General features: G+C 33.9%; 2 protein-coding genes, 1 long non-coding RNA gene and 1 pseudogene across 3 annotated transcripts; 3 read left to right on the top strand and 1 right to left on the bottom strand.

Annotated features, from left to right (window-relative positions):
- Positions 1-2,017: 2,017 nt before the first annotated feature.
- LOC148620426 (kinesin-like protein KIF2A) lies at positions 2,018-57,040 on the bottom strand (annotated as a pseudogene).
- A 1,390-nt stretch (positions 57,041-58,430) lies between these two features.
- LOC148620427 (uncharacterized) lies at positions 58,431-74,343 on the top strand. Its single transcript, XM_088577102.1, has 12 exons — positions 58,431-58,505; positions 58,928-59,041; positions 62,528-62,661; positions 62,826-62,893; positions 63,491-63,541; positions 65,526-65,633; positions 66,861-67,144; positions 67,488-67,573; positions 67,841-67,941; positions 68,684-68,787; positions 71,569-71,948; positions 73,838-74,343. The coding sequence occupies exons 1-5, from the start codon at positions 58,431-58,433 to the stop codon at positions 63,502-63,504; spliced, it is 405 nt and encodes a 134-aa protein (XP_088433228.1). The 3' UTR covers positions 63,505-63,541; positions 65,526-65,633; positions 66,861-67,144; positions 67,488-67,573; positions 67,841-67,941; positions 68,684-68,787; positions 71,569-71,948; positions 73,838-74,343.
- Positions 74,344-78,739: 4,396 nt separating this feature from the next.
- Positions 78,740-79,325, top strand: LOC148620428 (uncharacterized). The gene is made up of 2 exons (XR_015921810.1): positions 78,740-78,879; positions 79,238-79,325. It is a non-coding gene; the product is annotated as an uncharacterized LOC148620428 (long non-coding RNA).
- A 32,963-nt stretch (positions 79,326-112,288) lies between these two features.
- LOC148620429 (protein irg-1-like) lies at positions 112,289-128,036 on the top strand. Its single transcript, XM_088581314.1, has 4 exons — positions 112,289-112,346; positions 115,623-116,243; positions 118,796-118,947; positions 119,427-128,036. The coding sequence occupies exons 2-4, from the start codon at positions 115,625-115,627 to the stop codon at positions 119,646-119,648; spliced, it is 993 nt and encodes a 330-aa protein (XP_088437440.1). The 5' UTR covers positions 112,289-112,346; positions 115,623-115,624; the 3' UTR covers positions 119,649-128,036.
- The last annotated feature ends 16,143 nt before the right edge of the window (positions 128,037-144,179 follow it).

Genomic DNA, 144,179 nt, shown 5'->3' on the forward strand with positions numbered 1-144,179 from the left:
CTACAGTCTTTTTTTCTGAAAAGAGCTGAATTGAAATTAACTCAGATATTGCATTGTTCTCAAGTGTCAACACAAAATGGCAGTTGTCAATCATTCCAAAATGCATTTCTTTTTTGTTTGTTGAAACTGTCAGATGGATATTAGGATAGATGAGAATAATGTCAACAGTAATTTCAGAATTAACGGCTAAGTGGACGAAACTCCAGAAGTGAGATTCACATTGCACTAGTTCAAATATGAAGTTTTGGTCAATATTAGAACTATTTCAATATCAATCAAGGTGTAGAAGCACCAGGTCAGGAATATGGCCCAAAAATATCAACTTTGTTGTAATAACATTAAAATTGTTTAAGACATAGTCAAATATATGAATATTAGGAAAATGAATGTTTTGTGGTTTAGTTGTTGTAATGATGTCACATTTGTGCCATAATAACATATCTTTTAACAAAAATAGGGCATTAATGAAACATTACATGGTACCTCAGCATGTAATGGTGAAAAAGGGGGATGGCAAAATGTTCAAAATGGCCTTAATCGAAAACTATTTTGGATATTGCTGAAAATTAAACTTGACCTGTGTTTTATGGTACTGAACAACTGAGCAATGTTTAAAAAAAAATCAATGCTTTGTTCACAAGAGTAATGAAGGGAACCAAGGTTATAGCGGTAATCAAAAGAACGTAATCCAGGGACAAAGACCAGACATGGAAAACAGACACACACAACAAGGAACACAAAGAAACTAAAATCATACATACAAAGTAACAAAAGTAAATGAGCAACTCGGACTCCACTAAAAACTGGGAGCATGGACCAGGTGCACCGGTAGGGTAAGCGTCCTCCGCTTTTCTAGAAACACCCGCCGAGTTGCTCATAAAAAGTCAAGTCCGGGGTAGACAAACGAGGAAAGGAAAACCCGTTGAATAAATCAGTTTTCATGGTGCTGATGGATACACCATAACGATCAACGAGTTCATGATGACGACCATAAAACTTCTGTAGTGATGACTTCAATCTTGTAGCAACTTAACCCTGTTCCAGAAGCCTATTTGTTAGAGTTCTAGCGCGATACAAAAAGTCTGCGTAGTTTCGGCAAGCTCTGGCATAACGTATGAGTTGTGATATGAACACTCCATACGCAGAAGCCGAAGGGATGTTGCCACAGATGAAAGGAAAGTTGACAATTCTGAATTCACAAGTTATCATCTGGAAACCATCAGGGGACAGACACAATTTTTCAGAGGATATCACTTAATACATCGCCACTTCCTGTAGCAGGGTATAAAAACTGCAGAGAATTATAAATTTTGTCACAGAAGATTCTGTATCAGTACTAAGTTCAATCAATACATTTTGTTGTTTATTTCAGACATATTTACAACCAAAACTATAGTAACAACTTAGAAACAACTTCATAATGTGACATATGATAAAATAAGCATAATGTATTCACTAAATATGAAAGTTGTTTCTTGGGTGTGATAACCATTTTTTTGTCAGAAATATGACCAAATAATGACTAAAAAGTACAAAACAAACAGAACATTGGAATTTTGGTAAAATTCAAGCAATTCTTTTGTCATTGTCATGCAAGGAAGTCCAAATATTTTCTCAGCTGTTATAAATTCACAATTAATACAATATTACACAACATATTTTATTTCCAAATATTTATTAAAAGGGTTGTTGCATGCATATTGGTGAATATTATCCCTCACAAGCTTGTGCTTTCTTAATTTCTTAACTTCTTTGATCAAAACAGCTGATTACAAAATAAGTATTGAGTCATTATTTTAGACATGAAATTTTCATTTCTTTGGGACACAAAACATTTGCATTATTCTGAATTACTTGAGTAGAATTAGGATTGGAGATTCACAAAAAAACTGTAACCAGATCTTTCTCAGATGTTTTGCTATATGTGTGTATATCTCAATTTTCCAACCCAAAAGGTACCAGATGTGGTCTGTGGTCAAGTTAGAATTTATGATCTGAGTGACATTCCATACACTACTCAATGCAAAAACTCTCTCATAATTAGAATACAATGTGAAATGCCTACTTCTATAAGAGTTTTATGGCCATCTATAATCTCTTTTTCAAGCTCTTGCATGTGATTAACAACCTCATGAAATGTCAACATGTCGTCTGTCACTTCTTCTTGCTAGAATAACAACAATCTAAGACATATTTCTGATGAAAAAACAACAATGCTAAAAAAGTGACTCAATTGGTTGTCATGAGTTACTCCACCCCTAAAAATAATCAGTTATGCTAAGAGCATTTGTGCATGGAATTCATTTCAGCTATCAAATCTCTTTTGTATTTATAATCATATCTAGATAATCTAAGTATCGTTTTGAACTTTTGAGCAAGTTATGGGAATTAATCAACTTCGGGGCAGTTTATGCTTCATGAACTAACGTAAACTGTCCCAAAGTCGGCCATGTAAGCATAACTTGGTCAAAAATTAAAAACAATCCTTATTATTTAATTTCTAATTGATTCTATTCAAAATTTAGATTTATTCCTGCATTAAAGCCTTATTTAGTTCTTTGAATTGGGGACAGCAGACCAATCAATAATAAGGACGTCAAAGTTAGACTATAGAAAATATGCCATTTTGCCAAATCAAATTAAACTAGAAATCATTGAGATGGAATCGATCTCTGTGGGTACCATCATGGCAATTAAGCCATATATCTGAAATGGATTTGGCAGAGATGATTTTGACCATTTTCAAATGGGTCTCCCATCATGACCATTCGGAATTTTCAATGAATTGAGAATTGTCAAGACTGTAGGAATCAATACTTACTAATTCAACTTTGATGAGTTAAATCATTGCAATGAACACTCCCATTAGACATACAAAATTACACACCAACAGAAAACATATTCCTTAAATCTGCCTCAATGAACTTTTCACATAAGTTCATGGGGAAAACACCTTGAGTTCCCACACAAAAAAAGGCTGGACTCCCTTACTGCCTCAGTCAAAATTGTGATGAAAAGTTCAATCCTAAACTTGGGCTAGGCATATTTGACATAACTTAGAATAAAAAATATAACATGAAGAAGTCATATTTATTTGCAAATAATTGTCTCTATCTGATTATCTATCTCTCTGTCTCATTGATTTTAATTCAAAATTCAAAATGTGCTTAATACAAGTTTGCAGGGCTCACACTATTGGGCGATTTGGGTGAAATAGTCGCCCTGAAGTCGCTCACTTCGCCTTCAGACGACACCAAAAGCGAAGTGAAGTCGCCCTCTCATTTAATTGATCGGGACTGTAGAATACATGACTTATCGGCACTAAGACCATTCGGCCCATAGACAAGTCGGCCCTCATAAATAGACAACTCGGCCCCCTTTTGTAGGTATCAGTTTTAATATATTTTAATTAATGGACAAATCGGCCATTGTGTTCGTTATAAAGCCAGCACTCCACAGTTTAGTTTAGTTTCGCACTTTTGGCTAGGGATGAAAAATGACATAAATGGAAACCGGTAGTTGCTATAGTGATTAAAAATGAAGAATCTATTGTTGATAAAACATTTTCTGAAAAAAGGGGACTTTTAAAAGTATTTTGCAATGTTTTATATATATTCAATGTTGAAGGGGCTTTTTTTCAATGACAATTTGACTTCATTGTGAAAGTGAAAGTAAGTCAATTTTTTTACCATGCTAAATTTAATAAGTGGATTACAAAGTGAAATAGCTCAAAATCTAACCGGCGATGCCCATATGATGAAGGGGTTTTTGAAGGGAAAAGTTTGAACAGTTTCAGGGATTGAAATAAAAATTTCAGATATTTTGCGGGAAATTTGATATTTTTAAACCTGATTTTATGAACTTTTTTGCAAATTTTCACATATTTTTGCATGGTTTCTATGGTAACCCTATATGCTGTGAGTAATTTGTTTCCAGAAAATTTTTACTGCATCCTGAAGGCCTTGGCTTGAGCTATTTCTAAATATATAGATTTACAGATGCTTGACAATTTTTTAAAGTGATAAATGTTACAAAGCATCAGATTACAAGACCAAAATTAGGCAGTTCTACAATACTGTGGAGTGCTGGCTTAAAGGGAGCTGCCTATACCCCTACACATTTAAAAAATTGCTTTACACCTTAGAAACTAGTGTTTTTATGCTATGCTTTGATACAAGGGTTAAAACAATGTAACTTATGGTATGGACCTATGTTGTTGTTAGCTAATAAGTCCCTAGCAACCAAGTATGCAGATTTTTTGCAAAGTTAACAGAACAATCATTGAACTAATTCATGTGTGAATATGGCTCTTGCCATCACAAAGAATGAAATATATTTTTAAAAGCTAAATATTTGCGCAGGTTACATGTAAAATAGTTAACCGGGCAACTTTTAAGTGCACAATAAGCAAAGGTTTAATAACCTTAGACCTGGAGTGGACTTTTTAGTATTTGGTTTTCAGTTCATTCAGATTTCTGTGATTTTTCATGTGATGAGCATCAAATGCACTATTTTGGCATAAAACCTGTGTTAAAAGCTTACAAAACCCCAAATTTAGGGTTTATAAGTACATATGGGTTGTGATTTTGTATGTTTTAAGTGGAAATTTTCATCTAAAAGATGATTATAGCAAAACAGTGAAATGCATATCTGTACTTAGGTATGAGGAAAGTTCTCCACTAATGAAGAGGAGATAGCCTAGTATGAGAATGCCTCTAAAATTGTTATCAATTGTCCAATTATGATAAATTTGGTATCATTTTACTTGTAAGAAGGTAAGCTTTCAAGAAATAACTAGAAAATTACAATATTTAATATTGCATTTTGCTTAAGCCAGCACTCCACAGTTTAGTTTAGTTTCGCACTTTTGGCTAGGGATGAAAAATGACATAAATGGAAACCGGTAGTTGCTATAGTGATTAAAAATGAAGAATCTATTGTTGATAAAACATTTTCTGAAAAAAGAGGACTTTTAAAAGTATTTTGCAATGTTTTATATATATTCAATGTTGAAGGGGCTTTTTTTCAATGACAATTTGACTTCATTGTGAAAGTGAAAGTAAGTCAATTTTTTACCATGCTAAATTTAATAAGTGGATTACAAAGTGAAATAGCTCAAAATCTAACCGGCGATGCCCATATGATGAAGGGGTTTTTGAAGGGAAAAGTTTGAACAGTTTCAGGGATTGAAATAAAAATTTCAGATATTTTGCGGGAAATTTGATATTTTTAAACCTGATTTTATGAACTTTTTTGCAAATTTTCGCATATTTTTGCATGGTTTCTATGGTAACCCTATATGCTGTGAGTAATTTGTTTCCAGAAAATTTTTACTGCATCCTGAAGGCCTTGGCTTGAGCTATTTCTAGATATATAGATTTACAGATGCTTGACAATTTTTTAAAGTGATAAATGTTACAAAGCATCAGATTACAAGACCAAAATTAGGCAGTTCTACAATACTGTGAAGTGCTGGCAATGATATATATTTGGCAAAGTTGTGTATTGTTTTTTCAGATGTAATACATTGGTTCTTATGAATAAAGATATGGCTGTTAAAAAAACTAGTTCAAATTTTATTCTTTATTACATTATCAACAATATTTAACAAGTAATGTCACATCTGAGCACTTAACGCATGAAACGTTAATGGTTGTATCGTTAGAAAGGACCCCATTTAATACAATACACAATACAATATCTGTTTACCAAACAGTCATCACAATTCAAAAAGTTCAACACAAGTCAACATAACATGAATAAGTCTCTAGGCACTATCTACAACGGAGATCGTTGGCGGTGAGTAAATGTTCTGACACTTCCTCAGGAGCTGGCTGGTGGTGATTTTGGCAGCAACGTACTGGTCCCACAGCTGTATACTATATACTTATAATTAAAATATTTGAATTAATTTTTAAAATTATCAATAAAAGATACATGTACATTAGCAGGTATCTTATTTACATATTCTTTTAAATAAATCTATTTCTCCCTTTTCCCTTTTTATATATCTACAATATTTTCAATTAAAAGAAAATTCCGTGTCAAATTTTATACCAAATTATTTATATTTCTCAGTCTGACTTTTAAAATACCTTAGACTTAAAGGTCTAAGTGTAACCTAAGCTGTCAACCAGTTTTCTTTTCAGATCTTGTGATCCCTGAGTAACGATCTCGAAGTTGATGTCTTTGGCATGCTGTGGGTCAATAGTGGAGTTGATGGAATCATCAGTGATGTCATCTTCTACAGGACGGTCTGGAATGTTGACTGAGTTTCTGGATATCTCAAAGGACAAGTCGTTGTGGACTTCTGTAGAAAGCCAGGTGCTTTCATGGTCTAGTTCATCAACACTGACATCTCTGGTGTTGCACTGGCTGCAGGTCCAGTCAAAGGGCTCTGTGCTCTTTACTGTTTGGCGGTACTGCTCTACTGGAATGAATGAATGAATGATACATTACTGACATAAATCTAAAAGTTAATAGGACACCAAATTATCGATTTTGTGCCTCTTACTGATTTTGAACGATATAGGTGACAAAGAAAGTAAAGACTTACCTGAGCCACATGTGCGATGCTGCCATCTGTCACACTGGTCATACTGCAAAGCTTCTTGTCTTGGTCGAACATAGACGTTACAAACCACACACTGATAAAACGTAGACATTGTGAATACATGTTCAAGGTTTCGCCGGGTTTACTAATATTTGTACCAAGCTAGAAAAATTACTCAAGCCACATCGGTGTATATCCCTGTTTATACACGTTTCCATCAATGCAATTAATCACTTTAACCTTTCCTTTTATCGTCGTAATTAGTTTATTAATTGTCGCTAATTAACTTAACACCTTACAATATGTAATACGCTTTCGGGTGATCAAACAAAAATAATTAATAATAATTGAAACTAGTTATTTATTTTAATAAAAATTATTTTATTTTATTATACTTAAGAACTATGGGGCCGACTTGTCTAGAAAGTGAGGCCGGACTTGTCTTGGGGCCGGGATGGAATAAGACCGAGTTGTCTGGGACTGACCTTGTTTGGTGCCAATTTGTCCTGTTTCCGGACTGTTCTCCGCATTTTAGCGGTATTTTGACCAAGGGTGCACTATACAGTTACATTAAGGCGCACTGTTTCGCACGCCAAATTACCCCGGTCAAATTTTGAAAAACTTAAAATTAAAAGTTGAAATTTGGTGGATATATTGATTAAATGTAGATAAGCATTTATACATAGACAGATGTAATATATGTTATGGTAAACAGGTGTAATTTAAATAAAAAAATGGTATCCGGAACGTTTCAGTCCCCTGCCGTATTAGGTTCTCTCCTCAGTATCAGATGGCTGATTTCAAAATACCTTATTTCGCACGAACTTTTGGGACTAAAATTGTGAGAGAATGAATCGAAAAGGGTCAATTTATTTTTACCTTTTTTTCCACCTACGCCATACATACTTTTATCCTGTGGTAGTGTCTGATATTTTATAAAACATAGTATTTGACTGTTAGGTTTGGAAAAGCACCTCTGATTTGTACTTAAACTCAGTAATATTTTTTTTTCAGTATGTTACCATGGCTACTGGATTTTATATGAATAATCACTAAATTACTCATAAATGACTTGAACCTCCACACCCCAAGGACTTAGAAAATATGCACTTTTTTATGACAAAACACTAGAAATTTCTGTGGGGACTGCCTCAAAACAGTTTTATTTCAACAAAATGAGACCAAATTTTCAGAAATGACCTAAACTGTATTGTACTACCTTACGACAAGTTTTCAGGAACCGTACATTTGAAAAAATAGGATTTTCGCCATAGAAACCACAATTTCTTGTGTAGGTTAAAGTGTACTGAGTAAAAAAAAGTAGTTTGTGTTAAGAAATTTAATTGTTTAGTGCAAATAAGTCCTTAGCAACCAAAGTTTCTGAATTTTCATCATTTCAAATGCGATATCATAGAAGATATTCTTGTATCCTCTTGTGATATGTCCCCGTGCAGGTCCGGGTGTTAAAAGAATAGGCCTGCAGCAGCGCTAAGCTTGTCGTAAAAGGCGACTAAACAGTGCTCAGAACCCTAGCCTGGGGCTAGGGCGCTCTTCCCACAGAGCAACTGGGATGTGTGCCCCAGGTGGTGGAATGAGGTACCCCTGGCGTGTTACATGCTGGGGTTGTCAGGCTATAACACGGAAAACCTGACCACCAACCATAGTGGTGCACCATGTTGGGAAAGATGCCACGTTCCTCGCACGTTCAAGAACCCTACTGTGGTATTCTCCCGGAGTAGGAACCATAGGGTTCCGCCACAAGGGGGCTAAATTACCCGACCCTATCCACCTCTCCCTATTTCCAGTGGCAATAAAAAATTATTGACCCCATTGTCCTTGTGTCCCATCCCTTTTTCATTTCATCATCATTTCATGTTCATTTATCATCAATTTCATGTTCATTGTCTGAATATAGCTGAAATATTGCTGCTCGGACGTTAAACCCCAACAAACAAACAAACATCTTGTGATACGTGCTATTCTAACCACTTTTAAGTGAAAAATGTTACTTCTTTAGCTTATAATAAAAAAATGGATAAGTGAAAAAACTTTTTCTGTGTAAATAAGTATTGTAATGCAGAAAAGAAAGTTAAAACAAGCCTTTCAGTGCCCAGTCTTATGTTTTGGGAAAACTCCATGATTTTCTATACTTTCATCCTCATATGCTATTTTTTGGGGTATGAAAACCAACGATGAGATAAAAACATCAAATAAATACTTTTTCAGTGCCCATAGTGTGAAAAAAATCTGTGTCTAAATGTGTTTTCTCATTTTTGCCATGTTTACGGCCTTTTTCATTATATGAATGCATGTAGCAGAACACAAGGCAGAATTATCCCCAATCTGGGGGAGCAGACCAAGTATTAGATTTGCTCTAGAATCAATATCCTATGTTCAATTGTTATAAATCTGGCATTTTTTAATTCCATACTAATAGAGCTTTCGAAAAATCACAAGACATACACAACTTAAAAAGTTCTCTTCTCCTTAAGTGTGCACTATACAGTTACATTGAGGCGCACTGTTTCGCACACCAAGTTACCCCGGTCAAATTTTGTAAAACTTAAAATTAAAAGTTGAAATTTGGTGGATATATTAATTAAATGTAGATAAGCATTTATACATATACAGATGTAATATATGTTATGGTAAACAGGTGTAATTTAAATAAAAAATGGTATCCGGAACATTTCAGTCCCCTGCCGTATTAGGTTCTCTCCTCAGTATCAGATGGCTGATTTTCAAAATACCCTATTTCGCACGAAATTTTGGGACTAAAATTGTGAGCGAATGAATCGAAAAGGGTCAATTTATTTTTACCTTTTTTCCACCTACTCCATGCATGCTTTCATCTTGTGGTAGTGTATAATATTTTATAAAACATAGTATTTGGCTGTTAGTTTGGAATGGCACCTCTGATTTGTACTAAAACTCAGTAATATTTTTTTCAGTATGTTACCATGGCTACTGGATATTATATGAATGATCACTAAATTACTTATAAATGACTTGAACCTCCACACACCAAGGATTTAGAAAATATGCACTTTTTTATGATAAAGCACTAGAAATTTCTGTGTGGTCTGTCTCAAAACAGCTTTATTTCAACAAAATGAGACAAAATTTTCAGAAATGACCTAACTGTATGGTACTATCCAAAGTAATCTTTCTTCCAATAACGATTCAAACAAAAATGGCACCCGTTCGAGAAAATAAATTTTTCGAAATCTATCGAATTATCGATAATCAGCTTTTTGTTTCAAACGTTTAAGACAGGATGCGGAATGAACATTCTTCACTTCAGCTTACAATAATTCATGTTTTACCGTTCACATTTCGTAACGAAACATGCAAATTTGTTGTGCAGGTTCTTTGGACTAAAGCTAAATTTATTTCAATTGATAATTCAGTAGAAAACTCGGAGTGTTTCATTTGATCTTCATGTTTCATAACAGAACATTTAATTCTCCATTTTGACGGAATATTTCTTAAGCTTGAGACGAGTTCGTACCGACCGCTACAATACACGTGTATTCAGTCTTGATTTGTCAGTAAAAAACAATCAACATGATTATTGATACTCTTGGTCAACTTATATTTATATCAAGAGACTGGATATTTGGAACAAGAAATCATTACACATTAAGTGGGATCAGGAAAAAAACCAGAACAAAATGAAAATTTCAACAGAATGTCACTGCCTGAAATTTTCTATACCAGTGCTGCTAAAAAGGACAAAATCATTAAGACATGCAATGCAAGAAGCTTTGCTTTGCTCAATCATATATTAATTTTGCTGTAATAAATTTGGTAAGGAGTAGAGGTATAGATTAGAAATTCAATTTCATGAATATATGATACAGTCAATCATTCAGTCAGCAGGCTGATTTCATTTTGTGCAAAATATTTAGTTACTTACATATGTAGCTTAAAGAAAAGTAACATTTATCTCAATAAAAGAAAAAGAATACACGAAAATGCGTGCTTATATTGTGTGCATGTAAGCAACAAATAACAAATGATTTTAAAAAGCATTAGTAAATGATACGCGTACGCATTCACTTCTCACTGTTCATCCCCACTTCTCTCTAGTGTCTCTCTGAAAGAGAAGTCACTTCTCCCTATATTTCTCAAGTAGCTTGAAGTGTTTGCACAATCTATATTAAGAAACATATAAGATTTAAACTCAATCCATCCATTTGAGTTGATGTTATAACAATGAAATTCAGACATAGACAAGGTGATTCCAATAAATCCCAAATATTGGAGTGGGGGTATAAAATCTGTATTAGTCTTACATTAGCAGTTTTCAGTAATGCCAGATCACTGTTCTGTGGAGACATAGCTCCAAGATTATAGTTATTATTAGGTATAGCTATTTCAGCTGGTTTTCCTTCCACTGGTCCTTCTGGGCCTAATTCTTTAACCCTGAAATAAAAAAAAAGTGTTCACTTAATCTGACATTTTATATAAGTAATAGGTATATCTAGAATTCATGACAGACACTTTTTTGGGAATAAGATACTATTGACTTGGCTTAGCATATTGTCTTTACAATAAAAAATTAAAAAACAATTACTATAAGAGATGTTTCCGCAAGACATTGATGGCAAGGCAATTCCTAAAATTTAAGGGTTCATATTTAATGTAGTACTGAGTTCACTCACAATCCAATAAATTATCTTGAAACTTCAGAACAAGTTTTATGAATTTTCAATTTACCCTTCAAATAATTCCCATAAACGATGCAAAGATATTTAGTAAAAGCATTAAAATCTTGAAGTAGATTTGGTATTCTCTTTGACTGAAGGTCATTACCAGATGAAATGTCTTGGGTACTGGACTCAAAAACCTGTTCTTGAAAATTAATGAGTTAAGAGTGACCACAACGATACTACAGACAGGTCAGAAACTTAAATTGTACCGTTAAAACATTGTTATCAAGGGAAAAAGTCAAATGTGAAAACCTGGACTACGAAATTCTTTTTGAATTAGAAATTAATTGATAAAATCGACATGTGCTAATAAAAATGAAAGGTTTTGCAGAGAGCAGCATGATACAACCACAATGGTTTAACCCTGAATAGTTGCGGGCAAGTGTGGACACACTATTAGTTTTTTTTACACACTTAAGCATAAGAACTTATCATAATTTCCGGACTATAAGTCAATGTGTAGTATAAGTCGAATTGCTAATTTCGACCAAAATCGACGAAAAAACATAGATAAGTCGAGAATCACACATGCATTTATATCTTAGGTGTCAGCGTAGATCCGAGTAGAGCGGTTTGTTTTTAACAGCATATTATTCCAGCAATGTTACTTTGTATAGTATTTTGGAATTAAATTTATAATAGTTGTATTTTTGTTTAAGTGTATTTAAGAGTATCGGAACACTTGATAATGTCTTTCCAGTTAACACAGAGTTTTGTTAACACATCCTCTAGAGTTTGTTCATACATTTCAATGGTTTCAAAGTTTATTAAAATTGCCGTTGTCATTCATAAAGGATAGCAGCACTGATCAATAATCTTTTTTGATTTTTTGAGTTTGATCACCGGTTTGACTGTTTGAGTGACGGCTTTTGTTGATTGCAGTTAATTTTGAATGAAAGTAATCAAAAGTGAACTAAACAAATCTAATGAAATGCACTGTAGATGAAAACTTTTTCTTGAAAAATAATCTTATAAAATATTAAAGTTGAAGTCGAGGCTGACACTTTGCTGAAAAAATGTTTTGACTTAGAGTCTGGAAAATAAGATGCAATTTATTATGGACACAACACATGGTTTGAACACTACATTGCAAAGTATTTTAAATTCAATCAAACATTTACAAAATCAGAACAAAAATAAATAAGTAGTAACAGTTCTCTGAAATCTGATTAAAAAATGCAGGCAGGAATTCTTATGAGAAATCCAATAAAAATTTTTGTTGGGGTGAAATTGGACCAAAAATAAAAAAGTCTATTTTTTGGACCCCTTATAACTGGAAACTGTAACAGATATCTGACATCTACTTGAAAAACGTAGGCATGATTTTTTTTACCAAAATTAAATCAGGAACACAATAAAAAAAGAATAATCAAAATCGAAAAAAAACACAGAATACATGGGTTTTAATATAACATCTATTTTTACCCTTTTTCTAAACTGGTAGGGGCCATAAAGTCCAAACTGAATAGGAACCTTTCTGTAAAGTAAAATCATATCAAAATTTCAGATCAGCTGGTCGACCACAACTTAAGTTATCACACAGAAACGAAGTGTTCTCAGGCAATGACACACCACTGCTGACGACAGCGCCATAACATTTGCGGTTGTATAAAATGAATTCTAATGCATGTGGAACACTACCTGTCGGCATAACGTAATGTGATCAAAGTATGTTCACAACAACTCATACCCGGTGAAACCATTGCAATCTGAAAAGAGGAAACCAGTTTTAGTCTTGACTAAAAAAAATAAAATTCATCAAAATCTGCTGTCTGACCCGTATGTTCTATTTTTAGTAATGGCGGCCATGTTTTTCAACGAATCAAATATCCCTACATCAGTTTTATGCATGATACCCCAGGAACATTCATACCAAGTTTAGTTTCAATTGGTCAAGTAGTGTCATAGAAGATTTTTGAAAGAAATAACATTAAAAATAGCATACAAGAGGCTCCCAGGAGCCCGAATCGCCCACCTGGTTGAATTTAATCTTTCAAGTAGTGTTAGTGGAGAAATTGTTAACGAAATTGTTGGACACCAACAACTGCCAGGTGAGCTAAAAAAAGGGCAATAACTCCAACATAACCGAACAGATTTGCAAGCAAATTTCACCACAAGGATTGATCTCATCATGATGAAAATTATCACCCGGTCAGAATTTGGCTATACCTAGTTACATGGATTTGGAAAATCTTCTGTCAGACCTCTTTATTCTATTTTATATAACAGTGGCCATGTTTTTCAATGGATAAAAAATCCCCACATCAGTTCTATGCATACACCATAAGGAACATTTATACGAAGTTTGGTTCTTATTGGTTAAGTAGTGTCAGAGGAGAATTTTGAAACAATTGTTAAACATGACAGATGCCAAGTGATGACAATAGCTCACATGGCCCTTTGGGCAGGGAGAGTTAACTAGAAATACTGTAAGCAAGCTCATAAAGAGAATACTCCCCACTTAAAATGGACATAAATGTAAAGCATTTGTAGGACTATCTCCTTTTGGCAGTATCCAACAGTAATTATATTCCTTTACGCACATCTATATGATACCAAAACTTCCTATAAAATTTCATCACAATCCCATTGAGAGGTTTAAGAGGAGTTGCACTTACAAGGTTTTAAAATACTTAATTTGGATAATCTTCCTTTTAAATCCTCTGAAAGTAATCATATTCCTGTATGCACATCTACATATGATACCCAAACTTTCTATAAAATTTTATCAAAATCCATTGAGCGGTTTAGGAGGAGTTACACTTATGAGGTTTAAAAATGTAAAACCCTTACTGTATTCTTCCATGTATACTACATACTTTTTTCCTTTTTCCTTGTTCAAGGAGGGGGGTGTGCGGTATACACCAAAACAATGAGTATCTAGATTTTTTTCCTGGAGACATAATTTTCGAAGTCTGTAATTTCGGGAATCAGGAGCGAAGTCTTCAAGAAAAGACAACATTGAGCGATTTTGTACTTTTGAGAACAGATTTATGTGAAATAAATTAAGTTTTACTGTTATACAATAGTTGTTTTACCTGTCAATGCTGTCTTCTTGCATTTAATAGTTTGTACGAAAAACCACGACTATTTTCTTATTTTTCTCTCAAAACACGCTATCCTAAACGTCTTCAACTGTGTGCTGTGGACCGTTAAATACGCAATAGCGGGAGTGCCAACCTGTCCTCGGGGCCCATTGTAAATTAATTATCAAATAACAAAAGATCAATTTAAAAGGTGAAACCAACTGTCACTAATCCTTTTATCCACTTTATGGACTGTTTCCAGATGTCAAATATCAATACACAAGCTTGGCAAATTCAAAACATCTTTTGTTGTAACTAGTCAGATTTGACGCCATTATTTTAGTGAAATACCTGATTTGCATAAGAACAGGAATGTAAACATTTTAGCTGACTTGCATCCACTACATTGCTGTATTTTAATCAATAAATGGCTTGCAAACGCAGGGAAACACAGAAAAGTACTTTTATTTAAAAGATTAATGATGAAAGGATACATATCTCGGGGAATTTACCGCAATCCTTTCATCTCAACGTGGTCTTCTGCTTCTCCCTTGCCAAGAAAGGGGTGCACGGAATACACAAAAGAATATGGTAATTTGGATAATCTCCTTTTAGAGTCCTCCAACAGTAATTATATTCCTTCATGCACATCTAGATATGACACCTAACTTACCTATAAAATTTCTTCAGAATCTCTTACACTTACAGGAAGTGTGGACAGATGGACGGAAGGGTGGACTGACAGACGGACAGATGGGGCTTCCTACCGGTACAGTGTTCCCGCCTGCCCTTTTTTTAGAAGGGCATCCGCCCATCGTGCCCTTCCCGTCGCCCTTGATGCCTTTTTTGTAAAGTATAAAATTCCCCTATGTGCCTCGGTCTCATGTGCCTCCAATATTATAAAGATGATCAGTTTTATGAATAGGACGTCTGCAATATTGACACCACAACAGGTGCATATATCCGGTCAGTCATTGATTGATTTATGGCTTGGGTCGTTAATCAATTATCATATAGTGAGGTCAAATTACAATTTAACTAATTTAATCCTTTGATGTCGCTGTTTGTACAATCACTGTTAATGGGCTTGGGATTAATTTCTTGATCACATTTTAATGTTTTTTTCGAGCGTGCTTCTCACTCAAAATGTCAATCAAGCCGAAGGTACTAATAAAATGCGAGTCTTTTTGATAAAGTTTCATAATCGTAATTCGATAGCAATGCCTTCGTACAAGAAACGTCTCGCTCAACTTCAGAGTGAAAACCAGAAAGTAGCAAAGCAGAATTGTTCTATAACCTCGTTCTTCAACAGAGATTCCACTCGGTACTTGCTATTTCTACTTAATAAAATTTACTTAAAATATGTCCCAAATCGTGAACTTGCGAGTAGATTATTAATAATGAATAGAAAGTTGACTGCCGATATGCATACGATTCAATTTCAAATTTTTATTCTGCAGCCCTTACACACCTCTAACTCAGGACTCCAGCAGATGTACCCACTGGTTTACAGACTCTACTCAGTTGCTGCAACTTTACCACTGAGCACAGCAGAGGTTGAACGGGTGTTTTTACAGGAAAAGCTCATAAAGACCAGTCACCACAGCAATATGAAGACATCAACATTGAAGCGCCTACTTAACATCAAGATGAACTGTACTGTACTGGTGAAATGTTCAAAGATCTAATAGACACTGTGACACTTCAGTTCTTCAAGGTTAAAAATCGGAGACTCCAACAGATAGTCCAGTGAATTATATGAACTTGTGATATTGACTTTTGTAAAATGTTTTGTCTTATCTGTTGTAACAGTGCTTATATTGACTTTATTGTTAGATGTTTTGTACAATGTCAACTATAATAGTGTTTTGTTGCTTATCATGCCTAAGTTTTGTGTTCTTGTGCTTATTTATAGTGCTTTACTTTTGTACTTCATGTTGTATTGTATTGACATTGTATAGTTTACTTCAGTAGGGTTTTGAATTGATATGCTTTGTGCTTGTGCTTTTCATTGCTTGTCTTTTTGTATGTTTAACTTTGTATTGTATTGTTTTATGCTTATATACTTTCACTTTGAATGGATAACTTATTGACATTGTTTTTTTGCTTTGTTTTATGTTCTAGTGCTTATCAGTTTTTCAACATGAAGGTTTACTTACTCTATTGGTTATCTATATCTATTGTGACATCTTAATATTGTCTACATTACTATGATGTAATTTGTCTTACCAATAAAATAAAAGTATAAGAAAATGAACATTAAGTTTTTATTTCCAGTTATTACTTGTAGATAGCAACTACCTACCAGCATTTACAAACACAAAAATGAAAAGACAAATAAATATTGGAAAACATTTATTTCTATCAAATAAACAGCATATTCATGTAAATATATAAATAAGAAAAGAAATGGAGACAACAACTCAAGCAATGTATTTTTGACTGAATGGTTAGTTGATTTATTGATGGCTGCCTAGATACCCTAAGTAGCATTAAATGGGCATTGAAAGTACAGCTGGTAAACGCTCTTCCAAGCATACACATGTTTGATAAAGTGCCCTCCTGATGAACCAGCACCCTTCTGCCCTCAGACACAAGCTGAAACACTGCGGTATATACCCCCATACTTTGTTTGCATGGGGTATAATAATATGTCTTTCAAAAGATGGGTATTGGTGCGCAGGAACAACAAATGTATTTTTTAATAATCTGGTTAATATTGAGGTATATTTAGCAACAGCATACATGACAAATGGCTATTGTCTGCCAATAGGTTTTTCTAGAACAGGCTCAGCAACTTACACAAAAACTACTGAGATAAAAATATCTACCCATAGATTACAGTCTGCATTTCAAAAAGGTGTACAGTTGTCAGGTTTACCTGATTGACTGACATGAAGTGTCAGTCACCTGTTCAGTCACCTCCAGGTGGACTTGACCTTCAAAAATAGCATGAGGGATGTCTACTCCAGTAATGCTAGAGGTTGTCTGGCAAGATATTTTCTGACTTGGTGCCATCCTGATATCTAGCATCTGACATGTTGAAAGCAACCACAAATGTGAATCAGCCAAGCATGTGTTTTAAAATATTTTTAGTCCTTTCTAGACATGAAGGAAGTTTTACCCACAAGAAATCAAGCGATAAAATTTCTAAATTTTCGTTAAATACCAAGAAAACATTTGTAATGAAGACAATTATCAAAATGACCAGCCAGTTTGAATTAGGTCACTAATTTTATAATATATTTTTGACAAAACGAACTTTAAGTTAGTAAAGGCAATTTGTTGGTTAATTTAATATTTTTGTTTTGTAAATTTGAAAATCTGTAATTTTATTAACTGTATATACACTTTCAAAAGGCTGAAAACCAAATAAACTGCTTTTAAAAGGGTTGCTGGATTTTCTCATCGGGTAGGTAACTAGTTTTTCTTTAGTCTAGTCACTTTCTCCTGAGTTATAGCAAAGAAACTGTACAAAATGTTTGCTGCCGATTTCAAAGAACATCGGAACGAGCGGTATGCAATATGGCACTCGGAAGTAAGAGGTTCGGGTATAATGGAACAGAATTCCAACCACTTACATTGTAAGAGCAGAAGGATGTCTTGAACTGGGCCTGATTTCATCATTTTTTCCCCTCCTCAAATCTTAAATTTCAAATGTTATGATAGGTTGAAATTTAAGTTGAGGACGACTTTGAAATGAGATTTTTTTTATGAAACTGAGCCCAGATCATCAGAGTTCACCCGTTTTTTTGTGGAATTTATGCTTTTATGGATTTAAAAAAAACAGTGACTCACCATACAAGTCCTAGAATTTTCTCCAATAAAAGAATCTCTGAGGACTTGTGTCAATTTACGTGATCTAAATGGCCGATGAGCACCTTTCTGACTAAGGAATGCATTCCTACAAAGAAAGAGTTCTGCTTAACATCTGTAGAACATGGTGTTGTATGAACAGATTTGATGAAACACTTTATAACTTACCATTAAGAAACGAAAATGTGATAATAGAAAAGAAGTAGGGATCATTATACATCTTTGTCTTCTGTCACAATGGAGAAAAGCAGCAATGTGTACCAAACATTCTGTGAAATTATCTTTAAGATTCTTTTATTGGAGAAAATTCTCGGACTTGTATGGTGAGTCAGTGTTTTTTTTTGAGGTCTTGATACACAGTAAACTTGCCTGAACCAAACCATACGTCAAGGTATAAATTTAGATAAATGTAACAAAATAAACAGAAAAAACATTTTTTTTTATTCCAAGCATAAATTATAAAAAGTTACGTTATAAAATAAGGAGATCTCAGTTACATTAGCTAACAAGTTAAAGAAGATATATTACCAGAATATATATATATATATATACAAGTATCTTTTAATATGAAATAAACCTTTAATGTCAGCAAACTCTTATTTATTTCAGCTCCCTCCATCCTTGTTTGCCTGTCTGCACTTGATGTATCAGCACCTCTTTCATTCCCTGGAAATGTAAAAATGTAAACATCATTTAAAAGTTTATAAAAAAAACAGTGAGAATTTGGTGAAAGTGAAAGTGAAAGGCCTGAAAGTATCCACCACGTATCTTACATCTACAGCCCAAAGGTCTGAAGTCTGGGTCATATATACAATAGTGTTATAGGCCTGACAATATGTTTAAGTAAAGAGTGAGGAAGAAAATAAACAGTTAAACAAATGCCTCTTTAGCATAGTCATATATATAGTGTACAACAACTGGTATGGGTAACTTGTGGCTGTCTAAATATGATAGATTGTTTAATAATGTATTTCGTACTTCAAAGTGGTTGGTACTAGGTGGTCAATACACAGTTTCGCTTGTATTTCTCTTTGGGCCTATCTTCAACACCAACTTACCCCACTGATTGATGTCTGAAAATTGGCAGCAATTTTCTATACATGATTGACTTTATTTCTCAGAATTATTAAAGGAATTCAATTGGTGTAATATTGACCTTGCAATGGACTCTGGAAGGAGGCTACATACAAATATTTCATATCTGCAACTCCCTCTCCAACACTTGATGGACCATAACAAAATAATAATTTTATGTCAATGTGGACAGATGATTCTGAGTTAAGATCAAGCCTACATCAACATTACATCACTGATAATAAGTAACTCACAATACAATAAATCATCTAAAGCTGCATAACAAATATAAAACCGTAGGAAATATTTCTTAGTTATAACAGATAAAACATTACACAACTTAAGTACAATACAATAAAGACAGACATTTGATAAACAGGAAGAGGATATATGACCGAGTTGAAATATGATAAATCTCATTGAACTAAAGCTTAAACCTAATTTGAAATAAGTACTCTGGACAGTTGAGCTGACATAAAAATTCTTGGACAGAAGTAAGCATACCCAAGAAGTAAGCATGCATGGAATAAAGTGAAACGAACCCATCCCCATTCATTTCTTTAAGGGGGCATAACAAAAACAATTGAAAACATGATTACAGCAGATCAAAGCCCTCTATAGTAATGTTGGAATGAAATGGCAAGTTGGATGAGGTTAGAAGTAATATAACAAAGTACATCATCAGTCTTACCTGCTATATCTATCAATGAAAAATTTCCATGTAGTCGACCATTACTCCCGAAAAGTTAAATTTGATAGTTAAAAGCAATGAATTGATTATCTATCTGTAGATTCAATTATACTTGGGTACATTTCAAGCTTTGCAAACTTAATAAAACTACTGACTTTGTTTTTATTTCTTGCATTTTGGCATATTTCCTACAAGAATTCACATTTCTAAAAACACAATCAAAAAGCCTTATAAAGAGGTATTTTTCTAAGATATAAACACAGAAAAATAACTTTGAACATTGTCTGTAGTCAACTTTAATTTTGCAGAAAACTTCACTGAAAAGTGGCAAAAAATGGAAAAAAAAATCACTAATTTCCTTACAGAGCCCATGATCATGTTATTACAATTCTATGATCACACACATTTCAATTCAAATAAATTTCAAATAGAATGATAACAATTTTTAGGCTACTGCTTTTCAAAGTAAACATTATTCATAAAAGAAATTCTCTAATGTAGATGGATTTGCAGGTCCATTATTAGGATCTAGTGAATCTACCCCTTTCTGTATTAATACTGTTTGTTTGTATTACATCTGTAATAGTAAATTTATAATGCATATTAAGCGAAAGGTTAAAGATAGGTCCTCTAAATGCTTAACACGAAACATCATTTTCTAATTTAAAAATAGTAGAATGATAAAATACATATGCTACCATATCATTATCACTATATATCAGAAATTTTCCTAGCTAAAGGTATATATATGATATAATCATAATGATACTGTAATAATAACACTATTCTTTTACCTTTTCCGAACAATTATTTGGAAAACAGCATGTGATCTAGAAGAATGTTGATTTGCCGATGTTTGTCCTGATGTCCGTAGATTGTTGCCATGTTGAATAAGCCGTAACACATCATCAACTGAGTCTATCGATTCTTCTTTTAATCCAACTACTTGAACTTGAGCTTTGTGATCTTCCAATACTCTTAATGTTATTTTGTTATTTAAGAAATCAAAAACCTGAAATTTATATCCAAAAACATACATATATATTTGATATTTAAAATATTCTTAGGGCAATTAGGGCACATAAAATAATTCAAATATTCTTTGGACCCACTTTCACTTGAAATACAGACTGAAAATGTTCTACAGAAAACAGATAAATATGACCATAAACATCAACCTTATATAAGTAATAACAAATCTCATAATTGATTATGATCAAAAGTGACATGGATAGTCTAAAGTGTGGTTAAAATTTAGCCAAATAAAACTTTGTTTGACTTTGATCAACAAGTATTGAATAACCTCATGTTAAGATTCAAGATCACAGACAAAACGAACTGTCTATGGAAACAGGTGATGACAGCACCATAGCTATATACATTAAATTAGACATGACCCCTAACTGGACTAATATCTTCTGCAGCCTGTTAAATCCTGTACATTTAGTGACTGATGTGGACACAAACTCATATTGGACACAATTTTAATGAGGGATAGACTTAAAACTTTTGACAAACAATTTGTGGCCATTTCTAAAACTCCCAACTTGAAACAATTATATACTTTTGTTGACAACACAATAACAAAATTCATGACAATATGAACATTCCAATATTGTAATTTAGCACCACATTAAGTTTCATAACAATCCTGCAAGTTGTTGCTGACAACATATGAGACAAAGACAAAGTCCAACAGCCATCATTTCTACAATTTGTACCCAAACAAGATTGGTCTTTAATCCATTATTCAAAAAATATCTGTGGTTTCAGTGCAGTTGATTTTTGAAAAATGGCCAATAGACTCTGGTGCTATCTTGTTTAATAAAGCAGAACCAGAATGTTATCCCATGTTAAAGTTGTCTCTCTCATTATTTTTGTGAAGTCTGGGCACCATTGGCTAAGTAGAAGCAGAGATACAGGCAAAAATAAGCTTCCACATAGGGACTCAATGGTAAATTTTGAGTGGCTGCAGCCATCTGAGCCACACAAAAAGTGGATCATAAGTAGAGGGCATTGAGGTCATCAAACAAATCAAGTTTCAAAACATTGGCACATGTGGTTTAAGAAAGTTTATCTGAGATAATTGGCCAATCAGAGGCTGAGATAGTATCTTGTGGCCATCTTGTTTTATCAAAGGGAACCTAAAGTGGATCTTTTGAAGAAACTCATGCATACATCATTTCTGCCAAGTATGATTAAAATTGGTCAAAATTTTGTATCTATTTAACTCCAAAACAAGTTAAGATACCCTACCCTATAAAAAAACTTTAAAAACAAAATCATAAAAATCGGATCAACAAAAAACTTTTCCCATCAATTCTAATTATAACACCCATTTCACCTGTTTTAGCCCCTTATTGTTAAAAGGTTGGGGCAAAAAACCTGTAAAAACTATTTGGCCCTCTGTCATGTCATTAGGAACAATATGTTGAAATTTCAAAAAGATTGAATAAGTTTTACTTTAGTTCTAGTAAAAAAAACCAAAAGTTAACAGATGCCGACAACAATGACATTATATTTTCCTGCAGACAGTTAGTTTTTGTGATTACTTGAATATCAGGTGGCTGATCTTGACAAAGACCAGACATGGAAAACAGACATACACAACAAAGAACATAAAGTAACTAAAATCATACATACAAAGTAACAAAAGCAAATAAGCAATTCGGACTCAACTAAAAACTGGGAGCATGGACCAGGTGCACCGGCAGGGTAAGGACCCTCTGTTTTTCTAGAAACACCTGAGTTGCTCATAAAAACTCAGGTCAATAGTAGACAAACGAGGAAAATCTGTTTTCACAGTGCAGATGGATACACCATAACGATCCACGAGTTCATGATGACGACCATAAAACTTCTGTAGTGATGACTTCAATCTTGTAGCAACATAATGCTGTTCCAGAAGCCTATTTGTTAGAGTTCTAGAGCGATACAAAAAGCTTGCGTTGTTTCGGCAAGCTCTTGCATAACATATGAGTTGTGATATGAACACTCCATACGCAGGTGTTGAAGGGATGTTGCCACAGATGAAAGGAAAGTTGACAATTTTGAATGAAAAGTCAACACGTTTGTCGTAAAGTTTGGTCGATAGTTTTCCTTTACCATCGATTTCTAAGTGTAGGTCAAGATATGAGGCCGACTTCACAGTGTCTGTAGTATCCTTTATCTCAAGTTTTTTGGGATAAGATGCGATGTATCAAATCCCCGAAATTAGGATTGTTTAAAGATAATACATCATCTATATAGCGGACAAGAAGATCAAAGGATCTAGCCAAATGATATTCTTTCTTTCGGATCAGATCAGCTATAAAGTCAGCCTCATAAGAGTGAAGGAATAGGTCAGCTAGTAAAGGAGCACAATTTGTTCCAACTGGAATGCCGACCATTTGTTGAAAAACATGTCCACCACATTGGACAAATATGTTGTCAATTAAAAATTCCAGCATTTTGTAAACAGCTTCCCCTGTATGTTTGGAAGATGATTTGGAATTAGTTCTTACAAAGTATGAGGAATCCCTACAAAGACCTATATATTTGTATCTAGGTGTACCATTTTTTTTTGGAAAAACAACGATGTATAATGTTTCTAAATCGGGATTTTAACTGTATGGGGAATAGAATTGTACAGTGTTAAAAATCATAGGTTTTAGTGCTATTATATTCAGATAATAGTCTTGAACTGATTGTCTCCAAAAGATCTTTCAAATTTTTCAGTCTGCACATTGAATTAACACCACTACTTGAGTACCAAGTGTTGTGGTAGGACTGTGACAGTTGTGAGTATAGAAGTTAAAAAGTTTTGAAAGAGGTTTGGTGGTACATTTTGCAGATCCAGCTATGAAACGTTGATTTTATGGATTCTTGTGGAGTTTAGGAATCCAGTACATAGACGGTAAATCACAATCATCGTCCTTGGTAGAGAGACCGAAAGAGGATAGCACAGATTTATTGTTTTCCACAATCTCTTATTTGGAGAGTGTGGTAGCAGTATAGGTCTTATCACTGCTATTATTTTCTACGTCTACCTCTGACAATTAACATTGGATGTAAGACGTTTTGCAGACAAAAACAATGTTGTTTTGGGCTTTGTCTGCTGGTACGACAACATATTTGTCATGTATAGTAGACAATGTTTTTTTGCTACATCTGGGTCTTTGAAAACGGATGTAGCCTTGGCACTCATTGACCTACTTAAAACTTTGAAAGAATATGCTGAAATGCCACAATGTCAAAATTGCCCCTAAGGCTTTGATATTATCTAATAACCTGATTATAAAATTATAATTAACAAAGAGCTTTGCAGAACACAGCATGATTGGACCAAAGCATGTTGAACTCTGATCACTTGGGACAGACACAATATTAATTTTTGACTCACTTAAGCATAAGGACTTACACAATAACTGGTTTGGAAACAATATTGCACAGAATTTCTGCTTTGAGGGTGCTCATAAAAAAACCTTAGTCTATGATCCTAATAACTCTAAAAATGTAAAGATATCTGGAATTTGAATTAAAAAAGGCAGACAGGGATTTTCAGTTCAATAAACAAATGCCAACATTTTGAAAATATGGTAATATATTACATATGGTGTAACAGTCTTCATTGTTCATTGGTTATTATGATCACATGATGCCAAGGATATTCCACTTACATGAAGCCTTGTTTCTATTTTTAAAATTGATGCTATGTTTCTATTTATATGTATATTGATGCTATACTTCTAAATTTAGATCCGGTCATAAACGTTCCATACTTACTCTCAACCAATCATGGCGGAAGCACCACAGACTAAGTAGACAAAAAGAAAAGTTGCAAGTTTAGCAGATGGAGATATAAACAAATCCAAGGGCCATAACTTTCGCAAAAATCATTCAACCACAACCAAAGTCGAACTTAATCTGTAACTGTTCATAACAAGGCCACATACCAAAAACAAATTTATTTGGTAAAAGCATTACAACAGAAGAGGGTCCCAGGAGCCTGAATCGCTCACCTTGTTGAATTTTGCCTTGGAAAGGCAATAAATTAAACAAAAAGTTGTCCAACAATTTTGACTCAAGAAGTTTTTGGTAGGACTTATCACAAGATCTTTTCAACAATTGAAAGTTTCTTTTAATCTATCATAGTTTTCAAGATATTGACTGAAAACTATTTTAAAAAAGTCATTTTTCCCCTTTCAAGGGCAATAACTCTTACAAGGAGTCTGAAGACTTTTGTAGTCCTAATTATATGGATCATTTCAGCTATTGAAAGAATTTGGATAAACCTAACGGTTTTGGAGATATATGTGAAAAACTACTATCTGACCCCTATTTTCTATTTTAGTAACGGCGGCCATGTTTTCCGACGAATCAAAAATCCCACTTCAGTTCTATGCAGTATACCCCAAAGAACATTCATACGGAGTTTGGTTTCAATTGGTCAAGTAGTGTCAGAGGAGAAGATTTTTGAAAGTAATAACATTAAAAATAGCAAAAATCGTTGGAAAAGGGCAATAACTCCAACATGGCTTAACAGATTAAAACCAAAATTTGACCAGAGACAGATCTCAGAATTCAGCTAAACCTAACGGATTAAAACCAAAATTTGACCAGAGATAGATCTCATCATGCTGAAAACTTTAAACCCATCAAATTTCAGCTACACCTAACGATTTAGGAGATATATGTGAAAAACTACTGTCTGACACATATGTTCTATATTTAGTAATGGCAGCCATGTTTTTCGACGAATCAAAAATCCCCACATCAGTTCTATGTAGGATACCCCAAGGAACATTCATACATAGTTTGGTTCTAATTAGTCAAGTAGTTTCAGAGGAGAAGAGTTTTGTATAATTGTTAAAGATGACGGCGGAGACTACGGACACCAGGTGATGGCAATAGCTCACGTGGCCTTTGGCCAGGTGAGCTAAAAAAAGTGCGGAAAACACAGGCGGACGCCCATCATTCCATGTCCCCTTGTGACACATCACGGGGGACAACAAGTCTTCAGGGGTACTGTGAAACAAACGGAAAGAAGGAAAAGGTGCCGTCGATCATTACCAGTTATATCAGATTCACTTTTATAAAACAAACAACATAATAAAATAAATTTTGCGTAGTTTTCTTAAGTTTTGTTTTGGAAAATTTAAACTTAGTCCTTTGTAAGGAGATTACATGATCATGCAAAAATAAAAGCTTTCAAACTCATCTGCCTTTACTCATTTCGATTGCTTCTATAAAAACCTATATCCACACAATTGTTTTTTTCTGTGGCATGTTTATTTGATTCACAGGAAAATGTATTACTGAATTTTATCAACCTTTTATTAATTATAGAATTGTTTAAATTTACATAACTATAACAATGCACAAGACGAGTCTTGATGTTTTGGAAATTTGTTATATTAAATAATGAATGAAATCATACCATGAATTTAACAAGAGATTCGCTCACCTGGTTTAAATTTTGCCTTTCAAGGGCAATAAATTAAACAAGAAGTTGTACAACAATTCTGACTCCAGAAGACTTTGATAGGACTTATCATAAGGATCATTTCAGCAATTAAAAGTTTCTATCTATCACAGTTTTTTAGATGTTGACTGAAAACTGTAAAAAAGGTCATTTTTTCCAAGGGCAATAACTTTTACAAGGTATCGTCTGACAACTTTTATCCCTGAAGACTTTTGTAGTCTAAATAATAAGGATCCTTCCAGCTATTGAAAGAATTTGGCTAAACCTAACGGTTTTAGAGATATAAGCAAAAAACTAATCTGACCCCTATGTTCTATTTTTAAAAATCCCCACATCAGTTCTATGCAGGATACCCCTAGCAACATTCTTACCAAATTGGGTTTCAATTGGTCAGGTAATGCCAGAGTAGAACATTATTGAAAGAAATAAAATTAAAAATATCAAAAAATGTTTAAAAAAAGGCAATAACTCCAACATGGTTAAACAAATTAAAAGGAAAATTTATCCGCAATTAGATCTCATCTGATGAACACTTTTACCCCATGCCAGAATTTAGCTAAACCTAACCGTTTTAGAGATATATGCGAAAAACTATTGTCTGACCCCTATGTTCTATTTTTAGTAACAGCAGCCATGTTTTTCGATGAATTAAAAATTCCCGCAACAGTTCTATGCAGGATACCCCAAGGAACATTCATATCAAGTTTGGTGCCAATTGGTCAAGTAGTGTCAGAGGAGAAAATTGGAACCATACTCAGAAACAAAAACATGAATTAAAGTCTTTTACAAGGAAACTGGTTTCTGAAATGTGTTGTCTTACAAACACTGTAAGAGTGATTCAATATGCAACCAGTCTAATCAAAACGATGTCAATGTTTAAGGACAAACACAAATTTTACTGAAGCAAGTGCACTTAACTGAAGTTTGATGGGGCATTTCAGAAAATCAAGCATCTATGAAACACATGGTAACTTTGACAGCCCACCATTTTAAAATAAATGAGTTAACTCCGTGTCCAAGAATTATCGCTGCTTACCTCTAGATTTGCAGTTTACAAGTCCGAATGGCTCAAAAATAAAAACATATAACTTAACTGAATACAAACCTTGCCACTGTATATCTCGAAGAAAATTGAATGCTCTGATAAATCTGCTTTCTTGTACTTCGAATGGAACAATTTGAACACATCCCTGGCTGTACAAGGTACACAATAATTAAATATAATGTACAAACTTTCATGCCAGTTTTTGAATAGAATCATTCCATCATTAATACTACATTATTATTCATGGATATTGTCATACTGATCCTGTATTACAGGATTTATAGAATGAATATTGGGAAATATGGTCATATAGCACGAGCTTGACAGAGCCATATGTATACTACCATATACTCATGCAATTTTTTTCATGTATAGTAAATTTTTTAAATGCTTTTTGTCACCCATGAAATCATGAATTTGATGTTACATATGCACATTTTAATGTACACTTTCTGTGATAATTGTTATGGTGCCATACAACAAATTCAATATATTTTTGGATTGGATTGAGGTTAGGAGTATTGGCTAGATGCGGAGACAAGTATGGCTGATGAGATCAAATTACAAGATTGATATGAAAGCACCTCTTTCATGACCCCTTCAATAGCTTCATATCAGTCAGAACAAAATACCAAAATTGCAACTAATGTAAGTTGTAACATACAGTTTATCTGTGTTCCTATCTGATTTTATTTATGCCTTGAACTTACCTGCTAAACAGTATACACCCTTGGAACAGTTCTGCTGTCCTTTGGAAGAAAAGTCGCCACCCATGGTCTGAAAATATTGTCAATTTCAATCAATTTTTTGTCTTTTTTGTTTTTTCTGTGGTTTTTTTTTTGTTTCTAAATAAAATTACAGGAATCTACTAAACTGAAAGGCACATGAGTGACTTTAAGGTAACACAATCTATAATCCAAAGCAAATCATATAGCCTAGACAATTTTTTCTCATGATGTAAGTACATGTTCATTCTGTAAATTAGTTGAACTGCTAAAACTTAACTTTGATCTTACTTAAAAACCAAATATCAACTCATTATCCAAAACCACTAATAATATACTTCTAAGGGCAAGCTTGATATGACTGCAAAAGTTGAAACCCTGAACAGCTGGGACAGCTGGAAAGTAGACACACCATTGAAGCTTAATACATCTTCAAGTTTTGATTGCGAATTGACTTTTAAGAAGAATCAAAGTGTCCCCTTTCTGTTCCTTATTTCATAAATGGTTTCAGTCATAACCTGAAAAATCAATGCCAACAACCCTTGGGAATATGGAACCTCGCAGCAGAATTTAAAAGAGATTTATTACTCTATTTCTGTGTAAAGAACAAAAACATTGCCATACCATATTTCACCCAAATCTCATATTTACATGTACATATATAAATATGAACACACAAAGCACCTAAAGTTTCAAATACTGTATTTCGTCATTGAAAGCAAACTTATGTTTTTCAACAATGCTCTTTGTTTTGTAGTGAATAAATGACCGAACACAGTGTACCTTCAACATTATACCTGAAACTAAACTAAACTTTTTCTCATGTACATGTATGAACCTTTATATTCAAAAAAATGCATGACACTATACTTATAGAATAACAAACCTAAACTATTCATTTACAAAATTTACATTTTGGCAAATGGGGACTTAAACAACTGCAGCTGAAAATAGAATGTATATAATGTCTCTCTGGAAAGGGGGACAACTCAACTATGAAACTTGGAAATGAGTAATTGTATTTATTATTATTAGTAAAAATATTTTTAATAATTACCAAAATTTGAATTGACATAGCCAAACTAATATATTCAAGCATGTTAAAAATAACAAGGCAAGAATGGTAATAAGATAGTAAGATATTAAAACACATGTAAGCATGGTATCAAAACAGGAAAAAACATTTAACCATACGTAAGCATGATATCAAAACGGGGAAACATTTAACCATACGTAAGCATGGTATCAAAATGGGAATACATTTCACCAAACGTAAGCATGGTATCAAGAAGGAAAACATTTAACCATACGTAATCATGGTATCAAAAGGGGAAAAACATTTAACCATACGTAAGCATGGTATCAAAAAGGAAAACATTCAACCATACGTAAGCATGGTATCAAAAAGAAAAGCATTAAACCATACATAAGCATGGTATCAAAATGGGAAGGTAATTAGCCGTACATAAGCATGGTACAAAACGAGAAAATAAACCATACGTAAGCATGATATCGAAATAGAAAGGCATAAATCCATACGTGAGCATGGCATCAAAAAGGGAAGCATTTAAGCATATGTAAGCATGGTATCAAAATGGGAATACATTTCACCATACGTAAGCATGGTATCAAAAAGGAAAACATTTAACCATAAGTAAGCATGGTATCAAAAGGGGAAAACATTTAACCATACGTAAGCATGGTATCAAAAAGGAAAACATCCAACCATACGTAAGCTTGGTATCAAAAAGAAAAGCATTAAATAATACGTAAACATGGTATCAAAATGGGAAGGTAATTAGCCGCACGTAAGCATGATATCGAAATAGAAAGGCATACATCCATACGTGAGCATAACATCAAAAAGGGAAGCATTTTTAAAAATTATTAGCAAGGTTTCAAAAAGAGAAATATACAACATGAGTACACATGAAAAACAAAAACATTAAAGTATAGATAAACATCAAAATAAAGATCATTGGTCAGTAACTACACATGGAAATAATAAACAATATAAGTACCCTAAAGCACTGACAACATGGTGAGTGGTGGGTAGGATGGCGAAAATTTAAAAGAAAACACTAATTAGGATGACCTCAATAAATAGCCTGTTAACTGAACAAGAAACTGCAAAACTGATGACGTATCCCTGAATTGACCCACTTGACCTATTATCTAATTACGAAACAGCCTCTGGGGTTATTGAATAAAGAGCTGGTTGTAGATAATTATTATTCCATTTGCTAGTAGTAAAGTTAATATCCTGATATCAAGACAGTTATTGTTTTGACAACTTATTCTAAATAATATATTGATAAACACTTTAAACCCAGGCAAAAGCAAAGGAAGCCTAGTATCCCCTGTCAAGAACTGCATTATTAATGGACGATTAAGATATTAAGGTTATCATGTGTACTGACAACTTTTTTACTTCTCCTTGTCTTTAAACCGAGTTGTGGGAAAACTATGGTACTACTGCTTGTGGCACTGGTTTGCCAAATGATATAATGTGTCCAACATTGGAAAATTGTCATTGCTCATTAGCAAAATTTGTTGTTCAATGACCAGCATTTTTGACCATTTCCAGAGCCCTGGTTCTAGGGATAGATTCACGAGCCAAACAGAGCGAGGAATGATAGGCAGACTGGATGGAAGACACAACCTTAACCAAATCTTCTTTGGCTACACCAATAAGAAACTTATCTAGTTTTTAACCAATATTTGTTAAATATCTTACATGTGTTTTCCCACTTCCTGTCTGACCATTGGCAAAACATGTTGACATTCCTCCATCAAATATACTTTCTACTAAAGGCTTGGCAGTGAATCTGAAAGGAAGTATAACAGGCTCATTGGCTATGTACATGTTCAGTGAAAGCTGTGTAAACACTTTCAGACTAGAGAATTTGTACAATTTAGATAGGTGTTTAGACAGGATCAAAATATATTGTTTATGGCATGGTGGTTGTTCAGAACATATCTGCATTAGACTAGTGCTGATTTCAAGACAAGTTTCACTTAATACACAACAACATTCAAATGATATAAGTATTCTTACTAGATATCATTGAGATGGAATCCATTTCTGTGGAAACCCACTGTGGTAAAAATCCTGTACATCAGCCACATTCAATTTATCAGGAAAAACTCATTACAGCTGAGACACAAAACATTCATGCAAAAAATCATTGATCTGACCTTCAGGTCTAAGTTCAAGGTCAAAGATCATCAACCATGGTACATGACAAATTGTCTTGAGCTGACCTACCCTAATGCCAAATATTAAAGACAAATAAGAGGCTCACAAGAGCCTGAATCACTTACCTGGTAAACCATGCCATTTTATATAATTATTTATTTATAAGCATAATATTAATGAAATATATACAAATTCAACAACTTTGATTTCCTTGGAACACTGGAAAAATCACTAAAAGTGGATTTTCAGGGGTTTTTAATTCTTCCACAGATTTCTCCCTCTTCTCCCTTTCATTACATAATTAGTGTGACGTGGCTTGTTACATTTATGGCAGGAATATTTTGATTTGCATTCTGATGCATTGTGATTTACGAAGCAATTAAAACATATCATTTTCTGTTTGATTCTAGCTTAACGTTTCTCGCCAGTGTCATATTCAGTCCATTCAGATGGGTGATGGGTTCCAACAAAACGTACACTTGACCTATAACTTATCATGGTGAATTTATATACCATAAAATCATGTCATAATCTGCAAGCGTTTAGAAAAAAAGTCAGCAAAACAGTGATTTCAGTGAACTTAGTTTAGTTCAAGGGCCGGTAAATCATCAGAGCAAAATGAAAATTAAACTGAACCTGTAACTTATCATGGTGAACTTATAGACCAAAAATCATGTCATTATCGTTTAGATAAAAAAAGGAAAAAGTCCGGAAAACTGAAGATGGATTGACGGATGCAGTGTGGGAAACCAACGCTCGCCAGCTCGCCAAATACGAGATGTGTATTTTGACGAGTTCTCATTAGCTTACGCTCGTCAGTTTGGCGACCATCATTTTTTAGGCAAGTTCCAAGGAAATTAACCAGCCAACATGGTTATTTAGTAAACATTCCTTAACATCATACATTAAAAATATGTTACCTACATTTTAAGAAGTGTAGCTTGAATATGTCAAGTGAATTTGGGCAAGTCCCGACAGTTTAAAAAATAGAGCTTCAAATCGAAAATGTGCTGTATGTGACTTTGAGTATAGATGAATTTGGCTGGCAAGATCAATATTCCACTAGCCAGAATGGCAAATTGGGGAAAAAAATGATTTCCCATATTGTGGACGGGTCAAAAACATTATACCCTTCGAAACTTCGTTGCGAGGGGTATAAAAATCATGTCCATATCTGCAAGTGTTTCAAAAGTGTCTGCAAAACTGAAAATGGACTGAAGATGATGGACGATTCAAAAACATTATACCCTCCACAACTTTGTTGCGTGCGGTATAATAAATTCGGTAATTTCACTCTTGGATTTTCTCAAAATGTTACAACTTTGATATCAATACGCCAATATCAGAATCTAAAATTCATGTTGAAAATATCGATAAATTATGAGAAAAATCTAGATAATAAATAGGATAATCAATTGGTGAATAAGCAAAATATTGAATGCTTGAAAATTTAATTTGTGTGTGGAAAAAGTTGCTCACACTCATTAAATCTAGGCACTAATGTTAATACTTTGGTTGTTCACTTTTTCCAATTAATTCTACTATTTGGAATTTTTACTGGTCCAACCTCTTTTTACTGAAAAAGTGTTTCACCTCAAAGTTAAATGAAATGTAAAAGGAATGTAATTAATTGTGATTTATTTTAATTTAAGTTTCTGGGCAATAGTATTATTCTTCAAATAATATGCAATGATCTCCATTTATGAACTCATTTGGAAATGATTTTTGCATGTACATAGCTTTAAATGATAAAATGTAAATAAAAATCCTTGGGTGAATCAGATGGTTGCACTGAAAGTACTGGGTTGAGATGTGTTACATGTTGATAGTTAAGGTAATATCTAGCAATCATTAGAGTAACATTGGAAGTTATTCAGGACTTATTTGCACTGAAGACATGATGACAATGTAGTGTTTGTGCTGCAGTTTTTTTTTATTCCTATAAACAAACCTAGAAGGTATACGTGAAAAATGAAGTTAAAAAACACAATTTTTGTTACCCTTCACTCATTTTCAAGAAATAAACAAGAGGCTCCTAGGACCCTGAATCGCTCACCTGGTTAAATGTTTGCCTTTCAAGGGCAATGACTCTAACAGTTGTCCGACAATTTTGACTCCATGAAGACTTTGGTAGGACTTATCATTAGGATCATTTCATCAACTGAAAGTTTCATTCTATCTATTATAGTTTTCAAGATATTGGCGTTATGATAAGAATCATTTCAACAAATTAGAAAGATATTGGCTAAACCTAACCATTTTGGGGATATATGCAAATAATTACTATCTGACCCCTATGTTCAATTTTTAGTAACAGCTGCAATGTTTTTTTTAACAGATCAAAAATCCAAACACTCAATTTGTTTAGGATACCCTTAAAAAACAAAAATACCAACTTTCATTGAATTCTGTATTGCATTTTCTGAGGAGATGATTTTTGAAAGTAATAACATCAAAAACAGCAAAAAAACCTCCAAAAAGGGCAATAACTCCAACATGGGTCAACAGATCATCACCAAAATTTGACCACAGATAAAACTCATCATTCTGAACACTTTTAACATGTCAGAATTTGGTTAAACCTAACAGTTTTGGATATATACGCAAAAACTGCTGTCTGACCTCTATGTTCCAATTTTAATAATGGTGGCCATGTTTTTGACATATCAAAAATCGAAACGATCATTTTGTGCAGGATACACTTAAAAACAATCATATTAAGTTTCATCCAAATCCATTCGGTAGTTTCAGAGGAGAGGATGTTTGAAGAATTGTTAACGAGACGGATGCCAAGTGATAGAAATAGCTCACTTGGCCTATGGTCAGGTGAGCTAGAAAAGACATTTAGAACACTATTACAATCAAAGGTACAATAAAGAAAAACAATAGGATGTGAAGAGGTCAAAGGTCGAAAGTCTAATCCTGCTCTGTATTCCCTGAAATCAAATAATAAAGAATTACTGACAAGAGGTCATGTGTGATGGAATTATGGTGACAACTTTCAGAAATCTTTTTTTGCCCATTTTTTTTTTGCCAAATGCATAAATGTCACATACAAGTAGAATTTACAGTTATTATAAATGCAGCATGCAATAGATCTTGTTACAATAGAATACACAGGAAATAATCTATTGCTAAAGGCTTAGTGGAAGTTGATATTTTCTTCCTTGTGTGGTACTCCAGTAAACACCAGTCCTAAAGGCAAGTACTGGCAATGTCTGCGTCCCATGCTTATACACATATTTCAAAATAAAACGCCTTACCAAAATAAATAAATATCTAAATGCACACTACATGTAAATGAACCAAATTATATTTTTGAGTTTAAGCAAAAATACTAAATCAATAATAAACAATGAATTGGGACATTCAAAACAGGAAGATGAAATATTATGGAGGATGGAGTTAGGTAAGGTATTACACAACTCAAACACTAGTTCTTGCGTGAAGTATAGTCTTCTTAAATGAGATGTCTTACAAATGCTCTGAATACATGTCATGGACATTAAGTAGTACCTTAATGTGTACTTATTCTATATTCACGCTAAACATCAGGACGTGAAAATAAAAACACACAAATTTTTACCCCTCGAAAATTTATTGCTATTCCTAAATATGGTATACTCTGTGATTGGGAAATTTAAATTATATGCATAAAACATTAACTATTTTACACCAAGACATGAAATTTATTCAACCTCCACAAAACCCACTTATGATGTGTCATGATAAACATTATAGACGAGGAACAACTTGATTAGAACTTCACAGACGGCATTATACTTTTTTTCAACACCATTACAACAGTTTAGCTTTGTAACAACAGGCAAAAGAAAAGTTGTAGTCTCATAAAAATTGCATTAATCATAGAGACTGTAGTTTATAAGAGACCGGCCAGTTTAGTCATTATGAGACAAAAAATGGCCAGCCTTGGTGCTCCGTGATACAACAGTTAATGAAATTTTAAACTCATGTACCATAAGAGCACGCCCAGTGAATCCAGAGACTTACAAAAGAAAGCAGGTGCTCTGACCTGTCCACAGGGCCAAAAACTTGAAAAATTAGTTAAGTTTGAGAAAATTCTTTTAAAATTGTTTTTGTCGTCATCAATTTCAAAGACACTGATTGGAGTTACCATGGAAGTTAAAAATATTCTCAGACTTAAATATTTTTACCTTTGTGGCGCTGGGGCCTGGGACCACAAAATTTTACTCCAGAAAAATGCATCAACTTACTTTTAGATATACTAAAATGCTAAATAACGTTCTTGCTCGGATGTTGTTTTTTTTTTAACTACATTGATTACTGAGTATTTTCCAATGTTAAAAATAATAATTTCCCACCTTCTCCCCCTTGACTGGCCAATGGCTAATACAACAACGCTTACTTTATCATAGCTAAAAACTCCAAATTAGGATCTGACATATCATAGTCTCGTGCATTCTTCAAACGTAGTGCCTCTTGTTGTGATCTTCTCTCGTCTCTTTTCTTTTGAATACTTTCAACAGCCTTTACACAGTTAGACTTTCTTCGAGCTGAAAAAAAACCCCATGCAAATGTATACTACAAACAGAACTCTGAAGACTGAAGAAAAGAGATATTTAATCAACTTTAAAAATCCTATTTACGTCAAGTAACATTTGATGTGCTTTTAATATATTTGATCACCATTGCAGGACACTTATAATTGTTTATATTTATTACTAGTTTATTTATATTTATTGTGACAGCTTTTGTGTTCATCATAACCTTACCTGCAGCGCCAAGAGGTTTCGGAGGATCAGGTTCATGTTTGATAGCAGGATGTCCATTACACAAATCCAGACAATGTGCACATCCCAATATGGTAATCTAATATCCTATTAAGTTTCATAACAATCCTGCAGGTCACTGAGGAGGAGTTGGGGACAACCCATGACACCAAGTTTTGCTGAAAAAAGGCTTAAGGTCAACATCTGTCATTTCTACAAGTTTTGTCCAGACATATTTTACTGACAGTATGCACATCTTGACACAACATGGTTATATTACATCCTACAAAGTTTCATAACAATGCTGCAAGCTACTAACAAAAAAATTAGGACAGACAGGCAGGGTGAAACCTAATTACCCCCCACCCCACACTTTGCAGTTAGCAGGGGGTATCATTAAAGGCAGTGATTATTTTTTTGAAAGATGCCTGTGCCTTTCAATTTAGGAAAAAAAATTATTAAAATTTACAACAAACTGTGAATTTTTAAGTCAATTGTATTTCATCATACAGCTGGTTGCATTAATAGTCCTTAATTTACATCTTTATCGACAGAAGATGAGAAGTGAGGGAAAAATTAATTTTGGAGTTTTAAAAAGTTTTCACCTGATCAGGTGAGCAGAGCCTGAAGGTGTCAAATTTAAAAAATCAATGAATAGCAGGATTCTGGTAATTTTTGGAGACATTAAGGAAAATGATCATGCTCAAGGCATTGGAAAACAGTCTTGTATTGGCTCTAAATCATATATAGAAAAATCGCTGAAAGGTTTGCAGTCTTTTTGAATTATGTTTTCAGTAATACAAAATGAAACAAGCTGCTGTCTTCTGAACTTATTAACCTCAAATTTCATAAGAGTACTTCTTGTCTTTTGCAGTCATTGTAAGTTTAATTAAAATAAATCATGTCGACTTAAGTTATATAAAGCCTAAACCATTTTTTGTTCATATAATACATTTGTAATTTATTTTCGGCTTGACATTTATACTCATATCATAAAGATGCTTCCTTCTAAGTAAAGCTTTTAATTGCTCACAAAATTAATGTCCTGCTCCCCCATTTGATAAAAAGTGCCTTTTGACCTTGCAATTGATTTGAGTCAAAATGTAACATACAAAGTAGGAGGTATACAATTGTAATAAGTGTAATTAAAGTTAAAAAAAACGTATGTCTCACCCATTCCTAAGCTCATAACATTTAGAGGATCATAAATTCCTGGTAATATACACAACTACAAATCATGTCCTAACATAACCACCTAAAAAGCTTCAAGATATTTTGAGCTGCAGTTTCTGGAGAGTTACAATTACAAAAGGGTGACAGACAGATGAACAGGGGAGACATAATACATGGTGCAGAAAAGTAGCCGACATTTTGGAATTTTATTTTAAATTCATGGACTGATTGTGATCAAATAGCAAATTAAATGGGACGAAAACTTAAAATGGGAATGTACAGACGAAAACTTAAATGGGAATGTACAGACGAAAACTTAAAATCTTTGCTGTAAAGGTTTTGAATAGAGTTAGCATGGAAATGCATTCATAAATACCTTTGAGGCAATTCAGCAGTTTTGTTATTAATAACTAAATTTATTATCATCAAAGGCCATAAATTCTATTGGGAAATAAGTTTTAATGTAAACTCTTAATGAGGCACCTTTTGCACATAATTTTACTCTTATAAAGAAGGCAGCAAATGTCTTTTATAAATTCAATTTTCACTCAAGATCAGCCTTTTAGATGTTGATAAATTATACTGAGATGCCTAAGTAAAGCGTAAAGTGATGTCTACCTTTCGGAAGATGCATGCATTTTTTATTCCATAGAATATGTAATAAGTTTTTGGGTAACATGTATAATTCACATTATATTGTAACAGATATGGCGAATGGTTCGTTTGGTAAGATAGTTCTCAGTTTTAAATCTTATTGACCCCTGGTGATAGCAGTTTCTGTGTCTTTAATAAAATGTACGCCTTGTGTGCCTTGTTATGTTGCCTCATCCTAGTCCAACTGTAATTCACTAATAGCTCTTGAACAGCACTCACACTAGTATTCACCAACGAAAGTTAATAGTTCCTAGTTCCTTTTCCACATCAAACGATCCTTAAAAATATTAACCATGCATCCTAAAGTCCCTTCATATTTCTTATCCACCATAAATAATGCTTGCATTACACTCACTTCAAAGTCAGGTTCCCATTAAATTCCTCCAGTGGCGCTCCTATATTGGCGGAAAACATAGTATGATATTGTAAAATGCAATAAACATCAAACGACAATATCGGTGTGGTGGGTGATTCCATTAATGATGGTTTCCAGCAGCAAGTCCTTCCCATGGCTGTTTTCTTATATTTCAAATGATGTTGATAGCACTGCAGCCAAATGCAATCTACCATGTTATTGCGAACTTGCTCCGTATTTATACCTTCGAAATTATTCATACGCAGGCTCATGATAATGATTACATGTAAGCAAACAAAAGAACCTTGGCTCATAATATGTCCCTAATGTTATTTCATAATTGTGTAAAGATCCCTGTGGTTCTCTTCCATAAACTTGTTCTTTTTCTATAAAACTCAAATTAATTGTCTAGTGTTTCCATTCATGCTGTTGCTATGTGAAGTGGTGAAATATGTCACTACAAATAGTCCATGGTCCCAAACATCTATAGGTTTGAAATGTTGAAATAAATATCGAAACTGCTATCATTCTAGGAGTCAACATTTACATTAAACAATATCAAATTGATAAAAATATTACTTAAACCTAGGTTGAAAACTTATGAAATGCCATCCCCAAAACCCGGGAGTGAAAGTAAACGAAAATAATGTCATTCATAAACACTGAAGACGGTGTCATGCTACTTCATTAAAAATATACTATAATCAATATTTGACGTTTGAATAATAAATCAAACTTGTCAATACCTTCAAAGGTAATGTTTTTCACATGCAATATGACTCTTCTGAACATGGAACCCAACAAATATAGTGTTTTTTGGACATGTGCTTGAAGCATGTTGAGTGAACTTGAATCATTCCAGTATTTAAGATTATATTGTCACGTTTACAGTAACAAGGAGACCTCATGCACATTACAATACCATAAAACAAAACACCCTCCTCTGTCATAGAATAAATCTCAAAAAGTCTTTAAATAAGCAGGGTTGGTCTGTGAACGTTTAAATAACCACTTTTAGTCTGTTACCATTTCTCACCCCGTAATAAAGATTCTGCAAAAAGTTTCATTAAATTCCTACCGATGGTGTAAGAGGTGTAGCAAGTAAGAGATGGGTACCCCGTCCCCATATTCATAAAATCAGTACCGGTAATTGTTTCTGCGATATACGCCATTTGGTATTAAAAACAATACCATATCATAATTCGACAATTTTGAAGTCACATAAAAAATGTGGAAATCATCAATTTGACAGAAAAAGTGCTATTACTTTTATAAGGTTGGTTGTGACAAATAAAACAATCCTTTATACGTGGATTTAAAAGGATGATGACAGGCAAAAAGTGATAGCATAAACTCCCATTGACCTTTGGTTAAGGTGAGATAATCTTGTAATCCATTCATGCAAGAATCTAGAAAACAACATTAAGTTGTCTAGCTGAAGGACCATCACCATCTGGCTTATTCCCCTGCAAAATAAAACTTTCTTATGTTCATTCAAGTATCTCATTACTACATTCTCTCAATAAAGAGCTTTGCCACGAGTGCATGATACACCCATTGGCTAATATACCAAACATAAAGCAATAGGGCATGAAAACGGAAAGTCCCACATTTTTTCATGAAAAAGTGCCAAAATCGCAAAACGTGAAATTTTATAGAAAACAAAATTGACCAGCTTATAAAAAATAATACTACAACACATCTATCATAATTAAACAAGCATTCTGAGTGCATTGCATGGCAATACAAAGTCCTCTACTAAAAGAAATCACTGTTGAAGAGAACTGAATGCAAATTTCATGCAAAATTTGTTATAAAAAAAGTGTGGAAAACTTCAATTCTGCATTAATTTTCTTAGTCCAAGGGCCATAACTCAGCATAAAATTGCGGACCAAAACTAAATTTGAACTTGATCTGTAACTTGCCATGGTAAAGCATTGTTCCAAAGAAAAAAGAGAGTTATTCACAATTAATCAAGTTATTGTCTGGACATAATGAAACTGCTTGTTTTTGACCTCTTTTCCTCTAATTCCTAAATGGTTTGAATCACTAAACCCAAAAAGCCTTTCTTTTGTGGATTGACACTTTGTAGTACTGTTTCATAGGAGATCCATTCTTTTATAGTCAGGTTATTGTCCAGACATCATGAAAATGCTTGTCTCAGGCCCTTAATTCCTGAAAAGATCAAGTCACAACCTCCAAAATTGATCCAGGGCTTCGTTCGACAGTGTTCATTCCAGGCCATATCCTTGGGCCATTGGCATGGATATTTCAATATGACAAACAAAAAGTGTGGCATGTGGACCCTGCGGGCGCACAGTATTACGTAGGTTGATCTCTGAATTTCCAGATTTTTTTCAGTTTCATGTCAAGATGCATGTTCGTTATTTAAAGCACCAGTAGCCTTGACCACAACAAGAGAAGCAAAAGTAAAACTTTTTCTGGACACAATGACTTAATGACAAACTCTGCAGCAACATAGAACCAACACCAACCTCATGCTGATGTATGCAACTTGGTGAACATCCCTGAAGCACAAAACCTACACCCAACAAGCCTGAACACCAGAGGAAACACAATCCGATTTATTGTATTATTCTACAGGACAGAAATATACAAATGTTCATTCTTCTCATCTGGCGTCAGACTATTGATTCACCTGTCTGAATTTCTTGCCACCGTACAAGCCCTTGAATCCTTCAAATCAGGGCTTGTTCAGATGAAGTAGATGTTGCACTTGTTTATATCGATTTTAACTAGCACGACACATACAGATTGCAGTCACCACCACATGTAAATAGAGCACAACCTTCATCACTGTACATACACCCTGCACCAAAGTGCCATGATGCTGCACTGTCCTGAGAGCAGAAAAGAACCTGAGGATAACTTATCTACTGGTTGAAACTCTCCTATTATCCAAAAATGACCACCTATCAAACTGGCATATTGGCTTCCTTCTATTTGAAAATGACCCCGTTTTACTGTCAAGGGGGCTATTGTGCAATTTTCTTGTTTGAACACTGCTTTGGTGGTATAGCACCATGTGGTACAATTTCATAAAGATCTATACACTTGTACTTCAGTTATTGTCCTGTCATGAAATAACAGACAACAACAGGATGATACCATTATACCACTGCAATTTTTTGCAGCCGTATAAAAACTTACCTTTGATGATTTCGTCTCTCTTCCTGAAGGAGCGGTGGGTGCTGATTGCAGGTCAGGGTTCAACATAAAAATTGCTTCTACTTCAATCTATAAAAAAGATAAATATTTTTAATGGCTTATTTCAAAAGAAATGAAGACGTACTTCAAAATGTTGACCTAAAGTTTACATCGATTTATGTGATTGAAAAGGCTATACATGTATATGTAATTTTTAGGCAGGCACATGGGTAAGAGGTAAGCCAGATGCAAAATGGAACTTGCAATTGAAGTTGCATACCAAATATAAAGTGGCATTAAAAAATATGTCAACAGTGTTATCCCCATTATTTTTTTAAGTAGCACAGTGCATCCTGGCATAGCACAGCTCTTATGGCCTTCCTCCAAAAGTATAGCACAGTGCTCAAAGTGCATTCTAACTAAAATGAATTACTGATAGCATAGTATTAAGAAATCATAGCGGTCCAAAGTACAGCGCTATATTGGCCTGGGAAGAACACTGGTGTGGTGAGAAACAGTCATCACCAAATTTTAGATACATGCATATATGTATAAATGTATATAATTGCTAATTTGAATTTACCATTGTGTGAGTATACTATGAAATAATAATGTTATAACACCATACTTGTCTTGAAATGCAAAGATATCTATTAAGACTACTTTTGTATAATTTGAATGAGTTCGTCAGTATACTTTATCACAATATTTGGTCACGCTATGATTAAGTAAATCCCAGGAAATTAGTTAGCCCCCTTTGACCTTGACACAAAATTCAAATGCTATACTGATGCAACAAATATGGTTAAGATTCTTACACAACTTAGTCATCACAATCAGATTCTGATGTTTAAGACTAAAGTTCTGATTATGATTTACTGTCCTGAGCACTAGTGGAACTGTCGTAATGTTAAACTCAGACTGTAAAATTTATTATCTCTTTGCCTTTTGTTTCTCCTTTTTCGAACCATTCAACGGTAACACTCTTTGATTCAGCATTTACACCACTGATTACAGCTGAATGAATCCTGCATAAAGTTTGAAGCAAAACATTAATGCAAGATGTAATCTAAATATGCATGTACATGTTAAATGTATAATGAAGAATGTGTAAACAATTAACGGAGTACATATGTACATTGTATGTGTGCCAAAATAGATAGTGTACTTATATGGGGAAAGCTTCCCATTCTATGGTATATGGGAGATGGGGTATGGGGATAGGAATGTTGTATGGGGGGAATGAGGTAATCAGGTTCAAATCCATTATTGATCTAAAGAAATATATAACATGTATATTTAATTAAAAATAACAGCTTTTTTAAACTGTTTAAGAATTTAAAAATATAAAATTTAATTCGATAATGAAAATGTTTGATAAGAAATACCCAATGGAGATTGTATGGGGGGATGGGGATATTTGCATGGGGAATTATCAAATAACAAAGACAATAAAGACAAATCTTATTTGAATATCCGACAAGACCAGAATCTTTCAAATTTCTATTGCACAATTAATATGGTCATTATTTGTCGATTTAAGAGAGTCCAAGTTCCGAAAAAAACTAGATAAAGTGATGCCCCCGATTTTAACCTTCATACAGCTATATCATAACTCATAATTGTAAAAAGCACTTTGTCAGATGTGTTATTGTGTCTGTGAGACACATGCCCCCGCATGTGGTTTTGAGTAAAACTCAGGATAGCTGAACGAACCTTAAACTCAATCTGTAACTAATCATGACAGACTCGCATACTAAAAACCAGTCAAATATCTTCAAGCATTTACAAAAAATGGCGAAAAACTATTATTTCAATACAATTTTTAAAGTGCAGGGCCCATTATTTTGGTAAAACTCAGCGTAGAAGAATGAAACTTATACTCGATTTGTAACTAATCATGACAGACTCACATACCAAAAAGCAGTTCCATATCTTCAAGGGTTTACAATAAAAGTGCGGAAAACTGTTATTTCCATGAATTTTTTTAAGTCCAAGGCCCATATTTTTGGTAAAACTCAGCGTAGCGAAACGGAACTTTAACTTGATCTGTAACTAATCATGGAAGACTCACATACAAAAAATCAGTTCAATATCTTCAAGGATTTTTTAAAAAAAAAGTGCGGAAAACTTATGGGACGGACAGAATTACGGACGGATGGACAGGGGTAAAACAATATGCCCCCTCAACTTATCATTGTGGGGCATAAAAAAACTAGATATCAATGAGATGGGAATGATCTCTGTTGGCCCCACTGTCAATAACAGGTGGTAAACAAGCTGATATGAAGAATTATTTGAAGTTATTACATAGTCTCGTTATGTGCGATTTTATTCTAAGATTTTTGAGTGCTTTTTTTACTAGGAAGTTGTACATACATTGTGACCAGTGTTCTAGCTAGGATTTGAAAATTGAGAGGCGGAGGGAGGAGGGCACTTTAACGCGTAGCATTTTTTTTCAACAAAGAAGGGGCATTGATTTTGTATGTTTGTGTTAAGTCAGTAATTTGTATTCTAATTGCTTACCTGCCAACTTTTGAAAATGAAGGTTGCATCATAATTTGCAAACTGAGTAAATTTGACTGCATGATCAATATATGCATGACACCCTTATTGTATTGAAAGACCTTTCTCAGATGACCAAGTGCTTTTAAAAACAGATACATCTTATATAACACAAATATATGGAGGTGAATAAGCTGACAATGTATTACTGAAGCCTTAAGTTCCTCTTTAAAAGACTTATGAATTCAGTTTCAATGTGAAAAAATTGTAGTGATATTTAATTCGTTAACTTTCTTGCAGTGAAAGTATCAACCTTAACTTACTAGGGGGTTTTTAACGTCCAAAACTACCCTGTCGGGTCTTGCACGGACGGTTAATAACTTTTACTGATAAGGGCAACTTATTCTTAACATTTATGACATACTCTGAGGTGAAATGTTGCATGATATGTTACAAATATTCGATATTGCTCAACTGAAATATCAAAATCTTATGTAAGTAGAAGGAATTTTATTTCCTATAACTATTGCAATTACAAATTATGGAAAAAGTCCTTTACTGTTGAAGATATAGAAATTTTTTTAAATATTGAAATTATAAAGGAGGTAACTGACATTTCGAATAAACAAACATGTGCAACATGCAATTGTTTACACCGATAGTTCTACAAAATTTAGACCCGTCACTGACACACCCTCTGGTGTTGGTTAATATACTTGAAATGAAATTTTTGTATATATGTAAACAGTTTATTATTTGAAGTTAAAATTATAATGCATGGAAAATGTTTTACCAACTTAGTAATGCCTTTCAAAATTTACTCAGTTTCAGCAATAAAAGTGAATGCATATAAAATGCCAACAAAATGGAAACGATGTCTTTTACAAAGTTTGGTATACACGCATCATAGTTCTGTTAGTTCTACTTTGAAAATGGCAAGGTGGCGACCTTGAATTTCGTTTAGTTACGAAAGCTGTTTGTCCTTTACATATAAGTTTTCACCTAATTTGAAATTAGAAAATAGTATTGATTTTTTTAATTTTTACATTATTATCTATTTAATTTGATATTAAATAAAGTTAAAATAGACGTATGATTATTTAATTTGGTATTCCGCATACTACGTGAAGAAAATACATATAGACGTTCCAAAATGTAAGTGAAGTATAAGTTTTATGTGTCCTTAAAATTTGAGAGTAGGGAGAAAAAATCTTTAAGTCATTTTTTTTTTTATAATATGTTAATTTTTGGTGAATAAGATTTATTTCAAATAATTTAATTTTTTTTAGTAGCTTTATGCAATTTCAAATTTTATAATTAATTCTGTTTCATTCTAATATCCATAATTAATGTTATCAGGAACATATAAAACGGACAAGATTTTTTTCCGATATTTTCCTTATTATATTTTCCATTAAATGGTACGCATGAATCTTAGTTCTGGATTCGTAAATTGTTCGTACTGTAAGATGTTTAATTTCATCTGTTCCCAGTTCGTCCAATGATCGATTCCATCACTTGTATGATCTGCACTACATGACATTGTAAGAGTCCCTGGTTGGAACAGGAAACTATGATTTGGTTCTTTTAAGACATATGCTGTTACATATCAGAGCTTGTTTTCAAAATCTTCCGAGGAGAAAGAAATTCTGTATCAGAGATTTGTATTAGATAAAAATAATTCTTCTAATGCTGTTCGTTCAATATGTGGAAAACATGCAGTGCCAACATACCAAAGACATAAAAAAAACCCAATCAATGTTAAAGACCTCGTGCAAATAGAACACAGAAAAGATTTTCAACTATTTAAAACTGTATGACTTATTTTTAATACAGTTTATTTATTCATTTCTTTAAAAGCTGTTTCAAAATCAGCATTATGATTTTTCATAAAAACAAGAACAAAAATTGCAACAATAAAAATCCACCCTAAAAAATTATTTCAGCTAAATTAAAGAAACATTGATTAATCTATCTAATATAATTACTTTCATTTAAGTCCCTTCCACTTATTCAATTAACATTATATATTTCCAACAGTCTAATCACACATAATTCCACTATTGAAATATAATTCTGAACTGTTTGTTAAACACAACAATATTTATTCAGTCGGTATCTATTCAGTCATGGTCTGTTACACATAGGATTGTCGGCACATGCCAGAAATTTTAGCACAAAAGACTACAGATCTAACGATTCAATGACTGTTTTTACACTAAATTTAGTTTGTTTGTTTGTTTGTTTGTTGGGGTTTAACGTCAGAGCAGCAATATTTCAGCTATATTCAGACGATGGGCATGAAATTGATGATAAAATGAGCATGAAATAATGATGAAATGAAAAAGGGATGGGACACAAGGACAATGGGGTCGACAGATTTTGATTGCTACTGGAAATAGGGAGAGGTGGGTAGGGTCGGGCAATTTAGCCTCCTGTGGCGGAGCCCAATGTTCCTACTCCGGGAGAATACCACAGTAGGGTTCTTTAACGTGCGAGGAACGTGGCATCTTTCCCAACACGGTGCACAACTATGGTTTGCGGTCAGGTTTTCCGTATTATAGCCTGACAACCCCAGCATGTAACACGCCAGGGGTACCCCATTCCACGACCTGGGGCACACATCCCAGTTGCTCTGTGGGCACTATTCTGAGCACTATTTAGTCGCCTTTTACGACAAGCTTAGCGCTGCTGCAGGCCTATTTTTTAACACCCGGACCTGCACGGGGCACTAAATTGAGTGTATTTTATTTAATTATAAATTACTATTTCAATGGTAGTACTTTTACTTCAGAAATATGTCACCTCATTGGTCTTAGTGCACCTTTTATGGACTTAAGCTTTAAGACCGGTCTTTGCAGTGTTTAGATGGACAGAGGAGAAAGAAATTCTGTATCAGAGACTTTTGCTAGATAACAAGAATTCTTCAAATGCTGTTCAGTCAAAATGTAGGAAAACGTGTAGTGCCAACTTACCACAGACATAAAACAACCCAATCACTGTAAAAAAAAACCTCGTGCAAATACAACACAGAAAAGATTTTCAAGTTGCCTTAACAATCATTGCCATAAATGTTATTAATGTAATAATTATTGTTTAACTATTCAAAACTGTATGACTTAATACTAAAATTGCAACAATTAAAACAAAAAAACAAAAAAAAAACAACAACAAGAACAAAAAAAACCTTATTTAAGCTCAATTAAATAAACATTGTTTAATTAATATATCTAATATAACTACTTTCATTTAAGCCCCCCTCCCCACTTATTCAATTAAAATTATATTTTAAACACTCTAATCACTCATAAATTCCACCCTTAAAATAATTCTAAACTGTTAACACTGACAATGTTATTCAGTCAAGTTCAGTCAAGGTCTGTTACACAAAGGATTGTCGGCACATGCCGGAAATATTAGCACGAAAGACTACAATTCTAACGACTAAATGCCTGTTTATACACTAAATTTAGTGTATTTTATGTATTTTTTAATTACCATTCCAATGGTAATACTTCAGAACTAGAGGCTCAAGAGAGTTTGAATCGCTCGCCTGGTTAACCATTTGCTTATTTGAAAAACTTGAGGAATGAGACAGGCTAAGTTAAAATCAACTAAATTGTCAAATGCAAGAAATGCTTTTCATAGCATTTTCATGACCTGAACCAGAATTTTGGTAAAGGCAACAATTTTTGAATTGTTTTTCAAAAACCTGTCTTATGACCCCTAAGTTCCATCTTTAGTATAGGCAGCCATATCTATTCACGGATTCCCATGCAGGTCCGGGTGTTTAAAAGAATAGGCCTGCAGCAGCGCTAAGCTTGTCGTAAAAGGCGACTAAATAGTGCTCAGAAACCTAGCCGGGGGTTAGGCGCTCTGCCCACAGAGCAACTGGGATGTGTGCCCCAGGTGGTGGAATGGGGTATCCCTGGCATGTTACATGCTGGGGTTGTCAGGCTATAATACGGAAAACCTGACCGCAAACCATAGTGGTGCACCATGTTGGGAAAGATGCCACGTTCCTCGCACGTTAAAGAACCCTGCTGTGGTATTCGATAGGAGTAGGAACCTTTGCGCTCCGCCACAAGCACAGGAGGCTAAATTGCCCGACCTTACCCATCCCCCCTTTTTCTAGTGGCAATCAAAATTTGTCGACCCTGTTGTCCTTGTGACCCATCCTTTTTTTTATCATTTCATGTTCATTTTATCATCCATTTCATGTTCATTGTCTGAATATAGCTGAAATATTGCTGCTCGGACGTTAAACCCAAACAAACAAACAATCTATTCACGGATTAAAAATCACAACAGTCATTTTGAGCACAATACACTAAAGAACTATTATGTTTATTTACATTCAATAATCTGAAATGGTTTTTGAGAAGAAGATTTTCAAAGTTGTACATGTGAAAAAAAAACAACAAAAAACTGTTTCAGGGTTCGCAACTCCTACATTAGTCAATGAATGGTTTAGAAAATTTCGGCATAGGTCCTTCTCATGACGCTTCACAATTTAACCCATGCCAGAAATTTGCTAAGGCAACGGTTTTTGAGTTATTTGCAAAAAACTGCCATCTGACCCCTATGTTCTATTTTTAGTAATGGTGGCCATATTTTTTCATGAATCAACAATCCCAAAATTCAATTTGTGTGGGATACCCTAAGGAACATATATGTAAACTTTCATTGAATTCTGTGCAATGGATTTTGAAAAGCAGATTTTCAAAGTTGCACATGCGAAAATCAAAAAAAAAAAAAAATCGTTTCTGGGGCCGTAACTACTACATCAGTTGACCAATCGTTTTGCAAATTTTGACATAGGTCTGTCTCATGGTGCTAAACAATATTACCCATGCCATCAATTTGCTAAAGCAACAGTTTTTGAGTTATTTGCAAAAAACTGCCATCGGACCCCAATGTTCTATTTTCAGAAACGGAGGTCATGTTTTTCATGAATCAACAATCCCAACAGTCATTTTGAGAAGATTTTCAAAGTTGCACATGCGAAAAATGCAAAAAAAAAAACTGTTTCAGGGGCCGTAACTCCTACATCAGTTGACAAATTGTTTTGAAAATTTTGGCATATATTCATCTCATAATGCTGAACATATTACCCCAGCCAGAAATTTGCTAAAGGCAACGGTTTTTGAGTTATTTGCAAAAAATTGCAATCTGACCCGTATGTCTATTTTAGTAACAGAGGCCATGCTTTTTCATGGATCAAAAATCCCAACGGACATTTTGTGCAGAACACCCTAAGGAACAATCATGCCAAGTTTAAAACCCATCAGTCCAGTAGCTTCAGAGGAGAAGATTTTTTAAAAGTTGTCCACGACGACGGATGCCAAGTGATGGTATAAGCTCACTCGGCCTATAGACAGGTGAGCTAAAAAAGTTATTATTAGTGTTACTTTTATGGCCTTTGTGCACTAAAACTGGTCTTTGTAGTATTTAGACAGACCGCTTATTGACAAATATTTTACCAGTTCTGTGTTACTATGAACAACATATAACTTTTTTTAATTAGTTACCACCATGTCATACTAAGTAGAATGCCTCATGAATATCCACATTTTTTGCAATTAGTGAATTATCTGCAGTTCTAAGATGAATTACTGTATCTCATGAAATGCTGTTAATCTTTTATCCATTGCTGCACTTAAAGAAGACATGACACAAAAAAATATTTTTTTTCAATTTTTGGTTTATTTGATTTATTACACCAAATATATATCATAAAAACGTCCCTTGCACGGTTCAAATGAAGATAAATTGATTCAAAAATGGACAATGACCCAAGCCATACAAATTTTAATTAGTCTTGTGGTCACGTGACCGTTCTACGTCATTGGTTCTCAATTCATTGATAGAGTGGTTGAAATGCATGGGGCTTCTACACTTTTTACATGATTTCTACAATGGGGAGTGAAAATATTGAAAGTTTTGGTTTGCCAGCGAATATATTGATACAGCTGTATCAATTTAAACAATTCGAGAAGAAAATGATAAACAATGACAGAAATATTTAACTATTACATGTGTGAAGACTAGATCCACAGACGACACCACTTCTTTTCAAAGATTACATAGAAATATTTCATTACGTTCTGTCATGTTCGATTGGACTTTCTAAATAAAATAAATTAAATTCACATTCTAAGATTTAAACTGTTCTGATCTCGATCCCTTTTTACGTAACATTACTTCTGTCAAGTGTACCAGTACCTTGCAAGCTAGCACAGCTATAGAATAATACGAACATGTTTATTTTTTTATTGGTTTTTGATAATATATTTGAGAACCCATAAAAGTTTCGTACTGAAGATTCCCCTTGTTCTAAATCTTTTTTTGCTAAAATTAAATATTTTACCTGACCTATAAAACAAGAGGCTCTCAGAAGCCTGAATCGCTCACCTGGTTGAATTTTGCCTTTCAATGGCAATAAATTTAACAAGAAGTTGTCCAACAATTATGACTCATAAGTCTTTGGTAGGACGTACCATTAGGATCATTTCAACAATGGAAAGTTTCTTTTAATCTACCATAGTTTTCAAGATCTTGACTGAAAACTGTAAAAAAAAAATTCTCCTTTCAAGGGCAATAACTCTTACAAGGAGTCGCCTGACAACTTTTATAGTCCTGATTAAAAGGGTCATTTCAGCTATTAAAAGAATTTGGCTAAACCTAGTGGTTTTGGAGATATATGCGAAACACTACTGTCTGACTCCTATGTTCCGTTTTTAGTAACAGTGGCCATGTTTTTAGACGGATCAAAAATCCCTACATCAGTTCTATGCAGGATACACAAACAAACATCCATAACAAGTTTGTTTCCAATTGATGAAATAATGTCAGAGGAGGAGACTTTTGAAAGAAATAACATGAAAAAATAGCAAAAATAGTTGAAAAAGGGCAATGACTCCAACATGGCTAAACAGATTAAAACCAAAATTTGACCACAGATAGATCTCATCATGATGACCACGTTAAACCCATGACATAATTTAGCTTAATCTAACGGTTTTGGAGATACAAATGTATGTGCAAAAAAACTACTGTCTGACCCCTATGTTCTCTTTTTAGTAACAGCGACCATTTTTTAACGGATTGAAAATCCCCTTATCAGTTCTATGCAGGATACCCCTAGCAACATTCATACCAAGTTTGGTTCTAATTGGTCAAGAAGTTTCAGAGGAGAAGACTTTAGTATTATTGTTAATAACGATGACAAAGGACGCCAAGTGATGGCAATAGAAGTAAAAAGTACTGTTCGTACCAGAAAAACTCCCTTCAACACTCCTAGGGTTGCCCATTATAAAATGTGTATTGTGTCCAATATTCATGTAAATTGTTTCATTTCCAAAATCGTAAGACAAAAGAAATGCAATTATATTTCAATTATCGAAGCCATACACCTGCGTCGACACCTGTGTCACCAGGCACCGAACCATGTAAAGATAAAAGAAGCCACCCATGTATACATTTTCAATGCACCCAAATGGAGATTGAGAACCAATGACATAGCACTTCCATATATGGTAAGTGGGTGTTACTTCCGGTTTTCATTTATGCATATTAATTAGGTCGTCTTGATAAATTTTATGAAGTTTATCCCTTTATTTATAAATCAAAATTATGAAATACTTTCTTCATTGACAAAAGACAGTTTATTTCTCTAAATCTCACAATGCTTTTATCTACATGTATTGTTATGTCCCTTGTTAAATGACAATTTCTTCTGAATTCACCATTAATAACCTGCAGTGTCCTTCCTAACTAGATGGAACAGCTTCTACCATATATGACTTTAAGTAAGATTTTGGGGATACATTTTTAGCTGCTGAGAAGGGTTCTGACTTATAGACAAGACCTATCTTATGAACTAAAATGTTCATCTTCTACGTTTTACAGCTAAAATGTAATGCATTAAAATTATATTTACTGTTTACCGTCTTTATTTTGCTAAATACAGGCCTTCTATGATTTTATTTGTATTTCCCACTCATCCATTTTACACGTGTCCGCTTATTTAGCAAAAAAAGGTGTAATGGAAACATAACCAAATAATGTACCATAATTTGACAAAAGTAATCAATATTTGAGTTGGTTATGACAATTATGTTTTTAATTTCTTTTTCCTTCAGATAAAACCTCTTAACTTACTGAAATATCTTCAATAATGAGTTGTTAGAATATTATGAACTTCCTGTTTTATTCATTGTTGTTCCCTATATAAATGATTTTAATTTGGGTTATTAGTTGTACCAAAATTAGAATGAATGAAAAAATGGCTGCAGTAAAACAATTTACATGGCTTGTCAAGAATTTAATTACTTACTACTGTAAAAACAACTCTGGCTTGTAATTATTAAGGTCTTTCCCATTTCAAAAGTCAAGGTCATTTGTTTTAATGGTCAAAAACTGGGTCAAAAATGGTTTTTTGCCAATATGGTTCAAGATAGACAACTCAAACTACTTCCAATCAATTTAGAAGCATGGTTCCACATCCAGGTACCAGTATCGTATTGCATATCCCTGAGCGGGTGTACGTCAAAACATGGATGCTATAAAAATATAGTGCATTTTCTTTTTGCCTCTCTACAAACTAATGTTTTGTCAAAAGATATGAACAATGACTTATAAAATAGAGCAAACATCACACTGGAAGATGAAGAACTTTTTTAAGAGAAAATCTAACACAATATCATAAAAATGTTCCACTGAAAAGGTTGGTTTGGTGAGTGCAAAACGAAAGTGAAAGTAAGGAAAATGGCTATTTATAGTTCAAGACTACTTTTCTGTCCGATCTTCGTGGACTCACCCTATTTTCTTTGCGGGAAATTATTTTTTCACATGTCCTTAGAAAGTTTTATTGAATCAATTTACATATTTTTTAAAAAATCCTAAAAATATGCACTTCACTATAGAAGTCTATGGGAAAATTAATACGATACTGAGACCTCCAATGATATGCCACAATGCATACTTCCGGTCAAATTTGACGATTTTCAGAAATCGGTGAAAATACACCGATTCGTGACATTTTCAAAAATTGCATTTTTGTTGTTGTATTGACTCCAGGATAAGTTTTGGCTGAACGTATCACGACACGATTTTGACAATCTTTGGAATTCACCCTGTGAGACGTGATGATTTGTCGGTCCAGAGTTATCTGCCCCGTAGCGGAAAAACTAATTTTGCTGAAATTTCTTAAACCGTTTTAGATACACACAAACCGAAAGCTCCATATTTTTAGAAACCCGGGGCAGTACTATTTGAAGAAGTTTCGAAAAGATTTGAGGTTTCCCTTGTTACGCGATTTCGCGACCTAAAATGAAATTGTTCGGTTGGTCACTAAACTTTTAAACCATAAGTCGTATAGACTTGGGACCTTCACTGTTGATCTTAGATGATTTGCAGTATGTTTTTGTATTTCTTGGTTCTTAGTCAAACTTTGACAAGATATTTTACCTCATTTGTAGGGTCATTTCTGAATCTCTATTAGGCACTTTTTTGCTGTAGTTTTTTTGTTTAAGTCTTTATAGTATGAGTTATAACTACTGGTAACGCGGTATTTACTGTCTAAATATGTATCTATATAGGAAAACTCTCCACCGACATTTAGAACTATATTCGAATACAACGAATTCCATTAGTGGTGTCTTTGCCGGTTTTCGTTGTTGAAAATTGGTGCACACTTTGAAAACAACAGTACTTACCGTAATTAATGCATTTTTTTTAAAAACTAATCTAAAAAAATGCATATGGATAAAGACAATAAGTAAATAATGTTAATACATGCATAATGTTCGTTTTTGAAAACTGTCTTTAAAAGTATACTTCCAATACATTTTTTTTTAAAAAGTGACCTTAGACCTATCATGGGCACCTAAATCGGGAGTGTCCAGCTTTTTATCAGTAAAAACCACTATTTACGGTCATTAAATGCAAAACAATCCCATGTATGGCCTAACATTTAAACAACAGCATAGCGAGAATATCACGATAAATAAACATGTATTAATAATTTTCAATTGTCATTTAAATAGGAAAATCAAAGTACTCATGTACTGAATCAATTTACATTTACTCTTTAAGTTGCCTTAAAATAGCAGGAACAGAGACCGACTTCTTGGTTATCAAAATATTTAAACAGTTATTGTACAGTAATTTTGTAAAATCACTTTCTTCCGACATTGTTGTACCAACTTACACAATGGAGGCACATTATTCACACTTATACAAAACACTCGTACTTTTGTAGAAACTTAAAAGTACGAAATAAGAGTTTACAATCTGAGTTTAATTTTGACAACATTTGTTCAATACACACTCAAATAATACCTTTACAATGCATAATTCTAGGGTAAGTGTGTTTTAGTACTTCATAGAGGGGTGGCCATTTGACCTGGAAGTGACGATTGAGACCTTTTGCTTTGCAATACCTTATAATTATCTCCCTTTGAATTTATCTATTTTAATGAAAATCACAAGTTCATTTTGTTCTCAACTGATTGTATTGATGGAACTGACAGAAAAAAATAGTTTATTACAACACAGTTACTGCAGAATTCATCGTTCTTATAAGAATCAGAGCTGTTTTGCAAATTTAATAATTGTCAAAAACCTCGCATTTTAAAACATATACAAGAAATAAATATTGTCGATCGAGCCGTCTCGACAGGCTAGAACACAATAAGGCTTTAGCCGTGAAACAAAGGTCATTTCTCATAAACATGATAGTTTGAAATATAAAAAAAACCATGATAGTTGTCAGGAGAGAATTGGTGGGAAAGACCTTTCAATTGTTCTGTAACAATTGACCTTTTAATTTATTTCAACATTTATTGAAGTTATTAAAACAAACAGGTATACCCATTGTAACTCAGGAATATTAGCAATGCAGCTGCCAAATATCAGCCCGACTTATAAGCGGGATAAGACTAAGTTCCAGAAATTTGAGACTGAAAGGGGGTCCAATTTTTGGAGGGATCAACTTATACTTGAGTATATAAGGGCAAATTTTTATTACACATATTCTGGAATGTGTTGATTTTCTCTCAATACCAAGCCACATGCTGGCATGTTGGATAATTGAAATTTATATCCTTTCTGCCAGTACACATGTATGAAACTATGATTTGATTCAACGTCGGTTTTTTCATAATACCCATATGAAGAAGGCTTTATCTCTGCACAAGGATTTTTTCAGATGTGGACTGACATCTGCACTTTGAATGGATTAATCATCATATAAGTTTGTCTGATTTCCAAAGGTGAGTGACTCAGGTCTTATTGCCTGGTTCATCAACATCAACCTCACCACCTTTTCTGTTGTCCTAAGTCAAAAACCATCAGTCATCAAAGTCAGACATTGTCAAGTTTAAATTCTGAAAGTGTCAGTACTCTGTAGACCTTTGGAAGTCAGCGTTCATGACGTAATTAATGAAATTATGTAATCATGTTTATGTACTTGACTTTTTATGAGCAACTAGGCGGGTGTTTCTAGAAAAGCAGAGGACGCTTACCCTACAGGTGCATCTGGTCCATGATTCCAGTTTATATTGGAGTCCGAGTTGCTCATTTGCTTTCGTTACTTTGTATGTATGATTTTAGTTACTTTATGTACTTTGTTGTGCATGTCTGTTTTCCATGTCTGTTCTTTGTCCCTGGATTACATTCTTTTGATTACCGCTATAACCTTGGTTCCCTTGATTACTCTATTATACATTTAAATAGTCATACGTGCATTTCACTACACCTTAATGCATTGATAGCAAGGAAAGAAAGAGATTTAAAGATACAAGTTCCTTTTCATTTAAAAAGGATATATATATCTGCTTGGCAACGAGCTGGTGATGGACACATATGTCTGCTTGTCAGTAAGAGGATTATTAAGTTAGAAGGCGACTAATTTCATTAATTTTCTCAGAGGCAATTACTGAAAACTAATAAGCAATTATTGATTTTTACAGGAAAATTTTGAAATTTTTATTATATTTTAGTGTTTTGTGAACACACCCTACCTCAGTATTTCCATCATAACTTTGTCATAATCAGTTTGTAAATTCTATAAGCCAGCTCATAAATGTATAGAAATTTGTCTAAAATTCATTATACTGACACCTGAGAAACTTTTGTCTAAGCAAAACACTTTATCGGGATACATACTGTATGATTAAGGCGTCAGAAATAGTAAAAATGTAGGCTAGATAGTAGTTTAAAAGACATCTAGAAAAGCTACTTCAAGTTGGATCTTGATAAAACCCTGCAATTTACACTGAACCTGGGACAGTTCTGTGGGATATCAGTAGTATTTTAAGTAGCATGAAAAATATAATAAGTAGGAAGTAAACTAATGAAACTTTTGTAAGAGTTCACCCATTTTTAAAAATAGAGTAGCAGTCAAAAATGAACAAGTAACCTTCCATTTTTGCTGGTTGATGGCTTCTATTGACATTCCTGGTTCTTCCAATTATTTTACAAATATTTGGAATTCCCTTTGCCGTCTCCCACTTATTACTGATGAAAAATTCCTAACAAAAGGTGGAAAAATGATAAAAGGCACACATTCCAAATTTGTTGAAAAGGGAACCAGATACTTTTGCTTCAGACTTCGCTTGCACTTAAGCCAAGGTCATTGCCTTCCTAATATAATTTACTTCTGTAACTAAAATCCTGAATAATTTCTATCTCCCCAGTATGCTTAAGTCAAATATAAATCTCATGTTTTAAGTTGACCCAGTATTTAGACCGGGAGCCATATTTACTTTTGTACATTATATAGACTTTGTTAGGAGTGACCAGTCCCAGTATCTAGTATTAGCTGTAACATCAAATCCCTGAAGGCCTATCAGGCTGATGCATCATAAATTGAAAGTTACACCAACCTGTTTAATTTAAATCAACGAAACAAATAGACACGTTCGTCACATTTGTTTCTATAACAAGTCTACTGTACAGTGCACATAAATCAACATGATAGCTTAAATGGTAAATGACGAAAAACCCAGTCATGCTGGAGAGTTATTAGCAACCGCTTTAGGTCATATGGATAAGTGCAGATTACCGTCCGTTCTTTGAATGTCGACATTGATACCGACTGTCAGCTTTCCCATTTCATCCATGACTGTTACCAGTTGAACAAATATCTGACAAATTTATCAGTTTTTCATTTAAATGTTTGTTTGTTTGTTGGGGTTTAACGTCCGAGCAGCAATATTTCAGCTATATTCAGACGATGAACATGAAATTGATGTTAAAATGAACATGAAATGATGATGAAATGAAAAAGGGATGGGACACAAGGACAATGGGGTCGACAAATTTTGATTACCACTGGAAAGATGGAGAGGTGGGTAGGGTCGGGCAATTTAGCCTCCTGTGGCGGAGCCCTATGGTTCCTACTCCGGAAGAACACCACAGTAGGGTTCTTTAACGTGCGAGGAACGTGGCATCTTTCCCAACACGGTGCACCACTATGGTTTGCGGTCAGGTTTTCCGTGTTATAGCCTGACAACCCCAGCATGTAACACGCCAGGGGTACCCCATTCCACGGCCTGGGGCACACATCCCAGTTGCTCTGTGGGCAAAGCGCCCTAGCCCCCGGCTAGGGCTCTGAACACTATTTAGTCGCCTTTTACGACAAGCTTAGAGCTGCTGCAGGCCTATTCTTTTAACACCCGGACCTGCACGGGGTTTTTCATTTAAATAAAGTAGTTTTAAAACCTCCCGTTAAAAAAATTGAAAGGCATGTACTCATGCGTACAATACTCACTAAGTTTACTTCCTGAAATCGCTTGACTTTTCGGACCAAAAGTAACACATATCATTTTAACACGGTTATTTTATGAGGGTATCACCCCCTTTTTGACTCGGAATTTTGGTCATTTTTAGAGTGTAGTTTAGACTTAGGCACACAAGTCCATTGACTTAACATTTCAAAACGGTCCTACTACACAAAGAGTGGTAGAGAGCACGTAATTTTGAATTATTTCAGTAAATAAATGTTTCTTAGTATCTATATAGTGTTTATTTTTCTATGTGACCATTGAAAATAATATATCAACTACTATTCTGGATATTTATTCATAGATCGGCATCTAGACATCGTCGCGCGATCAGTTCGCAAAGTCTGGTGATGTGAAGGAGTTAAATAGCTATTTATTTGCATTTAAATAAACAAAAACAATGATGTATGGTATATAGCTTGTTATGATTCAAAGTTATTTTATTAAATTAACGTGTCTTTTTTTCAAATTTAAACATGATTTTTGGAGTACGTATTTCCACTCGTAGACTGTTCAAATAAAAATGACCAGATATATGTTATATTTATAGCATAGTATTCCGAGTTAGACAAATATACTTTCGAACGCGCAGCGTGATAAGTTTATTTGGCTAACGAGGAAGGCGTTGCTATAAATGATTTGTAACATGAATGACACGCCCATGACAGTCCGTGCAGAAAAAAATAACGTTTGGCGGGAAAATCTAATAACCCGCAAAGTAGGCAGTATGGCAGACGCATTCTCTCTACCAGATTGGCTTGACATTGAAAATATAGAAAGCGATGATTTGGTTCTCTCTCAGGTGTGTATTTTTTAATTGAATTAGACTGATTTACGCTAATTGTCTTTTTGAAGGCTTTTAAACACAACTATTCGGGGCATGGACCCCCTTTTTTGGCCCAAATGTAAAAAAATCTATTTATTTTTCCATATTTACAATTTTCTACAATATGTAGACATATAACAAGTCTCAAAACTCCATAACCAGTCGATTACAATACCTTTTCTACTATCCACACGATCCGCAAGTGAAAAGATTTTATTGTTTTACCTTGGGACCCAAAAAGGGGGGGGGGGGTCCATGCCCAAAATACCTGTGCTTTTGATCGGAAATCGGTAAAATTTTTCTCCGATGTGATGTCATTTATATGCCCTATATTGGCCCTTAATTTTTGGAAATATAGATATTTCATTTTTTTAAAACGATTGTTTACTATTTTGCAGGTTCTTCAAGATGTTGAGGAAGATGTATCATTAGCAGATGCGTCGGCAACAATAGAGGAGAATATTAGATTGTCGCAAATTCATCAAAATATTGAACCATTTTATGACATGAGTGTTTAAAGATTTGTATTTTATTATATGAAACCTAATAAAATTGACATTTGTATGTGTGCTTTTTTGTAGGCGTAATCTTTTCCCAAAGAGGCGGAGCTTACCCATGCAATATTGGTTTTAGTGTTTTGGTTATTTCATGGCTGTTTCCTCATTGCATTATATAGGCCCATGTGACCTTTCATGCAATATTATTTGGTTGTTTCAATTTAGAGCATACATTTTGGTACATGCTTGTCGTCTCTATGTTATTCCATAAAAAGATCAAAGGAAAAAAGAAGATTCATGTTACAAAAACTAATAATGTTACGGTGACGGTGAGGAAACGTAATTAATCAGTAAATAGATTAGAATGTCAAAATATCCCATCTAATTTTTGTGGTTAATGATATAGTTGTTTACTTTGTATGTACTAATAAATGCTGCCATTGGTAATATGTGTTATAGTATATGTAATATTCAACCGTTTCGTAACATCTTGATGAAAAGATAAATGGAATTTCTATAAAAATTCGTATTGCCAATACTTGTATCTCACCTGCAAATAATTTTCACAAAAAACAAAAACAAAAAACAAAAAACAAAAATCGGAAAAGTAAAAAAAAACAAAAATATTCGGAAAAGCAAAAAAAAATTGACTGTCCCAAAATTTTCGGAAAAGCAATACGTCCGTCAGGCTACTATCTGCAGGTCATTCGTGCATGTTGGGGGTTATGTTGAGATGGATTTTTTATGACCTGATTTCGGGCAATATTTAATTTATCTCCAGGCCACGAATTCGTATCAGTTTCCGTAGGAAAACAACTGAACCTATCGTCTTAATTCGGTCATTTTCGGTTTCTGTCGGGCCTTATTTCAAATAATCTTAATTCTTATTGGACCGCACTAGCACTGTTGCAATTCTATTGGCTCCTGTAATTTCTATCTACAGATTTCCCGCTATTATGTCAGTTGACCTTCTGCTATCGTACAATGCAGTAGTGTCCTAAGAAGTAGGAAACATGTTGTATAAAAAAGAAACTTAGAGCGCTGTCACTTGGCTTCAAAGGTAAGTGATTTTATCTGTCACTTGTTTGTTTATATTTATAAATGATTTGTTTTAAGGCGATGTCACTTTGAGTATTGGCTATTTAGTAAGTTAGAATTTCTGTCACTTGTTTGTTTATATTTATGAATGATTTGTTTTAAGGCGATGTCACTGTGAGTATTGGTTATTTAGTAAGTTAAAATTTCAATTTCGAGAAGTCATTCCCCCTTTTCTGTGCTATGAAAGGCTTCCACATTGCTTTGGCCTGGCTATGGCACTCAAAATACAGGTTAATGTATAATGTAAAGTTGAAAGTTTGGAAACTGTAAAATTTATTTTTTAATCATTAAAAACAAAAAGAAATTTGCTTAAGGAGAGCCGGTTTCTCCCATGAAATACATGTATGTAGATAACTTTGAAAATTTTAATTGGTGAGCTATCTCTCGCAGAAATTTAAATCACTCCTTCCAAGTGGTTAATTTATTTTTTTTTGTCACTAGCATAAAGTAAGATCATATTTATTTCATGGCTCAATAGCTTAGTAAAGCAAATTTTTACTGGGTATTTGGTGATATGAAATTTCTAATCTTGACTTCATCAGGGAGTGTGTATTAATATAAATTCCTTAACTACATATGTACTTGAAGAAATTTTAGTAGACCCTACTTTATGTAAATGTATACATTTATACATGTACATGTATGTACCGAAGGATTTTTACAGTAGACTATAAAAATCCTTGTATGATCTATAATCTGAAAATGCTCAAAAGGGGGCACTCCAGTTTTCTTTCCAATTTAAAATATGATACAAATTGTTTATTATCAAGACTTTTCTAGCATAGCTCCCACCACATACACACATAATTGTGAATTGCCATAGATTTGTGGTATGTCATAGAAAATAAGCATGAAATTATTGTATTTAATATTGAATATTTTATTTGCTGACACACATTTTCATTAAATTGTCATGGCATAGTACATTACAAAAACATACATGTACATTAGGAGTAAACATGAACAAATACTACTACATGTACCGGTACATGTATGTGTGGATGGCTACATGTGTGTATTTTATTCTATTTTTGTTGGTTCCACAAATTGTGTTGTCAGATGTACATGTCCACAAATGTATGTTTTCAGTCTCTGGAGCTCACTTCACACAGCAGTGCATTCATCATACTGATTTTTACATGTTGTAAATTGAAAAAGTTTTTTTTGTTTTAAAGGTACATTCTGAGTGGTGTGAGGTAGAAGCCCCTGCAGTCCACATCATGTACAATAGAAAGGGTCAGCCTACCCTCCTGTAGGTCAGCCATTATCTTATGGTCAAAGAAGCTTATACGTCAGGTAAAGTATTCACTGTTGCATTTTTCAGCTTACAGTCCACCTGAGCTAAATGTACATGTATTGTCATCATCTGTTGTAGTTAACCTTACTTTAAATTATTTTCATTTCTAACTACTCAGTGGATTGTCACCAAATGTATCAGGGTATGTACTTAAACTGTGTCATTAGTATGCTGATGAAGCAACTTTTATCAATAAACATATAAGATTCTGGAAAATAAAATGTGACAAATGCATTTTCAGCTTAAGCCCTTGAAATACATTTGTATTCATTATTGAGTCCAACTTGTGTGGCAACTCCAAATTTGAGTTATTGGCTGTGAAAAGGCTAAATGTAGCAATTAGCACTTTTAAGCTGCTTCTAATGTGTATAATTTAAAATCTTGTAGTTTTAGAAAAAAGCTTTTAATTGAAAAAAATATCCATATGATTATACTAAGTAAGATATTCATTGAGTTGAGGTTGTTTGTCTCCTTATTAGAATTTTTGACCTTAAAATATAAAATGTACCAGAGAATTTTTGAAAATTAAAAGAATAACTCGCCTAATGCAATGATCTTAATGATGAAGGTACTATTATACAATGTAGTGTATGATAGATTGTGTAAAAGTTGTACTTCAACTCCTAATTATACTGAAGTTGTACTTCAACCCCTGATTGTACCGAAGTTAAACTGAACTTGTGAGTAAATGAGGCTTCAATACAAATGACAAAATGCTAAGTCTATTTTAAAATGTGCTCAATTTTTATTTTTCAAAAATGTATATATATTTAAGGTAACATTTGAATTTGCATCATTTCATTTGCAATTAATACATGTTGTTGAATTATCTCCTGAATATGGCTGAAATATTGCTGCTCGGGCTTTGAAACCCAACAGTCATGTTATTGAATGGTTTTCCAAAATTACAAGATGATTTATTTATTTCAGAAAATGGCAGCTGTACTCAGAACAGCAAGCTTCAGAAGCCAAGTTCCCATAGGTTACAGGACCCTCTGACTGAATTCTTCATTTCAAAACACTCGTCCATTCTCGTTCAACTAATACTACTAAAACCACTAACCTTGAATGGGGTGGTGAGCCTACTTGCAAGATAATCTGGGGAGATTTCTTGTGAGGTCTTTGGCGGGAGAAGATTCAGTCTGATTCCTGGGGAAAGACAGCTACAGAATTGCATCCCATGGTTCCAAAGACAGCAAATCATCATAATTGCTGAAAGAGTAGACCCTTTCATAAAAAGGTTTGTTGATATTTATTGATACATAAATATAAATCAATTCATATTCTCTATCAGCTGTTTAATATACATGTATACATGCACACTTATTTTATTTTTGTTTTCTAAAGGATCACATGTCTGCTGTTCTCAATTAAAAGGTAATGAAGTTCTATTTTTTATTATAGGTTGATGCAATTCTTACACAGTAGTTCTGACACTGTGGAAACACTGGTGTGGATACCAGCAGGTCAAGGTTAGTTACAATGCTGCTAAGCTTGTTTTGTCAGTTATTATGTATGAATATGTTCAGTAACAGTTTATTAACTACATATATTATTTTTTAATACCCTTCTAAGTTAGGGGTATAAGAAATTACCATATAGATTTGTCCATCTATTCATTTTGGTAATAAACCTCTGAAATATTTTTTTTATCATTACATCAATATCAAACTGCTAGGCAATATAAATACATGTATGCAGATGGGGATGATAGAATCAAGATAGTAATAACTGTGACAATGTTTTCCTAAGAAAGACATGGGATTAGCAGGTTTTTAAAGCATGTTTAGGCCCTCCTAAATCTTAATTTTGCTTAAAAGAGGTCATGTATGAAGATATTGAAAGTAATAAGATACAAGGAAGATAATTCTATCCTTTCATGAAGATTAGCCAGGGTGTTCGGTGCAAGTGATTTTATAACATAAGACATTAGATTTGTAATTAAGTACATGTTAAGCCAAGTACATACATTGTATATGTACAAATAATGTTTTTATCTGGTATATTGTAGCATCAGATTTCCTGGCTTTTTATGACATATGTATCCATTTTCTTCTTTTAATTTATAGCTGAACCACATTGAGAAGACGGGGGAACTGCACTCAGGTGGATTTGTGCCAGTAAGTGAAACTTAATTACAAATAATTTTTCTATCGCACAACAAACAATAATGATGCTTCTTGTCATACCTGACAGAATGGATCTGTGCAAACTTCGGGATGACAATCTGATTCTGAGGAGGGTCAGAAAATTTATTTTCAACCATATCAGGGTAATACTATTTATTTTCATTTCGCTCCATGAAGTATCTAGACTGATGTCAGAAATTTTTAGTTAGGTTATACGAAATGGACAATGTTGCTGGATAACCCAGAGCTATTTGAGAATTGCGTATGATAAAAATTTTGTCTATTGAAAAATAACGTAAATTTACCATGTACATATTGTAAATGCAAATCCCGTTGTTCGTCAATGATGTCTGACATTTGCTTGCATGTTGTGCCTCAATTTCTTCTATTTATTTTGGGTTGAAATTAAAGGGGAAAAATTTGTGATTTGTCGTCTATTAGATATATAGCTTTAAGTATTGAAGATAAGTTTGACTAAACAACACTTAAAAATAATTCTTTTTAATACATATAAATATCCATGTATAGATATGCAGGTAATTTGTGACTGGTCTTAATTTTTTTATATTTCTGCTAAATTTAATACATGTACTACTTAAACTGCTGAAAACGTGGTTTAAAAGATTCGGTGATTTTTCTAGCACTCATCATTACTGTCATTGACGAAAGACTTCAGAATGACAATAATGACGAGTACTCAGGTGTTACTCCATTTTGTAGTTACATTTTGGCAATATCAATAACCTCCTCAGAGACCAATACTGAATATAACTGTGAAATTGTCATATAACTCGCTCTGGATCCCAAAAGCACAGTTGAAATCTTGCTATATATATACCGCTGTGACATCTATGGCAACACCGCCTGCACAAAGTCCAGCGCCCTAGACCACTCGGCCAGCTAGGCTATATTAATTCGATTTGTATCTATTTGATCCGATGGAGCAGTGTAGTGAGTAGTCTCGTCACATATATAGTCCCCGATTAAGTGTAAGAGTGTCCTAAAAGGATTTCTATTTTTGATGATTCTTAAAGGGTGGGGAGTTTGTTTTTTTTTTAATCGCAGGTATATTTGCTATTTGGATTGTCTGGAAAACATGCTTACATGATAGTAAAAAAAATAATGTGCTTTACTCATATGTAATGTATATTTAAGTTTTATTTAATGTCTTTACACAGTGCTGTAAATAACAGATGATACTGAAATATCTTATGTCAGATGCAAATACTACTTTAAAAATATACCATGAAAATGGGCCTCATTTTCTCATGCTAAAGTGACTAAAGCATTCAAAATCCAGGAAAAAAAATCCTATTCCATCACCAGATGGCGTCCTTCTTCCTTGGCTGTTCGGTGATATTCCACAACATCCAGAGGTGCGACTGCTCAGGTGACCAGTCTGAACCTGGAACTGAATGGCCTACATGATTCTGATTCTCCCGGTGTAATTGCTATTATGTTCTTAAGTTACTGAGTGTTTTTTTCCATTTTCATTTTACCATAACTGTTCACAATTACACTGCACTTTCTCACATATTTTCTCTTTACTATAACTGTTCACTTGTACACTGCACTTTCTTTTTACTATAACTGTTCATCAGTACACTGCACTTTCCCACACATTTTCTTTCTTCCTCCAAGTCCATTGGGATGTCTCTCTGCACATTTCTATAATCAGTCCCTACCAATACCAAGGTCCACAATGACTGCCCTGCAAAGCCTCTTTATACAACTTCTATTTCAAGTCACCATGGACTCCATCCTGCTGCATGCAACTATCTACAAGTTTCTGGTACTTTGTAGTGTTTCTTTCATTAGCCACCTTTATTTGGTCTTATAAAGGGACTGAAAGCTCCAGCAGGACTACTTGCTTGGTTCCCTGCATGATTTGTAGGTAGAATTATACACCTCGAACTTGTACTTTGTAAAAATGATTTTGTTTTCCTGAGCATAACACCAAAGTTTTATGATACAGCCAGAAGAAACAGATGAAGTCACAGATGAAGAAACAGATGAAGACACAGATGAAGAAACAGATGAAGACACAGATGAAGATATACAGCATGTCACAACATTGGATCAGGTAACATTAGTCTTAGATGTGTTTTACGGTATTTTGGTGTGTATTGTGCGCATTTGTGTATAATGCGCAGGGTTGTTTTCCTTTAAAAGTTGATGTAAAAAACTTTTTTACCGATGTATGTATAGAACCACGAACATTACTGGCTTTATTTTATTTTTAAATAGAAGGGACCATTTCGTCTGTTTTGTGTATTTATTTCATTAAAGAATATTGTTTTTCTTTAGAAAATTTATGGCAGGGTCAGTAGAATGAGAAATTCCCTTTTGACTTTCTAGATTTTCTAAAGTATCGTTGATATCGGATGGATGTAACCTTGCATGTTCCAAATAGACACCCGCTCCAAAGGGAGATAAATGTTGACAAAATGTTGGTCCACAAGTCGGGAATAGTCGTATACATCGTAAAGACATAATTGTATACATATTATATAGTTAATCGATACACAAAAATGAAAGTATGGCGGTTGTAAACATAATCTGCCATGTTCTTTTGGGAGGAAATAAATCAAAACCAGATTTTGTTCAAGAAGATTTTATTGACAATCTATGCTTACAAAGGTAACAAGTCAACGAAAAACTCATGAAAAATCCATAAATATGCTTTGGCAGCTCATAAGTGGTCTCTGATTCAATGTTGACTCCCTCGAGGTCGTTAATTTTGGACTGATCTAAGATCTGTAAAAATGTGTTGAAACGATGTATGGGTGTATTATACACACCCCGTGTTCTGAAGTTAGTTTCCTGGTAAAAAAAGTGTGCACAATACACACCAAAATATGGTTTAATGTGAGTATTTATTGTATGTGATATTGTTCTTAATCTTACGGTTATGCCGCCAATGATAAAATAATTATAAGATATAAGAGTAATCAAGGGAACCAATACTATAGTGGTAATCGAAAGAATGTAATCCAGGGACAAAGACCAGACATGGAAAACAGACATACACAACAAAGAACATAAAGTAACTAAAATCATACATACAAAGTAACAAAAGTAAATGAGCAACTCAGACTCCACTAAAAACTGGGAGCATGGACCAGGTGCACTGGTAGGGTAAGCGTCCTCTGCTTTTTAATTTTTTTTAAAGATTAAAGTATAATTTAGCTTGACAGACATGTATTCAAATTAAAAATCAATAAGCATTCTATATCACTTCTGAGTGATCATTCAGTGAAAGTAATTAATACAAAAATATGCACTTACACTTCACTTACCTTTGCTGCAGGCTATATCTTTCATGTTGTGCTTGAGGGGGAAAATCGTGTTGTCAGAGTAAAGCAAGGAAGGATTTCTGCGGAAACAATGCCTCAAATGATTGGCTATCTTCACTGAAATTATGGTCCACAGATTTCAGTGATACTGCCCTTTTGTATGTAGTAAGTCTTGACTACATACCAAGGTACCCTGCTCAATGTGAAATAACCTCTCAACATGGCCCCCAGAGGATACTGGTCAATATATCACAAAGCAGGAGCAACACGATTACAGATTCTTTACATTGGTCAAGACGTAAGTAATCTTAAATTTATACAAACCTAACAAGGAAATTGGTGTCTCCCAGTCTGTTCACAACAAGTATCAAGCAGAGAGTATTTTATTTTCATGCATCCTTTCTAGTCAGATTTAAAATAAGGAAGTTGGACAAGAACTAATAGTTAAAACAAAAACTATGATCCCTTTTTAGAAAGCCATAGGCAGCAGTTTTGACAGAAATTGATACAAAGAATTAAATCCAGTACATTGCTAACAATTGTAATTGTAATTGTAATGTAAGAATCAGTTTTACTTATAATCCTAAGCTTAATTGATATAAAAGTGTGTACTTTATTTAGGTATTGTGTATATTTTACAGGTCACCAGAGCCAATGGATGTTTACTGAAGGTCAAGAAACAGTAAACAGAAGTTATTGTTTGAAGAACAGTTCAACCTAGTAGAAGGTTTCTACTTTTCCTATTTTCCTTTTTTTATGGTGTTTATAATGATAAAAGTTGATTAAAATCAAGGAAGTGGAATTTTTTTTTATATTTATAATACTGCAAAATTTGGGTATAAATGGGCAAATGGGCCCCCCTCCAAGACCTGCCCATAAGAATTTTCTAGCAATGAATGTATTATATGATAAAATGTTATTGTTGGCTAGATTTATTTGTTTTTATGAAAAATGATGTTTGTGTAAGGACAATTGTATGTATTTTTTTTTACAGGTTTAGAACTAAAGGCTGTTAATGTGAAGGTCAACACTAAACAGTACATACAAGTATCATTTTGGAAAATGTATTTGGAAGTATTTCCCAGTTTATGGAAGGTACAGTACTTGTTTTAATAATATACCGTATTTTCCGGACTATAAGTCAATGTGGAGTACAAGTCGAATTGCCTCATTTTGACCAAAATCAACGAAAAAAGTCGAATTTGGCAGATAAATCAAGGGTCAGACATGTACATGTATATTGTAGGTGTTAGCTGTGATCCAAGTTGAGCGGTTTGTTTTTAACAGCATATATTCTAGCGATGTTACTTATGTGTTACGACATACCATAAATGGGTATAAATTTGCATATCAAAGGACGGATAACTCCGGAACACTCGATAATGTCTTTCCAGTTAAAAAACGTATCATCTAGTGTTTGTTTATATTTTATATATTTTAACGGTTTCAAAGTTTTTATTATTTATCATGGTATTCATTCAAAATGGAAAGCAGCACTGATCAATAATCTTAAAGTTCGATTGCCGGTTTGACAGTTTGAGTGACAGCTTTCGTTGTTAAAGCAGTCAAAAGTGAACTGAACAAATCTAATGAAATGCATGGTAAATGAACATTTTTTCTTGAAAAATCCTTATAAGTGGACGATTAGTCATGGCTGACACTTTGCTGAAAAAAAAATATCGACTTATAGTCCGGAAAATACAGTATGTGCTCAGTAATTTTACATTTAATCTTAATTCAATTGTAATATGTCAATTAAGGCCACTACCCACCTTCAACATTTTTTTATTCAAGGACACTGAAATATTAAAGCTTTTTGTTTTTTTGCATCTTACAGTTTTGTGAAGGGCTTGTATACAGTATATATACAGGCAGTAGCCTCACTGCTATAGGTACCCAGCAGTGATTACAGAGGTGATGCAGTCCTTCCTTATTGGTCAGGTAAGTAATAAATTAGTAGGCCATGTGATCTATTGCCTTCACTTGGCGTCCACCGTCATTGTCATCGTTAACAATTTCTCAAACGTCTTATCATCTGAAACAACTGAATGGATTTGGATGACACTTAAAACGATTGTTCCGTAGGGTATCCTGCAAAAAGTTTTTGCTTTGATTTAGACTCTGGTGAAAAACATGGCTGCCATAAATAAAATAGAAGATAGGGGTCAGACAGCAGTTTTTCGCATATTTCTTCGAAACCGTTATGTTAAGCCAAATTCTGACAGGATAAAAGTATTCAGCATGATGAGAGCTATCTGAGTGGTTATTCTCATGAAAATATGTCTACTGATGTGTAAGTTATTGCCCTTTTTTCGACATTTTTAGCTCACCTGGCCGAAGACCAAGTGAGCTATTGCCATCACTTGGCGTCGGTCTCCGTCGTTATTAACAATTTTTCAAAACTTTTATCCTCTGACACTACTTGACCAATTTGAACCAAACTTGGTATGAATGTTCCTTGGGGTATCCTGCATAGAACTGATGTGGGGATTTTTGATTTGTTGAAAAACATGGCCGCCATTACTAAAAATAGAACAGTCAGACAGTAGTTTTTTCGCATATGTCTCCAAAATTGTTAGGTTTAGCTAAATTTTGACTGGATTAAAGTGTTCAGCATTATTAGATCTATCTGTGGTCAAATTTTCACTTTAATCTGATAAGCCATGTTGTAGTTATTGCCCTTTATAAACATTTTTTGCTATTTTTTATGTTATTTCTTTCAAAAATCTTCTCCTCTGACACTACTTGACCAATTGGAACCAAACTTGGTTGAATGTTCCCTAGGGTATAGAACTGATGTGGGTATTTTTGATCTGTTGAAAAACATGACTGCCGTTACAAAAAAATAGAACAGGGGTCAGACAATAGTTTTTTGGATATATCTCAAACGGTTAGGTTTAGCCAAATTCTTCTAATATCTGAAATGATTCATATTATTAGGACTAAAAAAGTCTTCAAGGATAAAATTTGTCTGATGATTCCTTGTTAGAGTTATTGCCTTTTAAAAGGGAAAAATGGCAGGTTCTTTTTTACAGTTTTCAGCTATCATCTTGAAAACTATGATAGAAATTCTTCTTAAATTTACTGCCCTTGAAAGACAAAATTCAACCAGGTGAACAATTAAGGCTCCTGGGATCCTCTTGTTATTTGAAACTACTATTCATAATCAGATGAAACTTTATTTGAATGTTTCTTAGGGTATTCTGTTTCGACACAGGGAAAAGCATGCCCCCATTACTAAAAATAGAACTTAGGGATCAAAATATTTTTCTGCAAATAATTAAAAAAAATGATGAATTGTACAAAATTTTGATGAGCTACATATTATTCCCCATCAGATGGACCTATGCCAATATTTTTAAAATGATTTGTTGCATGATGTAGGAGTAATGGCCCGTGAAACAGATTTTCTGTCGTATTTCATGAGTACAACTTTAAAAATCTTCTCCTGAAACAATACGACAAAATTTAATGAAATTTTGTGTAATTGTTTTTTAGGGTATCCTACACAAAACATTTCTTCAGTCAAAAAACATATCCATCATTACTAAAAATAGAACATTGGGGTCAAAATACTATTTTTGCTATTTTGTTATTATTTCCTCCACCATAGAAGAATATTGAAGATGAGCACTATTAATAAAATAATCTTGATATTCTGAGTAGACTGGCAACATTGAAATATTTTTTAGGTGGCTATTTTTAAAATTGCTGCCATTTTGTGACCAAATTCACCAGTTACTAAAATCATACTTACAAAGTAACAAAAGCAAATGAGCAACTCAGACCACTAAAAACTGGGAACATGGACCAGGTGCACTGGTAGGGTAAATGTCCTCTGTTTTTATAGAAACTCCCGCCAAGTCCGGGGTAGACAAACGAGGAAAGGAAAACTTTGACCTGTTGAATAAATCAGTTTTCATGGTGCAGATGGATACACCATAACAATCCATGAGTTCATGATGATGACTATAAAATTTCTGTAGTGATGACTTCAATCTTGCTAAACATATTTCGGAGCAGAGCCAGTAAAGGAGCACAATTTGTTCCCATTGGAAAGCAGACCGTTTGTTGAAAAACACGTCCACCACACTGGACAAATGTGTTGTTGATTAAAAATTCCAGCATTTTGTAAACATCTTCCTCTGTATATTTGGAAGATGATTCGGAATTATTTCTTACAAAGTACGAGAAATCTCTACCAAGAACTATATATTTGTATCTAGGTGTACCATCGTTTTTGGAAAAACAACGATGTATAATGTTTTTAAGTCAGGATTTTAACTGAGTATGGGGAATAGAAGTATACAATGTTGAAAAATCATAGGTTTTAATGCTATTATATTCAGATAATAGTCTTGAAAGTCTGCCATTTCCCGGCTAATTTTTATAATATCTTTGATTTCAATAATATTTGGTTTATATAGTAAGCATGGTCTCCTCAGTTGAATGATGTTGATGAAAATTCAGTGTAACATTATTTAATCCACTGAGACATATTTGGACTCAATAGAATTTTAACAAATTTTGCAAGAGTTATGGAATTTGGGTGACATCAACACTAGGGACATGTTGCTATGTCTTGCAATACTAAGCAAATACAAGTGATCTTTTGAAAATTTCTAAGATTGACTCCTGAAATTACATACATTGTATACATAAGAAACTTCATATATCTGTTCTTATTGGCTTATCTCAATGATAAACTTTTTGTAATTTCAGAACAGCTTTACTCAGAACAGCAAAACTTCCAGCTGAAGCCCAGGACATTCGGAAACTGGTTCTTGATCTAATTTTTTCTTTTTGGGGATTTTTTGGGAGGGAAGTAAATATTCAAAATCCATTCAAATTTGTCTTCCATAATATCATTCAACCCTAACAAACTAACAAGTACTAAAAAATACTCACAAAACTAATGTAACTCACATTTAACCCCTTACTAACTCCTGAATGAGAGGGAGACTTCTTGCAAGAAATCTGGGGAGATTTCTTGTGAGGCCTTTGGCATATCTATCTTTGGCGGGGGTAATCAGTGGATGTCTGTCCTTGGGGAAAGATCACAAAAGATAGCTCCAGTTTGTGTAAAGTCAAATCATCAGAAGGTATGTATATTATTTTATAAAGAAACAGATCAGATACGCTTTTAGCTCACTTAGCCCAAAGGATTATATCTCCAAAATCATTAGGTTTATCAAAATTTTGACATAGATCTCATCAGGCTTAACACTTTTACTATGATGAGATCTATCTTGTAAAATTTTCATGTAAATCTGTTAAGCCATGTTGGAGTTGTTGCCTTTTTTAACGTTTTTTTTCGCTATTTTGATGTTATTAAATTGAAATAATCTCCTGACACAACTTTACCAATTAGAACCAAACTTGGTATGGATGTTCCTGAAGGAATTCTGCATAGAACTATGTGGAGATGTATGATCCCACAAAAAATATGGCCATCATTTCTTAAAATGGCAGACATTTTTCGCACATATGTTTAAAACTGTAAGGTTTTTTGAAAATCCAGCCTTGGTGAAAGTTTCAACATGATCAGATCTATCTATATTTTTATTCTAAAAATAAATCTTAATTGGCTTTACATTATTGCTTTTACCTCCCACTTTTCGTTGTAGTAATCAGTTTGTTGGGGTTTAACGTCCGAGCAGCAATACTTCAGCTATATTCAGACGATGAACATGAAATGGATGATAAAATGAACATGAAATGATGATGAAATGAAAAAGGGATGGGACACAAGGACAATGGGGTTGACAAATTTTGATTGCCACTGGAAATAGGGAGAGGTGGGTAGGGTCGGGCAATTTAGCCTCCTGTGGCGGAGCCCTATGGTACCTACTCCGGGAGAATACCACCGTAGGGTTCTGTAATGTGCAAGGAATGTGGCACTTTCCCAACACGGTGCACCACTATGGTTTGCGGTCAGGTTTTCTGTATTATAGCCTGACAACCCCAGCATGTAACATGCCAGGGGTATCCCATTCCACCACCTGGGGCACATCCCAGTTGCTCTGTGGGCAGAGCGCCCTAGCCCCTGGCTAGGGTTCTGAGCACTATTTAGTCGCCTTTTACGACAAGCTTAGCGCTGCTGCAGGCCTATTCTTTTAACACCCGGACCTGTAGTAATCAGAAAATTAGGTGGATCCTATGGGGATGCCCCCTTTTATATTTCTGAACTACACTTATTTCATCACTTTATTTTCATCACTCTGCGGATGTTTCTAGAAAAGCAGAGGACGCTTACCCTACCAATGCACCTGGTCCATGCTCCCAGTTTTAAGTGGATTACGATTTGCTCATTTGCTTTTGTTACTTTGTATGTATGAATTTAGTTACTTTGTGTTCTTTGTTGTGTATGTCTGTTTGATTACTCTTTTGCTAACTGATGAAAGAGAAATGTTTTTTGTCCCCTTACGGCAAATGCCTAAGGGAACTTAGATTTGCGCTCCGTCTGTCCGTCAGTCTGTCAGTTTATCACTCGCACTTGGTTTTTTTTGTAATGCCTTATCCAATTGATTTCATATTTGGTATAGTCTTATCATGACAAGTTAAGTTCGAATGATGTTACGGTTGAATGATTTTTACAGAAGTTGTGTCCCTTGTTATTTGCCCTTTAATTCATAATAACGAAGTTTTTTTCAACTTTCCAGGTGATAGAAAGAGAATGTCTTTATGCAGTTTTCTGTAATGCAAAAATGTTATTACTGTAAAATGAAGCTCAGGTTTGATTTTGATGGAATTTGCTTTTGCTGTTCAAGAGTTATTCTTGATTGTTAAAAAATAACGCCATCCATTTTAGTTCACATACATGTATATAAAAAAAATCTCACAAAGGCTGAAAGGGAACACTGTGTTGCATCAGCAATACTGTCAGAATGCTTGTTTCACTTAATATGAAACGCACTTAATTCTGGTTAATTATTTACTGCATGCAATAGGATGTATTCCCATTTATTCTTGCCTATTTTATTGTTTTCAGTCAATTAAAAGAAAAGCCACCATTGGTCAAGAGGAGGTGAAATTAAATAAACTGCAGGTTAAAAGCAGTAGAGATAAGCCTTGGTGAAAAAATGTAAAAATGAAGTAAGCTGCTGGTCAAAAGCAGTGGAAAGAAGCCGTAGGTAAAAAATGGTGGAATGAAATAAACTATGTCAAAAAGTGGTCATTTCAGCAGGACTTGGAAGCCAGAAACCAAGTTATTTTATGATCAGAATTGTGACATTAGAATTGACAAGTTAATCTGATGATGAGAAAGGGACAAAAGAACCCCAAAAAAGAGGGAAAAGGGAAGAAATCTGTAGGTCAAAAATGGTTGAAATGAAATCAACCAAAAAGCAGTGGCAAGAAGCCTCCGGTCAAATAGTGGCTACTGGAGCATGAACTTGGAGGTCAAAAACCAAGTTAATTTGTGATCAGAACTAAGACAATTGAATAAACATTGTTAACTGATGATGATGATAAATGTACAAAAAGAAAAATAGAAAATACAGATAAAAAGACAAATGAGGAAGATTCATAGCATGTCACCACGTTGGATCAGTTAACATTAGTCTTAGAAGTGTTCTATAAAATGTGAGTACATATTGTATGTTATATTGTACTTACATTTGGTTATGTTGTCAAATCTTATTTTGATTTTTTCTCCTCATAAAGCAAGTTTTTGTTTTAATAATTGTCAAAGGAAGACGGTAATTAAGATTAAAGTTTATATTAAAAAATAAATTTTCTATAGCACTTCTGAGTTGTCATTCAGTGAAGCAAACAAACAAAAGTGCACTTCCACTTCACTTTAATTTGCTGCAGGCTATATCTTCCATGTGCTTGAGGGGGGAAATTGTGTTGCCTGAGTAAAGCAAGGAAGGATTTCTGCAGAAATAATGTCTCAAATGATTGGCTATCTTAAAATAAGGAGGTTGGACAAGAACTAATGGTTAAAAAAAAACCATGATCATGGTTTAGAAAGCCATAGACAGCAGTTTGGCTGCCAAATGCAACTGTAATGTAACAATCTGTTTTGCTTATAATCCTAATCGTAATTTATACAACCAAAAAAGTATACTTTATTTAGGTATTGTGTATATTTCAGAGGTCACCAGAACCAATGGATGTTTACTGAAGGTCAAGAAACGGTAAACAGAATTTATTGTATGGAGAACAGTTCAACCTAGCAGAAGGTTTCTACTTTACCTATTTTCCTTTTTTTGATAGTGTTTACTGAAGGTCAAGAAACAGTAAACAGAATTTATTGTATGGAGAACAGTTCAACCTAGCAGAAGGTTTCTACTTTACCTGTTTTCCTTTTTTTGATAGTGTTTATAATGATAAAAGTTTTTTTTAAATCAAGGAAGTGTAAGATATTTATATCAATAATACTGCAATGGTGGACCCCCTTCTTTCAAATATTTTGTTCATTTTATGCAATTGTGCAAAATTTGAGCATTAATAGGAAAATGGGACCCCTCCAAGACCTGCCCATGTACGTCATATTTATTTGAGGTAAGTCCCAAACATAAATAAACCCATAGAATGTTCTAGCAATGAATGTATTATTTTATAAGGTGTAATTTATTGGCTTGATTTATTTGTTTTTTTAGCTCAACTGGCTGAAGGCCATGTGAGCTATTGCCATCACTTGGCGTCCGTTGTTGTCGTCTTCTGTCATCATCGTTAACAATTTTTCAAAAAAAGTCTTCTCCTCTTACACTACTTGACCAATTGGAACCGACCTTGATATAAATGTTCCTTGGGATATCTTGCATAGAACTGTTGTGGGGATTTTCGATGTGTTGTAAAACATGGTCGCCATTACTAAAAATAGAACAGTCAGACAGTAGTTTTCCGCATATATCTCCAAAACTGTTAGGTTTAGCTAAATTCTGACAGGGTAAAACTGTTCAGCATGATGAGATCTATCTGTAGTCAAATTTTCATTCTAATTCATTAACCCATGTTGGAGTTATTGCCCTTTATAAACATTTTTTGCTATTTTTTATGTTATTTATTTAAAAAATCTTCTTCTCTGACACTATAAGACCAATTGGAACCAAAGTTGGTATGACAGTTCCTTCGGGTATCCTGCATAGAACTGAGTGTTGGGATTTTCGATTTGTCTAAAAAAACATGGCCGTCGTTACCAAAAAATAGAACATAGGGGTCAGAAAATAGTTTTTTGCATGTATCTCCAAAACCGTTAGGTCTAGCCAAATTCTGACTGTATTCAGCATGATGAGATCTATCTGTGGTCACTTCTTCATTGTAATCTGTGAAGCCATGCTATTGCCCTTTTTTGATGTTTTTTTTTTTGTTGTTTTTAATGTAATCTCTTTCAAAAATCTCCTCTGTCACTATTGAAGTTGGTATGAATGTTCCTTTGGGTTTCCTACATAGAACTGATGTGGGGATTTTTGATATTTCGAAAAACATGGCTGCTGTTACTAAAAATAGAACAAAGTGGTCAGACAGTAGTTTTTTGCATGTATCTCCAAAACAATTAGGTTTAGCAAAATTATTCCTATAGTTGAAATGACCCTTATTATAAGGCCTTCAAAAGTCCTCAGGGATCAAAGTTGTCAGATGACTCCTTGTAAGAGTTATTGCCCTTGAAAGATGAAAGATGACAGGTTTTTTTTTTTTTTTTTACAGTTTTCAGCCAATATCTTGAAAACTATAATAGATAGAAACTTTCTATCGCTGAAATGATCTTATGATAGTCCTACCCAAGTCTTCTTGAATCAAAATTGTTGGACAACTCTGTTAAATTTATTGCCCTTGAAAGACAAAAAAAAAAAAAACAGGTGAGCCATTCAAGCTCCTGGGAGCCTCTTGTTTTGAAAAAAAAGTGTTAGTGTAAGTACAATTGTATGTACTTTTTTACAGGTTAAGAACAAAGGCTGTTTATGAGAAGGTCAACACTAAACAGTACATACATGTATCATTTTGGAACATGTATTTTAAGTATTTCCCAGTTGATGGAAGGTACAGTACTTGTTTTAATAATATATGTGCTCAGTGATTTCACATTTAATCATAACTCAATTGTAATATGTCAATTAAGGCCAATACCCACCTTTCACATTTTGTCAGCTTAAAGTTAGAAATTCATGTAAATAACTTCAAAGTCAGTATGTATGTAATTCAGCATGAGTTGTTCCACTTATGTATAGATTAAACATCAGGAGTTATTATTATTACACTTAACTTAATTGTTTATCTACTTAACTGTTTACAGCTAGGTTTGCATTTGTTTGGGTGGAATGTGAAACCAAGGTAAAGTTTCCTGAGGTTTTTTAGCTCACCTGGCCATAGGCCATGTGAGCTATTGCCATCACTTTGTGTCCGTCGTCATTAACAATTTCTCCTGAAACTACTGAATAGATTTGCATGAAACTTATAATGACTGTTCCTTAGAGTATCCTGCCCAAAATGACCTTTTGATTTTTGATCTATTAAAAAACATGGCAGCCATCACTAAAAATAGAAAATAGGGGTCAGGTAGCAGATCTTTGCACTTATCTCCAAAACCGTTAGGTTTAGCCAAATTCTGACGTCGGGTATAAGTATTCAGCATGATGAGATCTATCTGTGGTCAAAGTTTAGTGAAAATCTGTTGATCCATGTTATTGCCCTTTTTGGAAGTTTTTTGCTGTTTTTAATGTTATTACTTTCAGAAATCTTCTTCTCAAAAACTACTGCACAAAATTCAATTGAAGTTGGTATTTTTGTTTTTTAGGGTATCCTTAACAAAATGACTTCAGATTTTTGATCGGTTAAAAAACATGGCCGCCGTTACTGAAAATAGAACATAGGGGTCAGAGAGCAGATTTTTGCCTATATCTTGAAAACCGTTAGCTTTAGCCAAATTTTGACATCGGGTAATAGTATTCAGCATGATAGAACATAGGGGTCGTACAGCAGTTTTTTTGCATATATCTCCAAAACCATCTTTTGCGGGGGTAATCAGTGGATGTCTGTCCTTGGGAAAAGATAAAATAAGATAGCTCCAGTATAAGTAAAGTTAAATCATCGGAAGGTATATATATAGTATAAAAATGAAAATTTGCAGGTCAAAAGCAGTGGGGAAAAGCAGCAGGTCAAAAATTTCAGCAGGACTTGAAAGTCAGAAACCGAAGTTAATTTATGATCAGAATTGTGACATTAGAATCGACAAGTTAATCTGATGATGAGAAAGGGACAAAAAGAACACTAAAAAAAGAAAGAAAAGGAAGAAAACTGTAGGTTTAAAGTGGTGAAATGGAATGAACTGCAGGTCAAAAGCAGTGGAGAGAAGCCTCAGGTCAAAAAGTGGCTACTGGAGCATGAACATGGAGGTAAAAAACCAATTTATTTTGTGATCAAACTAAGACAATTGAATAAACATTGTTAACTGATCATTGTACAAAAAAAATACAAAATAAAGATAAAAAGACAAATGAAGAAGATACACAGTATGTCACCACGTTGGGTCAGTTAACATTAGTCTTGGAAGTGTTTTGTAAAATGTGAGTACATATTGTATGTGATATTGTGCTTATATTTATTTTTTTCCACAAAACAAGTTTTTGTTTTAATAATTGATAATGAGAAAACAATCATTAAGATTAAAGTTCATATTGAAAAAATAAATATAAAATAACAGATATGTATTCAAATAAATGTCCTTTATCACTTTTGAGTTGTCATTCAATGATGCAATCAAAAACAAAAAAATGCATTAACACTTCACTTTAATTTGCTGCAGGTTATATCTTCCATGTTGTGCTTGAGGGGGAAAATCGTGTTGCCTGAGTAAAGCAAGGAAGGATTTCTGCCGACACAATACCTCAAATGATTGGCTATCTTCACTGAAATTATGGTCCACAGATTTCAGTGATACTGCCCTTCTGTATGTAGTAAAGCTTAACTACATACCAAGGTACCCTGCTCAATGTGATATAACCTCTCAACAAGGCCTCCAGAGGATACTGGTCAATATATCACAAAGCAGGAGCAACACGATTACAGATACTTTACATTGGTCAAGACGTAAGTAATCTTTCATTTATACAAGCCTAACATGGAAATTGGTGTCTACCAGTCTGTTCACAATAAGTATCCAGTAGAAAGCATTTTATTTTCATGAATCCTTCCAAGTCAGATTTAACATTAGGAGGTTGGACAAGAACTAATGGTTTAAAAAAATCTATGATCTTTGTTTAGAAAGCCATAGAAGAAGTTTAGACAGAAATTGATACAAAGAATTAAATTCTGGTTGCAGAATTAAATCCAGTACATTGCTACCAAATGCAATTGTAATGTAACAATCTGTTATATTTGTCATCCTAGGCTTATTATATATAACCAAAATTGTGTACTTTATTTAGATATTGTGTATGTTTTACAGGTCACCAGAACCAATGGATGTTTACTGATGGTCAAGAAACAGTAAACAGAATGTATTGTATGAAGAAGAGTTCAACCTAGTAGAAGGTTTCTACTTTTACTCTGTTCTTTTATTGATAGTGTTTGTAATGATAGTTTTTTTTAATATCCAGGACGTGTAGATATTTTTATATTAACAATACCATAGTGGCGGTTCCAACGGGGGTTCGAGAGGTGATACTACCCCCTTATACCCCTGCTCAAAAGGAGAGTGAGGTATACTGTTTTACCCTTGTCTGTGTTGCTGTGTTTTTAACCCTTTTTTTCGGTCACAGTTTTTACGATGTACAGTGCCATTGCTCTTAGAATTTTGTTTATTTTGTACAAAGAATGGGCAAATAACAGCCTGAAAACACCCAAAGATCTGCCCATTTACCAGATGACAGTTTTAAACATTAAGATTTGATAGAGATCATGAATTTTCCAGCAATGTATTATTTAATGAGGTGTAATTTTGTCAGCTTGAATTATTTGATTGTGTAATTTTTACAGGTAAAGAACTAAAGGCTGTTTATGTGAAGGTCAACACTGAACAGTACATACATGTATCATTTTGGAACATGTATTTGGAAGAATTTCCCAGTTTATGGAAGGTACAGTTGTTGTTTTAAAAATGAATTCTGCCTTGATAAAAATAAAATTTAACAATGTTCCACAGCATTTGATTTTTATGGGGCATTTATTTGCAGAATATGGATTGGCTCAAAGGTGTATCACCTAGGTATATTTTTCTGCTATTTTAAATTGAAAGACACTGAAAATAATACACAATACTATTCAGGCTGGGTTTGTATATTTTTATACACCCACAAACAAAGTTTAAAGGGGGTGTATACAAATTGCTCTATCTGTCCATCCGTCCGTCTGTCCACATTTCTTGTAAGCACAACTAAACCAATCAAGGGAGGAAGGTTGGGTATCGCATGTAGATGAGCATTAACGGTAATCCAAGGACCTAGATTCGAGTGGAAATTGAAAGGGCAGGGGCAAAACTCAGGCATGGCAAAAAAAACCACCCACAACAAACATAAAATAACCAAAATTATATAAAGGAACGAAAGCACACAGACTCCGCTAAAAACTGAGAGCATGGACCACATGCACTGATAGGGAAAGCATCCTCAGCTTTTCTAAGACAAGTTGAACAAATCGATTTTCATGGTGCAGATGGATACACTGTATTGATTCACAAGTTCATGATGACTATTAAACTTCATGGTGCAGGAAAGTCATAACTCTCAGATTTCTCCAAAGGGAGATAATCCAAATCAGGGGTAAAACCTCATAGGCCTAACTCCCCCTGAACTTCTCAAGGGATATTTTTATATGAAGGCTGGGTCTCATATGCAGATAGGCATGAAGCCAAAGGAGATAATCTAACAAATGTCAACATTATTCTTTTTGTGAGCTTGCTCACATATTTCTAGTTAAAAATACTCTTTGTCAAATGCAAATTATTCAAGGGCAATGAAAAATTAGCTCTCTGTTTTGTGCTCTTTCAGTTTTGTGAAGGGCTTGTATACACAAACAGGCAGTAGCCTCACTGCTATAGGTACCCAGCAGGAATTACAGAGGTGATGTAGTCCTTCCATATTGGTAAGGTAAGTAATAAATTTAATAAGTTTGAAGGTAATCATATATCGCCATTAACCCTGTCCAAGAATCTAGTGCATCTGCCAAAAACAAATGCACCACCTTTATTGCTCCATTGTTTGAATCTTTCCATCTGAGTTTCTCTACATTTTACAACCTTTTGAATACATTTCCTCTGAAATCACGTTCATTGATTGAGGTAGAATGGCAGATCACATATTTGAGAAATTTTAATCAATGGAACAAACTTGACTTTAGATAGGAATTAAATTTCAAAGCTCTTGAATACTTATAGCTGTAGCAAGGATGGGGAAAAACACAAACGAGCGATTTTTTATAAGAGTACCCTGGTAGCTAAATTGCTGCTTGATTCTCGGACCTATCGAGCAATACTTGAATACTCAAGTATTCCTTGACATCTCTAGTTATTATATACATAAATTTCAAAGCAACTGAATACTTATAGCAGATGTACCTTTTCTAGTATGCTTTTCTCTATGATAAACTTTTTGTGATTTCAGAACAGCTTTACTCAGAACAGCAAAACTTCCAGCTGAAGCCCAGGACATTCGGAAACTGGTTCTTGATCTAATTTTTTTTCTTTTTGGGGATTTTTTGGGAGGGAAGTAAATATTCAAAATCCATTCAAATTTGTCTTCCATAATATCATTCAACCCTAACAACCCTAACAAGTACTAAAAAATACTCATAAAACTAATGTAACTCACATTTAACCCCTTACTAATTCACATGCACTTAACCCTGAATGAGAGGGAGACTTCTTGCAAGAAATCTGGGGAGATTTCTTGTGAGGACTTTGGCATATCTATCTTTGGCGGGGGTAATCAGTGGATGTCTGTCCTTGGGGAAAGATCACAAAAGATAGCTCCAGTATACATAGTCAAATCTTCAGAAGGTATGTATACTAATGTACAATGAAAGAGGTCATACATGCTTTTAAGCTCATGTAGCTCAAAGGATTATTTCATTATTGCATCTGTTGTCAACTTTTCACATTTTGCTAAATTACATGAAAACCCCTTGACCAATTTTAACCTAACTTGGCAAATAGGATATATGCAGGATCCACTTTTGGTTCCTCTTGATTAAACAAGATGGTCTCCAGAGGCTATTTAAGCTTCTGATCGACCAATTTTCAAAGATCAACTCCTCAGAAATCACATGTGCCAAACTTGATAGGGTTAATGACCTGAATGCTTTGTACAAAGGTCCACTTTTTGGGTGGTTCATCGGGTGGCTGTGACCACTGAAAGTCACTGAAAAACGATATATCTTTGCGTTCTTTTAGCCAATGGAGACCATACTTTGCAGAAATAATAAAAGGGACAACTTAGATGATTTTTGTTAAACTTGATTTAACAAGATGGCTGCCAGAGGCTGTATTAGTTTTTGATTGGCCAATATATATCTCCAAAACTATAAGGTTTATCAAAATTTTGTGGTTAATTTTTCATGTAAATCTATTAAACTATGGTGGGAATTATTGCCCTTTTTTGATGCTTTCACTATTTTATTATTTGTTGATTATAACAGTAAATATTCATATTCTTCCCTGTCTGTTTTATTTCTTCTTATTTTTTTCAATTACAGGAAAAACACTGTGGGTCAAAAAGCGGTGAAATGAAATAAACTGCAGGTCAAAAGCAATAGACAGAAGCTGCAGGTCAACAAGTGGCAACTGGAGCATGAACTTGGCGGTCAAAGAACGAGTTAATTTGTGATCAGAATTAAGGCAATAGAATTGACATTGTTAAATGATGATGATCAATGTACAAAAAAGCAACAAAAGGTGAAATGGAACAAGATTTGTAAATGTGTGAAGTTATAATTATTGTTATTGTTATTGTTGTTGAAGTTACTGTTATATTTCTGCTATTTTTTTTCCCAAGGCGTAGGACTTGAACGCCTACTCTGGAGGCGGTGTCGGCATTACCTCGAGTCACAGGTTTCCATCGTTTTTTTTTTTTAAATCTAATTGTTGTTTAGCGTTGGTTTTTCCTGGGTGGCATTCATCGCCAATGAAAGAGTGTATTTTCATTCATGAATTTTATTCATGTGAAAACTTTAACCAAAAAAAAAAGAAAAAAGAAACACAAAAAAGGGAAAAAATAATGAAGCATAAGTTGTAATTACACTTGAACTTGGTTCATACACATTGTAGTAATCTAAAAAGAAAAAAAAGCATTGTTTCTTTTTTCCCTGCATTTTGTGATGAATTTATCAAATAGCAATTATAAATCAATTAAAAATGTATATGGAATGTTAGTTTGTTTAATGACAACAAATAAAATTTCATTGACTGAAACTGTTACCTTTTTAGTTTGTTTATAGCCAATCAAGTTGAACTGAAAAGGAACAAATTTACTATGTTGAATTTATAAATTTATAGTTTAGACTTCACATTGCTTCTATTCAAACTTTTTTGCATGTTTCTTTTTTAAAATTTCATTGCTGGATTGATTTTACGGGTCTAATATAAATTTTAAAAGAAAAATAGCATTACACAATATGACATGCCACAACCATAGGACATGTCATATACATATTCTTCCTTGAAGGTGTACTTGCATGGATGTGTAGAATTAACTTGCTATGTCATGTTAATAATGATTGGACATTCACTTTATGTAGCTATAGGTTAGCTTGGTAAAATTCTGGGCTCTCAGTTTTTTTGTTTTGTTTTGTTTTTTTTTTGATTAACAGAAACCGACAGTGTGGTGTGTCAGTTACATGGATGGCCCTATTTTAAAAATGGTAGGGGCCATAAACTAAAAAATTAAATAGACCCAATCATTAGTTAATATTTAGTAAAATCATATCAAAATTTCATAACAATTAGACAACCATAACCATAAAGTCATCGCACGAAAATCAAGTGAATATGGACGACGACGACACGGACGCCGTCGACGATGACGACGCTGTCAGCACTATTTCGGTAACTCTATTATATTAAACACACACACACACACACATTAGAAATTATGAAACAAAAATAAAATACTGGTATATAAAGGACTTCAAGGCTAAATCCATCGGTACTGACTCAAATTTAACACTTCAAAATCAAACTTGTATCAAACAATTTTATCTAATTCTAAATAGTCGCATACATTAGTAGTCTGAAAAATGAAAAAAACTGTATACTTGTTATGCAGCTGTATAAAATATTTCAAGAGGCACTGCCAATATCATTTATCAAGTCAGAAAAAAGCTTGCCAGGCAATCTCTAGCACTACTGGAGTAATAAACAAACCATCCGTTTAGACCTAAAAATGTTTCCGATCGCCCTAGGCCTACTGACCCTCTTTCAGGCCCCCTACTCATAAATTTTGATTTGAAATTTTGAAGAAAAAAATTACGTAAAAATTCTGCCGATTATCTTCCAGAAAAAAGAAGAAAATTGAAAACACGCGTGCCATAAGTGTACTCTTGGTCGTGGATAATCCCTGTTTGTAATTCGGCACTATAGATATTTTTTGTTTTTACCACCTCCGTCAAAACAGAAAAAAAATTACTCGTGGGCCAAATCCCTAAAGCGATTAGGCTGTGGACTAAGTCTATTTTATGTTTAGTCATTGCATATTTAGTTTTCATTGTATCTGTATGACTTATGTCATTTAAAAAATATCAAATGAAAATAAAAATTCCTACCTACCGACCCTACTAAATTTTAGAATAGTTCTCGAAAACATAACATTATTTTTTCTGCCTTGGAAATTTCTCGTCAATTGACTGGCATGCAGCAATATCAGTCTTACATGCACCGGAAAGTGCTGATTTTATCCCAAAAAAGTATTTTTGCTGGGTCAAAGATTCAGCAAATGCAACTGTAGTCTATACAACGCTGTATATAGCGTGCATATTACAGATTGCATCACCTGGTCGCCGATCGACATTCTATAATAGACCCAGGCAGAAGTCGATACATCAAGGTATACTGAATTTCACCAAATTTGTACCAAATAGTACCTAAATTAAGCAAAGCTTGGGTAACATTTCATTTTTTATTCTCAATAATTAGAGGCTAAAATGAGGACCATCTCTAGGTCCTCCTCTGGCCCCTGAAATTCATCAAAATTCCTAAAAATCACATAATTTCGACACCATTCATATTGAAATGCTCCTGATGAAAAACAAGGTAATCAAAGGTTATAACTTTATAAATGTATCAAATATCTTTATGTCTGAACAAAAATATAACTAATTTTAAGTTACACTTTAAGGGAAATAACTACCAAATAGTGCCAATCTTCAAACAAAAATAAAAAATAGAATTGACGCCTCGTTTTCATTTTCAATAGTTTCTAATTAGAAGATTTAGACTTACTTTTTACATTACATCAATGTTTTATTTGGGTTCTGAGGATTAAGTACTTTTTCGTAAATTTTAAAATTGCATATTTAAAAAAAGGATAAAAAAAATCACTGAACAAAGAGTTAGCTCCCTTGAAAAGCATATCTTATATAAAATGCAGTTTTATTTATATTAGTGCTCATTTACAGTTTTTTCATTTTATTTTCATTCAATACCACCAGGGGCGTAGCTGCCTATACGCAAATACAGAGTTGCGTACTTTTGGAAAAAGTAACAAAAATAAAAACACATATTTTAAAGATGAAATAAAGGTTTTATGCAATGACTCACTGGGGGCCTTGAGCGACCCCCCCCAAAGACCCAATTTTGCGTACAAATAAAACAGGCCTATCTACGCCCCTGACCACAATACAAATAAGTTAGCTTACTTAAAACGTTTAAAGTAAATGAAAAAGGGGGAATGTTTTCATGACAGTTCCACTCCGTTTGTTTTGGACTTTACTGGAAGTCTCCATCATCTTTGAAAGGGCAATGAGCTAAGAGACTCTTCACTTTCTGCACAAAATCCAATCATTTGGGTAAAATATAGTCTTCCACACTAATCACAGCCACTGATAATTTGTAATAAATAATTTCACAGAATTTGCTTACTACCAGAGGTTTCTCGTTTCTCAAATACATGTTCATGTATATCACATACAGTTTGACATCTTTGTCTGATAAGGGCCAATCCAGTTATGTTTTTGTTTTCTGTGAATTGTAATTACTCTCATTAGATTGATTGTGCAATACATTTGACTGGTTACAGGTTACTGAGTCGGCACACAGTATTTGCCAACAACTGCATATGTACATTGCAACAATAGAAGTGCTAGTTGCTCCAGGGTGAAAAAAAGTTTCGACCATGACTGTTTTTTCAAGAGGAAACTACTTGCTGAATGACTTTTCACAGCTAGGTTCTGAGCAACTAAACCTCCATTTTCAGTAATACATTTCTCTTGAGATGTGCATTTCATACATGTAGCTGCATTTCACAGGGTTCTTTTAAAACCTCAAACGTAGAGACCAAATAATAATTTATGCAAATAATTTCACTTCATACTGAAAAAAAAACCAACAACATATCGCTCTTTTAATGAATACTACTCTTTAGTTTATAATATTACAAAGAAAATACATCTGGTATTGATAAGCGGTCTTGGACACAAATGCCCAGTGTTTTCAGTACAATATGGACCATTTGTTCTGTATTTTGTACACTTAACTGCATCACATTGATACACATGTTTACTATTAATATGTCTACAGTATCAATAGTAAACATGTGCATCAATGTGATGCAGTTAAGTGTATTAAGTTAAGATTCAGTAAAATACAATTTCTACTATATTGTATGATAACTTAAATAAGGAGGCTAATTCTTATTGAAATGTCTTCTTAAAATAATTCAAGGGATTTTAATGTGGATAACTGCTAGCTATTGTTAACACTGAGATTCATTTTTTTATGTGCATGCATGAGAAGGGTGTAGCATAATGCCCAGTTTGCTGTATACTTGCATTTGTCTTTTGGGGGCATGTCAAAGGCATGCTGTTGTTGTGGGAATTCTTGCACTACTCAATGTAGACCCATATTGACATTTTTCTCTCATTTGTTTTTATCATCTATGGTTGATATGCTACAGAGTATAATCTTATCAATAAGCTTATCATTACAGCTAATTATAATTATATTGTACATGTATAATTAGAACCGAAAAAGATATAAATGTATGGTTTATGTCCTGAAAATAAAGTAAGTCAAGGGGATATCGACTTATCTTGAACTGTTGTGGCATTGTCAGGGACGGATTTAGGCTTGGGCATGGCGGGCATCCGCCCACCCACCCCCCTCAAAATTTGCATGTCTTTGATCCCTGTTTGAGATACACCAGAATATAAAATTGGTAGTTGTGCACTGCTTCTCTGCCTAGCCTGTGCCATATGAGAGATAGCATTCTAAATGGTTGCCAGGGAAACAGAATAATGAGTTTGACTGCCTACCTGCAGGCTGTGACTACTGTCAGGTCAAGCACCAGGCAAGGTCAGCTTAAATGGTCAAACATTCTCTTCCTGAAATGCATGAAAAAATGGAGGATAATAAATCACAATCGACAAAAACTGGACATTATTCAAGTGACAGGTTAATATAAAAAGCTAGCTATCAATTTCAATATGCCTTGAAAACACAGGCCCCCATTTCAGACAGAGCCTTGCTCACTACGTACTACCACTCTTGGGTGTTAATGGGATCTGTGCTTTAATATTATGCTTTGTAGCCCACAATGGCATGACCATGTAGAATATTATTTGCTACATTGTACCTAAGACTTTGAAAGTCATACCTATTTAAACTGTAATTAATAGAGGATGAAGTCCCCATAATGGTACTCAACAGCAATAGAATCAGATACCGAATACAATGTCCAGTGGACATTATGTCAATGACTTTTGTACCTGGCTCCATTGAGTGTGGTGCTCTGAATAGCTGCAAAATCATAACTACTGCCATTTTTTAAAATATTTAGTAATCTGAATGGTCACAACTAGTAAGTATAAAAAATATAATAAACGAGCAACATCAATGACTACATGTTTACAGCTGGGGACTGATACAATTTCAACTTGCAAAGTTTTACCAAATTGGGTAATGTGTGAAGAAACATTAATGGAAGATGATGTAAAGCTGTAAAAGGCATACATTTTTTTTAAATGTCAATTTACTCTACTTCATGCTCTTACAGGTTACATCTGCCTCATAGTATAAATGTATTTGTAATTTTTACTTACCAGAATCAACTGGTACAATATGCCAGTGCCCGGCACTGGCGGCAGTGGTTGCACACGTTCTTCCCTGGTCTGATTTCTGAAGACCGGTCTACATTTTATTGTTCACATCCGGGAAATTAAAACACTGTATCGTTATGCAAAAGCTTCTATTTTATGCTTTTCTTAACATTTTTATCCAGTAGAACTAGATTTTGTCATTTTTTATCAGTATTTTATTTCACAAAAAGATATTTTGCTTTTAACATTGAACTCAATGCTATGTTAATGACGAATCATTTGAATGGGAGATGAGGGCCCATTCTCATGAAATCATGGAGTCACGTGACGAGACTTACATACCCTAATTGCAAACTGAAAAATAACAAAGCTTTGGGTGAAAATCAAATTGTGAACGAGTACATTAAAAGTACCTCCCAATATCTTATGGAAGTGTATGAACTTTTATTCTATATAATTCTTGATACAGGTATAATGCCAAACTTGGCTTGTTGGCAATGTCATTCCAATATACATTGTATAAGAATAAGGATGAGAGTGATGACACTAAAAACGTTTGGCCGACCACAATTGTGAGCTGCATTGGCAAACTTTTTACTGCTATTTTGAGCGAACGCCTTAACAGTTATTAGGAAAATTTTTCATTACTGAAAAAATCAGAATGGCTTTCCCCAGGGATATGCAGTTGTACATAATTTATTTACCCTATATTCATTTTTTGAAACTCTGAAACAGAAAAAGAGAAATTAAGTTATACTGTGTCTGTGTAGATCTTTAGAAGGCGTTTGATAGTTTGAAGAGATGGACTATGGCATGAATGTATTATAATTAGTACATTGTATCAATGGTAAAATGTTCAGTGTTATACAAAATATGTAAACGGATTGTTTATGATAAATGTACACCAGAATATCAGAATATTTCCCCTCGTGAAATTGGAGTTAGACCAAGTGAAAACCTTTCACCTTTCTTGTTTGCATTGTTATTAAATGATTTAGAAGACTATATGAACAAGTATGATATCTTAGATTATAACTTCGTTATCAGATGAAATAGAAAATGAATTAAGTTTATTTATGAAAATATTTAAATTGCCATAATCACGCAGATGCTACTATACTTATGACGGAAACACCAAAAGATTAACACAGATTGTTTTCATCAGTATTGTGTAACGTGGAGACTTAAAGTTGATGTATAGAAAACAAAAGTGTTGTGTTTTTGTAATGTCAGAATAACAAATAATCCAAGATTATTGTTTAATAACAGAAATATTGATTTTGTGAATGAGTTCAGGGATAGTTCTATCAAAAACCGGCAAGTTTGCAAAAGCAATACAATTGCAAGCAGGTAGAGGGCGAAGGGTCATGTATGAAATTCTAAAAAGGGGTAAATATCACAATTTATCAAATTGAATCTTCTGTCAATTACAAAATGTAGATATATTTGATAAGACTATAAAACCCATTCTTCTATATGACTCAGAGGTACGGAGCTTTAGTAATATTGATTGTACTGAAAGAGTGCATCTTAAATTTTGTAAATTATTACTGAATTTGAGAATGACAACATAAAATTGTATGGTATACTGTGAACTTGGACGATATCCGCTTATTTTAGATGTGAAGCAGAGAATGATTTCTCATTGGACTAAACTTTTAGCAGGAAAACCATCAAAGTTATGTTCTGTTGTGTATACGTTAATGCACGTTATGCATTCACAAAATCGTCACATTTCCTTAGTTAATTCTTCTAATAAAAGAAGATACTAGGTTGTCATATATATTGATTTCTCAAACATTTGTAAGTGATATACGGCTGAAACTGACAATCAATCTACGTGATCAGTTCCAACGAGAGTGGGACAATGTGATTAATGAAAATTGGAAAGCATTTCAACTTCGACATTTAATGATAAAGATTTTTTGGTTTTGTTATTATAGATTTTGAACAACAAACCATCGTTTACCTATTGGGCATGATAGATGGACTAACGTTCAAGGAGGATATAGATACTGTACTCTCTGCAATATGAATGAGATTGGTGACGAGTTTCACTGTATAATGATATGTCCTTTTTTAAATCAATCTAGGAAAGATGTTTATTAGTAGGAATGTTTATCAACGTCCCAATATTATTAATTTCTAATATGCCACGAACCTAAATGATAAACTTGAACTTTTGAGACTACATTTGTATGTAAATTTGTCAGAATTATAAAGAAATATGTTGAGCCTCCTGGTTAACCCTGTGGATAAATTACGTTATTATGTATATAGTTGAAGTACCATTCTGTGTAAGAATGGATGGCACAATTTTTTTCTCAGTTTGGTCTTATTTTCCTCAAATATATTCAATACATCTAGTTATTTAGATTTATTCTGAAGCATCTGTTACATAGATATTTTTTACTGGCTATACAGGGGAAAGGGCCGGGCAATTTTCCAGCCATCATTCCATAGTGCATTTCAACTGAATTTGATCTATCAATTTCTGAAAAAGACAAACTTTATTTCATATTCCTATACTTCACCCATTGCATCCAAAATTTTAAGTTATAAAAAGCTATTGCAGAACCTCGAGATTGAGGACTTCAAGACTAAACCACCTGACTGTTCTTGCAAAAACTCTCCATTCAAAAATGGTCCTTTCGGTCACGTCGTTACGGGAGGTTTGTTCATCATCGAAAACGAATCTCTGCGTAATATTCTTTCTAAAGGTCCCAAGTACCGTGAGCTACGCTCCATAAATTGGAATTATAACTTTAAAGTTCTTATGAATGCCGTGGAGGACTATGCAGGAAAATGGATAAAACGAGAACAAGAAGACATTGATTCTCTGTCAGAGTGGTTAAAGGCTGTGAGGTCTTTAATTTGGAAACAAATAAAAGTTTTAAGTAGGCCAATTAGTGCCAATGCTACATCAGTTTTCAAAGACCCCGATGTAGCAAAAACATTGTCTACTGTACATAACAAGTATGTTGTCGTACCAGCAGACAAAGCCCAAAACAACATTGTTTTTGTCTGCAAAACGTCTTACATCCAACATTTATTATCAGAGGTAGGCGTAGAAAATAACAGCAGTGCTAAGACCTATACTGCTACCACACTCTCCAAAGAAGAAATTGTGGAAAACCATAAATCTGTGCTATCCTCTTTTGGTCTCTCTACCAAAGACGATGACTGTGATTTACCGTCTATGTACTGGATTCCTAAACTCCACAAGAATCCATACAAACAACGTTACATAGCTAAATCTGCAAAATGTACCACCAAACTTTTTCAAAACTTTTAACTTCTATACTCACAGCTGTCAAAGAGAGTTTGCAGTCCTATCACAAAATTTGTTACTCCCGTAGTGATATTAATTCAATGTGGATCCTGAAAAATTCGAAAGATCTTTTGGAGACAATCAGTTCAAGACTATTATCAGAATGTAATAGCACTAAAACCTATATTTTTTCAACACTGTACACTTCTATTCCACATACTCAGTTAAAATCCCGACATGAAAACATTATACATCGTTGTTTTTCTAAAAAAGATGGTACACCTAGATACAAATATATAGTTCTTGGTAGGGATTCCTCATACTTTGTAAGAAATAATTCCAAATCATCTTCCAAATATACAGAAGATGTTTACAAAATGTTGGAATTTTTAATCGACAACATATTTGTCCAGTGTGGTGGACGCGTTTTTCAACAAACGGTCGGCATTCCAATGGGAACTAATTGTGCTCCTCTACTTGCTGATCTATTCCTTCACTCTTATGAGGCTGACTTTTTAGCTGATCTAATCCGAAAGAAAGAATATCGTTTGGCTAGATCCTTTGATCTCAGTTTCCGCTATATAGATGACGTATTATCTTTAAACAATCCTAATTTTGGGGATTTAATACATCGCATCTACCCAAAAGAACTTGAGATAAAGGATACTACAGACACTGTGAAGTCAGCCTCATATCTTGACCTACACTTAGAAATCGATGGTAAAGGAGAACTATTGACCAAACTTTACGACAAACGTGATGACTTTTCATTCAAAATTGTCAATTGTCTTTTCATTTGTGGCAACATCCCTTCAGCACCTACGTATGGAGTGTTCATATCACAACTCATACGTTATGCCAGAGCTTGCCGAGACTACGCAGACTTTTTGTATCACGCTAGAATTCTAACAAATAGGCCTCTGGAGCAGAGTTATGTTGCTACAAGATTAAAGTCATCACTACAATAGTTTTATGGTGGTCATCATGAACTCGTGGATCCTTACGGTGTATCCATCTGCCCCATGAAAACTGATTTGTTCAACGGGTCATAGTTTTCCTTTCCTCTTTCGTCTACCCCGAACTTGACTTTTCATGAGCAACTCGGCGGGTTTTTCTAGAAAAGCAGAGGACGCTTACTCTACCGGTGCACCTGGTCCATGCTCCCAGTTTTTAGTGCAGTCCGAGTTGCTCATTTGCTTTTGTTACTTTGTATGTGTGATTTTAGTTACTTTATGTTCTTTGTTGTGTAAATCTGTTTTCCATGTCTGGTCTTTGTCCCTGGATTACATTCTGTTGATTACCGCTATAACCTTGGTTCCCTTGATTACGCTTACAATTTCCTGTTTGCTGGTTATTTCTAGAGGTTATAATGTATAAATACTTTATTGAATAAAAATAAAAATATCTGCGTTTTATTTCTTCATGTGCCACACTTTATATACATTATTTATCTGATTCTAAGACTAGAGAAGTACTTGAATATGTTAGCAGTAATCTCTGTTCCTGTACATGATGGCGATGAAAATAAAGATATATATTTTGATATAGCGTAGCACAAAAACGTAATAAAAATGTTTCCTTAAAAGACCGAAAACATTTTTCGGAAATGTTTTTAAAACGTAAAAATGTATGGTTGCAAAAATGTTGTAATAACGTTTTCAATAACCATTATATATGTTATTATAACGTTTCCATAAAAAGACTGAAAACATTTTTCAGAAATGTTTTTACAACGTAAAAATGTATGGTTTCACAAATGTTATAACAATGTTTTCAACAACCATTCACTATAATGCTATTATAATGTTTTTCAATAACATTTTTTTTTCAAAACAAATTGTATTATGAATATTTTTATGCAAAAATTGCATACACATACAACAGGTTTAACATGAGATAAGAAATTTTTTTTTGTAGAGTTCTCTATATTTTGTAGATGTAGCAACAAACTAAACGAAATTTCAAAGATAGGTTTTGTCAGTTCACTTATTCATCTTCAGGCATTTCAAGCAGTGTCCATTTCCGTTCTTTGGTTTCCTTCAAACAGGAAGTGGATATCGATGGAACCAAACTTCATACATGTGTTCTATAATTAAAACTTTACTTAAGTTCAGCCAAAACAGAGTTGGATCCAAGAGGGGCCCAGGGTCCCCCCTCATATTTGAAAAACATGATTTTTTTAGAAAATTAATGATACTACCCATGGTGAGCCCCCTCAAAGGCCATACTTCCCCACCTTTTTGGAGTTTCTGAATCCGCTACTGATTTATGTAAAACAGTTATTTCATATTGCGGTCAAATGAATGAACGGACACACGGAAAGACTAACAAATGCCATGAGCACTAGTCATGGTCCAATCAGATTCTCACCACTATATAAAACTTGCCTTGATAAAAAATAATCATCCTGGTTTATTAGGAATATTAAACCATTAGATATGAGCTTCTTTTGTAATCCTTATTCCCTGCAAAAGAGAAAGATCATGTGTATTTCTTATAAAGAAATAAATTAAAATGACAAGCATTATATAATCAAAACTGTGAACTTATTAGCTCGATCCAAATCCTCGGAGAGGGTAAAATCCTACAATAAACAACAACAACAAAAACTAAAGAATTTTCAAAAAAGAAGAAAAACAAACATTCTACATTTTTAACTTTTCGGGCCATTATTCTAAAATAGTAGGGGCCAAAATCACTGTCCTGAACGAGCCCGATTTTGATTTTTTTGGACCTGGTTTCGATGACGCAAGATGGCGGACGGGCACTTTGACGAAAGGTAGGTATCTTATATATCTTTCTGATTCGACCTAATGCAGACTTGTAACTGCTTAAAATTTTAACGCACAAATAGCAACTATCTTCGATTTTATTAACAATACTCGTATACGGGCAATAATATATTTAATCTCAGCAAAACATCGACTGAAATCTTGTTTAATGTGAAAAAAAAAAAAACGAAATCAACCAGAGGGTCGAGCATTCTTTCCATCATTTCATATTATATGCGCTCTTATTTTTGAATAAAACCGTTGTCTATAATAATTTTATTCAGGCAAAAATCATTCCCGTATAAAAAAATTAACAGGTAATTAAATATAACTGCAGATTTATGGTGTTTACAAAATAGCCAATGACCTGGTTTAGATTAATCATTCAGTGACCTTGAGCACTTTTCATTCGAAAAGTTTCCGGTTTAGATAAAAAAAGAGACCCGGTTTAGACCTTCCAGGTTCTGAGGACCCGATTCAAAACTTTCATTTAGCTGTCTTTACAATGTACTGCAAGTGTGATTGATAGCGAAGAAGCTGATAAACATTTTAATTTTTGTCGTCGTGTCGATTCGGAAAGTACCTCGTCACACTTAAAACCTTAAAACACTGAACAGAAATCAACAAAAAATATATTGTCGTCGCACAGAGTCTAGATTTCAATCGATGTTCTGTGAAGTTAAAGGCATTTTCGTCCGTATACGAGTATTGTTAATAAAATAGAATTTATCATTGCTGTTTGTGCGTTACAATTTTAAGCAGTTACAAGTATGCGTTAGGTCGGACCAGGATGATATACAAGACACCTACCTTTCGTCAAAGTGCCCGACCGCCATCTTGCATTATTGAAACCAGGTTCCAAAAAATCTAAACCGAGCTCGTTCAGGAGAGTGATTTTGGCCCCTACTATTTTAGAATAATGGCCCGAAAAGATAAAAATGTAGAATGTTTGTTTTTCTTGATTTTTTGAAAATTCTCTTTTTTTTTTATTGTTTTCCTTATTTAATTCTGGTAGACTTTGATGATTACGCACTATTTTCGAGTTTTAAGAGTAAAAATATCTACTTTTTTCATTTTTGGTCCGATGTCAATTTTTTTGTTGTTGGATTCCTTATGAAAATCTCTGCCTGCAATATTCAATCAAAATACATATATATCTTATGTTTTTTTAGTTACACTGGGTCAAAGGGACCACACCCCCCCCCCAAAATGGCTTTTTTGTCCGATTTGATTTTTTTATTTTGGATTTCCCATGAAAATCGATATCTTTGTCTACATTTTCCAATCTCCTTTTTAATTTTGGTCTGATTTTGAAAATTTTTGATTGAATTTCATATTTTGTGCAAACCATTTGTTTGGTCCATAATAAATTTTAAGTCCTTATGCTTGAGTGTGTAAAAAATTAATGTTGTAACCACACTTGCCCCAACTATTCAGGGTTTGGATCACTGTAGTTGTATCATGCTGCGCTCGGTGAAGCTTTACATTAGCACATAATGCCGTATTGCACCTCTTATTTGATTTCTAGGAAACGGAAGGGATATCAACAAGAACACATAATTTGCTCACAGTTTTACACGTACAAGTAGTTTTTTTTAATTAGGCTACACCAAAAAGACATGGTTTCTATTATTTCGATTTTAATAGGACTAGTTTCTTCATATTTTTGAATAGATGCAGCCTCTGAATCACACGAAATGTTGGTCATGTGTTTATCTCTTTTTTTGTCCCTGTGGCACGTCATATAAGAATGATACATTTGTTGATTTTACATTTTGTACATTTGTATAGCAAATATCTCATGCAGTTGAGAAAGAGAACGGTTGAGTCAAAGTGAGCATTCTACCCTAAGACCATCGAGGCGTTTCTTCTTATAGGGAAAAGCAAGCGATATAATCATTGATAGAATAAAACATGGCATTGCGGTCCTATAATGTTATCATTCTGTTGTCGTCGTCATCGCCGGCGTCGGCGTTGTCGTCCGTAGACATTTCCACGTCCACTCAATAACTTGGGTATAAGTGTTTTGATATTTATGAAATTATACCACAAGGTGTCATACTACAACAGGAAGTCTGACATTGATTTTTGTGGTTGTGACTTGAACCGTTTAGGAATTAGGGGACTGAATTGGGTCAAAACTGGCCTTTTCATGACACACAGACAATAACTGGATGATGTGAATATATAGAACTCTTTGCAATTTTACCACAAGGTGTCATACAACAACAGGAATGCCGGGATTGATTTTTAGGGGGTGTGACTTTAGGTCTTAACTATTTAGGAATTTTTTGATATTATACGACAAGGGTGCCATACTACCAAAGGAAGGTTCAGGGTTATGACATGAACTATCTTAGAATCAGGGGCCAAAAGGGTCCAGAAAAGTGCATTTGTATGTTCGGAAAATAACTTGAGTAAACGTGAACGATTTTTTTTAAAATGTTACCGCAATGTGTCATTTTGCAAAAAGAGAGTTGGAATTGAATTGGGTGTGTGCCTTGAACTATTAAGGAATAAAGGGTTTTTTAAAGGGGACAGAAACCAAACTTTTTTTTAAGTTTAGACAATGACTTTAGTAAAATCGAATGGATGTCTTTGAAATTGTACCATAATGTGCCACACTAACAAAGGAGGGCCTGGATTAATTACCGGGAGTTGTGACTCGAACCATTTAAGAATGAGGTGCCCAAAAAGCGCCCAAACAAGTTTTTTTCCTGATGTCCCAACAATATTTTTAGATACCCTTGAAATTATACCGCAAGGTGTTGTACAGTAAGAGGAAGACGATAATTGATTATTAGGAATTAGGGACCTCATTATTTTTATTTTCTTTTATTGGATACCTTATGAAAATCTGTCCCAGTGTCTCAGATATCTCTTGTGTTTTTTTAGTTACAGGGGGTCAATGGGCCACACCCCATCCAAACAAAATCATCTCTTTAGCTCACCTGGTCGTCTTTAACAATTTTTCAAAACTCTTCTCCTCTGAACCAAACTTGGTATGAATGTTCCTTAGGGTGTTCTGCATAGATGTAGAGATTTTTTATCCGTCGATTCGGGCTCCTGGGAGCCTCTTGTTTAATATTTTGTCTGATTTTGATTTTTTTCTAAAAATTAGATTCCTTATGAAAATCCCTGCCTGCATTTTTCAAAATGATTTCAGATGATATCTTTCACGTTTTTTTTTCCGAGTTATAAGGGGTCAATGGCGCCACACACCCCAAAATTGACTTTCTTTTTGGTCCGATATCAAATTTGTTTTAATTTGGTACCTTATGTATTTTTCAATCAGATTTCCGATATTACTTACTTTTTTCGTGTTATAAGGGGTCAAAGGGGACACGCCAAACACATCTGCTTTTCAATTTTTGGTCTGACTTTAAAAATTTTGATTGAATTTCAAGTTTTGTGGTGTCCAAACCAGTTGTGTCCATAATGAATTGTAAGTCTCTACGCTTAAGTGTTTCAAAAACTAATATTGTGTCCACATTTGCCCCAACTGTTCAGGGTTCGACCACTGCGGTCGTATCATGTTGCACTTCGTTAAGCTTTTTAATGGATCTTTCTCTATAGAGAACTATCTGCTAACTGTTTATTAATTTTAAACATGTTTATCTTTTGAGATGTAGTGAGTGAAGCTTATTGTTACACAGGGTAAAACTAAGGTTCATTAAACTGAATGTAATATAATTCTTGTTTACTATGTGGTGAGAAATTGAATGATTTTTTAATTTCTGCAACCGGCTGAGTAACTAACAATTTTTATAAATAGGAAAAAAGCAATGTAATGTTTTTGGAGGACTTACATTTATTATTCTCTTTTCATTACTACATGTAATATGTATATTTTCATAGGTGGGTCCAGAGGAAGGGGGAGGTAGCATTAGCCCGCCTTTTATTAAACTGAAATTTTTGCAAAGTGTTATAAATTTTATGTCAAAACCAGAAAATACTATGAAAGGAAATGTACATTTCATTAAATTTGTCTATTTAATTGTATTATTACCAATGTTAAGTGTTCACTGATATGATCACAATATCAAAGAAGTATCCCATTCTTTGACTTGTTTGGGGCTCTAATAATGCAAGGCTAAAAACCACTAATGCCACTTCCCATAGGCTTCTATGCTAATTTCACAATATTCAATGGCTTCTCTGGACTTTACCTTAACTTTAACCTGCAGATGACTATATATCAGCATGATTCTACATATGTCAGCTCACAATCCTCAGAATGGCATGTGGGGTTAGCAGACTTGCAGTGCAGTACTGGTCACCGGAAGTGAAGGGTCTATAAATAGCATGGGAAATCCCAGTGTTTTCACAAGATAGGGGTATATTTAAAAATCATTATGGAGATTAGGCTTCACATCACAAGAAGCAAAATGCACCTATAAAATGTACAGAAATGTTTTTCCTTTCAGAAACTGTTTAAATTTTTTAAATAAGATGAGAACTTTTTTCACAGCACTATGAGGAACAGGGGTAATTTCTGCGTAGGACTATTTTTGCGTACGTTCCAAATGCTCATTGGTTGAATTGGTGGTCTGTAACCTGCAATCACCTTGTCTATCCGTCAGTCCGTCTGCCGGTTTGTTACACTTTGTGAAACAGGTTTCTCAGCTTCTATTGGAGAGATGGCTTAACATAGATGTTTTGTATATTGCTTTTGCATAATAACTTCTATATAAGGAAAATTAATGCTAAGACATTTGGTACATGTATATTGCTGGTACTATGTCTCATCTTTTCAGATTCCTCGCTCATCTACTTCCTGTTTACTGATTGATTCATTGTCTCCCTTTGTAGATTGAGTAGAGGTGTTCTTAGCAAGCCATAGCGTGCAGCCTCTTGTTTAATTTTTATAAGACCGCATATTGGTATAGTGCTGTCGCCGTCTATGCCCTGATCGTTGGTGTCGTCCGTGTCGTTGGACTCGCCCGTAGATACTTGGTTTCCGTGCGAGAACTATATAGTTTCACAATACAGTCTAACCTCGTTAAGTTAAGTCGAAGGGACCATGCAAAAATGTTCGAATTATCCGAGATTCGAGTAATCCGAGGTCGAGGATAAACTGGAAATACTAGTAGTTTGGTCAATGATTGTTTCTGTATTTACATAATTTTTTGTGTTTGTACATGTACATGTACTTCACTTTACACGGTACTTCGTAATGTCTTGCATTTCATATCGGAAGATATTTTTTTGTATGTTGTATTTCATGTTTGAAATACTGAACGGCACCGGGTGTTTTAGTGTGAATTTCCCTTTTATTTTTTCTACACCAAAAACGTCGTAGTTCATAACATGCTGCTTTGTTTGATTCACAATCAGGAGTATCGGCAAACCGGGTGCTCTACATTATTACGATAAAATTTACTAGCGAAACGAATATAGTCGTTGAAATACCCTTACTGTCGTCTGTTTGATGTTTCATTAAATAGACAGATACCATTACAATTCTTCTGTATTTTAAAAAAATATATCTAAATATCAAAATATCCGATATCACTGTTAGTGTAAATTCCGACGTGTTATTAATACAATTCGTTTCTTTTAACAACACGCGCAATTTTAAATTAATTAAATAAACAAATCAAACCATAAAGAGTGTCAACCAATTAATTTTAAAAGCCACGCTAATCGTTGTTAAAACACATTTCGATTATGGTTTGTAATGAAGCAATCAGTTTTCCGACTAATTAGTTGACTTGGAGACATCAGGGTTAATTAACCGCGAAGTCCTATCGAGGGGACTGATTGATTACCTCGAGTTATCCGAGGTTTCGATTCATCCGAGTTCGAGTCATCCGAGGTAAAACTATATTGGAGTAAAGGGAGTTTTGTACATGTTTTTGTACATGGGACTTTGTAGTCAGTTCGAGTTATCCAAGATTACGACTAATCCGAAATCGACACATCGAGATTCGACTGTATTCTATACCACAATGGTCAGACTTGGATCGGTTTTGGTGGTAGACTTGAATTTTTCCGATAAAGAGGGCAAAAGGGGGGGGGCATAAACATGCAGTTTTTCTGATGTCCAGACAATAACTTAACTATAATAATTAGTGAATCAATCTTTTTTAAATTGTATTACAAGGTGACATTCCACAAAAGGGATACTGGAGTTGATTTTTGGGGTTGTGACTTGAGCCAAGTAATAATAAGGGGCCACAGAGGGTCCAGAAACAATGTTCTTTTCTGATTTCTTGACCATAGCTTGTTTATTTCTGGTCTGATTTTGAATTTAAAAAAAATTCAATTCCTCATAAAAGTCCTTGCCTGCGTTTTTTTAATCAGATTTCATGCAGAATCTTTGATAGTTTTCAAATAATAAGTGACCAAAGAAGGCTACCCCCAAAAATCTTTTTTTTTATTTTTGGGGTAATTTTGTATATTTTTTTTTATTCTTCATGAAGATCCCTGCCTGGATATTTTAATCAGATTTCAGATATGTCTTACGGTTTTCGAGTTTAATGGGTCCAAAGGGAACCATGCCCCCAAAAAGGAACTTTTAATTTTTGGTACGATTTTTTATTTTTTTTATTATTGAAATTCACATGAAAATCGCATCCTCAATACAAGAGCTCTACCATATTAACTCTTTCATGTATTATTTTTGAGATAATAATGTACAAAGTGATCCATGAATGCACCCTGAAGCAGATCTTTATAATAAAATTGAATTTCAAAATATTGTGCACTATTGTATCGAGATGACTGTTGTTGTTTCCACAATGATCTCCAAGTCCCTATGTTTAGTGTGTCAAAAACTTATGTTGTGTCCACACTTGCCTCAAGTGAACAGAGTTTAAATGGCTGCGGTCGTATAATGCTGAACTCGGCTTAGCTTTTGAAATGTTACAAGGAGATTAAGAAGTTTACACTATCATTAACTGTAGGGTGCAAAGTATCCATGAAAGCATCTGAAAGCTTTTTACTTAAATTGAATTTCAAAATATTGTGCAATTATATTGTATCAAAGCCAGGTGTTGTGTCCATAATGAACTGAAAGTCCCAAATGTTTAAGTGTTTCATAAACTAATATTGTGTTCACACTGGCCCCAAATGAAAAATAGTTCAGTTAGTTGTGGTCGTATCATGCTGCGCCGGGCGAAGTTTTTTTTATTCAATTTCTATAACCAGCTGAATTACTAACAAATTTATATAATTAAGAAAGGTTTACTGTAAGTTTTGGGGACTCATATATATTATTCACTTTTTTATTACCAGGTGTATTCTCATAGATTGAAATAAAATCTAAAATTTTTCGCAGTGTTTAAGTCAAAACCTGAAAAAAATACGCAGTAAGGAAATACATAGTTCAATAAATTTGTTTGATGAATTGTATTATTAACACTGTTCACTGATATGATTATAATATCGAAGTTTTGTCCCATGTGGTCTTGCACAAATGAAACTTCGGGTATTCCTTGGCATGTTTAGTTTTTGAACTATGGATACGAGGTCAAATTAAGGAAATGTTTAAGTGGAAATAATGAAGTTCTTTGAACAGTTTAATTCTGTATCGGAATCAGTATTAAGCTTGAATGTCGTGTATATATATTTGCCCAAACTGTTCAGGGTTGACCACTGCGGTCGTATCAAGCTGCGCCCTGTAAAACATTTTATCTAGTTTTATTTTCTAAATTCACATTGTTCAAACGAATATTAAGTATCTATGTGCTAATCGTTCCTTTATTTCTATATTTGTACGCACATTTAGCACACTCAAATATTTGCACCTAAAGGGCAAGGCAAATAGACAAGAACACCCTAGAATAAAATTAGAAGCATTAATATTTTTCCCAGAATCTAAAGAATTCTTTAATCTATTTTTAACATTATTTGAGACTTTCCTGCTTTCAAAATAAGACATCATATTGTCATATATTGTGCCTCAAAAGCCTGAGAAAGACAATCTAGGTGGAAGTTCCTCTAGATTTACCAATATATATATATCCCGGCACGATTTTCCGCCTGTCTGATGCGCTTTTCGTCCTTCGAATTGCAGGCGCGTCGTCAGGCAAATATTCATAGCTACAGTCTCCAGCCATCGTCCGACTTATCCGCTATACATATCAGCTTGGGAATCTTCGAGGGCGAATATAGCCTTACCTTAATTGTCAATAATGTCAAAATTTACTTCGAATTGCACATGGTTGCGTCTAAACTTAAACGAATTTTCAGACTTTTTTACCTTTCGTTCAAAGTTTTTTTATAGTATCAGCAAAATTGCACTTGATTCCAGTTTATTCCGCTTTCATGAAAGTTTTCATCAACGATAACGAATCAGCATTAGAAATTTCTCCTTAATCCTGAGAATTAGATCTTATCGCGTTCATTGTCGGACGTAATGCACACGTGTTACAATTAAAACTTTAAACAACAAATATGGTCATTGCCCAATCCTCGATAACTACTAAATTATCGAGGTCGCTTTCAATATTTGCCGCGGGACCGATTTACCAGATTCATACATGCACTTACCAAAATTCATACTCTGGAACCGCAGACAAATTCATTTAACAATTATAAGGAATAATTATTGAGAATATCACGAGGAATCAGTTTTCAAATATTAAAAATATCTTTTTTATTCAAATTTTATCAATTGAATTTTTAATGATACAAAATCAAAATGATAGCATTTTGTCCTCTTCTCCTTTCCATATCCTGAACCGTTTAGGAATTAGGGGACTGAATGGGGTCAAAACTGGCCTTTTCATGACACACAGACAATAACTGGATGATGTGAATATATAGAACTCTTTGAAATTTTACCACAAGGTGTCATACAACAACAGGAATGCCGGGATTGATTTTTAGGTCTTAACTATTTAGGAATTTTTTGATATTATACGACAAGGGTGCCATACTACCAAAGGAAGGTTCAGGGTTATGACATGAACTATCTTAGAATCAGGGGCCAAAAGGGTCCAGAAAAGTGCATTTGTATGTTCGGAAAATAATTTGAGTAAACGTGAACGAATTTTACAAAAAGAGAGTTGGAATTGAATTGGGTGTGTGCCTTGAACTATTAAGGAATGAAGGGTTTTTTTTTAAAGGGGACAGAAACCAAACTTTTTTTTAAATTTTAGACAATGACTTTAGTAAAATTGAATGGATGTCTTTGAAATTGTACCATAATGTGCCACACTAACAAAGGAGGGCCTGGATTAATTACCGGGGGATGTGACTCGAACCATTTAAGAATGAGGTGCCCAAAAATATAATGTAATAGCTATATCGCAATTTACGACATATTATATACATATAACTTTATTCTTATAAACCGATGTAGGTACAAAGGTATGCAGAAAAACAAATTACATCAAAACATTGTTATTTGTTCAAGTTGACGAGGAGGGATAAAACATCTTATTCAATATAAATACACAAGTTAATACAAAATTAAATAACGTCAGAGGGAATCCAATATATCATTTATCTTACGAATAAATATACACAAGTATATTTAGTTTTGACTATTTCTTCTGATTCATTATTTTCTTGAATTTAACATTGCAATTTGTTATGAGTTGCCTATCAATATTTTTCCGATCGTCATTCAATAAAGTGAATCCCATAATATCATGGCATTCATCCCCAATAGTTGTGTTACAAGAATGACATAGTCTTTGATCTCTCCGAATATTTATCCATCTTCCGGTCTCTACTGGCAGGTTGTGGTTTGTCGTCCTAAATTTTGCTAATGTTACTATGTCTTTATCACTAAGTATTCCAAATAATTTTCAGATTCCAAAGATTCTTTGTACATTCGATAGTTTATGGATTTAGGTGAAGTTTGTTTTTTTCCAAACCAGAATTGTCTAAACTGATCTTCCAGTCTTTCTTTAATTATTTTCTGTAAGTTCGATGTTGTATTCTGGCAACTCCAGAGATAAGAATAACCGCAAGTATCAAGTATATTTTTAATTTTGTCGAGCTATTTTGAACGGAACGTTGTTTCTTGACTTAAAATGTACATGTAACGGAAAATAGCAGCACTCAGTTTCATGTCTTTGCCTAATAAGATTTTGGACCGAAATGACACCACCCTGGACTTTATATCGATTTCAGTGGGATATTGTCCTAGTTCTCCATAGACCATATCACTTAGGGTTGACGGTTTTAAGCGCATGACAAGTGGCCCTAACCGGCTTCTGTACATTGATTTGTTGGTAACTCCGTGCATATATGTTTAAACAAAAAAAACCTCTTCAACTTAATGAATCTCTACCCTTAAAAGTTTCTACCATTTATCATAATTCAGTGCAGCGTTGCCATACACCGAGTATGATATCTTCCAGTTGTTATAATTAAATTTAATATTTTTATAAGAGCTTTTCGGAGACGAAGAAGTTGCTGATGACGTGATGCTGACAAACGATCCGCGTGAACACAAGAAGCTTGGGCGTCTGGTCAGAAATTTTAATCAGAAACTTTGGGACGAAAATTGTATGAATATAGTGGAAAGGGGAAACTTTGTAAAAGTAAGTATTGCCTATTTTTCAATTGATGAGAAAGCAGTAGCTTGAAAATGTATCGAGTCGACAACTCGTCTGGTAACCCTTTAGTGTTTATACTCTTTTTTTATAATTACCTCTTACAACTGATTAAAAAGGCTGTGAACACTGTGAAAACTGCAGTTGCCGTAGGTAACACTTGACATTGCTCGTATATTAGTAAGACGCTGTCGTCATCGTGTTTCGTCCGTGTCGTCGTCGTCCGTAGACACTTGGTTTTTAAACTTCAGTATTATTTAGTTGATCTTTATAAAATTTTGTAAGAAGGTTTAAAACCACAATTAAAAGGAAGGTTGGTATAGATTTAAGGGTTATGGCCTCATCTGTTTTAGAATTAGGGACCAAAAAGGGGCTTAAAACAAGCATTTCGTGGAATTTAAGTATATAACTCCAATAAAAGCATAGGAATGTCTATGATATTCCTTCAAAATTAGGAAGACTGGGATTGATTTTGTGAGTAAAGACTTTTAACTTTTTTAGAAATTAGGGGCGAAAAAGGGGGACCAGAAACATGCAATTTCGTCATGTCCAGACAATAACTTGACCATTAGTGAATGAATCTTTGTGAAATTGTATTACATGTACAAGGTGTCATACCACAAAAGGAAGATTTAGATTGATTTTTTGGGGTTGTGACTTGAGCCAAGTAGGAATGACGGGCGACGAAGGGACAAGAAACAAATAGCTTGTTTACTTCTTGTCTGATTTTGAATTTTTGTTTTTAATTATATTTCTCATGAAAATTCCTGCCTGTATTTTTCAATCAGATTTCAGATATCTCTTACGGTTTTTGACTTATAAGTGGCAAAAGGGGACCACAACCCCAAAAATGTTTGGTGCGATTTTTAATTTTTTTATTGGATTCCGTATGAAAATCCCAGCAAAAATACATTAGCTTCAAGAAATAATTGCTTACCAAATTGACCCTATCGTTTACTGTTCTTGAGATAATGAGGTACAAAATGATCAATGAACGCACCCTGAAGCAGAACTTCATACTAAAATTGAATTTCAAAATATTGTGCAATGTTGTGTCCAAATGAGTTGTTATGTCCATAATGAACTGTAAGTCCCCATGTTTAGTGTGTCAAAAACTAATATTGTTTCCACACTGTACTCAGTTGAACAAAGTTCAAGTTGCTGTGATCTTATCATGCTGCGCTCGGTGAAGCTTTTTTATTTTAGGTGTCATATATTTAGATAATACTAAGAATTTATTAAGGTTTTGAGCCCATACGATACCATACATACAGGAAATATAAGCAGAACTATTATGGCAATTGTTTGTTAACAATTGAAAGAACTATCTCTTTGTAATATACACGTAAAGACATTTTGTTTGATACATAAAATGCTACCTTCTACAAAAGTTTCGTTTTTTTGCACTTGGTAACCTAGTCAGATGCAATTGTCGATGTTTCCAACATTAGTTTTGTAATGTAACCGTGACGACCATTCATTAGATATACAAGAACCCTACTTTCTGTGAACTTTAGCATTTTGTACTTATTAACCCCAACCTGGTTTTTTTCTGTATAAAAAAATGATATTTGAGATGTACACGTTATGACCTTTAATTTGATAATCTAACGACAATCTAACTATATCGAAACTTAAGTTTTGCACTCATTGACCTCCAACTCATTTATTTCGAGTCAAAACATCGATATTTCGGATGTACGCTTTAAGACCTGTCATTTGATATGCAACAACCTTACCCTCCAAGAACTTTAAATTTTTGCACTCAATGACCCTACTCTTCGAACATGTATGACTTAACGAGGTTGAAACTGATTTTTTTTTTAATGTGCCCATTTAGACCTTCAAAATGATATATCACAGGACCCCTTCGACGAAATTGAAAAAAATGATGCAATATCAAATCTATAAATAGGTATTAATGAAATGTATAAAACCATTGAAAAATATGAAAATTTTAAGTTGTTGTAGTATCGTTAGTTTTTTTTTATATTGGTCATTGGAAGTTTGTCAAACAGTCGTACTTTATCAGATCTTTGATAATGTGAACTGATTACGGGGCGCCGAATGGGACTCTTGTGATTTTTGTTCTCAAAATTCAGTTTTGTACAGACAAAAATGAATTTTGTTCAAGAAAAATAAATTCAGATTAACAAAGTTTATAACATACTACAAATTTTCAATTTTGTGTCACAAAAGTCAATTCTGTGTCACAAAAAAAAAGCAACCGCGGGTCTCGCAGACATGGCAAGGCAAAGTGGACAAAAATGCCTATTTATAAATATTTATAATTCATTTATTAATATTTATAATGAATTTATTAATATTTATAATTAATTCATTAATATTTATATTATTCATTTATTAATAGCGAGCGCCGCGAAGTGGTGTGAGCTCTACGGTTATTCCGCTCCCGAAGGTTCTATATACTTATGTCAAGAAAAAGCATCAATATCCGGTTTGTACCTGCATTTTCAGGAGCTGAAAAACAGCATAATGGCAGCTTCATTTGCGTATACTTGTACATGTGCGATTGAGAGCAAAACCAGTCTCGAAAAAATATTTGCTAGTTTCTATAATTAAATACAAATCGAATCATAGCTTTTCCAAGATAGGGTTGGCCTTATAGTCTGCAGTATGTCGCCTAGATGTTTACGAAAATTACGTTATCAATATTACCCATAATTCTCGGGTCATAAAAATTGCGAAACGAAAACGAACCAAAACGAAACGAAAGTAATCGATAAAAGAAGGAATCGAAAAGAATCAATTCGATAACATAAATCAAATCGCAATAAAAACATAATCAAACGATATAAATCGAAACAGAATGAAGCGAAACTAAATTGAATAAAAAATATTTTAAATTACAAGAACCATAATGTTTATCCATGCCGGACAATGCGACCCAAAGACATTTCGGACCATGAAAACCAATAATTCCTTATGAATGCCGGACATTTTGGCCAATAGACATATCAGACCATGACAACAAGTATAATGCGTTAGGACACATATAATTGCAAAAATTACCATATTTGAAGGTTGTAAATATAATATATCAAATCTGAGGACAGAGCTGACAAAAATTATCAAAGTTGTTTTTAATTAATGTTTCTTCGGGAGGGTTAAAAGGTTTCACCTTCATCATATTACGTGTAATTTCTAAATTTTCCTTAAGGTTCCCCAATATACTAACGAAACATAGTCTTGTCCCGGAAGTAACAAAAAGCGACTGTCCTTACGGAGAAAATTCATTATTTCCTTCGATCAAACAAATAAAAAAATATAGGTTAAGATTACGTTTCAGTAAAAAATAAATTCATCTTATCTGATAGTTTTTCAAGTCTTTTTCTAATTTGTTTTACTTATTTAAAGAAGTGAATGTTATGTTTTTAAAAACTTCGGAAAACACGTGGATGTACGTACGTGTATCTCCGCTGTTACATTGTTGCTGTTGTAAAGAACCTAACCCGCCTTGGAAAAAAATATAACTCCGATTATATTATCGAAGCATAGCTTTTCTAAGATAGGAAAGGCAATAATTTTCTTGTTTGGAATTTGCAGCTCTCGTCTGAATTTTGTTTACGTCACATGATATGCGTAAAATATTCCCACCTTCCGTGGAGAACTGTAATATTCCCGGTATTTGTACATGTACAGATTGATCTGACATGCCAAAACTGACATGTTGATAGAGATGCCCTTAAGAGATAAAAATGTAAAGTATTGCGAGGTGCTATAAAGTTATTAACCATTTTGAGAGCGAGGGAAAGGGGGGTATGGGGTTGTAATATTTTTTTTTTTTTTTTGGGGGGGGGGGTATTTTTCAAGTTATTCATTTATTGAAAAAAAAACTCCCCCCATTAATTAAAAAGACAGATTTTGCTTGCTGCTTAAATATAAATGAAAATATTGCACGTGTGAAGCAAACGTTTTCAACCGGGTCTTTGTAATGTCATTTATTATTTTTTACGAGTCTTGCGCAGACGGTATATGTATAGTAAAGCTCACAGTGCTCGCTGACTTAGGCAGTGCCTACCCCATATTATTTATAATTATTTATAAATAGGCATTTTTGTCCACTTTGGCTTGCCATACGCAGACGCAGGTTTCCGATTACTTCGAGCAATTTAACGCAGGACGGTTAAGGCCGTTTTTAGTGAAATTTAAAAAAAAATCTTATAAGTTGCATTCTATAGTAAAACAGTTTTGAAATGACTAAAATTGCTATTATACGTTTTCTATGAGATTTGTTTGTCAGGCGACATAAAAAACCGACATAGTACGTGTCTAACTTTCCCTTTTGTATACAAACGCGCAAATGATCGAACTTTAGATTCAAGATTAAGGTGTAAAACCACAATTAAAAGTCCCATTACTTTCTATGTTGAATTAAGCTATTTTCAAGGTCCAAATCTTTTTTAAAGTTTGTTAAAATGAACTTTAACAGGTTTTATCATAGAGGGAACCCTTTAAAGATTCTCTCATAAAATTTGAAGCCTACCTTTAATGGCTTCTAAGAAATAACGGTGAAGTGAAAGTAGACAGGTACTAAAAATACTACTTTCCTTTTGGAAATTTGACAAATCAATGGGCTTAAGATCTAGAATCTGACAAATTATTCTCTACATCAGAGTTCACAACTGTCGTATTCGGTGTGTACCTGACATGATAAGCTTTCAGATGATACCCAGTTTGCATATACTGGCTAAATCACAAAAAATATACAATGCATCCTAAGAACTACTTTGTTTTTTACGGACCACTTTCTGGTATGTGCAGGTGACTGGTTCTCCTTAATAGTGGTATTATACCTTAAGTGACACAGTGGGTTATACGATTACGATATCCGATATTTCTTTCACTTATGTGCTTTATCATATCCATGCACATTCGTACCTTATCGACTTAATTGCAGTGAATGCTTTAAGTATGTAATACATATACACGATGCTGCACATTTTAAATTCATTTGCATATCCAAAGAATTCTGTAACTAATTTGCATACAAAATTGAATTTTGTGACACAGAATTGAATTTTTGACACAGAATTGACTTTTTTGACGCATAATTGAATTTTATGACACAGAATTGAATTTGTGACATTGAATTGACTTTTGTGACACAGAATTGAATTGTGTCACAGAATTGAATTTTGTGACACAAAATGGACTTTAGTCTCACAAAATTGTTTTTGATTACAAAAAGATCAAGTCCCATTCGACACCCCGTACTGATCATTTGTGTGTCTATTGTAGATTTTGAAATATATAATCCCGCTCTGAAAAACTAAAATTTCAATAGGTCTAAGACTAGACTAGATATCTCAAATCTGAAAACTGTATAATAATCTACAGAACATATGCAAAAAAAATTCAAAACAATTTGGGCAATTATAGGGCTCATTTTGAGCACAATGATTATTAAAATATGATGCAATAACAAACCCCAGAACCGGAAGTGGTAGACATGCAACTACCACCATACATATTAGGATTACGTGGCCTTGGTCATACAGTTATGTCAAGGTCACAAACCAGATTCTGCAAAACATTCTAATTGCCAAACTTCTAAACAGACGGTCTGACAGATGTAAACTCGGTCTCAAAATGAAGGGCTTATCGAGAAGGTCATTTCATACGCTGTATGTATGCACTTATCTTTTATCGTTTTCTTAATATCAAGGCCTGGAGTTTGCAGTGAGAAGGCTTCCTAGCACTTTGTGACCTTTTACCGTGGATTCAAATGTAAGGTCACATAGACCAAAGATCAATGATGAAAATCCCATGTCTCTACAACTTCCGATTCTTGAAAGATAAATTTGAAAAAAACTTAAGTATGAGATTTCAAGGGATATAACTCCTGTATGGTTTGATAACGAAATATTTATAAGGTCTTCTGCTTGTGTACATGAAACTGTTTTCAGATTGATCCTTTCTATTATGGTTTTTAATATATTAACGATTGAAAGAAATTGTTTTAAAGGGACATTACTCTTAAAGATTATCATGGAATCCTTAGCAGGGTCATTTTCTAATAGAACATGATGACATCTACATGTTCACTACGTAGGATCATGATAACCTGTAAAATGTGTTCGGGGGACCATGTTGACCATTTTGAAAAAAAAAACGCTAATAAACGGGAGGTAACTTCTACAGTGGATGATGAAATTCTTCACATGGTCATTCTGTAGAAGTTCTAAATGAGCTCCATTGATTGTCCAAATTGGGCAATGATATCTTGAAAGATGACGAAACAGGGTCATTTCATAGACAAGATAATAAGAAAGCACTCTTTGACCATTGACCATCGATGCAAATGAAAGGTCACATGGAACAAAGATCATTGATGATCTCTACAACTTCCGGTTCTCAAAGTATATATTTAAACAAGACTTTAGTATGAAAGGTCACATAAAGCAAGGATCATTGATCGGTTGATTGATTGTTGGGGTTTAACACCTGAGCAGTAATATTTCAACCATATTCAGGCGATGAACATGAAATGGATTACAAAATGAACATGAATTGATGATGATGATATGAAAAATGGGATGGGACACAGATGTAATAGGGTCGACAAATTTTGATTGCCACTAGAAATAGGAAGGGATGGGTAGGGTCGGGCAATTTAGCCTCCTGTGGCGGAGCTGAAAGATTCCTACTCCTATCGAATACCACAGCAGGGTCCTTTAACGTGCCAAAAAAACGTGGCATCTTTCCTAACACGGTACACCACTATGGTTTGCAGTCAGGTTTTCCGTATTATGGCCTGACGACCCTAGCATGTAACATATCTGGGTTACCCCATTCCACCATATGGGGCACACAACCCAGTAGATCTATGGGCAGAGCCCCTAGTCTCCGGCTAGGATTCTGGGCACTACATAGTCGCTGTTTACGAAAAGCTTAGTGCTGTTGCGGTCCTATTCTTTTGACACCCGGGGCCAAAGATCATTATTGAAGGTCCCATGTCTCTACAACTTCCGTTTTATGAAGTATAAATTTTCAAAACTTAAATATATTTCAAGGGGTATAACTCCTGTATGGTTTCACAACAAAATACATGTTAATGTTTATTCATTATCTCTTCTGCTTGTGTACATGAAACTGTTTTCAGATTAATCCTATCTATCTAAGATATGAGCTATTGAAAGATATTGTTTTCAAGACACATAACTCTTAAAGATGATAAAGAAAACCTTAGCAGGGTCATTTTCTAACAGAACATGTCGACATCTTACATGTTCACCAAATATGATCACGATATCATGAAAACTGTGTTCGAGGGACCATGTTGAAAAAACGCAAAAAAGGGAGATAACTTCTACAACAGATAATGGAATTCTTGACAGGGTCATCTTCTTAAAGTCCTAAATGAGCTCTATCTATGGTCCAAATTCGGTAATGATATCTTGAAAGATGAATAGGTTGAAACGATCTTTTTATTCTTATTCTGTATCATCATATGACTTATATCATATTGTGATTTATTTTCATTTCTTCCATATTTATCATTTTCACCATGAAATAGAACTTCCAGTCACTTCAACCTTAAATCGGAAGTAAATGTGGTGGCAAATAAGTAAAAAAACATATTTTTAAACCACATTTAACACAATTGATACATATAAAATCTATGTTTATCATTCAGTACCGTTCTGGTCTTCTTTGGTCTTTATTTATAATGCCCCCAAACAGTCAAGAGATCAGTAGTCGAAAGAGAAGAATTTCTTGTTTCGCTTTTCGTAGGTAAAGCTTAAGCATTTGATCGATAATGTCAAATTCAATTAGCTTGCAATCCAATGCAGAATAACGATTAATTGGTAATTTTAATATTAAAAAAATATATATTTATGGTCACCCGTGATAATATAAATACATGTACACTTTGTACTTTCGGTTTCATTGTTGAATATGATTAAGAAGTAAAGAAATTAACTGTTTCATTTATTTAATTAAGCAGATTATTTAAAATATACCACTACGTACATGGTCACAAAAAAGAATGCTTGGATTGATTTTGACTGTAGGGCCTTAATATTGGTGGTTTATTCTGGCTATTACAACATTCTAAAATTTATAGGTAAAATTATAAAATCCACGTAGGAATAGCCAGAACGGATTAAGATTGTGTATACCGTAAAAACAAAACTTTAATTGGAATTCTAAATGTGTTGGAATTACCTGTCCCATTTTTGCTGTATGTATGAAATTTTATTTTGGATCTGTAGAGGTTTCATGTGAAAATTTTTATGAATTTTAGACTTGCAAGTGTTTAGGTGTCATTTAAAGTTTTCTTTTTTAACAAATAAAAAATAAGATTTTTTTTTCATAATTTTATTTAATATTCAATATTCACGATAACAATAAGTCATTGGTAATACACACTTTATAAGTACATAATATTCAAGCACTGATAACATTGTAAATAAATGAAAAAGTAGTAGATAAAATTAAAGTACTTATGATTTGTGTAAAAGAATCATACAATAAATACATAAATAAAACATACAAAGCACAACAGTTCAAGCACTAATCAAGAGTATACTCTAGATGCAAAAGATGAGAAGCAGCGTCAGCAAACTGGACTGGTGTGAGTTCCTGGTTCTGTACAACGAGTCTTTAGTGTTGTCAGTCTAGTGTCGATATCTCGGTATTTGCGTTTCCTTGGGACACGTTTACCTCCGGCTTGGTACTGGAGCAAGGTGCAGGCATGGAGAGCTTCTTCGTGCTTTAGTAGTTTCACCATGTTGAAGATGTTAGGATGCGGAGCTTTCACCAGTTTCTTTAGTTTCGCGTGCCAGTCCTCAAATTGGTTGGTAGTCCTTGGTCCCTCTGTTGCATGGTGGTTCCACAGGTGACAGTTTCCCTCCATCCAGTAACTGGTAACGTAGTCTGTAAAGGGAAGTGTTGGTATGTTGATGTTGGTGTCGTCGATGTCTTCTAGTGCATGGAACCAAACGTCTTCAACTGTGTCAGGTGGCAATAACGGCAGTACAGCAGCATCTCTTACTATGGTACGGATGTTGTCGTTGTCCTTGTAGGGTACCTGCAAACCATGTCTCTGTGCGTTCCTCCAGACGCATTGGGTATAGTGAAAGAAGCAGCCTTTGATGTTGATTCCTTAAGTAGACAAAAAAAACATACATTAAAGTTTAAAGTCATAATAATTTACATTTATTAAAACATGTTTATTAATAATCATATTGGAAAATTCAAATTATCTATATTAATGATTAATTTGTTTATGCTTCAGTGCTCTCTGATACATTAGTTTTTATGAATTCTGAAACAGTCTATAAAGATATAACAAACAAGAAATATTATCATAACTGGGAAAACTTGGGTTGCTGCATTTCTGATGGCTGCTTCGTAGTCAAGAATGAGTGTGGTTGGTTTCGGGTCTGATGTTGATATTCTGGCAAGCGTCCAGTAGTAAGGTCAGTAGTCTTGTGTGAACGGGTTGATCTTTTCCTGGTAGTAGACTGTACACGAGTGGAAACATTGCACCAATCAACCATGGAATGGAAAGTGTAGAGCTGGTAAAAAAGAGTAAGGCAAGCATATAATATACCATCACTACAAACTGTGTCTGCTGCGGCAAGATGGGTAAATTTCTGTCGAGTACTGAAAAGTAGTATGCATCCGTTGGTGTTGGCGGCGGCGATTAGGAATTGCTGTCCCGTAGCAGTCTCTGTCCATTCTCCTTGTAGTTGTAGGTCTGCTAGTGAAGTAGATAGTGCGGGTAGTGTTTTGTGTCGCTGGTTGTAGAGCTTGTCTTCAGGTAGTACAATACAGTTAGGTCGTTTCTGAAAATTTGGTCTTTTTTTGTTGAAATAAAGCTGTTTTGAGGCAGTCCGCACAGAAATTTCTAGTGTTTTGTCATAAAAAGTGCATATTTTTTAAATCCTTGGTGTGTGGAGGTTCAAGTCATTTATAAGTAATTTTGTGATCATTGTTATAAAATCTGGTAGCCATGGTGACATACTGAAAAAAATATTACTGAGTTTTAGTACAAATGAGGTGCCTTTCAACAGCCAATTACTATGTTTTATAAAATATCAGGCACTTAGACACTACCACAGGATGAAAGCATGCGTGGAGTAGATGGAAAAAGGGTAAAAATAATAAGACCCTTTTCGATTCATTCTCTCACAATTTTAGTTTCAAAAGTTTGTGCAAATAAGGTATTTTGAAAGTCAGCCATCTGATGCTGAGGAGAGAACCTATTACGGCAGGGGACTGAAGCTCTCCAGATACCATTCTTCATTTAAATTACACCTGTTTACCATTACATATATTACATCTCTCTATGTATAAATGCTTAACTACATTTAAACAATATATCCACCAAATTTCAACTTTTTTACGTTTTACAAAATTTGACCGGGGTAACTTGGAGTGCGAAACAGCATGCCTTAATGTAACTGTATAGTGCACCCTTACATGACTGGAAGGTGGGTATCTGTTGAACTAGTTGTTGAGTGTCGTCATTCCATTCTCTGTTGCGAATGTATCCCATAAAAGTTTTTCATTCCATTTCAACTGCAATATTTACCAAAGACATTTATGCCCATTTCCACATTTTGTAAACATATGCTCTCTTATAAAAATCCTCTTTTATAGCAAATGCTTTACTTAAATTTGTATTCCTCTTAATTTAATAAGTTGTTATTTTATTTATTTGAAAGAAAAATTATACATGCTTTTTTAACTTTATAATTTTCCATATTTTCCAGCAAAAAAAGTACATTCAAAGTCAAGACAAATAACAAATATTAAACCGACCAATTGATTATGGGCTACATTTTGTTAGACCATATAGGTTCATATTAAGCTGGGGCATGACAATCATGTGCCCTCGCTTAATTAATAAAGCATGGACCAAAATGCTCTAAAAACCAATCCGCCAACTGAATGTTGTTACTTTTTTTTTAATTTAATTGGTTTTAGTTTTTTTAATTGGTATAAAATTTAACTTTCAGCAAAATGACAGTTCTTAAAATACAGTTCATCTGATTTCAGAAATGGACTTTTCAAGTTCAGGTACTACCTCTGATGACTTGAGTACAAAATCTCAACTTTATTCAAGTCCACCTACTAATGTGGACATTAATGACATGCCAACTGGTGTTTCAGGTGATAAATATGAATTAAATGCTTTTTTGAAAGATGCTACACCTATTCCGACGGAAGATGACACCCAAAATGCTCATTCAATAACACAAAATCATACTGAAGTCACTGATGATATAGAAACAGATCCATCTAAGAACAAAGACATGTCAAACAAAGATCGAAGGCGAATGAACCGACTTCAAAGTGGCACTACTGGCAACAAGTATCAAAATGCACAACAATTTCCAGGTGGGCATAATAAGGCTAATGAAAGTCGAGATAAACCAACTGCAGTTGTCAATCCATTGTCTGACAACAATGGAGGTGAGAAAAAGACTGTTGGAAACTCAAAGGAAACAAAGGGAGGTTACAGACAATACAGAGACAATTTTGTTCATAAAGAAACTGATGATTATGTGTATTTCTGGAGACAGGGCTCTCCATTTAGCCAATGGCACCCCTCAGAGTTCACAATTGATGGGTTAAAATTTAACTGCGCAGAACAGTACATGATGTATAATAAAGCTCGTGAGTATACTTTAAAGGTTTTAGCCCAAGGAACCCCTTGAAAGTTGTGAATTTAGCATTGAAATCTATATTGGAAGTGGATTTAGTGGTTTCTAGCCTGTCATTGAAGCCATGGCAAAATGAAAAGTTTTTCAACTGTAAAAAATTGCAAGTGTATTTAATGGCATCATGCTGTCTTTGTCGTTATCATTGTTTATAGACACGTCATTTCCTGACAGACAATAGCTTTTATATTTATGAAACTGTACCACTGACCACAAGGAGCTATGTCAAAAAAGAAGGCTGGGATTGATTTTGCTTTGAAACACCTAGGGGACAGAAACAAGCTCCTTCATCCTGTCTGGACAATAACTTGAGTATATGTGAATGGATCTCTTTGAAATTGTACCAGAAGGGGTCATACCACAAATTAAGACTAAGATTGATTTTCAGGTTTGTGACTCAAACTGTTAAGTAATTAGGACCAAAAAGGGGCCAGGAAGAAGTATTTTCATGATGTTTGGACAATAAATTGATTAAATGTGAATGGATCTCTTTGAAATTGTATCACAAGGTGTCATACCACAAAAGGAAGGCTTGGATTGATTTTTTTAAAGTTGTGACATGAATTGTTTAGGAAAAAGAGGCAAAAAAACCAAAAACAAACAGACCAGAAACACACATTTTTCTATGTCAAGGGATAAACAAGTGGGTGTCATTTGAACCTTTCCTTTGATTTTTTTATTTTTTTTATCATGTGTTCAACTCTGTAACAATAGTTTTGGATAAATTATATTATAAAATGTATCAGTGAGATTACCACAGTAATCTAATTTTAGATCTTACTCAATATAGTCACATTTTTTTCCTTTGTGGCAAATAATATGATATTACATTTGTTCAAAAGCAAGAGTATTATTTCTTAATAAGGAAGTACTAATAATATTAAGTACTTCATTTATGTATATGAAACAAGATTATTATTGCTGCATGCTTTTAAATGAACACAATTCTACTTATGGTAGATCATACCTAATATTTCTAGTAGATAAATTTCCTAGTTTTTCTGAAAGATGACCTTGAATGAGCAAACTTAGGATTTGAATGTAAAAAACATAGGTCACCAAACTTGATTTCAAGATAATTGAGCATTAATAAAGCAATTTTTATATGGATTCTGTTGGGAATTTCATTATTTTGCAAACTATCAAATAAGTGGTAGATAAAATTTCGTCTTAATTTACATAAAGAACATTAAACTGTCATTTTTGTATATTTCAAAATGAAAATTTTGGGTCACTGAACTCATTTTATTGTAATACATGTATTAAAAAATTAAAATTCCCATTATCAGAGGCGGATCCAGTATTTGAGTTTATAGGGGTGTAAATTGAATTAAATGACATGCAAAGCAAGGCAAAAAATATTATGGGGTGAAACTTGTGATTTTTTTTTCTTACTGATTTAAGGGGGGAGCATATGCCCAGTATGCCAGTCCTGGGATTAGCGCCTGATTATATTTGTATAGAACATTTTTCCACTGATTATCTCCCCTTAAAAGAAGCATTATACAAGTAATGTTTGTAATTTTACCACACAATTTTTTAAGTAAAAAAATCTATTAAAAATAAATTAAACATAATATTTTTACACCATTTTAAACATTATTAGTTCATTGAAAATGTATATATGTCTATATGATTTTGTAAAATGACAGAAAAAAAATGCTCAGGTAAATGCTTTAAATGCTTCAAGCAATTAGCTCACAGACAGGGCTAGTTACAACAACAAAAATTAATAATTTGAGGTGTATTTTTTTATGAGTTCATGATATCAATGTTTGTCCCATGTGACCTAACAAAATTTAAAGTGGGAGTTCTTTGACATGTTTAATTTTTAATTGTATTAAAATATTGATATTAGGTTAAATTGATCTGATTCATCTGACTTTCAAGGAACAGATTCCAGTACTCGCTGGATCAGAACTTAACCTTCTGGACTTTATCAAAATTCATTCAAATTTGGATTTAGTGAATTTGGACATTCTTAAATTTGAAAGTTAATATTACAGAAGAAACTGTGACAATCTTATTAGTGCATTTTATATTTTGGTTACTTTTGGCTATTGGTATTATTAAATTGTTGAAACTTTATTTGTAGTTACTTTGCCACATATCAGTAAAAGAGTCTTAACCTACACACATATCCCAAGTCACTGGAGCCAAGCATACAGAGTTAATTCCCCTAATTTCATGCTCAATTGGCTCTTGGTGACATATCCAATTTAGTAAAAATGTCACGTATTCATTTTGAAGACTATACTTATCTTGAAGTATGGCTTGGTAAACCTATATTTAAAACTCAAATATTTAAAAAAGTGCTTACTGTATTTCACTGAAATTTTACAAATTTATTCACTATGTATACTGGACGGTACATGTACTTGTACTGTTATTTAAATTTTTAACACAAAAAGTGACTGCTTTTGAACTCTTATCACTCACTGCACAATTCATAGGTGAACCTATCCTTAATAATCTGCATTCCCTTTTCTGTTTTGTAATTTTTTATAGGTTTTGCCAATTGTGAAGCATTAATGATTGCAATATTAAATGAACCTAACCCCGATGTTCAAAAGGATTATGGAAGAAAAGTTCCTAACTTGGACTTTGATGGATGGTATTCAGTATGTTCTGAGATTGTCAGAAAAGGAAATCATGCTAAGGTAATAATGAATTTCTTGTACCATATATTGGAATAATTTTGTTTTTGAGCACGTAATTTTGTTCACAATTCTCATACAAATGGTGTGTTTGGTGCACTTACAGCCACTTAAAGTAAGGAATCGGCTTCCCCTGTAAATATATATAAGAAACAAAATTCATTTGATGGTGTACCTACTTGTAACTATTTAGGTTCCTATGACATTTTTAGTAAAACAATACCATGAATTTTAGTCACTTCAAGTAGAATCTAACAACACTCCAGTCTCCATTCTAGTTTCTCTTCACATTACCTTTCTGAGTAGCCAAACAGATTCCAGCTTTATTAAGTGGAAAAGTACAAAGGAGTATGAAAATGTCATCTAATCATAAGTAGAATGAAGTGTTGTTAGATCCTACTTGCACACATTATGACTGAAGAGAACTACTAGCAGGTGTAATTTTAAATACATTTATAATTTTTGTAAATTTTTTGTATAAGTTTTCACAGAATGAACACTTAAAAGAAAAGCTGTTTTCAACTTACCCGAAAAAATTGGTTGAGGCCAGTCCTCATGATCAAATATGGGGAATAGGATTACATGCAGATGACCCAAAGGCCTTGAACGAATCTGAGTGGAGAGGGACTAACTTGCTTGGTAAAATTCTGACAGAAGTGAGAGATGAACTTTTAGATGAGACAGGATTTTTGGCAGAAAAGTAATAGGACAGTTAATTGTGTAGATTGTCAAACTTTTGAAATCAATTATTACAGTGAATGGTCTGAAATTTTTCACCTCTTTGTGGATTATACAGATAGGACACATAGTCTACCAAAATAAATGGTGATTAGTAACTAATCTATTATTAGATAACTCAACATTCCCTCTAAACATACCTAGTGTTTATATCTCATTCAAATTTGACAATTCTTTATTCAACTCGTTTCTTACAAAATACTTTTATGAATACTTAACAGATATAAAATAGCATTTAGCATTTTCAGTCTATAAGGGGCCAAATATTGGGGGTCCACATCCTACAAACCAACAGTTTATCTCACATGGCCCGAAGTGCTATGTGGGATATTGCCATCATTTGGCCTGCATCAATGTCGTTATTGTTAACAATTTTTCAATACTCTTCTCCTTTGACACTACTGGACCAATTAAAACCAAACTTGGTGTGAATGTTCACTAGTGTATTGACTGTATTCTACAAAGAATTATTGTAGGGATTTTTGAACCGTCAAAAAACATGGCCACTGTTACTACAAATGAAATATAGGGGTCAGAAGTTTTTAGCATATATCTCCAAAACGGTTAGATTCAGCAAAATTCAGACAGAAGGTAATGAAATTTTGGTGTAAATCTGTTAAGCCATGTTAACGTTGGAGTTTCAAACATTTTCTCCTCATGCCACTACAGAACCAATAGAAACCAAACTTAATATTAATGTTCCTTATGGTATTTTGCATAGAACTGATGTGAGGATTTTTGATCCATTGAAAAACATGGCCACTGTTACTTGTAATTGGACATATGGGTCAGAGAGAAGTTATTCGTAAATATATTTCTAAAACCATTAGGTTTATCAAAACTCCTACAGAGTTAAAGTGTTCAGCATGATGAGATATATCTGAAGATAGATTTTGGTATAAATCTGTTAAGGTCTCACTAACCACTTCCGGGTCAAATATGGTATGTAAGTCTCGCCATGTGACCCCGTGATTTCACGAGAATGGGTCCTAGTCCACCATTCAAAAGCATGGAGATATGTCGTTTAGAGTTTAGTGTTAAGGGCAAAAATCTTTCTGTGTAAAACATCCAGATAAAAAATGACAAATAACTATTTCTACATGATAAATGTAGTAAGAAAAAACAAACTAGAAGATTTTGCATTGATATACAGAGTTTCGAGTACCTGGAAGTAACAATAAAATACAGATCAGGCCAATTTTCAATACGTTATACATCGGAAATTCTGGTAAAGATAATGTAACTAGAACGAGACTTACAAACCCTATGGCCAACCCCCTATGTAGTACCAAAAACACACTGAACCTAGATCTATGCATTCTAAGTGAATTATTTGTGTGTATTCTAATCAAAAGTAGTCAATATAAAGCTGAGAATGTGTACTTTAAAATCATACTTGTAATTTACTACAAAAAGTATGAATATTGTTCACATGTGTGAGTTAATTGCCTCCATGCTGTTAGTTAGAGGAAAGCAAACAATTAGGATTTTCAGTATTATTTTTGCAAGTAAATTTTGTAAAGAATTTCTAGGATCGTATCATTAGCATAATGATTTTGAAAGCCTTATTTTCCAAGCTTCACAATGATATGCAACTTTAAGATGTCATTTGTCCTGGGAATTCACAGTAAAACTTTGAAAATTACTTTTTAACGTGTGAAATAATAGAAATGTTAGAAGTGGTAAGTGAGACCATAAACTAAATTATGGCATATTTCAGAGAAATGCATAATTTGATGAAATTGGACCTTCCTGGTCATTATTTCCATTTTCGCATAATATCAAAATTGTGATATTGGTAATCTGGCTATATTTTTAGGTGTGCATTGTGCAAGATATTGTAAAAACAATATAGCAACAAGATTTTTGGTCAGTAAAACTGACTCATAACTTTACGTCATCCCTGAAATACCTAACATCACTGCTTAGGATATTCAAAGTACTCAAAAGGTCATACAGCTCAGACTAAGAATCACACAGTGATGAAATAGGCATGATATTTATTGTTGAAATCTGTCCATTCTTCATAATGATCAATGATATTAACTATTACAAATTCTTGAATTATCATAGATATCAAATTGGTATGACAAGTTAGATGAAATTATCTTTTGAAGTAATTTAGGGAAAATATCACTGATATAAAAAATAACAATTTCTTTGTAGTCCCATCTCTGATTTTGATAGTTTTGGTCGTATTAGACTCACAATACCACACGCTTTCATAAAATGTAATAAAAGAAAAACATAAAAACTCATAAAATGTTCTAAAGGTCTCACTTACCACTTCTGGGTCAAATAGGGTATGTAAGTCTCGTCATGTGACCCCGTGACTTCACGAGAGTAGAGATTTGTCGTTTAGAGTTCAGTGTTGTGGGCAAAAATCTTTCTGTGTAAAAAAATCCAGATAAAAAATGACAAATAACTATTTCTTCATGATAAATGTAGTAAGAAAAAAAACATAAACTAGAAGATTTTGCATTGTTATACCGAGTTTCGAGTACCCGGAAGTAAACAATAAAATACAGATCAGTCTTCAGTTTTCAATACGTTCTACATCGGGAATTCCGGTAAAAAAAAATATATCCAGACTGACGACACTTACATACCCTATTTTGGAGTTATTGCCCTTTTACAACGTTTTTTTCGCTTTTTTGATGTAATTACTTAAAAAATTTTCTCCTCAGAAATTATCAGACAGAATTCAATTACAATTGGTATTGTTCCTTAGGTATGAGCTTTAGAAATTTAAATCCAAGAATAAAACATAGCTGCTTTTACAAAAAATAGAATATTGCTTATCAAGCAAGGTGAGCGATTCATGCTCTTTTAGAGCCTCTAGTATATTCGTTTTGGTCCGATTTTACATTCTTTTTTACTGGATTCCTTATGAAAATTCCTGCCTGCATATTTCGGTCATATTTCACATGTCTCTTACGGATTTTGAGTTTTGAGGTGCCAAAGGGCTACGCTAATAACATCCGACTTTATAGCTCACCTGGCGTCTGTCATCGTCATCATCCTTCATCGCCTGAGGTCGTTAACAATTTTTCAAAACTCTTCTCCTATGACACTACTTGACCAATTAGAACCAAACTTTGTATGAATATTCCTTAGGATGCTCTACATTGAACTGATGTGGGGATTTTTGATCCATTGCTGCTGTTACTAAAGTAGAACATAGGGGTCAGTTTTTCACATATATCTCCAAAACCGTTAGTTATAGGCAAATTATAACATAGGTATTTAGCACGATGAGATCTATTTGTGGTTAAATTTTCATGTTAATTTGTTTAGCCATATTGGGGTTATTTCCATATTTCGACGTCTTCTCGCTATTTTTAATGTTATTTCTTCGAAAACCTTCAGCATGATGAGATCTTTCTGGTCAAATTTTCGTGTCATGTTGGATTTATTGCCCTTTTTCGACATTTTTCGCTATTTTCAATGTTACTTCTTTCAAAAATCTGTCACTACCTGACCAATTAGAACCAAACTTGTTATGCATGTTACTCAAGGTGTTCCGCATATATAGAACTGGTGTGGGGATTTTTGATCCGTCGAGAAACATGGCCGCCGTTACTAAAAATAGAACATTAGGGTCCGACAGAAGTTTTTCGCATATATCCATATAAGCCATGTTGAAATTATTGTCCGTTTTTGATGTTTGTCAATCAGATTTCCCTTTCAGTTTTTGAGTTATAAAGGGGCCGAAGGGGCCACATCCCAAAAATCAACTTTTGGTCCGATGTTGAAATTTTTTTTTATTGAATTTCAAATTTTGTGCCAGTTTGTGTTAGACCAGTTATTGTGCCCATAATAAACTGCAAGTTCCTATGATAAAGTGTATCAAAACTTTAATTTTTTAATTTTTTTTTACATAAATGGACGTATCCAAGCCCTCTTTGCCTTAAAAAGATGTAATTGTCAAACACAGACAAGGCTAATAAAAAGGCTGTTTCTTTACATAAAGACCTTGAATTGCCTTTCAATTTAGAAGTAGTTCAGTTTGGTTGCCAAAATAAACCACTGGTACAAAAACTTTTTTATGCTGTATACAACAAAGCTTTTAAAAATGTATGAATGCATTCAGAGTAATATTTTTTTTAATGTATTACAATACACAGTTGCTGATACTGGAGATTTTAGGTGTTCTGGTGTAATTTAAAAGGCGTGTACTTATATAAATAATGATACGGTTCATTACTTGCGGTCTGTTTCAACACAAATCGGCTGCATAAAATTGCCCTCAGTCAAAATCGGTAAAACCAGTTGTCAAAAGAATACAGAAGATATGAACAATAAAGAAGTGAAAATTAAAGAACCTTAGTGAGCGCTCACATACCCCACGCGTTCCCATGTTGGATACTCAAGTAAATTTCTTCGTAAGAGAAATACATGGAGAAGGACCCGATAAAAAAGGAACTAAAGTGGTTTTTTTTTAGACATTAGAAAAAGATTGCAACAAAATGAAATTGAAAAAAAATTTGGAAATGATTTTTATCAATTTAGGTCGAAGATCAGAATTGATATAGCAGTCGCCAGAGCCTTTAGATTTGTGAAGCCTGATAGCATCTGTAATTATATTGCACTACCGCAGGAATATAGTCCCAATTGCATACCTCATTAAGGTTCACATGCAGAAAGTTAGGTCCACTTTTTAGGTATTTCTAATATGTTAATTTCTATGTTATTGACGCAAATAAATAAACCCAATAAACAACTTTTACTGCGAACTAAATATATGACATCTTATCAGTACCTGTTTATTTCTATGCATTTAACTGAATAAACAAGTCATTCAGTGTCGATATATTCAAGTTGCCTATTTATTTTTAAACGCATAATAAACCATTTGATGTTTAGCTAGAAAAGAAAATCCTGCAAGATTAAAATAGTCTTCAACCATAGAATTGGAATATAAAGAGGAATACTGATCGGAAGAACTGTCTTCGGAAATCTCATGCTGGCTCTGACAGATAAAAGGGGAGGTGGTTCCGATCAAGGAACTTGTATAAAGAAAGGGGTTTCAGGCTATTATTTGTAGCTCATCTTTTGGCCATTTTTGTTACAAAAGGTTAGCATTACCCCCGAAACCATCCTGACGTATCATTCACTGTATCGTGTATTTTATTACGGTGACCGCCTCGTGACAGCGAAAGCCCGGAGATGGCAAATACGTGCATTTCTCGGGAATTTTGTCTTTTTTGGTCTGGTGCTATTCCTTTTTCAATAATAATTCTGTTTGGCTATTTTGGCCATGTGCATGTTATCAAAATAGAGCTGTAGGTGTTCCAGTGCCTTAAAAGTGCATGGCTAATGTTTTCTGCACCAGGCATGATTGGTGAATTATATTGCAGGGGCTTGCTCCCACTATCAAATATGCAAGAGACAGTTTATAATAAGAAGTATTTGATTTATTTATTACAGAGCAGAGCAGTAAATGTTCGATTTTATTAGGGGGAACTGAGTTGAAACGAGTTTCCCCAAATCTGGGATCCCCCTTTTCGTGTTGTATACTAGTCGGGCTACATATTTAATAGTCGGAGCAAGCCCCTGTGATTATAGTGTAAGACTTTATCGTTTATGTTAATGTACGTGTCTCTGGACTAGGTGCACAGAAGCTAAGCGCTTTCACACGACACATAGGTATCTATGGAATAACTTGTAGCATTTGAGCTATAAAGCTTATCAACTGAGAAATGTAGCTAGTTGAGAGGAACATGTTTCCAAAGATATGATTTATTTCAATTATTGTAGCTTAAGTTTGAATGATTTAACAGGGAGTTTCGACCTAGAGGTCGATAAATTGAGAATTTAGACCTGAAAATTTAAAAACTGGGAATGGCCAACTAGTAATTTGTAGTTCAATTATGCACTATGTCGGATAGTTTTGTGTTCTTTCATCTTGGTGTTCCATGTAAACTGATATCGAGCCTGAATATTACGCAAAATGGCGCACTGCTACGATGCATTATGAATTTTGGTGTGTGTTTTTAAAATGTCCTTCGTAATCAAGTGGTGACTTTAAAATAAAACAAGAAGTTCAATATTAACCATTTATAACAATAAGCTTTGGTTACGATACGGTTGAATTCGATTCCCGTACTTTCCTTTTATCCCATTATTTTGCAATAAGACGATTATTTGAGGCGTAAAAACTCAAACGATCTACATAATTTGATTCAGTACATGAGTACTTTGATTTCTTTATCATCTAAATGATTTCTGTTACTCGGAATGGTAGTTTTAAATCCAGACTGTAATTTCTTTGAGTTATAATTAATCCAAAGTAAATATCATCGTAGCGGAACAAAATGTACACTTGACCTGTAACTTATCTCGGTGGACCTAATACCAAAAATCATGTCATAATCTGCAAGCGTTTAGAGAAAAACGATTATTTCTGTGAATTTTGCTAGGTTTAAGGCCCGTAATTTCGTTAAAAATCATCGGGGTGAAACGTAAACATAAACCTGACCTGTAACTTATCATGGTGAACTTATATACCAAAAATCATGTCAAAATCTGCAAGCGTTAAGAAAAAAAAGTCCGGAAAACAGTCATTTCTGTGAATTTTGCTATGTTCAAGGCCCGTAATTTCAATAAAAATCATCGGAGCGGAACGAAAGTTAAACTTGTCCTGTAAGTTAATCATGTGAATATCTGCAAGCGTTAAGAAAAAAAAATCCAGAAAACTTATTGCTGTGAATTTGCTAAGCCAAGGCCCGTAATTTCGGTAAAAATCATCGGAGCGGAACGAAAGTTATACTTGTCCTGTAATTTATCATGGTGAACTTACATCCCAAAAATCATGTCAATATCTACAAGCTTTTAAAAAAAGTCCGGAAAACTGAAGATGGACTGACGGACAGACAGAATGACGGACTGACGGACGGCACGACGGATCAAAAACATTATATCCGACACAACTTCGTTGCGTGGGGTATAATAAAAAGAACTAAATACAAGACAAAAATGTGTAAATCCAAGTCCCGATTACCGTACCGGTTCACCTGGTCCATGCTCCCAGTTTTAAGTGGAGTCCGAGTTACTCATTTGCTTTTGTTACTTTGTATTATTTTAGTTACTTAATGTTCTTTGTCGTGTATTTCTGTTTTTCATGTTTGTTCTTTGTCCTTGGATTACTTTCTTTTGATTTCCGGTAGAACCTTGGTTCCCCTAATTACTCTTTTATAATCCACACATGATTGATACACTACTCGAGTAAACAATTTCACGATACGATTAGAACACTGTCAATGTAAAATGTTTTGGTGGTTTCCTTTGCAGGATTCGAATTCATACCCCTGTGATACATCTATGGCAACAAGATCAGCGCCTTAGACCACTCTGCCAGTTAGGCTTCAAAAATTTATAGTTTTGGCCGACTGGGTGATTCTCTCCGTGGGTTAGTGGGTACTCCTACAACCGTAAGAGGTTGGAATTCTGTTCCTCATACTCAACGACCCAAAATCTGCATGCTTTACGAATTTGACAGTTCTACTATAATTGGGAAGTTTATCAAGCTCATTCTGCACGATTGATACTGCATGCAACATATGGTCATAAATCAAAATGTTTATTTTAGTTATTTTTAGGTCATCTCTCTATCTAGTCGGGCATTAAATTTAATTGGTACACATACAAGTTAAAGCTGCTATTATTCTAACGAACAATTTTAGCCATCTCTGTGCCACGGGCCACTTTTGGTCACTTTTTTCATACTACGTTCAGTGCCGCAGGCCACTTTTGAGCCACTTGTTTTTTTTTCATTTGATGTTTTAGTATATATTGTGACGTAATGTCATGGTTAGTGCTTCCTTGTAGAACGAAAATCGCACCAAATAAGGAATAGACTATGTATTTGGATTATTTGATATAGTTTAATTATAATGAAAAATGATTGCTTGAATTCTTGGAATCGATAGGTGTGTCAACTTGATAAACAATAGGTGCAAGCCCCATAAAATATTTTTTTGAATCTCAAAAATTATTTTCAAGCTAACTTATTAACCGATTGCAGGGGCGGATTCAGAATTTGTGTAGAGGAAGCGTAATTATGAGAATTAGTGTAAAAGGAAAACAGATTATGACATTTTTAATGAATGAATATGATAAATTTCCATATTAAAAAAATGTGTAGCAGATTACGATAGTTGTTTTGTTTTGTTTTTTTGCCTTGAAAAGGGGGAGGTGGCATACGCTCATTACGCCCTTACCTGGACCCGCCCCTGGATCGTATTTACATTTTTTTACGGCGTACATTATAATATTATCTTCTTGTATTGTATATTGTGTATTTTTTTCTCTACTAATATCTGTATAATTTTGAAAATAAAAATCATGTATTATAGGCTACCTTACTCCAGCAATGAAATGCATATTTGAAAGTAAAAAAAAAACAAGCCGTGGCACTGAGGAGAAAAAATGAAATATGTGCCGTGGCACTGAAAGGGTTAATTAATTAGCAGTGAAGATTTTTTTAAATGTGTAGACTCATACATATAAACAAACTTTTTTTAAGTTTCATTTTTGTAAGGATTTCATGATGGGAATTATAAAAATCCTTACAAAAATGAAACTTAAACAAAAGTTTGTTTAATTCACTGCTAATAAATTAACCCTTTCAGTGAAAAAATGGAGGGGATAATAATTTGGAGACCGAGGTTGACAGCAGCGACGAATTAAGACGAAGTATGATGTTCCTATTGTGGAACCTCTACACACATGGTTCCGGGTTCTCCCACCAGTATATGTGGGCTATGTTGGACATGAGAACTTCGCTGAAGAAACAGGACCAAAAAAAAAAAAATAAGTTCAATGTGTTGCGGTCATGTTATACTGTGCCCGGTGAAGCTCTTTTTGTTCTTTTTTTTCTGTTACTAATAATATCCATTGTAGAATTGCATGACCGTGTTTTAAGCAGCTTCTTATGGGATTTACACATTTGAAAATTTCACAATATGTGGAATAAGTAATTTACGCAAAAATCAACTATAGATTTGTTTTCTATTTAAAATTTATTCCGAGCAATTAATATATTAAAGTGCGTTGTATTTATTAGAACGCCGCATCTACTATCTACAGAAATTATTTCTAACTCAAAATAAAACGCAGGCTCCTCTCGAGAAGAAAATGGTTTGCGTCTTTAATCCGCTCTCATTAAATAATTTTGACCGCTCTTTAATTTTTGTTAAGGAAGTCTATTTAAAGACTGAACTTGACTTAGAAATCGTCGGCAACCAAGTTACGTAACCAGGTAGACATTTTAACATATAATTACCAAAATAACACTCCGCGGGTTATTCTCCTTGCAAAGTTTCATTAAGATATCGCTCCGTCGCCGATCATACGCCATGCCAAATATGTAATGTTTACTTTGCGTACGACATGGACGTATAACAATATTAATGCTATTTAATATGTGTAGAAACGCAAGATTTCAATGATTATATGATATTAACTGTTTAAATTTTGACGCGGAGAGCTGGACTATTTTGTCTAATTGACCCGAACATTCGCACTCGCAGGGAGGAAAGCTCAATCGAGATTTGCCAGTTTATTTCTCTCGATCTGATCCTTTTAATGAAGATGTCGGGAGCTTCTAATGACGGATTTTCGGATCTGCATTGTACCTTTTTGTGTAGTAAGTATAGATTACAGTGGCGGATCCAGGAGAGGGTGCATGGGGTTGACATCCCTCCTTTTTATTGAAAAATTTCATGAGTGATTAATTTGATCTCACTAATTTAACTTCCGTACATAAAATACAAGCATTGTGTACATATATGTTAATTACTACATGTACATGTACATAAATAAAATAAAATGGTAAACACACATGTACATACATGTAGCAAATGAAGTATTTAAAATAGAAAATAAACAGAATTGTTAAATTATTATGATTTCAAAGCAGAGACATAAACAATGTCTCTGTTTCAACGTTAAGGATGAAAGGAGGTCATGTGGCATATTCATCACATTTAGTAGGTAATCTTGAACTATCAAAAAGGAGGAGTATCCAGTGAAATAAAGTCATGTTCTTGGGATGCGAGTAGACACATGAGCCAACACATACGCTTGTACATGTTCCTAAAATCCAGACTTCCCTACCGACCATAGACCTTTATCCCATACCCTATTATAATTATCATACCCTATACCACACCCCTAGACCTGTATCACATACTGTATACCACACCCGTAGACATATCTCATAATGTATATCACACCCTAGACCTATATTGCATACCGTATATCACACCTCTAGACATATATTGCATTCTACCCTAGACCTTTATCGCCTTCTGTATATCACACCCCTAGACTTATATCGCACACCCCTAGACCTATATCGCATACCCCTAGACCTATATCGCACACCCCTAGACCTATATCGCACACCCCTAGACTTATATCGCACACCCCTAGACCTATATCGCACACCCCTAGACCTATATCGCATACCCCTAGACTTATATCGCATACCCCTAGACCTATATCGCACACCCCTAGACCTATATCGCACACCCCTAGACCTATATCGCATACCGTATATAACACCCTAAATCAATTTCAAGTACCCTATATATCACACCCACAGACATATATTGCATACCTTATATCACACGCCTAGACCTATATCACATACTATATATCATACCCATGAACCTATATCGCATTCTCTAAATACCACCCATATACCTATATGGCATACCCTATATCACACCCCTAGACATATATTGCATATCATATATCATACCTTGCACAGAACATATTTGAAGTACATTTTGTATAGATAAAATATAAGAAAGAATGAACATGACATGCAAAAATCTGTTTGATATGCAGTATCAACCCTCGACCTATATCACCCCGCGGGCCAGTGGCCCTTCAGTTCATATAGGTGTCTCCTGTTGATACTGCATGTACTATTCAGTGTGGAATTTAGAGAGGTAGTAATACAATGTACATGTGTATTATATCCATGTAAGTCATAACTAATGATCAATATGGTTCTTTTTTAGTACATTGTCAAGATATACCAGATACATTTATTTAGAACGCAGATCATAAAGTAAGAAACAGGATTTTCATGACGCAAGAAAGACTCAGTTATGTTTGAAATTCTGTGTCCATGAAAGTGCATTGAAAATGTGTTGGATATCAAGGCTACCAAAAGTAGACCTTTTCTAAGAGCAGATTTTCATGGACATTTTTACATGTACAATGTACTAGGTAAGTGTTGAAGGTATACATTATTTATTCATATACTTTGTATGTACACAGATATTTAAAATTTTCAAAACTGGTGATAGGTATACTGTTTTTATTGCTAGTGTAGAACAGTGTAGCCATATTTCTTAGCAAAATTTGCAGTTTACATTTGTATGTCTGTGAACAAGAAATTTACACTGAAAACTAACAAAATACATGTGCATGTACTCTAACTATGGTTATTGGCATATGTAGTACAGTAAGATTAAAGATTAAAAAGCGTAAAAAGCATGGATACCGTGTGTATCGCCAGATTCTACCAATCCAAGATCGAAGATGCAGTGAGCAAAGCGCTGGAGGATGATGATATCGGTGAATCTGAATTTGCAGGGGTTGTGAAATGTCTTGGCTTCTACTACGACGAAAAGCAGCAGCTGCGAAAACCTTCCACCACCACCACTTTTAGTGAAGACCTTACTACGCATGCGCCATAGGGAGGATTCTTCCAACGCGCGCCTCGCTCGGCTACGCCTCGATCCCTGCACTTAATCCAGAATCCTCCAGATCAAAGTCTCAAGTGACCAAAAATAATTTCCCAATCCAGTAATTTGGATTGGGAAATTTCGAACCCGTAGCCCTCGGTTATTTTTTTACTTCCTCATCAGATCGTAGGAGAGGTATTCCTGTTTGGACATTTTGCTCACTTTGAATCCCGTGCTCCGGACGTCTGCTCCTTGCAAGGGATCTTTTTCTTTGTTGAGCGTAGGGCAAGCCCATACTTTGGTGCTCTCTCTTGTCTATCCTTCAAGGTGTGGATCTTAGACTTACCGAACTTTCCACCCACCTCTATCACCTCAGTGAACTTGTAGATTACCCCGATGGGTAAGTCCTTCCATTTCAGAGCTTCCTGACTCTGCTCTTCAACCTTTTCCTGGAAGAAATCTTCACTGATGAAGATACGAAAGCCATAATTCTTGTATTTACCCTATGCTCAATAGGGATGTCGTCCGTTTGCATCTGGCCGTCGGGGTTGGGGGTTTTATGCAGGATTTATGCATGTGCGGTAGAATCGGCCTTTTCACACTACTTATATAAAGGCATCATACATATACATCTGAACTTATTCAAGAGTCATCAAGGGAACCAAGGTTATAGCGGTAATCAAAAGAATGTAATCCAGGGACAAAGACCAGACATGGAAAACAGACATACACAACAAAGAACATAAAGTCACATGTAGTGCATTGTTTACTAGGTCATCATTTCATGGGTCATTACACATTAGGGAATCCCCTCTAATTCAGTCAATTTATCGACTTCTACATAATTTTAGAGATTTTTTTAATAATTTTACTTACAAGTGGTATTGAAGGAACGAAACTTACCAAATATGTCTTGTATTCTTGATTGATATTTTGTTTTACGGATGAAAGAGTAATCAAGGGAACCAAGGTTATAGCGGTAATCAAAAGAATGTAATCCAGGGACAAAGACCAGACATGGAAAACAGACATACACAACAAAGAACATAAAGTAACTAAAATCATACATACGAAGTAACAAAAGTAAATGAGCAACTCGGACTCCACTAAAAACTGGGAGCATGGACCAGGTGCACCGGTGGGGTAAGCGTCCTCTGCTTTTCTAGAAACACCCGCCGAGTTGCTCATAAAAAGTCAATTCCGGGGTAGACAAACGAGAAAGGAAAACTATGACCCGTTGAATAAATCAGTTTCCATGGAGCTGATAGATACACCATAACGATCCACGAGTTCATGATGACGACCATAAAACTTCTGTAGTGATGACTTCAACCTTGTAGCAACATAACCCTGTTCCAGAAGCCTATTTGTTAGAGTTCTAGCGCAATACAAAAAGTCTGCCTAGTTTCGGCAAGCTTTTGCATAACGTATGAGTTGTGATATGAACACTCCATACGCAGGAGCCGAAGGGATGTTGCCACAGATGAAAGGAAAGTTGACAATTCTGAATGAAAAGTCATCACGTTTGTCGTAAAGTTTGGTCAATAGTTTTCCTTTACCATCGATTTCTAAGTGTTAGTCAAGATATGAGGCTGACTTCACAGTGTCTGTAGTATCCTTTATCTCAAGTTGGGTAGATGCGATGTATCAAATCCCCGAAATTAGGATTGTTTAAAGATAATATGTCATCTATATAGCGGAAACTGAGATTAAAGGATCTAGCCAAACGATATTATTTCTTTCTGATCAGATCAGCTATAAAGTCAGCCTCATAAGAGTGAAGGAATAGGTCAGTAAGTAAAGAAGCACAATTTGTTCCCATTGGAATGCCGACCGTTTGTTGAAAAACAGGTCCACCACACTGGACAAATATGTTGTTGATTAAAAATTCCAGCATTTTGTAAACATCTTCCTCTGTATATTTTGGAAGATGATTTGGAATTTTTTCTTACAAAGTATGAGGAATCCCTACCAAGAACTATATATTTGTATTTAGGTACAAGAAGTACAAAGTACTGTAATAAAGAACTTATGTTTTTTGCACATGTGCAAAGTTAAGTACTATAATGTATGAATATGTTTATGATAAATGAGTACATGCTGTGAATTAGACATAAATGTGTTGTTGTCTATAACCAAGTGCAAGTGTCTTCTTTAAAATTGCATCTTTAAGCTTCATTCCTCCTCATATTTTGTTCTATTATCAAAACATGAAAATTTCACTTCCTGTTCATCAACAAACAACACTTTTAAAAATATCTAGCATCTTTTATTACATTGATTTATATATATATTACTATTACATGTTATTCCATGTGGTCAAGACAGCTATTCAGAGTCAATCTAAGCAAGTTATTATTTTATTAACCTATTCAACACCATGGCATGACATAATAAATGGTTGGAGGTATCAGCTTATATACACAATATAGTTATACATCTATACCATACTTTTACTGTACTGGATTACATATTATGATTGGCATGTCATCTAATATACAGCTTATTACAAGACACCTAATATCAGGGTTCTCTATAGGTCATTACAATCTTTATATAAAAATATTAACTATTTTCACTTCATAAAACCATGTCCACGATAATAAGAAAATGAAAAAAAAAATATAAAATACATAAAATGTTATAACTGTGGACCAAATATGTAACAATATGTCAAGCTAAGAAAATTGCAAGCAACACTATTACTATTACTATTACTGGGCAGACACGATGATTGTGATTGTGCTTGTATATTTGTAAGACGGGTACATGCCTTAAAAACGTGGTAGCCAGCATGTCACACTATTTACAAATTTGCTAAAATTAAAAATGAAACAATTGAAGGCACAGCTAACAATTAAAAAAAATTATTGTATATTTCTTCATCAGGTATTAATATGTACATTGTACATGTTAGTTGTAGTCTCATTTACTACTGGTACTTAGATACATGTATTAACAAGATGTTATCATTGAAATATTAATAGACAGTGCTACAATTCATCATCACCCATATGCACTTGTGTGTGTCAGTGTACATTTAAAATGCACTTTGAAGTATGAAATATATTAAATCACCTGGTTGTACTGACAAATGTCTTTCATATTTGGTCATCAGTAAGAAGAGAGGGTACTCAAATTATAAATGCAAACCGAGTCCCATGTGTTTCTTTAAAATTTATATTTGTGAACTGATTATACAATTTGCTGATAAATAACAAACATGTATGAAATGGGTTGTCATAGAAATATTTTGTGTTCACAACAGTTATATTTTGGTGAAAATCATGCAAACATATTGCTCTTTCCAAATTTTTAATGCCTTTGTAATTATAAGAAATCAATAAAAAAGAAAATACACTCCTGATGCTGAAAAATTGCTATGAAATTTTTCATTTGTTTCTGAATTCATACACATACATGTACTGCTAAATTCCCCATTTAATCTAAACTGCTGTTCAGTGCAGAATGAAATTATATTTATATTAAATGCAAAATATTGAAAGAATTTTCCCAAAATTTCAAAACCAATTTGAATTTCGCAGGCAATATCCTGTAATTTTGATTAAGGGTTTTCATATTAAAAACTTTTTAGTCTGCATGTTTTCATGTATGTATCTGATCATTAGCAGATCAAACACCAAAGTCAAAGATTACTATTATAGACTAGTGCTGAATTGTACACAAGAAATGGTCACAGAGAACAGATCAGAATGTAGCATGACATATGGATATACATGTACGTGTGCCATAATTCTGTGATAACTTCGAAGATGGAAATAACTTGGGCTATAGATCTACACTACAAAGATATGCATGGTTATAATCAATCTCGACTCTAGTAGCAAACCTTGATATTGAAACTTAAAAACATGTCAAGATTGTGTACAAAGTCGGGTCATTGTTTTTGGACCAAGGAAAGGCAAAATTTTATGTTTATGATCAAAAATGATAGAATATCGATTGATATACGGTTAGTTAATAAACATTACCTGTAGCTATCACTTCATACGTTGGTATATTGAAAAAGCCCTAACATTACGTTCTGTAACGTAATTTTCTTCTCGCTAGTCGAAAGAATGTGCGATCAGCTGACAGAAATAATATCTCAAGCTTCTCAGCAACGTCGTTTTCCATATGAGGTAAAAAGCTCCGCCCACGACTAATGATATGCATATTCACAAAATGGCATATTTCCTCTTTTAAATATTGTGTACTATCGTCGTGCAATAAAAGTTTGAGATAAAACATTTATTTCTTCCTAGTACAAGCATAATATGAGTAACAATAAACGGGAAATATTGAAAAAAAAAACACCTCGCTATGATCGAAACGAAGGCTATGGCGGTGACGTTTCTATAGCCAGGAAATGACGTCACGAGAGAGTTATCTCCCCTTGTAGAAACCTCAACGAAAGTACCTTAACTACCCTAATTTATCCACATATCAAAAGTTTTCAGAATATTTTGTTTATTTATTTCTCATGACCCTCGGAGTAGCGAAAATACATCACACAAGTATTGCGGGATTTCTGTAATTCCAAAACCCGGCTGTGAGATTCTAAAATCGATATTGATTACATAGAACTTTGCACATCCTTATGCATTGTATGTGTTTGATAAACCATTTACTTTATTCTTTCTTTTCGGAATGGAGAATTGACAACAGGAAATACTGCGATGCAATGGGGTATGTGGCAATGGGGAATGGGGATGGGGAAATGTTTTTTCATAAAGGGGTTGTTGTTGAAAAAAACTGTTTAGTAATTCTACAGTAACAATGAAACTTTGGAATTAAATCAAGCCTGGTGTCCTATAGACACTTCTGAACTCCATGAACTCTCCGAAGGTAGATAAAAACAGAAACAGTAAAAGAGCTTCATGTCATGTTTTCAAGGTCAGCCTTACAATGTGATTTGACAGCTTCTTCACTCCATTAATCCAGCAGTTTGAAGACTTGATGAGTTTTTGTAGATTGTATTTTGGCATGGATCTTTACAGAACAAAAATTACAGAAAAAATACATTGCATGTAATGAAGATCCATTGACTATTGTTGACTCTTCACAGAACATGCATTTGGCTGGAGTTTTGTAATTTTACAGAAACAGTAAAATAGCTAGGTGTCTTAAAAACATTTTTCAACCATGTGTAACGGGAGAGCATGATTTAACTCACAAAATTATACTCCACCACCGAGGATCGAACCCTAGACCGCTCGATGACAAGCCAGCGACAAACAAATTCGGCTAAAGAATTAATCCTTTAGCCAAGTCAATTAACTGGCTATTTAAATCTCACTACCTACTACAACCCAGGTAGGTTGTCCTGCCAAATTTCCCCACCTTAAGAGTCTTCGTACCACGAACGACTCTAACACTAGCTCAATAGCTCACCAAACCTTTAGCCAAGTCAATTAACTGGCTATTTAAATAGTGAGTTTTAAAAATTGTCAGACTTCTAAACTGGGCGGTTCGTACAGTATTGATAAAATATGTATCTCGTGATATTTGAGATTCGGCATTGATGTGCAACATAATGACAGAATCAAGTGAAGATGAGAAAACATGAGTAATTTGTGTAGGATATTCAACATATTGTCGAGATAGTATGTCATTCCATTCACTCCGTTTTGATAATCTAGAATTTACTACCCTTTGGATGTTGCAATATTGTAGATACTGATGTAAAGTTCTTATACACATGTATGCCAGTCTTTCCAGACTTGCGGTATGATTTTATAACGTTGTCCGCTTGGCCGTCATACAACTTGTAAACACTTGCATCGATTTTCATTAGTTAAATAAATTCTTCCTAGATGCGGGGTTTTGTTTAGTGGAAAAACTGTTAAAGGCAACAAAGAAGGTCATTGTTAGACTCACAATCCGACAAATATTAAGTTTGCTGGTTGATGCATGTACGTGGGTATAGAATGTTGAAGTATTTTTGTTTAATATGTCGCGCTTAATACCAATGCAATAACAGCATTATATTTGTAAATGGTTGCTTACAGCCTCTCAATCTCGAATCGTTTTATAACTTATTGAGAGTTTTTATTCGTGCCTCTGATAGAACATTTCACAATTATCCATGCAATGTAAAAAATTTATCTCTTCGTGGATATCACTGCAATGCTTTGTTGCATTGTACCCTGGCAAATTTTCAAACACACCAATAAAGAATAACTATAAATTAGGCTAAATATATACAGATTAAAGCATGTATCCCAATGTCTCAGCTCTCAAATGCTACAAATTTGCGGAAGCACATTTGATTGTTTTTGAATGAAAGGCAAAATATGAACCTATACCCCACAGATTTTCAATATCATAACCGAAAGTGTTAGGTGACCAGAAACATATATTTCCTAGATAATAACTTGAAAAATGGATCGCTTTAAAATTGAATCACTTGTTGTCCAGCATAGTACAGGTATATGGGGTAATGATTATACTTTAGACCCCCCCTTTACATTTCTTTCTTTTTTTTACAAAACACAATGTTTGTCCAACTACGTGTACCATTTATGCACATATATTAACCATACTAAGCAGTTTTTATCAATGTGCCAATCGACTTTTTTATATACCATCGAGTCAACTGGCACATTGATTGAAAACTGCATATTTTATTGAAAATATTCCGATATGATTAACCTAATTGTTACAGTAAAGAGAGCAGAAATATGCAATATGCATCCAACTGACCCCTGAATCGACACCTATATAAATTTTTAAGTGATCAAATATTAGTCAATAATAAAGGTAAAATAGATGACTATAAGTCGTTACTGACATGCAAGCTCCAAACATTAATTGAATTTACAAAAGAAACAGCAAGGCCTATATAAATATAGTGATACTATCAACTTTATAAAAGCATAAATGTGTCAAACAGTGTTTACAAGTAGTATGTTTAATTAATATATATGTAATTCGTTTGAAGAAATAAGTTTTGATCTCGACCTTTATTACAAGAAATTGTCTATTTAATGATTGCTTTTATTAAGTGAATTGCATAATTATGAAAGTATACACTGCATGTATTAAACATTAACACTATGGTAAATATACTCGTGCCATACTAATACTACGTTAAATATCGATCAAAGTTATAGAAGGAATTGGTATTCATTCTCACACACGAGTCAAAAAAAGATGTTTAGATAGAGGACATATATCACTAAAAATAGTCTTGGAAGTCATATCAATTATATACATTTACAATTAAATTCATATTTAAGTAACATTTTGTGTAAGAATCAGGAAATGGGGTGGCACATTATTTTTTCTCAATTCGGCCTTTTGTCTCAAATATATTCAATATCAATAATATAGAAAACAACAGGCGAACAGCTATTTAGATTTATCCTGAAGAATCTGTGAATCAGTTTTCTGTATTGCATTTCAATTCAATTGGACCTATCAATATCTTAAGAAGGCACATTTTTTACTGGATAATCACATGGATTATGCGACACAAAATTTCTGTTTATTTATTTCTTCGTGTGCCACACCTTTTTACATTTTGTATGTTTCTTAGATGGAGAATTACTTAATGCTTTATGTCCAATGTTTATAAATTATTAATTTGGAAATACAAAACGAAAATTAAATTATATCTGTACTGTACTTTTTTCCATTAGTTGTTTGAATATATTTCAATGTCATTAAATTTGTGGAATAGTATTTGTCACAAAATAATGTATAAAAATGACAACCCTCCCAGAAAATGGAAATCCTTTTTTTTTCAATAATCAATAGGAATGAATGCAGTAAATATGTCATGCAAAATTATCATAACAATTTGGTCATGATTTCAGTAGCAATAAAAATGAATATGGATTACAAATTAAAATGCAATCTCTTCTGTAGTACTTAAACAATGATGATTTAAGCGCGTCGCTGTTGGTTTAAATAAAAATTGAATAGACTATATTATTAATACATTTAACATTTGAAAACTTGTCTATGCCGTTTTGCTGCCCTCCAAAGGCCTTTAATACACACAGATGAGACCAACATAGAAAAATTATTTCCGAACAAACAAAGTCAGTAAGGCAAGACACACAAACCCCTAACATGAACATAGTTGATATATATAACTTACTTTGTTAATGTCCATTTGTTTGCAACAAGGGCTCACATTTAACTTTTCAGAATAGACGGTCTGAAAAATCCACAACGATGTTAGAACTGTCACATTTGTTCGTGTCACACTAATACTATGCTTAATATCGATCCAAAAGTTTGTAGGAGGGAAATCGTATTAATTCTCATTCATGAGACAAAGGATGAGATATTTTGACAGAGGACGTAGATTGCTTATTATGATCCCAGAAGTCAGCCCAATATACAATATTACAATTTGATATTTAAGTTCTTCTCCGTCTAAGAACCGGGCAAAATATATATAAGGTGTGTGCACATGAAGGAAAAAAAACGCAGAGATTTTATTGCATTAACCAATTAATTATACCTGATAACCACCAGAAATAACCATCAAAGTGTTTGTAAAATTTACCTTTTTAAGAATATATTTTAGACAAAAGTGACTAAATTCGGATGTGTGTGCCACACATTGCTTGATTCTTACACGGAATGGTACTTAACGCTTCAAGTCCGATATTTGTAAATTATTAATTTGAGAATATGTTTAAACGGAAATCGAATTCTATCTGCGCTGCATGTTTTCCGTTTATTGTTTGATATATAGTTGAATGTTTATTCAGTCCCTTAATACAATTGGGGGAAAATTATTTGCCACAAAGGAATATATAAATTGAAAACAAAACCAAAATCCTTTTAAATTTAATTGGTATATAACGCTTCATATCCGATATTTGTGAATTATTCATTTGGAAATATTAAAACAAACACACATACAAAAAGCAAAAAGAAACTCCATAAAGGATTTATACACATGACCATCTAAGGGCAGAATAATCAAAACAAACTAGTACTGAAAAATCGTCTCTAAAACAACATAATAAAACAAACATGACAAAACAACAGAAAACAACAAAACAGCAATACATGGAAAACCTACATCACTGTTTCAGTTTCAGTTGATATAGATGTAGTTTTATCTTAAAAAATCCTGTATTCGGGAACTTTATTTATGTTGCTTTAAGTCTTCACTACAAAAGTTTTATGGTCATCATCATTAACTCCAGAAAACTATAACATGATGAACAAATCAGTTCTCATGTCGCGGGCATACACACTATAACGATACATCACATTAACCTGCAGAATGAAGACCAATGTAATCACCGTGTCATTCCTTAATCGTCTAACGCGGACATGACATTCTATGAGCAAGTCAGTAGGTGTGTTTTGAAGAACAATTTTATCACATGCACTTAATTCATGTCAACTAAAGGAAACCGACAAGCAAAGAAAGTATTTAAAGAGAATGCTTAGTTGACAAACGTTAGCTTATATTGAGCAAATTAAGCATGTTAAGAATAAGGGTACTGGTTAAGATCGAGAACAACATATATGCGGAGGAACTATAACATTAATACAATAACGGAATCGATTTTGCAAAGCGAAATGAAATTAATGCGTTACATTACAAAGTAAGTACATTTTTCAGCAAGAGAAAGTTAAATAGAATTAGTCTAGTATTCATTCGGACCGTCTTAACCAAGAAATAAAAAGAGAAATACAAAATAAATGCTATCTATATATTTTCATAAATAAAACAGTAGTTAAACTAACTTATCCAAGAAAACAAGGCAAAAAAACAAAAAAACAAAAAACAAAAACAAATAGCGCGCGCACACACACACAAATACGTTTTAATGATTTTATATTTTGATAATAATCTTGAATTGAGGGTCACCAAAACATCTGTCGAATTTTCCAGGATCCACATTAAATTAATACCACTACGGGAGCAAAAAGTGTTGTGGTAAGACCGGAGACCGTCTCTGACAGCTGTGAGTACAGATGTTAAAAGTTTTGGAAGAGATCTGTGAGAATACTTTTATTACCGGGTAATCACAATTTTTGCTCAGACATTTATAACTCACACCAGTTTGGCTTTCCATCTTGAGCGTGCGATTTGTACGTACACAAACAATTTGCTACAGAGCTCACTAGATTTTCACCCTTCCGTTCGGTGGTTCTTGCTGTAAGTAACGAGCAAGCGTAATATATCAACGGTAACATATCGATGAAAAAAAGTAATGTGACGTATAGACACATTAATGACCAACATCTCCTGACAGTAGGACGGAAACTACGATGAGGTAAGACTAGTTTTATAAGGGCTATTAATAATCAACCCCTTTTAATGAAAGGTAAAACATTGGCTGAAACATCAACAAAACACTACATACTTTCCACATAAGAAAAACGTCCATTTTGGACCGATGTGAAAATTCACGTTGGTTGGTTAATTAAAACACATGACAACCTCTTTGTTGAATTCATGTGATCATGTGAAAATCAGACTGTTGTCATTTATATGGTCTTAAGGTAAACATATACGTGCAATATGCTTGCTATTATAATTTCGTAAAATATTTCATTACTCACATGGGAAGTCGTCCTAAAACATGTAAAAAACTTACAACAAGTATAATTCACAAACTATATCTTCAATTTCGGCCTTCTAATGAGAATTTAAGGAGAATGACTTTTAGGAATTCTACAACTTCAAACGTATGATGCCATCTGATCGGGAAATTTTAACCGATTAAAAGTATTTTTTTCTTATATAGGCTGTCTTAATAGTGGAAGTCTTTGATTGCTTTCCATTTTCTCAGGGAAGAAAAGAGATTTATACAACGTCTCTTACAGTTAGTTGGTTTGAATTGAGAACTATTTCCAAATGTTCTAAGTATACTTTCGACAGGTATACTTTACGCCTTATTCTCTATGATTTGTTCCTTTCATCCATTTCATATCACATCATGTAGCGATGTGGTATATGAATTAGTGATATCAAAATTCCTCGTTGTGATTGGTTGTTGCGTGATTGTGAGGCATATTCGATAAAATCTGATTGGTCGGAAGCGACGTTGTGCCGTTTCTTACATTTTCATCCGTAACAACTGGTTACGTCATATACGGACGATCGCTACAATTTCCGTCATGGCAGATAGCTGATGTCAAGCAGCCAAATATTTCAGAGAAATCATAGTGAAATGTGTATATTACAAAATAAGAACTCGCGTTATCAAATATGATCATATGAACAAACTTGTGATTTTTTACGATATTGATCTTTCAATTGTCATGAAACTTCAGAACATAATGATAATTAAAGATGGGCAAGTCACCTCCCGTACACATATTGCCTCGAAACCTAAACATTTCAATGCGGCACATCATTTTCACCCTAAAAAACATATTATACCCAAAGTGGAGCATTTTAATTTTTTGAAGAAAAATTGGTTGCCATGGAAACATCAACTTTCGAATCTTCTTTAAATGTCAAAATTTAAACTTAGCATGTCATTTTCACCATAAATACCATATTTCATCCAAATTGAACATCTTGAAATTTTGGCGGAAAAATTGGTTGCAATGACAAGGGGCATCATATCATTTCCGTTTTTGTTTTGTAAATCATGTTTAGCATATAAAACTGGATCACTGTACCAAACTTCAACTCAAGTTTCATAAGGAAGTGAATGTTGAAATGAGATCTCTGACCCCACCCGAGTTGATTGCGACTATTCCAACTCAGTCCGACCATAAATGGCGAACAAAGAAATGAATGTTGAAATGAGATCTCTGACCCCTCCCGTGTCGATTGCAACCGTTCCAAACTTTGTGTGACTTAAAATGACGAATAAGGAAATGAATGTTGAAATGAGATCTCTGACCCCTCCTGAGTCGATTGCACCCGTTCCAAACTTTGTGTGACTTAAAATGACGAATAAGGAAATGAATGTTGAAATGAGATCTCTGACTCCTTCCGAGTCGATTGCAACCGTTCCAAACTCTTTGCGACCTAAAATGGCGAATAAGGAATTGAATGTTGAAAAAGGAATTGAATGTTAAAATGAACCCTTGGTCATTCCCGTACCCCCATTCACAATCCTTCCTTACAAGATACTTAATGATTTGTGATAAAAGCCTTTCAGATGTTCCCTATGATAATGTTCTAATTTTGTATTCCAATGCTGATAAAGGAAAAAGGAGACAACTAGAGCTCTTTACATACGTTACAGCTCTAAAACAAAACTCCAATGGTTTTACAATGATTTAATTTATTGCATGTAATGTATACTTCATGAAGTACAGCAACAATGTGCGTCATGCAGCTGCGTTTTTCGGGTTTCAGAATTTCAAAATGAAACCGGGTAGCCAATAGCGTGTTTTATTTGGTGTACATCTCTCAAACTTAACCGATGTTTTTTTTTTATGTTTTCACGTTTCCCTTACTGTATTGAAGCATAAAGTACCGTAATCCACACAATGAACTTACCTTAGAACCAAAGCAAGCCGTCTGATACATTTACGTTGGTATAATAAGACACATATGAGTGTATATTATTGGTCTAGGGAAACTGCGATATTTGTATGTAAAAGTTATTCTTAGAATGCTAACAATTCAATTTAGAAATTCATTAATCTACTAGATATGTGTTTAAAGGGGCAAAGTCTAATAAGAAACATTAAATACAAGTACATATCAGGAACTTATTTCTCTTATCATTAAGAAGGATAACTTCTCTGTTGATGAAATGGTAACCAACGATGAAGGACTAATATATATATCATTTGATGGATTGCATTTTGACCCGTAATTGATCAAACATCAACTGAAAAGTA

The sequence above is a fragment of the Perna viridis genome, chromosome 4 (assembly GCF_037379345.1).
Source record: "Perna viridis isolate PV_CMFRI_1.1 ecotype Kerala chromosome 4, ASM3737934v1, whole genome shotgun sequence".
In the NCBI taxonomy this organism is placed as follows: Eukaryota; Metazoa; Mollusca; class Bivalvia; order Mytilida; family Mytilidae; genus Perna; species Perna viridis.

Excerpts from the sequence above, each read along its gene's own strand:
- LOC148620429 (XM_088581314.1), top strand. The coding sequence starts at position 115,625 with ATGGACTTTTCAAGTTCAGGTACTACCTCTGATGACTTGAGTACAAAA. Across the intron at positions 116,244-118,795 it reads CATGATGTATAATAAAGCTC|GTTTTGCCAATTGTGAAGCA; the intron begins GTGAGTATACTT and ends AATTTTTTATAG. Across the intron at positions 118,948-119,426 it reads GAAAAGGAAATCATGCTAAG|TTTTCACAGAATGAACACTT; the intron begins GTAATAATGAAT and ends TTTTTGTATAAG.
- LOC148620427 (XM_088577102.1), top strand. The coding sequence starts at position 58,431 with ATGGCAGACGCATTCTCTCTACCAGATTGGCTTGACATTGAAAATATA. Across the intron at positions 58,506-58,927 it reads ATGATTTGGTTCTCTCTCAG|GTTCTTCAAGATGTTGAGGA; the intron begins GTGTGTATTTTT and ends ACTATTTTGCAG. Across the intron at positions 62,662-62,825 it reads GTAGACCCTTTCATAAAAAG|GTTGATGCAATTCTTACACA; the intron begins GTTTGTTGATAT and ends TTTTTATTATAG.